Here is a 144,179-nt window from a genome sequence, read left to right as displayed (position 1 = left end):
TTATGGAGATTCAATGCAATCCCAACCAAAATTTCAGTAAACTTTGGCCAAAATTGTTAACTGATTTAAAATTTACATGTAAAATGGGAAAATAGACACAATTTTCAAAAAGCAACATTTGATGAACCTCAGTCTAACTATAAATCTATCTACTATAACCAAGATGGTATAGCATTTGCATGACAATATAGACAAACAAGTAAGAACTAAGAGTTCAGATGTAGACCAACATGTGCACGATCAATTAATTTTTATATGGTGCATGGAGACATAAAAGTATTTTCAGCAAATGATGCTGGAAGTTTGAACATTTACTTCAAAAGAAGAAAAATTCAGTGTTTATGTTTGCCATACACAAAAAGCAACTCAGATGAATTATAAACATACAAGTAAGAGCTAAATTAGGAAGTTTCTAGAAGAAAACAATAAATTTTTCTGATAGGGGTTTAAGCAAATACATTTAGACAGAAAACAAAAGACTCAAACCATAAAGGAAATGATGGGATGTCATCAAAATTTTAAATTCTGCTCTTTTGAAGATATAATTAAGATAGCTAAAAGAAAAGCCACAGATTGGAAGCAAATATTTTCAAAAGTCATTTCTAATCTCAGTGAAAGTGATTTCACTGTCAAGTGGGCAAAAAATAGCTCTTGGGTTCTAAAACATCATATCCGTTGTAGTTATGTGTGGTCTTCCAAGAAGCTCACTAAGTCAGGAGATATACAGGATATGTGTGGTATTAAATAACCTGGAGGAAAGCATTTTTAAAATTTTTTTTAAAAATGTGGTCTCATAGAAGGGGGTATTCATTTTTAAAGGTTGAGAAACATTGGCTAAAATTTGCATCTAGAACACATAAAGAAGATCTAAATAAATAAGAAAGTGAACAGATAAGTATCAGGAAGAAGAATGGAAAATAAACCCATGAAGGAGTCTCAATGTTATTATTAACTACAGTAAGACAAGTTAAGACCAAAATGAGCTACTACCACACCCTCAAAGTTAACAACCAGCAAAAAATGACAACACCAGTGGTGGGGAGGACAGGAAAGGAAGAACAGGAATACTTTATTTTCCCTTTTTGGGTCACACCCGGCAATGGCACAGAGGTTACTCCTGGCTCTGCTCAGGGGACCATATGGGATGCTGGGAATCAAATCTGGGTCGGCCTGGAGCAAGGCAAATGCCTTACTCGCCATGCTATCACTCCAGCCCCAAGAACAGGAACACTCTTGGGAAATATCTTGCCCTTCTTTGAAAAGTCCTAAGTGACTTTTGAGTGAAATGAGGAGAGGGACAGACATAGAATGATTGCACTCATTTGTGGAATATAAAAACCACATTATGAGACTATTAACCCAAGGACAATAAAAATGAGAGCCAGGAGGACCTCAGTTGAAAGTTTGTCACAATGGGGAGAAGGAGGAAAGGGCAGTTAGGATAGAGAAGGGACCATTATGACAATAATAGTTGGAAATGATCACTCTGGACAAGAATTGAGTGCTAAAAGTAGGTAAAGGGATCTTAGCTTTCAGTAGTACCTGTATTGCAAGCATAATGCCCCAAAGAAGAGAGAGGGAAGGAGGGAGGGAAGGAGGGAGGGAGGAAGGGAGGGAGGGAGGGAGAAATATCTGCCATAGAGGCAGACTGGGGGTTGGGGGTGGAAGGAGGGGAACTGAAACCCCATCATGGACAACTTTGTAAAACAAAGAGAGAAAAAGAGATAAAAGGAAAAAAGAAAAGTCCTAAGAGCCCTTAACTGAGGATTTGGGAATTTCACCCTTCACCACTTACCAGAGAGACACGCAAATATACATCCATGCAAAGACCTCTATTCAAATGTTTGTGTTAGGTTTTTTTTTTTATCATAGACTAAACTTAGAAACATCCCCCAAATCTGTAGTAGAAAGACAACTGCTTAAAAGAATGAACCACTGATATGGCCGACATAAATAAATCTCAAGAAAGCATTATGGTGAGAGAAAACAGATCTTATTATATTATTTCATTCAAATGATAGTGAAGAAAAGGCAAAATTACAAATCAATAAATAAAAGTTAAACCAGTGGCCACAGAGGAGTAGAAGAGAGGGAATTGACTGCAAAAAGTCAGGAGGAAATATACTGGAATGCTCTAGACATGGCTGCCTATCAGGTCAAAACTCATCTCTACATTAAATGACACTATATGTCCACAAGCCAAACATGTTCACCAAAAGGAACTCCAACTAGAAGCCAGAGCTGGGCTGATGTCATCTTATGAGGCTTGCAATCCCTCCGTGAGGAATTCTATGCCATCCTAAGAGCAAACTAAACCCCTAAACGTGAAGACAGACACCCAGAAAGTGGTTCAGTGCAGCTGACCCAGCGAAAACCTATGAGCATCCATCAGCCCCACAGCCATTGGCTGGATGAGTGCTGGCTGCCCCGCCCCTTCCTCAGAACCTGGAGCACCCGCATGACCTGAGGACTTAGAAAGTCACAGTCAGTTCAGGCTCTGCTGAATGAGGACCCTTATTTTATTTTAAGTTGTTCACTCGAGTCATCCTAAATAGGATTGGCAGAACACTAGATGAAGGACAACCATGTGAGCAAGCCGGGTTCTACAAAGGATTCAGCACCATCGACCATATCCACACGATAACCAACCTCATTGAGGTTTCTCGGGAGTTCAAGATGCCGCTCTGTTTAACGTTCATTGATTTAAAGAAGGCCTTTGATTCTGTTGAGACGGAAGCGGTCATTGAAGCCCTAGCCAATCAGGGCATTCAAGCCCAATACATCAAGATCCTCCGTGAGCTGTATTGCGGATTCACTACCAGGATCTCACCATTCTACAAAGAAGTAATCATTGATGTCAAGAGAGGGGTTCGGCAGAGTGATACCATTTCACTGAAACTCTTCAGTGCCACCCTCGAGAACATCATGCGATGACTGGAATGGGAAGGAATGGGAGTGAAGATAGATGGTCGGCAACTACACCACCTCCGCTTTGCTGATGACATTGTTTTAATAACACCAAACATCAGCCAAGCGGCACAAATGCTGGCCGACTTTGACTGTGAGTGTGGAAAGGTAGGACTACAGCTGAATCTTACGAAGACAATGTTTATAAGAAACAGCCTTGTTCCTGATGCCCCATTCGCTCTCAACGGAATGACCATCTCCGAATGCAACAGCTATGTGTACCTAGGTCAAGAAGTCAACATGACAAATGACCTGGCACCCGAGCTGCGCCGGAGGAAGAGAGTGGCTTGGAATGCCTTCAAGAACGTCGAAGAAATAACTAAGAGGACAAAGAAACTTCGGCTTCGGGCACATCTCTTTGATTCCACTGTTCTTCCTGCATTAACATATGCCTCAGAGACCTGGGCCCTGCGCAAACAGGATGAGAATGCTATTCAGGTCTCCCAAAGAGGAATTGAAAGAGCTATGCTTGGAATATCACGTTTCACTCAAATGAGAGAAAGAATCCGGAGTTCTGACATCCGTCGACGATCAAGAATCAGGGACGCTGTCTCATTTGCCAAGGTGTCAAAAATCAGATGGGCTGGTCGTGTAATGAGATTTAAAGACAACCGCTGGACTAGAGCTGTTACCGACTGGATCCCACGGGATGTCAAAAGACCGCGTGGCCGCCCACCTGCCAGATGGTCAGACTTCTTCATCAAGATCATGAACGATTGGTTTGAGGCTCTTCATGTTCCCAGAGCGAACAGATGCCATTGGGCTACACTAGCACGCGACAGGGACAAATGGAGATGTTACTGGCGCCCACTCGAGCAAATCGACGACTAACGGGAAGTTAAGTGATTAAGTGATAAGTGATTTTATTTACTTCAATTCTATTTTCCAAACACTCAAAGTTTTTTGTTTGCTTGGTTTTTGTGTGGGGACGCTTTTTTTGAGTCACACCCAGCAATGCACAGGGGTTACTCCTGGCTCTGCACTCAGGAATGTACTCCTGGTGTTGCTCAGGGACCCTATGGGATGCTGGGGATTGAACCTGGGTTCAATCTGCCTTGCCGTATGCAAGGCAAACGCCCTATCCTCTGTGCTCCTCCAGTCCCTCAAGATTTTTTTTTATTTGTGCTCAGCACTGACTACTCACGATTTCAAGATTACTTAACATATTCAGTTCGATGACGCATAAGAGGTCATGGGATCTCAATCAACGCAGCCTCAAGCCTCAAGTGGTGGCTTATGCCAGAGGACAGCGTGTTTAAGGTCCTGAGTTTTTTCAGGGCTGCATGACCTTTTGAGCACCACCTGAGCTGTAGTCCTGTTGGCCCTCAAAAATCTATCACAGGAGAGGGGTAAAGGGTGTTGGAAGGACCCTCCCAGGATGAGAGATGCATGCTGAAAATAGACTCTAGACCGAACATGATAGCCACTCAATACCTCTTTTGTAAACCACAGCACCCAAAAGGAGAGAGAGAGCAAAAGGGAATGCCCTGCCAAAGGGGTGGGGTGAGATGGGGTGGGGGCTACGAGGGATGCTGGGAGCACTGGAGGTGGGGAATGGGCACTGGTGGAGGGATGGGTACTCAATCATTGTATAACTGAAACCCAAGCACAAGAATTTGTATGTCTACAACTGTTCCTCATTGTGTTTCACTAATAAAATTTTTTTAAAAAATAAAATAAGATAAAAGAGAAGCACATTTAAAAAAAATTGTATCACAGGCTTGAACTTTGCCAGAAGGAGCCAACACCCCACCCCCCAGCATGGTTGGATGTGTCCCCAGGGGTATCAGAGTAAGGCTGAGCTTGCTGGGGTCAGTGGATATTTCTTCCTGGGAGCGGGGGGAGCGGGGAGAGGGAGGGACACTTCATTCCTGTTGGCATCAGCATTTCCATTTTGTTTTTCTATGTGCAGAACGGTTCAAAGATCTTTTGGCAGCCAAGTATCATCAGGCCAACCGGAAGGAAAAGGTCACAGACAACACTTCAGTGCCGCTGGCCAGGAATTACACCTGCCTCAGTGTGGAGACTAAACTAACCCATTACCCAAATCCCTTCCCGAGAATGTGCATGGGGAAAACTGAGTGTTCCCCAACTAGATGAGCCCCTTCCTGCCACCTGCCGCCCATCTGAGCTGCAGGAAGACAGGAGGCCCTGTTGCATAATGTTCTCAAGCCCATTCTCCTCTCACCTGAATGACATTTGATTCTCATTGTTTTATACATATGCGTGGACCAGCCACTACAAAAGAATTCCCAGAAAACAGGATAAAAATCAAAGGGGCTGGGCAGCAAATTGCAGGTCATACAAACTTGAGACCAGGGTTTGATCCCTAGCACTGCCAAATCAAAAGCTTTTTTTTTTATTTCGTTAACTTTATTTATTTATTTAGTGAAACACCATGAGGTACAGTTGTAGACTTACAAAGTTTTGTGCTTGGGTTTCAGTTATACAATGATCGAGTACCCATCCCTCCACCAGTGTCCATTCTCCACCACCACTGATCCCAGTATCCCTCCAACCCTCCATCCCCCCCCATCCCACCCTGCCTCTGTGGCCGGGCATTCCCTTTTGTTCTCTCTCTCCTTTTGGGTGCTGTGGTTTGAAAAAGAGGCATTGAGTGGAAATCATGTTCAGTCAATAATCTACTTTCATCCTGGGAGAATCCTCCCAACACCCTTTATTTGGTGCTCCCTTCTCTAAAACTTTTTTTTTTTTTAATTAAAACACAAACATGTTTTCATGAGAACTGAGGATGTGGCTCCATGGTAGGTGGGGCCCAGGTTCCATCCCCCACAATTTATAAAATAAAACAAAACAAGTTCAGGGCCAGGGAACTGGTTCAAAGGGCAAGAGCACATAATGGTGTGTGGGAGTCCTAGGTTAATCCCCAGAACTGCCTGGGCACCCAGAGAAGTACCCACTGCGATCACCACGAAAGTAAGATAGTATCTGACTCCTGGGCCATGGATAAGACGCACTAATCTCTGCTATTCAGACACCGAAATGTTAAAACCTCGGGTTACATATTCAGGCTAGTCCGTGAGTCTTTCAGACACTGTTGTGGGATGCATTGGTGAGATGTACAAAGTGATTTACAAGGGGAGAGTGACTGTGACAGCTGTGTCCCCCCCCCAACACCCCGCCAACTTCTCCATGAGGAGTTTCAGCAGGCTCAGGACCCCGAGGACTCCCGACTACAGGAGTTCTTTGTAGTCTGGTGCCATGGGCTCTGTAGACCCCAGCCCGAGCATCCCTTCCATCCCACCAACCTAGAAGCAGCCTCCCTCCCGGGGACCCCAGCCTCCTTCTTCCTGGCATCCCAACCACCCACCCACCCCTTCCCACTGTGAGGGTGCGGGAGAAAATACCGCCCTCTGTGTTCATCATAGGCTGATGCAGCCAATGGATGTCCATCGGATGTGTGGAGAAGAACGAATTTAATGGCGTGTGTATGTGTGCAGACAGGGCTGTGGGCATTCTCAGATAAGTAGGGAAAAAGCCGGGTTAAGATCATGAGTGACAGCAGGGGCTTTGGTTGGGGGGATGTTTCACTCCACAGCCCTTCCCTCAAGGTGGACCGCCTTCAGACAGGCTTCCACAGACAGATTCTTTCTGGAGATAACCCTAAATCGGGGTCACCAACTTCATTCATTTTTTCGGGGCAATGGGTTTCAGAGTCACACCTGGTGGTACTTGGGGCTGCTTCTGGCTTTGTTCAAGGTGGTCCCTCCAGTGGGACTCAAAGAACAATGTGCTCAGAATCAAACCCGGTTTGACCCCATGTATGGCAAAAATACATATACCCTGTTCTTTTGCTCCAGCCCCTTCAAGTTCATTCTGGTTGGTTGGTTTTAATTTGATTTGGGGCCACACCCAGATGTACTCAAGGCTTACTCCTGGCTCTGCACTTGGCGATCACTTCTGGCCAGCCTCAGTTGGGGAGACTATATGGGTACTGAGAATCCAAGCCAGGTCAGCCACATGTGAGGCAAGCACCCTATCCATGTACTATCCCTCCGGCCCTTCAAGTTCATTCTCAAGGTAAACAAACGAGACACATTCTCTTAAAACCAGAAATTGACTGCCCTCAGCCCTCCCAAGCCAGGAAGCCTAGCTCTGGGTGTTGGAAAAGACCAATTTCGGGGGGACTGACTCCCACACTGCCAATCCCCGAAGCACCTTGAGCCCCCGCTTATGCCGTGAGAGATGAGACCAGCTGTGTGGAGCTGGAAGTTGGTGGTACTCTTTGGCCTGGCCCAAGGAAACAGCTGCTGGACTGGAGCGATAACACAGCGGGTAGGGCGTTTGCCTTGAATGCGGCTGACTGGGGTTTGATTCCCAGCATCCCATATGGTCCCCTGAGCACCGCCAGGAGTAATTCCTGAGTGCAAAGGCAGGAGTAACCCCTGAGCATCGCCAGGTATGACCCAAAAAGCAAAATTAAAAAAAAAAAGAAACAGCTGCTGATAGTTGCTGATAGTTTGTGTCCTGACAGTCAGGCCCATGCTGAAAGGATTCGGGTGGCCTTGAAAGCACCCCCCTCAAAGGGCATTGGTAGTGGGGTGTGCGGTGTGAGGCCAGGCCAAGCCTCCCCTGGGCTTACCAGCTGGCCGCCATGTCTGTCCTACAGGCCCCAGGCTATGGCCTCCCCTGGGGGGTGGTTCTGTAGAAGCTGGACCCTCTCTTTAAACCCCGGGGTCGCAAACTCCGGGGTCTGTCACCTGTATGTAGCACAGGTGGTCAGGTGAGGGCAGAGCCCATGTCCACTCGGGTCTCACTTGCCTTCCTGGAGAACAGGCCCCAATGGACCAAGCCTTCCAGATTTTCCAGGGAAGCTGGAGACCTCTGTGAAGTCTTTATTTGTGAAACGTCCACCCCCAGGCAACCTTCGCCTTGGCAATGAGCCCTGAGTACAGAAAAGTGGCAGCCCTTGGCTTTCCCTGGCACGGAAGCTTCCAGAACTGAGAGTTAGGCCTTAGGTCAGCCTAATGCTGGCCTGACCCCACTCCCCGGGGTCCACGGCACTGAGTCTGGTGGATGTCTGCCCTGCCTGCCACCGCCCTCCTGGCCTCCCTAATGAGTCTTAGAACCCGCAGGATCTGCCACTTCCTGAGTATTTGATCAGACCTGGGCCATACCAGGCTGCTAGGGGCCATACCAGCGGCCGGACACAACAGAGACCACAGGTGACACCAGCCACACCTCCTGCTCATGGCAGCCACCTGGGTTCCAGGACACGAGAGAGGGTTGGGTCCTGGAGGACCGGGAGTTGATCACGGAACGCTCCTGCCCACGCCAGTGGCCTGGCATTGGGGCAGAATGGGCAGAGCTATGGCAATCTGGAAGCACCTAGAAAGACAATTTCTCTCTCACCATGTGTCAATTCAAAAAAAGGAGAAAGAGGCAGAGCAGAGGGCAGGGGAGAGGCAAGGGGAGGAGAAGGCAGCGGGGAAAGGGGCGAAGGGAAAGTTACAATCTAAGAGCCACGGGAAAGGCCCCTGTGGGACCACACAACCAAGCTGGGTGCGGGAATCACCCACACCCAGCTCTGAGCTGGGCATTCACTGCACAGCCCCCAGAGTACCTGGGGCGGAGGGGGGCGGGGGGCTGAGCAATCCAGCTGTGTGCCTCCAAATAGCAAGGCCTACTGCTGACCCCAAGTCTTTTCTGGAAAAAGGAAGAACTAAAGCCAGGTGGAGACTGACTTTTCTCCCTCCCACTGTACAGAGTTTGTCCTTTGATCCGCAAGGTTGCGTTCATGATACTGAACCATGGCTTTCTCTTGGGAACCAGCTCCGGGGCAAAGGAGACCCAGAGGGGACTGGAGCGATAGCACAGCAGGTAGAGCGTTTGCCTTGCATGCGGCCGACCCGCGTTCGATTCCCAGCATCCCATAGGGTCCCCTGAGCACCGCCAGGAGTAATTCCTGAGTGCATGAGCCAGGAGTAACCCCTGGGCATCGCTGGGTGTGACCCAAAAGGCCTAAATAAATAAATAAATAAAAAGGAGACCCAAAATTGTCAAATAAGCACTTCAGAGGTTGGCTGAGATAGCTGGGGGGTAGGGGGCAGGCAGAGCAATCAACGGGAGATGTGCTCCTGTCAGGGATCTGATGCTTTGTCAGGACAGTGTCTGTGACACATGCCTTGTGTCTGCAAGAGCCCGGTCACAGCCCTTGGGACCGTCCTGACTCAGAGCCCCAGGCCTGGTGCCCAGGGAAGCCACCAGGCCCGGGGATGCCAGCACGCGAATAGGACAGGCCTGCCGTGAACAGCCACACCTGGGGAACCATGTGGAGTCTGGAGTCTGGGAGTGCCCGAGATGGCTTTCTGGGGGGCAGCAAGGTCAGAGATGCCCCTGAGGGGTGGGAATGGGGTGCAGCCTGGTGGGGCTCCTGCAGAAGACCGGTTACCGACCCAGCCACAGTTGCTGGTCGGGGCCACACCACTGAATATGGGAGTCATGAAAACCGCAGCCCCAGTGAACGCCTTCTGAATCGTAGCACTGTAGCACTGTCCTCCCATTGTTCATCAATTTGCTTGGGCAGGCACCAGTAACATCTCAATGTGAGGCTTGTTTTTACTGTTTTTGGCATATCGAATACACCACGGGGAGCTTGACAGGCTCTGCCGTGTGGGTGGGATACTCTCGGTAGCTTGCCAAGCTCTGAGAGGGACAGAGGAATCGAACCTGGGTCAGCCGCGTGCAAGGCAAACGCCCTACGGATGAAACTCAATGTAGAATCAGACACAGGGGGGACTCAAAGCATTTCTGGGAGCACCCACCCGTGGTCTGTCTCTGGGGGGCTTTGGGACTCAAGTGGAAACGTTTCAGAAGCCCTGGAGAGTGTCTCTGAGGACAGGACAGGGGACTGAAGATGGAGGCTGGGAGGGGGCACTGGGGTTAGGGGGATGAGAGCCCCGAGGAGGGGTCGGGCCAGCCGCTCGTGTCCAGACCATCCCATCCCCCTCACCCTTAGCTGCCAGAGGGGTGTCCCCGTGCCCCTCTTCATTACCTGACGTAACTGATTGCCTGCTGACATGTCCCAGATTATAGACAAATGTGAATTATGGGCCCAGCTGTTCCCTCCTCGTCACCGGGAATCGGTTGATAAATATGTTTATTCGAGGTCAGCCTGGCCTCATCCATTAGAAATATTGTTTTTCTAAACATTACATTGATTTAATTTAACGCTAATCAATTTAAAATGGTTCTGACAATTAACAAAAGCTTCAAATATGACCTTAAAGTAATAGGATTCATTAGCCATGTTTAGGATTAAACTTACCCTAATAGGGCAATTTTTCTTCCGAGGGCATTTGATAAGCGACTAGTGGTCAGTCAAAACGAAATCAATTATTATAAATTATACAGTGAAAGTTGATTATGTATCCCCTGCTAATTTGTATAAATAAAGGGCTATGACAATGGGGGTAATTTATTAATAACTATCTCTCCCCCAGCCCGGTATGACACTTCATGTAGCAGCTGCCAAGGACATCTGTAACCCATGAAGTATTATTTTCCAGGGCCGATCTCGATGGATGCTAATTAAACCCATAATTAATTGGCGCAGTTAGAGTTAAAGACACAATGCTGGCGCCCTTTGCCCCGCTATTCATGACAGTCGACGCATTCAAAAGGCAAAGCTGATCAAAAATTCATATGCTCACTCGGGCACCCCGGAAGGCAGGCCCTCAGCCCGCGCCAGGGCCCCGGGCGACAGCTGGCACGCTGGGGAGGGGGCCCTGCCGTGGGAGTCCAGCCTCCGGAGCTGGGGTCCCCTCCTTGCACCCCTGAGGCAGGGCGAGGGTGGGGTGGGGAGAACTTCTGTCCTGCGCGGGGGGACCCTCCCAGACCAAACCCACGCAAACCAACCCCCAATGTGGGCACGTCTCAGGGAGTGGGGGCTCCCTGTCCAGGAAAGTCCTGACTTTGAAAACCCAGCCCCCTGCTTTCTGCACCCTCCCACTCCCGAGCCCCCCCAGGGAGGGCACCCTTCAGGCCCTGTCTCCTTTTATAGCTGGGGAAACCGAGGCACAGAGACCAGCTCGCCCATGAGCAATCCGCTGGGCCTGCTGCTTCACCCATTGCAGGCTTGCTCGACTCTCCTGGCCTTCCCCAACTGAGCCTGGCGCCCGCTCTGCGGCCTCAGTGTTCCCAGCAAGCTGTCCCCTGAGCCCCCTCACCCAGAGGGCTCCCTCCAGGCTGGGGGAAGCATCTGATTGGGTCCAGCTTTGGCAGCCCCCAGCCAGGGGCCCTCCTCCTTGATTCTGACAAGGTGAGCTCTCTCGGTTTCTCTCTCTTCCTCTCTCTCTCCTCTCTCCTCTCTCTCTGTCTCTGTCTCCATATCTCTCTCCCCTCTTTCTCCTCTCTCTCTCACCGTCTCTCTCCCCATCTCTCCCCTGCTCTCACCTCTCTCCCCCGTCTCTCTCTCTTCCTCTCTCTCCTCTCTCCTCTCTCTGTCTCTGTCTCTATATCTCTCTCTCCCTCCTCTCTCTCCTCTCTCTCTCCCCGTCTCTGTCTCCATCTCTCTCTCCCTCTTTCTCTCCTCTCCCTCTGTGTCTGTTTCCATCTCTCTTTCCCTCTCTCCCTCCCTCCCTCCCTCTCTCTGTCTCTGTCTCTCTCCCTCCCTCCCTCTCTCTGTCTCTGTCTCTCTCCCCATCTCTCTCTCTCTCTCTCTCTCTCTCTCTCTCTCTCTCTCTCTCTCTCTCTCTCTCTCTGTCCTCTCATCTCTCTCCCTTCCCCTTGGTGGCTCCTGGGCCCAGCCCTGCCCTCCAGCCTTCCATCCTTCCTCCTTGGGGCATGTGCCATGGCCCTTCAGAGCTGGTGGGAAGGTCTTTATCCTGCTGGCCCTGCAGGGTCTCCCCCCATCCCCACTCCCTGCCCCCACTGCCCCAGCCAGCATCCCTTGCCCCCTATTATCCTCCTGCCCTCTTCAGAGCGCTGGCCCTGACACCCCGATTCCCAGCAAGCTGTTCAGCTAACCAGGAAACACTCAAGGGCGTAGAAATGGATGGCAGTCCTTCTGCTATGTGTCCTCATGCACGTCTGCACACACACACACATACACATACACACACATATACACATACAAATACACACACACATACACAAACATACACACACATACACATACAAATACACACACACATACACAAACATACACACACATACACACATACGATCACAGTCACGGTCCTCCCGTTGTTCATCGATTTGCTCAAGCGGGCCCAGTAACATTGTGAGACTTGTTACTGTGTTTGGCATATCGAATACGTCACGGGGAGCTTGCCAGGCTCTGCCGTGCGGACGAGATACTCTCGGTAGCTTGCCAGGCTCTCCATGAGGGGCGGAGGGATCGAACTCAGGTCGGCCATGTTGGCTGCATGCAAGGCAAATGCCCTACCTGCTGTGCTATCGCTCCAGCCCATACACACATACACACATACAAATACATACATACATATACACACATCCACACACATACAAACACACACATACAAACACATCCACACATCCACATACATATAAACACACATGCATCCACACACATACAAGCACACACATACAAACACACACATACACATACAAACACATACATACATATACACACATCCACACACATACAAACACACACACATACAAACACATACACACACATACAAACACACACATACACATATAAACACACACATACACACAAACACACACATATAAACACATATGCACACCCACACACACAAACACACACATACACATATATACAAACACACATACACATATACACACACATACAAGCATACACATGCACACATGTAAACACATACAAATACATACACATACACATACACACACACGTACACACACAGTTCTTATGGACAAAATTTAGTCCTTTAGTCATGTGTATTGAGGGTCCTAGGGGATGGCTCGTGACAAACAGTGTCACTGCAGTACCACACTGCCTTGCAAGCATGGGGTCCTGAGTCGGATGCCCACCTGTTAGGGCCCACATTGCTGGATTGACTGCCAACCTCAGCAGTTGGGGTACCAGTAGGGGAGAGAAGGACATAACTGAAATAGCAGACCCAGGGAAAGACAGCCAATCCTGAGCTGCCCCTGCCAGAAGGTCCCTAACCGCCTCAAGCCCCACCAATCAGGGAATAGGTCGGTTGACAGTTGGGGTTCAGGGTATAAAAGCGGCTCAGGCGAGATAAGTACCAGGAGGTTTACCCATGGCTTGGAGGCCAGTCGCACATGCTAAGGGAAAAGATAGAGAAGGGAGCACCAAATAAAGGGTGTTGGGAGGATCCTCCCAGGATGGCAGAAGCATGCTGAAAGTAGACTATAGACCAAACGTGATTGCCACTCAATGCCTCTTTTGCAAACCACAGCACCCAAAAGGAGAGAGAGAATAAAAGGGAATGCCCTGCCACAGAGGCAGGGTGGGATAGGGGGATAGGGGGTGGGAGGGATTCTGGGATCATTGGTGGTGGAGAATAGGGGCTGGTGGAGGGATGGGTACTCAATCACTGTATAACTGAAGCCCAAGCACAAAAATTTGTAAGTCTACAACTGTACCTCATGGTGTTTCACTAATCACGGTTCACGGTTCTCCCATTGTTCATCGATTTGCTCAAGCGGGCCCAGTAACATCTCCATTGTGAGACTTAATTGTTACTCTGTTTGGCATATCGAATACATCATGGGTAGCTTACCAGGCTTTGCCATGTGGGCGAGATACTCTCGGCAGCTTGCCAGGCTCTCCGAGAGAGGCGGAGGAATCGAACTCAGGTCGACCATGTTGGCTGCGTGCAAGGCAAACACCTTACCCGCTGTGCTATCGCTCCAGCCCGTTTCACTAATAAAAATTTAAAATAAAATAAAAAGCAATGCAAATGTCAAAATATTTCACGGTCACAGTCACGGTCCTCCCGTTGTTCATCGATTTGCTCGAGTGGGCCCAGTAACGTCTCCATGATGAGACTTGTTACTGTGTTTGGCATATCGAATACGTCACAGGTAGCTTGCCAGGCTCTGCCGTGCGGGTGAGATACTCTCGGTAGCTTGCCGGGCTCTCCGAGAGGGGCGGAGGAATCGAACTCAGTCGACCATGTTGGCCGCTTGTAAGGCAAATGCCCTACAAAAAAAAAAAAAAAAAAAAAAAAAAGCGGCTCAGAGAGCGCCCTGATCAATCAGTATCTGAACTCTGTGCTTGGTGTGAAATAAAGCTCTGTTGAACTTGGGCATTTGTGTTGCACTTGTTCCTCAGGCCACGGACCCTAACACCACCCACAGGTGCCCAGCTTGGATCTGTTGTCTGGGACCCCTGACACCACAACAGAAGGGGTACCACTGGCACACAGCCTGGAGCTTGCACACACCACCACAAGTGAAGATGGGTGAGCCTTATGGCCAGTCCATGCAACCCCATCGAGCACATGTGTGAGCACCCCAGCAAGTACTGCGGCCAGGATATGGGTGAGCATCACCAGCCAGTGTGAACCCCAGTGGGCACAGACACAAGCACCGCAACTGAAGAGTGTGGGATCTGGGACTGGAGTGATAGGACATCAGAGAGGGTGTTTGCCTTGCATGCGGCCAACTCGGGTTCAATCTCTGGCATTCCATATGGTCCCCTGAGCACTACTGGGAGTGATTCCTGAGTACAGAGCCAGGAGTAAGCCCTGAGCATCTCCAGGTGTGGCCCAAAAAGACAAAAAAAAAAAGTGTGAGACCCCTGGCAAGCACCATGGCCAAGTGTGTGGCCGCGGTGACAACACAACATGACAACACAACAAAGGAAGGAGAGGAAAGAATGCAGACCATCCACATGTTTCCACAGCCCACTCCACCTAATACTTGGTGTGCCTTTGCTCATCTGGTTCAAAGCAACGTTCTCAGGGCTGGAGTGACACATTAGGGCACGTGTCTTGCATGTGCTGTCCACCCAAGTTCATTCCCCAGCACCCCCATATGCTCCCCTGAGCCTGCCAGGAGTGATCCCTGTACAGAGTCAGGAGTAAACCCTGAGCACCACAGGCTGTGGCCAAAAAGACAAAAACAGACCCCAGAAAAGTGAGGTGCTTGGTTTAGAGGTTCTCACACCTTTCTCCTTATTTGAGTGACCTGTAGAGCTTAAAAAAAAATTTTCCTAATGTCCTGGGGCTAGAGCGATAGGATAGCTGATAGGGTGTTTGTCCTGACACAGCCAACCCTGGTTCGATCCCTGGCATTCCATAGGGTCCCCTGAGTGCCTTCAGGAGTGATTCCCCAGTGCAGAGCCAGGAGTAACCCCTGAGCATCACCAGGTATGGCCCAAAAGCAAAAACCCAAAACTTCCTAATGTCCTTCTAGCCTTCCTAGTCCCATAGCTGAGGACCAGACTACCACGGCAGAGACACCAGGACCCTCTCTGAGGGGAGCCCAGGCCTTGGAGCTTTATTCGGGTGTGTTCAGGTGGTTCCCATCTGCCATCTGGTCCGAGATCCACTATTCTAGAAGGATCATCAGGGCCTACCCATTCGCAGGTCAACTTCATCCTCCTCATGAAAAGCGAGGCCCAGGGCCCAGGGGCTCCTGGTTTCATCTCCAGAAGGTTCTCTTACTGTGGGTCTATTGGGAAAAAGAATTGACTTGAATGGCCATTTTTGGTGGGTACATATTTAACCCCCACATGGCTCATAATTTTTTTAAACTTTTTTTGGATCACACCCAGCGATGCACAGGGCTTACTCCTGGCTCTTCACTCAGGAATTACCCCTGGCGGTGCTCAGGGGACCATATGGGATGCTGGAAATCGAACCTGGGTCGGCCGCGTGCAAGGCAAACGCCCTACCCGCTGTGCTATTGCTCCAGCCCCCACATGGCACATAATTTGGGCCACACATTTGGCAGCAGAGAGGGGCTGGGAGGAGGAAGTAAAGGCAGAAAAGTCCGCGGTGAGAGGAGGGGTCTGCCCTTTCCACCTAACCATCCAAAACTGCAGCCTGGCAGAGAAATCTCCATGGACTTTGCACAAAAGAAGGTCTGGGTTCGAACCCTGCACCTCAAGATCCCCAGGAGGGGCAATCCCCAAGCACAAAAATTGGAGTAGACCCTGAGTACCACCAAGGGTGGTCCCCAAACAAAGTACAACATGGGGAGGTGGCTTTGGAAGCTGTAGAGTCCCCGAGTGCTGGAGCTGAAGGACAATGGGAAGCACAGTCCAGCAGGCCTGCGTTAGAGATGGGAAAACGTCAGGGGCGGGCACCCCAGGATGGTGATGAGCCCCAGTTCTAAAATCTGTCTGATATCATGCCCACACCCCACCTGTGCTTTCTTCCCTGGGGCCCTGAGCCTAGGGGGAAACCCACTAAGGCAGCAGGAGTGTGGGCAGGAAGGCGGGGAGCCCTGGGTCCTCCTATGAGGGGCCAGCTGGGGGCCAGGCAGCTGCTCCAGGACCCCGTAATCCAGGGCTGTCCTGCTTTTCCTGCCCGAGGGCTGTGCCATCTAGCACCGTCTGCAGACAAAACAGCGGAAGCGGCAAGAAGTTTCTGCAACCTGCAAGCCAGCTCTGTCTGGGAGCCCGCGGGTAGAGTCTTGTCCACATGGGTGGAGTCCAGTGTCCTGGTTCTTAAACTTCACTGTAATTTAGAATCACTGAACGGGGGAGAAAAGGGGTTCAAAGTGCAGATTCCGGGGCCCACTCTGAACCTCATTCTCCTCCTGGCTGGGACCCAGCAGGCCTCTGGATACTGCTGAGAGGCCGCCGAGAACGCCCTTGCAGTGACATAATTCCAGTAGTCAAGTTCCTGTTCTTGCCTGCCTTTCCCGACCTCCGTCGCCACAGAAGAGTGTCCTGATGGCTCCAGGTAAGGGGCTTGGCATCCAGAGCTTATGACATACCTGTTTTCTTCCCCAAAAGCTACGCAGGGATGTGCATCCCCGGAGACGGAGAGGTCCTTACAGCGTTCTCCCAGCAGAGGGCACTCAATCCTTTCAACTCCGTTTAGTTAAGGGGAGAGGGAAAGTTCTGGAGACAAGGAGAAACCCAGGGCAAAGACAGAGTCCAGGCGGTCACCGGCACGAAGGTCCGACACTGCCCAGCAGTTCTGAAATGACACTGAGAACCCTCAGACGCTCCCGGGTGTGGCTGGTGATCCCGCGTGTGTCTGACTCCTCACGGGCTTGCACAATCACCCTTTGCTGCTTGCTGCCCAAACCCGGCATCTGTCTGACGGGTGCAGCGCATGACACTGCCATAGCCGAAGAGGGCCACACGGTGGCGCTGCCGCACACAGGACACCAACTCTCACTGTATTTTGAAAGCCTTTTTTTTCTTTCTTTTTTTTTTTTTTAATTAGTGAGACACCATGAGGTACAGCTGTAGACTTACAAATTCTGTGCTTGGGTTTCAATTACACAATGATCAAATACCCATCCCTCCACCAGTGCCCATTTCCCACCACCAAGGATCCCAGTATCCCTCCCACCCCCATCCCCCCCATCCCACCCTGCCTCTGTGGCAGGGCATTCTCCTCTGTTCTCTCTCTCCTTTTGGGTGTTGTGGTTTGCGAAAGAGGCATTGAGTGGCAATCCTGTTTGGTCTATAGTCTACTTTCAGAATGCTTCTCCCATCCTGGGAGGATCCTCCCAACACCCTTTATTTTGGTGCTCCCTTCTCTATCCGAGCTCCCTTTTCTCCTAACATGTGTGGAAAGCCTCCCCGCCCCTTTTAAAAACTAAACCACCGTGAGATAGAGTTGCAAAGCTTTCATGTTTGAGTTTCAGTAATTCAATGATCAAACACCCATCCTTCCACCAGTATACATTTTCCACCACCAATGTCCTCAGTACCCCTACCCACCCATCCCATACCTCCCCCTGCCTCAGTTTCCCTCTTACTCTCTCTCTACTTTGGGGCATTATGGTTTTCAATAGTGAGAGGCCATCATGTTTGGTCCTTTATCTACTTTCAGTGGAAACACATCTCCTGCTCATGGATAGGGAGGATTAACATTGTCAAAAATGGCAATACTTCCCAAAACTATATGGATTTAATGCGGTCCCTCTAAGGATGCCCATGGCGTTCTTCAAAGAAATAGACAAAACACCCCTGAAATTCATATGGAACAATAAACCCCCACGAATACCTAAAGCAATCCTTGGGTTTGAAAGCCTTTTGGAGGGTGTGCCAGGAAAATAGGACCTTGGAATGGGTGGGAGGGTGGAGATGGGGGCGGGCTGGGTGCACAGACGCCCCCCCCCCACCCCTCACAGCTCTCTCCCTTCCTAACACTCCTTCCATCACCACCACCAGTGTCCTGAGTCAGGCTGGGACAAGCACTTTACAGACGTGGTTTTACTTCTAGCTCTTCAAGTCTTAGGAAAGGGGAAATCTCCGATGTCTCCACTCCTTGAGAGGAAACATTATCCAGGGAGCCAGCGGGTGGGAGCCCTTGTACTTGCTCAAAAGAACCGGGACAGTGACCCGTTTCTGCCACATGAACAATAGTGAATGGGTGTGTCTCTGCACGAACGCCTCAAGCATTGACTTGGTGCCTGGCAGCCCTGGTCTAGGTGCTTGGGGCGTGGAGGGAGGGGCGGGGGCCCGAGCAGGCCCCTACATGAGGAACCACCGTGGGCTGATCACTCTGCAGACAGTGAACAGGGGCCCACGGAGGCACAAGCAGCACCAGTGGAAATACCCAAGGGCTCCGCTGCTCCCGAGCAATACTAAACAAATACAATGTGTTTTGTATTGCTTGTTATGGATACAATATAATGTCCTGTGACCTCGCTCTAGGAATTCTAAAATTTTAATAATTAGAACCTGAAGAAGTCACTGCAACAAGTTGCTCAGGTTCGAGGTTCGTTTGTGTGTCTCTGGTCCCCTCCTCCACGTTCAGAAACTTGGCAAGCCAGTCCGCAAATGATTTTATTAAAGTCAGATCATACAAATAAGCAAATCAACATTGTCTCTCTAACAAAAAGTCATAAAAACTCAAAACTCTTCTGAGTTATTCTGTATCTTACAGTGATCTCTACCAGAGGCAAGCACAATTGTTTTCTAAAGAACCCATTGGTACATATTTTAGAGTTTCTGTCACAATGATTCACCCTGCCCAGATACTTGGCTCTGTGTCAGTAAAAAAGATTCACACAGAGGCCACCACGGGTGACCTTCTCAGCTGTGGGTCCCTGTTGACCGCCCTGGGTCTGGGCCCCACCACTGGTGCCAGCTGTTTCTGAAGCCACCTGCAGTGTGCAAACCCTGCATGCATCTTTGCAGGGCTGGTGCAATGCAGGCTTGCCATTGGCTAGGCAAATAGGCACATCCCACCCCAGTGGCCCACGGACAGGATTGGTCCAGCCTTTTCCCATCTCCAGCCCCCAGCTGTGAACAGGGTCCAGGCAGTTGTGGGGCAAAGGATGACAGGCATACTGAGCCTCACTCGACCTCCTAGTCACATGAGCCCTAGAAACAGAAACTGTCATGTATGCTTAGCAAGTCACCCTAACTGCAGCATCTACCCTTGCTGGGGATTGGACCCGGGCAGAGTTGGAGAGGTGACAGGCCAATAATGCTGAACTTCATGTGTTTGGACTTTTCTTGTAAACGAGACCCTCTATAAAATATGTTAGTATCCAGCAATAAGGTGAACAGCCATCAGTTGCTCCCAGAGGATGTTTCTCCACGGACCCATCATCCTTCGCCCACGTCTGCCCAGACCCAATGCACAACGTGTCCAGGCACCCATAGGGGAAAACTGTTCCCCAACACCCAGCTGGCTTTTAAAGGAATCCCACAGGCTCAGAGGGGTCCAAGGTGGCCTCTGGGAACAAGGCACTCTGGGTCCACCCTGCAGTAGACACACACACACACACACACACACACACACACACACACACACATACACACACACACCCCACGTGAATTATGACCCAACCAGCTGACGTTTGTAGATAATCAGAAAGTGAAAATACACTTTGAAAATAATGCTGATTGCCCTGTTGAAGTCTCAGTGGGCAGGTGCCCCTTCCCAGAGCAGCCTGGCCTCTCTGGCCGTTTGGATGGCAGCTAAGTAAGTCCCAGATCTGAGCTCAGGCAGGTGAGAGTGGGCCTGCCCCCAAGGAGAACCAGCCACAAGGCCACCTGGAACATCCTGCAAAACAGGGGTGAGGAGAGGGACTCTAAGACCCAGCCCCAGCCCAAGGAAAGCCACCAAGCATCGCTTGGGAAGAGGAGAGAGCAGCCAGCGTCAACTGTAAGGGGACAGTTAGATGCATGAAATTTTTTTTTATTTAATGAAACACTGTGAGATAGAATTACAGACTTACACACTTTCGTGATTACATTTCAGTCATACAATGGTCGAGTACCCATCCCTCCGCCAGTGCCCATTCTCCACCACCAATGTTCCCCATTTCCCTCCTGCCACCCCACCCATCCCATTCCCTCCACCTCTGTGGAAGGCGCTCTCTCTCTCTCTCTCTCTCTCTCTCTCTCTCTCTCTCTCTCTCTCTCTCTCTCTCTCTCTCTCCTTTTGGGTGTTATGGTTTGCAATTCAGGTAATAAGTGGCCATCATGTTCGGTCTTGAGTCTACTTTCAGCCTGCATCTCCCACCCGAGAGAGCCCTCCAAGCACCCTTTACTTGGTGGTCCCTTCTCTATCTCAGCTGCCTTTTCCCCCAGCATGTGAGGCCAGCTTAGACCATGGGGGAATCCTCCTGGCCCTTATCCCTACTATCCTTGGGTTTCAGTCTCCCATTCTGTTATATTCCACAAGATGCATGAAAATTGAAGGGGTTTTCCTGTGAATTGCAGAGGTGGCTTTGTGATGAGGGTGGCAGCTGGGGTCATTGTTTCTGTGATGCAGCGCAGCCCTCGTTCTCATCAGCTGGGCAAACTCCTTCTCCTCCTCCCAAACTCAGCAGCCCGACGCAGTAGCCCAGAGCTAACCTCCATCCCACGGAGATGGTAGGCCCCCACCAGAATCCCATCCAAGCACGCTATTGCCCTCAGCCCATCAGCCTGGGGTGCCCTCGGACACTTCAAAGTCATCCTGGACCAAAAATAGCATCTTCCTCCCTTTCGGGTGTCTTGCTTCCTGTGTTGTTCAGACAAGGTTGGGCCCCCGCTTCCATGTCCTCCTCCCACTCAGTCACCGGCCACAAAGATGATCATGGCTCTTTCTCCCAACCAAGCACTGACCAGGCCTGACCCTGATTAGCTTCCCAGGGCAGAGGTGACTGGGCACATCCATGGCTGACTGTGCCTTTTCCTCAAGGGACTGGGCCAGCTCATCTGCATACCCACTCTTCTGGCTTTGCCTGAGCAGGATGTCCCCCCAGGCACTGTGAAGTCGGGTGATCACCTTCAAGGCCTCTCTGCCTCCATACTTGGCTCCCAGACCTGGCCCCGTTCCAGCTAACAATGCCTGGAGACCGAGGACACAGCCAGCCTTGCAGGTAGGCGCCGGTGGGCTTGGGTGGTAATACCTTGAGTGGGCATCTTTTTCTTTTTTGCTTTTTGGGGTCACACCTGGCAATGCTCAGGGGTTACTCCTGGCTCTGCACTCAGGAATTACTCCTGGCAATGCTTGGGGGACCCTATGGGATGCTGGGAATCGAACCCGGGCCGGCCGCGTGCAAGGCAAATGCTCTACCCGCTGTGCTATTGTTCCAGCCCTTGGGTGGGCGTCTTTCCAGTCCCCTCAAAGGGCAGCTGCACCTGTGCAGGGCTGCTGTGGTCAGCGAGGGACCTTGTGCCCCTGCAAGTCAGGATACAAGCAGCCACCAGGGGCAAGGCAGAGGCGGCCATGGCGGCCTGGATGGATCAGGCCTTGAGGGTCCAGAGCCGTAGGTGGACGCAGGGCTATGCAGACTGCCCCGCAGTGCTGGCAAGCCCAAGTTGGCCCAGATGGGACGGGGGTGGGGTGGGGTGGTTAAGTAAAGTAAGTAAAGGCCCTCCCGTTGATCATCGATTTGCTCGAGCGGGCCCAGTAACGTCTCCATTGGAGACTTTGTTGTTACTGTGTCTGGCATATCGAATACTCTCGGTAGCTTGCCGGGCTCTCCGAGAGGGGCGGAGGAATCGAACTCGGGTTGGCCATGTTGGCTGCGTGCAAGGCAGACGCCCTACCCGCTGTGCTATCGCTCGTGGGAGGAACCACAAATGGAAGGAAGGAAGGGAGGGAGGGAGGGAGGGAGGGAGGGAGGGAGGTGAGGGGTGGGGAGGGGAAGGGAGGGAGGAAGGAAAGAAGAAGGAGGGAAGAGAAGGAAGGAAGGAAGGAAGGAAGGAAGGAAGGAAGGAAGGAAGGAAGGAAGGAAGGAATCCATGGTGAGGGCAGTGCTGTATCCCTTCCATGGTGAGCACATCCGGCCTGGAGTCTGAAATGAGAAGGAGATTCAGATCCTCCTCTGGAGGACAGCCTGGGAGCTTCCTGAAGAAACATAGAGAGCTGTGCTGCCTTCTGGCGGGCAGGAGCGTGGCACCGGGTCACCCAGAAACGCAATGACTGAGGGGCCCCCTGTGAAGTCACGCAGGTGCCAGCTCTGCTCAAGGAAGGGGCTGTGCGCCTGTGTTTAGAGGTGATGGGGAGGGACCCGGAAGGGTGGGGGATGGCCGGGAGCCAGGGGACCAGCACCCAGGAATGCCGCTTCAGCAAATGCCAGATGCCAGGGGCGGCCAGAGGCCTCTTGGGACAGGTCAGTGCACGCCTCTGAGGGGTCCTGACATGTCACAAGCCCACCGGGAACAGGGAGAGCTGGGGCTGGCGAGTCACTGGTACACCCGCCCAGGTCCCTCCAGGGAAGCTCCTTTCTGGAGAAGTGACGTGTCTCGACCCCATTTCAGGCTCCCCACAACCCGACCCTCTTCCCCCAAGAAATCAAGGAAAAGGAACCATAAAAATTTCATTTTAATGATACAGAAATAGCATATAGTTACATTTCTTTCCAGAGCAGCACTTCAGTCATCTCTAAAAAATTTAACAAAATTAAGGCTAAAATCAGAGCAATCTGATAGTCAAGGGATGTTTATGTGGTGATGGTATTTTTAAAAGAAAGTCTTCATAAATATAGAATGTTTTTTTAGGGGGCAAAAAAAAAGAACTTGAGCAAGATAGGAGACGGGGGAAATTATTCAGTACAAACGTGCTCCTTGCATCCAGCGACCATCCTAAAGATCCAACTGGGGCCTTTAAACAATCCACCTTAGGAAAAACAACCGAGACATGCTAAGGCTGAGTCCCCCAGTGCCTGGGCCACTCTGGGAAGTCAAGCCAAAGGCTCCTCACAATCACTAGATAGCATCAGGGCGAACAATGTAGGGCGAGCAGACCAATGCCACCTGCCAGCGCCCCGGGGAGCTGCCCGGCCCCACCACCTGGGCCGAAGGCTGCCAGGACACAAGCGGTTTCCACTGTGATCAGGAAAGAGGGTCGCGACCCAGTCCCTGTCCTCTGACCCCAGGGGCCCAGTTCTCAGGGGGATCTTTCGACCCGTGCTGTCTGACTCCATAAACCCCACAGCTGCCCTGAATTCTTTTTCCTTTCTACCTTTCCCAATAAAACTGAGAACACAAACACCTCCACCCCCACGGTACCTCCCTGCAGGGGCCCTGCTCTGTAGACCCCCTGATAGCATCTCCCCACGTCCATGGAAGACCCACCTCTGGATGGCCAAGCAGCACCTCTGCTCGGGGATTCCTCTCCCCACCACCCTCTGCTTTCACTGTACGAGCCAATCCTCCACCGCCTGCCCCTGGGGTGCATGTACTGTCCCCCTGAAGCAAGTGGTGGGTAAAGTCATCCTAAGGACAAGGACATTTTTGACTAGAGGGCCGAATCCCCCAGAGAATAATCACCTCCTAAGTCAAAGGCGCTCATTATACAGAAGTGGATATGAAGAAACAATGCAACATTTTTTTGCTCTAACTTTCCATGACAGTTTTGTTTTTCTTTGATCCCCAACACCTCAGTTTCCCCTAAAATGATAAGATGGAAGGAAAACAGTCCCAGTACACACATATCTCCTAAGACTTACGGCTCCCAAAATGTCTGGGAAACAGTGGGCTGAGGTAAACGTACCAAAAATGCACTAAAGTCTCCTGTAAATACAAATGTTCCAGTGGCCCACAATCGTGTCGAGAGATTCACATGGAACAGGAGACGATCACACAGCTGCATAAAGAGACGGGTTTTGAGATCTGCTGGTTTTGGGGTCTGCAGATCTGGCCGGTCACCAGAGTTCCGCAATGGGGTTCACTATCCCTTTCCCCTCTCCCAGGGCCCATTCAGGAATAAGCCAAATGGGCCTGGGACCCAGCAATTTGCACTGTTTCCCTTTTGAATTCAATATTCCAATGCCCTGGTTAGACAGAGAACACGAAGGCCCCCTCCCCAAGTCGGGGTGCCCACTAATGCTAAGAGAAAGGGCTGGGGCCAGGTCTCTGTCCCTCCCCACTCCCCCTCCTCCCCCACACCTGTCCCCTCACCCCCAAGTGACAAGCAGATATCCTGTGGCTAAAGCAAGTGGCAAGCTAAGGGCAGGGCCCCCCTGTCTCCCGTCCTTCCGGCTCCATCCGAGGTCCTCAAAGCCCAATAATACTAGTTGGCTGGCATTTAGCTAAGGCCTAATACTGTCATTTCTGCCACACCTGCCCACACTCATCCACACAGACACAAAAAGACACCACTGCAGACCAGAGCCACCTCCCAGGAGAGGCCTGGACAGGCGAGGAGAAGGCCCTGTTCCGGTCAGCGGGAATCAGAGTGGCAAGACAAGCTCCTCTAACTAAGCTGTCTTCTCCTGGTCCCTGAATGGCATCAGTTCTGTGAGAAATAAATAAATCCAAGGGATGGGAAGATGCCAATTGCCTATGAGATTTAGCAGATGTGCATTATAAGAATCTTATACTCTTCAGAGACCATTTGGGGGGTAATTATAACGACTATACTTCATTGGGATTCACGACTGCTTCTCTTGGTCTGCGAGAACATTCTTCGGATGCTGGAGTGAAAGTCTTTCATGACGTGGGCAGTAGAAACTGAACAAGTATATGATATGGTCACCACCTGTGAATCTCTCTTTCTCATATTGTAACGGGGAGATGACTTGTTATATTGTCTAATTTATAGCTATGGCTCATGGACCATGTTATAAGATGATGCCACTAACCTGTCGATCTGATTATAGGGGTGGCAGAAAAGGGTTGATAACTCAAACATTAAAAAAAGCTAGCAGGGAAACATTTAAAGAAAAATCTAAGGCTAAAATTTAAATAAATCAATAGGCCCCATGTCACCGTGCCCGGCCTGCCGGTACCTACTGACAAGAGGGGACAAAGAGGCTTGCATGGGCCCGGGGGCCACACAGGAACCACGGCAGCCAGCGTGGGTCCCTAGAGAGAGCAATCCCCCAGGAAGGAGGGGAAGCACCCCGGAGGAAATTTGTCTCACAAGGAAATCAGTGACAGAAGAGGCACCTCCATCCCTGAGGAGACTGTGTGTTTGCGCCTCTGGACAAGCACTCCAGACTCCAGGCTGTGAGTCTGGGCAGCGCCACCATGCCTCAAGTTACAGCCTGTCTTCACTTCAACAGCAGAGGGCTGTCAAAGCCAGCCTGACCGAGTTAGACTCCTGACCATTCCTCCAGATAATCACTTAGACTCCTCCCGCTAAGTGCACCCACCCATCCGTTCAACACACATTCCCTGAGTGGGGAGTGGACTCAGAGATGGTCAGAGCAAGAGATTCAGGCATGGCGGAGCCGTGGTCCTCGTTTCCCCAAAGAGGCGGCCAGCAGCCAGCCCTCTAGTTCAGGTTTCTCTCTGCCGCCTGCTCAATGCACTTTTTTTTTTTTTCACTTCAAAAGTAAAAAAAAAAAATTAAAAAATTCAAGACGCAAGAATATCTGTGCCTCACAACGCTCATAAATACTGGCAAAATGGAATGATAAAACTCCAGAGAAAATGTACCTTAAAAAATAGTCAAGAGTTGTGATGGTTCTTTCCAGCTTCACAGGCAGTGGTTTCAGAGGTCCTAGGATAACACTTTCATCTCTCTGCCTGGGTCAGCAGTCATTCCAGAAAGACGACGACGACACCACGGGACAAACTTGGGGACCACACAGGACATGGCACTCGGCTAATCTATGGGGAAGTCTATGCTACAGCATCGGGGTTTGCTCTGGACACACCCTGGTACCAGTTAAGAACACGCGCACTTGGTACAAATTTAAGCCAGAGGATGAAGCCACTGCTAGCATTTTCATGAAGGGTGGTTTGTAACTGTCACTATCTCCAGAGAAATTAAGTGAACTGAGCCAGGGCGCAGTGCTCAGGGGTCTCTAAAGTCTTAGCGGTTTAGGGGCTCAGACGACGGCTTCAGGGAAATAGGACCGAGTGGTTCGACATGCCAGATTGATTTTCATTTATGGATTATAGAGTTGTGTAGGAATATACGATAGCTACCACCCAAACCTCTTTTAAAATTTCTTGTACCCTCTTCCAGAAAAAGTCAGAGACCTTTGAAAAATCAAAAAGCCTATGAGCGGACAGTTACATGAAGAGCTTCAGTTGCTGAGAACTCTACCCCCTCCCCAGGAAAATGACACTGAAATTGAACATTCTGTGACAAAAATCACCGTTTGTCTCACAACCAGAACAAATGGAAAACAACACCATTGAAAGCATTTCAGTACCTCTCTGCCAGCTACTGCAGAAACACGGGGACTCGGCAGACATGCAGGAAATCAATTCTATCCAGGGAAGAGTTAACAAATCAAACTCTGTAGGACTTTAATAAGTGGATTAAAAGTAGCCTCTTCATAAAAACAAAATATTTCTTCCTCAAGGCAATTGTTATCTACAAAGGAAAAATGATTTCATATCCTTGGTCCATAAAGAAGACACATTTATTTACATTCTCAATGGACTAAAAGAGGTTTTAAACTGTCACAATTAAAACAGTATGCTTCCAAAAATATCTTATGATCGATGCACTTAACTTAAAGCTTCAGGTATTAATAACTTCATTTAGACTTCTTAAAAAACCAACACAAAAACGTACTTTCTAGAGTGCAAAATGCTTCTTATTAAATACTTCAGTAACACAAAAGCGATTTGTATTGAAACACAGGAATCCTTTTTCCGCAGGATCGTCACCACAAAGACATCCATTGCCGGCAATGGACGTGGAACAGCACTGCCAGCCCGCGTGGAGTTTCCGCCGGAGACCCGTGCGTGCGCCAGGCTCTGCTGCGGACGCGCTCCCCGTCACTTGTACAGGCTCATGGTCGGGCTCTGGTACATGCACATGTACGCGTCACACAGGAGTCTCCGTGCACAGCCTTGGATCCTTCTGGAGTCCAAGGAATGCAGTTCCTCCAGAGACATCTTCAAGTACTCTCCAATCTCGGGGCAGGGCGTCACTTGGGGAATGTTGAAGCCGTTCTGACCACCTGTGGGAAGAGGAGGTGCTCGCTTTAGGGCCAGCAAGTTCTCAACCTTTTGGCTGCCCCAAACAACTTTACAGGACTAAACTACCCAGTTACAAACTATTTTAAAAAAATATTGTTTTTAAAGCTAATTTTCTGACAACTTCCATTCTTGAATTCAGAAGATTCCTGGACCAACAGTGAAACTGGTGTGAAACTCCCTCCCCTCCCCTCCTCTCCCCTCCCTTCCCCTCCCCTCTCCCCCCCCTCCTCCCACCCCCCCACCCCGCCCAAAACCTACTTTCCAGGCCTCCCTCTAGCTAGGGAGAGCATGTGAGGGCACACAACCACACAACCACACACACACACACACACACACACTTACTTTCAAACACTTCCACATTCTTCTGTCCCAGACACAAACACGTGTCCGCTCCCCTGTGGGAGTCCAACTTAGACCAAGGGACACTGAATCCTACTGTGGTCCCTCACATTACAAAACCCTATTGATGCCACAGCAGCAAGGCCTGACAGGACACACGGACAAATGGAGAGACTACAGGGTTGGTTCTAGGGAGTCAGGGAAAAAACCAAACCCTCCGCATCTTCTAAGCAGCTGACTCCCCGATGCTCCTGCACTAGACTGTCCAACACCAATGTTAACCGGAACAGGGGAGGCAGCTCTGTGGGTGGAGCTGTGGGCTGTGCTTCCCACCCCAAGTCTCTGAGACAAGAAGCAGCACTGGGAAGCTTGGCTGAAACTGGGCCTCTGGTGAAAAGGCGACTGCAGGGGGGCCAAGGGTCAGATGAACCAAGCAGATCCAAACTCGGCTTTAAAATAGAAAGATGCGGGGCTGGAGTGATAGCACAGCGGGTAGGGTGTTGACCTTGCACGCGGCTGACCCAAGTTCAATTCCCAGCATCCCATATGATCCCCCGAGCACCGCCAGGAGTAATTCCTAAGTGCAAAGCCAGGAGTAACCCCTGTACATTGCCAGGTGTGACCCAAAAAGCAAGAAACAAAACAAAACAAAAAATCTAAAACAAAACAAAACAAACAAACACTGTCCTCCTGTTGTTCATCGATTTGCTCAAGTAATGTCATTACAGGCCCAGTAATGTCTCCATTTTGAGACTTGTTGTTGCTGTGTTTGGCATATCCAATACGTCACGGGGAGTTTGCCAGGCTTTGCCGTGCAGGCGAGATACTCTTAGTAGCTTGCCGGGCTCTCCGAGAGGGGTGGAGAAATTGAACCTGGCACCACAGGCAGCTTGCAAGGCAAACGCCCTACCGCTGTGCTATTGCTCCAGCCCCACATCTTTCTGTTTTAAAGCCGAGTCTGTATCTGCTTGGTCCATCTGACCTCCTAGCCCTGCCTGCAGTTACCTTTTCACCAGAGTCCCAGACTCAGCCAAGTTTCCCAACGCTGCCTCATGTCTCGGAGAAAGAAAAAAAAAAAACCAGAAAGATGCGAAGGATTCCGAAAACACAAGGGTTTGGGAAGATAACGACTTTGCACACTTGCCAGAAAGCTTGGCACACAGGCATGAAAGGAAAAATCACAGTCAGAAAGCGCAAGGCAGAACTGAAAAGCAAAAACCTCTGCTCTATCACCGGAAGAATTCTAGGGTCTGCTTCTTCCAGGAGGAGCCGCTGCCTGTGCAAACACCACAAGACTATGCCTGCAGTCTGGCAGCGGGCTTAGCTGAGGCGTTTCAGAACGCCCTGCTATGGCCCCTGAGGTACTCCTCACAGGCTTTGCTCACAGAACACTTTCTTCCTCAGGGAGGCCTGTCCCCTCCCTCCACCTCCCCACCTCCCCACCCCCCACCCCTCCACCACCCCTGGCTAGGAACCAGTTCCCGACAGTCAAATGGAGAGACCGCATGGAGGTAAAGAAAGTCTGAAACTACCATCTCGGTCAGCCATGCTGTCGAAGAAGAGCCAGGCCGAGTCATCCTTCCCGTACTTCACGAACGCCACGTAGTGGCTGGTCTCTATGCAGAGGACGGCGAAAAGCTCCATCTTCTGACAGGGGATGCAGCCATGCCTCCAGTCCCAGTCGGGCAGGTCCTTGGGCAGCGACACGGGGTTATACTGGTGGTTCAGCCTCTTGGGATGCAGGTGCACCTGCGGGGAGACACCAAGAGAACGTCCTTGGTGAGTGACACCAAGTGGCGGGGAGCTGCCTGGGCAGCAGAAGCACAGAAGCACTTTTGTGAAGGGCTTTTATTCCCACCCACCCACCCCCATTGAGGATTTTTTCATTTTGACTTCTCTTAAATGGGATCATGCTTCCCACGACAAACAACGGCCGGCCATCAAACACGGGGACACCCAGGAAGGGCAGCTGGACTTACTTGATTGTTGCAGGTTTTACAGAACTGCTTGATCTTCCCAGCCGAGATGTCGGGATCATCGTAGCACTCTCGACACTCGTACATGGCGAGCCCGCCACACACCCGGCACTGCCTGGGGGCTGAGACGGGGAGCGGGGCTGAGGGGTCTCTCAGAGACAAGGGTATGCAAAGCGACAAGCTTGCAAAAGGATGAAAGCTGCCAGGAGTGCTCTCTGAGCACTGCTAGCTAGGGCCCCCAACAACAACAAAATGGAAGTTTACACATTCATAATAATCCCTATATATGTGTGTTTGTGTTTATATGTATATGTATATATATATATATGTCAGATGTATATATAAAAAACACACAAGGTTCAACCTTTAACAACATGTTAGTGATCTCTTATAGAAGGGCTTAATGGCCCCTGGGTGAAATACAACAACCTCCCACACTTTCCTCGAAGGATACTTTTTTGTAGCATTTTTAGTAGTTTTTTCATAACAAAAAATACAAAATACATTATTTCGATTCTGCTTTGGGGCAGGGATTGGGGTTCGGATGGAAACATCCAAAATATGGCAGTGGGAAGGTGTAATGGTGGTGGGATTGCTGTTTGAACATTAAACGTAATGAAATATTGTGAACTACTTTATAAAATAAAAAATATATATATTTTTAAAAAAAAAACATGAATAATTCCTTCCTGTCCCCAGAAACTTTGTTTTCTATTTGGGGTGGGGTGGTGTGAGGAGGAACGTGGGGAGTGGAATCAAGCAGTACTCAAAGGCTTTCCCTGGCTCTGTACTTGGCAGGGGGTTGGGGGGGTCACTCCAGGCAGTGCTCAAGGGTCCCAGGAAGTGACAGGGATCAAACCTGGGACTCCTGCATGCAAAACATGTGCTCCCGCCCACTGAGCCATTTTTGCAGCCCCCGTCCCCAGAAACTTTAAAATTGTACCTCTCTGGATTCAGTACCTTTAAAGGCAGTTTCCCTAACCACAATGATTTCCTTTTAAAAAGAATGCGTTCTGGGGTCTTTTCTCCCAACCATCAAGGCCCACGGATAAAGATGCCAAAGTGCAGGACAGTACAAAGACAGAAACTGGAAGTGCTGGCGATTTCAGCTGACAAGTGGCAACCACCTGTCCGATCCTACAGTGCATTCTCTCCAGGAAATCTCTATCTGCAAGTTTCCGGCGGGGCAGGTGCAGATCCCACCTAGGGGACCTCTTTGGCACACTGGACTCTGTCACACGAGCGGAAGTGTCAGCCGCCTCGCTGAAGACACACAACCTCAGTCACCTCGGAGCTCTCCTGCCATTGGATCGGTTGGGTCTTAATTTCTCACCCGCGTGACAACAGACATAGTTTCAGTACATAGTGATTAGCATCTCTGATTTTTCTCAGGATAAATGCCCAGCTCTGAACTGACTGACTCAGCCTGCCCAGGCCTTTCATCTATTTGACTGCCCTTTAGAAAAACTGCCCGCCATGAGGCTTTTTTGCTCACAACTAGAGAGAACAACCTGATAAGGCTATTTCTGAAAATAAATACATCAATAAACCAGCATGTGGAAAATTACAACACTTACTGTCTTCAAGTAAATCCGTTATATTTAATTCCAGAGAAGGAAAAATTTTTTTGAAAAGTTTGAAGTCTTTTCCAAATCGAGGCATCTGAATGATCAGACATGATGGTGCCTAAAAGGACAAATAAACAAATGAACCCACATAGAGTCCAAGTGCTGAATAAAATGTTTTTCTGTGAAACCGAAATAGACTGTCACTGTCACTGTCCTCCTGCTGTTTATCGATTTGCTCGAGCAGGCCCAGTAACATCTCCATTTTGAGACTTGTTGTTGCTGTGTTTGGCATATTGAATACGTTGTGGGTAGCTTGCCAGGCTTTGCCATGCAGGCGAGATACTCTCGGTAGCTTGCCAGGTTCTCCGAAAGGGATGGAGGAATCGAACTCGGGTCAACCATGTAGGCTGCGTGCAAGGCAAACGCCCTACCGCTGTGCTATCGCTCCGGCCCCTGAAATAGACATGGCTGTTTATCAGCATGACTTCACCACCGAGCTGGGCCAGGAAGTCAGGATCCTGGAATGTGAAGGTGCAGGCACCAAGCAGCCACCTGCACACACAGAGGCCAGCCAGTTCCATTAGCAAATATGGGGCTACAGAGAGTGACCTTCTGCTGAATCAGTACTTCGGAAAATCTTGGTTTTGCAAGTAAGGAAACTGCCATCACTCAAGTCCACTCATTGGTCCTTAAAATTCAATAAATGAGTAACTGTGACTGTTGAGATTTTTCTAGAATATTCCTTCAGGAAAATGAATACTTTAAAAAAAAAAAAGTAAGCCACAAATGTGTACTGTAACATAATGATACTCAGTAAAGAGTCAAAAAAGGGGGCAATTTTTACCACTTTGTTCTAACCAGCCAATGTTAGTAAAGGTAAAGGTAAAGGTAAAGGCCCTCCCGTTGATCGTCGATTTGCTCGAGCGGGCCCAGTAACGTCTCCATTGGAGACTTTGTTGTTACTGTGTCTGGCATATTGAATACTCTCTCTCGGTAGCTTGCCGGGCTCTCCGAGAGGGGCGGAGGAATCGAACTCGGGTCGGCCATGTTGGCCGCTTGTAAGGCGAACACCCTACCTGCTGTGCTATCTTTTACTGTAGATCAAAGAGCAAACATCTTATTAAAATACACATGCATAACATACTTAGTATATGTAATATATTTTAATATACGTTAGGTTTTAAAATATAGTAGAGGGGCTGGAGTGATAGTACAGCAGGTAAGGCATTTGCCTTGCAGGTGGCCAACCCGGGTTCAATCCCCAGTATCCCATATGGTCCCCCAAGCACCACCGGGGGTAATTCCTGAGCAGAGAGCCAGGAGTAACCCCTGAGCATCACTGGGTATGACCCAAAAAGCAAAACTAAAATAAAATAAAATATATTAGAAAAACATGTCTTTTTTGCTCTAAATTAATTAAAGCTTTCAAATTACATATTGGCTTGATATCATTAGACCAAAAATCCAAAAATTCCCATCCTTTAGAGAGAGAACAAGGGGGAATGCTCTGCCACAGAGGTAGGGTGGGATGGGAGGGACAGGGGGTAGAAGGGAAACTGGGATCAGTGGTGGTGGAGAATGGGCACTGGTGGAAGGATGGGTATTCGATCATTGTATAACTGAAACCCAAGCACAAAAATTTGTAAATCTACAACTGTACCTCATGGTGTTTCACTAATAAAAATAAATTAAAAAAATTCCCATCCTTTAATTCTAATGCAGATCTTCCTTAAGGACAAAGTTAAAACACGGAACTTTTAAAAAAACATTTTGCTAACACTTTGTGTTTCTAACTATTGTCACTGGGTTAAAGGTAATAGCTTTTCAATACTGATACTGGCAAACGCCATGACTTTCATATAAAGATACAGTAAGTAATTGCCACTAACCTCTGCAAATTTCAGGTTACTGTTGATAAATGACCATTCTAACAACTGCTGAATTGTAGGCACTCCAACCTTTTCATTTTTTTCCATAAATATTTGATAGAAGTAACAATCTTGTACTTTTTGACCCGCTGATCTAAAAATACAGGGTAAAACGCTTAAGATTTATGAAATGCTTAGATAAAAATGATCCAGTAGTATTTAAAACTAGGAAAATTAATGATAAAACTCTAGATAGAACAACAGGGGCGAAGACAATCATGCAATAGATAGATGCCTAAGACCTTAAAAATGTTTCCTTGTTTTGGGGCCAGAGCAATAGTACAGCAGGTAGGGCATTTGCCTTGCATGTGGCCAGCCCCAGTTCGATCCTGGGCATCCCATATGGTCCCCTGAGCATCACCAGGAGTAATTCCTGAGTACAGAGTCAGTAATAACCCCTGAGCATTGTCAGGTTTGACCCAAAAAATTAGCACTGTTATTAGCACTGTCCTCCCGTTGTTCATCGATTTGCTCGAGCAGGCCCAGTAACGTCTCCATTGTGAGACTTGTTGTTACTGTGTTTGGCATGTTGAATACGTCACAGGTAGCTTGCCAGGCTTTGCCGTGCGGGCCAGATATTCTCAGTAGCTTGCCAGGCTCTCGGAGAGAGGGGTGGAGGAATCAAACCTGGCTGGGCCAGCTGGCTGCGCGCAAAGCAAACACCCTACCACTGTGCTATCGCTCCAGCACCCCACCCCCCCACCCTGGAAAAAAAAAGTTTTTGTGTTTAATCTTTAATACTAAAGAACTTCTTTAGTGATCAGGAAAATGGCAATGCAATAACATATGCGATTAAGAAGCACTGGCAAACAATACTAACCAGAAGTTGAAATCATATGATTCGACTTTATGCCCAGATCCTAGAAATCTGTAAAAGGTGTTTAATGCTTGGAACAGGATAAGACAGCCTTGTATGCCTGGTGGGGACAGACCCTGGGAGACTGTCTAGACCAGAATTTCTTCTCATTTCATTCTGCTCCTTCCTGCTCAAGAACTCTGTGCATCTTTAGTCTTTTCGTCTTTAAATTTGAGTCTGTCAAAAATTCCCATAAATCTTAAACTATTATCTTCCAAATGATGCTTCTTTGCCTGCCCCGCCTACCCCCCTCTCTCCTTCTCTCCCTCTCTCTCATTTCCTACTAAAATGACAACTGGAATTTATTGTGCAGGCCTCTTATCTGCCAACTGTTTATCTCCCTGGGATGCATTAAGGCTATTTTCTTCAGATCTATCTTCCAAAAGAGAAAATCTCTCTTTAACATCTCTCTTTAACAGTACATATTTAAAATCTCTCTTTAACAGTACATATTTAACAGTACATATTGTGGGGGTACCTCTTTCAAGATATATATGATATGAGATATATATTTATTTATATTTGTTTCTAGAACTTTCATTTTTGTTTACCAAAATTTTTAAAATCAAATCAGCATTTGTCCTCCAAAGGAATCTGAGTTCTTTTGTTTCTTCAGTCACTGATGAGTATAGACTCTCTTAGAGTGTCTTACTATTTCAGACTGTAAAGAGATTTGTTCTATTTGTTGAATCTGCTGATTCTCATCCAGAAAGAAAGTCTCATGGAGGGGAGAGATTAAAAAAAGACTAATTTAGCAATATCTTTATATCTTGCCATAGTCTCTAAATCTGTGGCTCCACAGGAAGAGTCCTGGGCAGGAGGGTGAGCCTCAGGGAAGACTCAGATACTGAGCTCTGCTCCCCCTCTAGAAGCACTATGCTTCCCCTGTGTTAGAATCGTCCTATGATGGGGCCAGAGAGGTAGTACAGTAGGTAGGGCCTGCCTTGCACATGGCTGACCCAGGTTTGATCTCCAACATCCCATATGGTCCCACAAACACCGCTAAGAGTAATTCCTGAGTGCATGAGACAGGAGTAAGTCCTGTGCACTGCTGGGTGTGACTCAAACACACGCAAACAAACAAACAAAAAAAAAACAGAGTTGTCCTATGATATTACTGGGAATGTAGGACATCTTTATTGCTATGTTATTACAGGCAATGCAATCCATAAGTGTTTGGGGATATTGAAAAAAAAAAGACAACTATTTTAATCACCTGGAATCCCAAGATGAGAAACAAAAGTCAATTTTTTTCACCCAAACGGCCAGCTAGATTTCCTACCTTGGGCACTTAACATATCCAGCCTTCCTCCTTTGTATTTGAAGGGTTATGTCTAAGATAATGCAATATGACATAGAGTTATTTCTATTTCTGAGCTCCTATTCAATTCTATAGATCTGTATTTCTAATTTTAAACCAGTATCACACTGTTTTAATGCCTATTGCTTTGCCTTTATAGCTTATAATAGAACTCTTAAAAATAAAGGCTCCAAAGTTTTCATTTTATCATGTAGAGAATTCCAAAATTACTCCACTGAATTCCTTCCCTCCCACCCTGCCAAGTGTCAAAATCTTGCTTATGTACAAACTGCTTCATAAAAAATTATTGTCTTTATTTAGATTCCTATATGGACATAATCTCTTTCATTAGTCATCTATCAGCTCTGTGAAAGTATTTAAAAAAAACTCAATAGACTAATTTCTTGATATTTTATACTTTCATGAGATCCCAAATACTCCCCTCTTCATATCTGCTAGAAGATACATAGAAAGGCCTTTGATTTATCCATGATTATTTTCTATATGGCCATATTAAAAATTCTTTTCAATTCAATAGATAACTATTTCTAAATTATTCCCTATTATTTTCTTGGTATAACTTAGCAACATGAAAAGATAAAACATTGATATTTTATTACTGATGTTGTGGAGCATGACTTATTTCATCAATTTAGAACTTCTCAACTATAACTGTGGTATTGTCCATCCCTCCATCTTATTCAACAACTCAACTCTGGCCATCAAGCAACATCACATAAGACACAGAGACAAGTAAAAGTTCTTGTTTGTCTGTGATAGAGAAGTAAATAAAACGTCAGCAAAATTCTCAGGAGAAAAACCCAGGCTCAACACCAAGGGACTCACCGCTGGGCTACTAGCCGGGTCTCGTCCCCAGAGATGCTGGGTCTGGCTCAAAGCACAAACCAAATTTGACATAATTACATAAGGAAAAAATTGGGGGGGGGGATAATATTTACTAGTAGACACACATATATATTGGATTTATTCTACAAGCGTGACTTTGTGAACAATGATTAAAATTAATTTACACTGGAGAAACCTCACAGGTTCAAGACCCAGATGCAAATACAATAGTAGGCAATCACCAAGGAAATGGTTTCTATTGAATGGCAGTGAAAGGAAAACTTTCTATTTTTTTCCCCAATGCTTTATTAGTCATGTAAACATTTACCTTATTTTTAATAAAGGCTCTACCCTTAAAATATGATGAAACAGAATATTCAAGAACTCTTCAGGATCTAGGAGAAAAATAAAAACAAGTCAGTCACAGAAAAATTTTCAAATCATTCTGGTTATACCTCCATACTGAATTCAATGCCGTAAGCAACAGTCTATCCATTAAAACACAGTACTCCAGCTGATTCCCAGAACCACCAGGAATGATCTCTGCACACCACTGGGTGTTGCCCCAAATACCGCACCCCCACCCCCAGAAAAAAAAAGGCAGTTCTTTAGTTTTCCTGTAAAAATGAAGAGAAGGAATACTGAAAGATATAGAAAAATATATGTTTTAATTTTGCTACACCTATTGCATTTGAAAAGGCATCATATCTCACACGTGGTAAATAATAGCCTCAAAACAGTTAAAATAAGCTGCCTCCATATTTGGTCAGGAAGTGAAAATCTACTTTTCCTGAGTAAGTGCCTCAGCTGCAAATAGATTAAAACACTGCCTCTGACCATGAGTTTAAGTCTAGTCTACCATTTGCTACCTCCTTTTATAACAAGAAAAAAGCAAAGCGGTGGAAAAGTGGGTGGTGCCTCCACACACCCCTTTACCACCATGTCAAGAACAATTTCAAACATCAATTTGATGGGAAGGAAGGAACTTTGATTCGTTACTGTCATATGTCATGATCGACAATTTCACAAAGGGATTCATTACTCCACATCATCACGCCCTCTTAGAAGAAAGCATCTTACAAAAGGTGGAGGAAAGGCACTCAGAGGGGGAAGAAAAAAATCAACCTAGTTTCAAATAAACCCCGCAGAACTACCAGGTGCCCATTTCGGTCAATGCCTTAGCCATGTGCTCTACAAAGCATCTTCCGGTGGGAGTGACAGAAATGATAGTAGTGACAGAAGGTATCAGGGGCCCCACTGGGGATTCTCAGCCGAGCTGGCCAGCAGACCAATACAAGGGCTTGGGTATGCAAGGCCACTTAGGCCCTGAGGTATTGGGGATCACCTGGGCCACCCCAGTGGCGCCAGGGGGCCTTTGGGCCAGTCTGGGCGATGCTCCAGAAACCACACACAGAGCCAGCAGTTGAACCCGATCAGGCACGTGAGAGGCACATTGCTGGAAGCCCCAGCCCTCAGATGATCCCGAATGCATAGACTATGAATTAAGAGAGTCACCTTTTTCTTCAGACGTAAACCCTGAGGCAGCCTCAACTTTTTCAAGAATTTTCCTCAGTTTCATGATCTTTGTGGCACACACGTATCCATATCTGCGTTGGTAAAAATGAACAGATGATTAATCCTGGCTACATGAACCCATTTTTATGGCGACATGTTTCTTACACAACCCCAGCAGGGCACTACTATCACAGGCTTCTTTTCAAGTTTGTAAAATTAAACATTTAGAATTATCTCAGAACCTGCGATAACCTAACAACACAAAACAAAACCTGTCAGAGACTTGTACGAGGAAAAACATTTTTAAATTTGTGATGACCTGCTTTCAATAATATCATTTATAAGCAATGATAGGAATGTCAGCATTTATTTTATAGAACAGAACATACAGTATTTGGGGAACAAAAAGTACCTTTAGCAAAAGAACAAAATCGTCACCGAAGGGGAGGAAGAGAGAGGGAAGGATAAGAAATGAGCCTGTAAGACCTGCAATCTCTGCCTACAGAACCACTGTCTGCCTACAGGACTCATTCAGGAGGTCACCACAGATCCCCCAGAAAATTCTCCTTCCAAAAAGTGCTTTGGAGGAAACCTGAGAAGCCAGGATGAAACATGAAGGCATCTGAGGATGCGCTAACCCTAGATCTCCACTTTTTATAGTGTCTACTCCTGAGCTCTGCACTGAACGTCTATGACTTCCACCATGATCTCAACTGTGAGTCACTGGGAGCAGCAAAACAATGAGTGTGGAAAACCAGGTTCTCTGTGTCCGAGAACCCTACAATGGAGAAAGCCCACAGGCCACCACACAAAGGCATGGCCAGCAAGGGTTCTTTACTGCAACAGGGCAGCCCACCTGGCTGTGGAGAGGTGATCACATCTGGCTAACCGGATTCTTAACCAGTTCTTAACTGGTTGGATAAGAGTATCCAAAGAACTTTGTTTACTAATGGACTTACTGTGTTTGGAAGGAAAGAAGGGAGTGTTAATACACTTAAAGAGATTTGGATTTCATCTCTTCTGCCCTAAGATCAATTATACAAGGAGAAACTAGTACATTTAAAAATACATAGTTAAAACAAAAAATAACTGATGTAGAGGCCAGAGAAATAGTGGGCAGGGCACTGTCCTTGCATGAGGTCAACTGGGATTCAATCCCTAGCACCCCATATGATCCCTAAGCAGAGAGCCAGGAGTAGTCCCTGAGCCCTATCAGATGTGGTTCCAAACACCCCCACCCAAAATAAGATTAAATAAAATAAACAAAAACTATTGATGTAAAAATCATGGCCCTTAAAAAAAAAGAAATAGTCTTTTTCATCATTAAGAATTTAAGGAAGGACCAGAGAGATAGTACAAAGAGTGAGGTACAGTGGACTCTGCTTCAACCTTGGACAGCAAATACGGGGCCCCCTGAGTACTCCCAGGAGTAACCCCTGAACACTGCTGGTGGTGGCTCAAACCAAAACCAAACAATCTGAGGACAACAAAAGATTAAGTGGGAAAATTTGTTTTCTCACATTTCCCTTATGTTATATAGTAATTCTCCATGCTCATTCTATTTCAGTATTCTACCTTTTTCAACAAAATCTCTTATAAAACTGTTTCTGAATTTTAATTATTAAATAAGAATGATGTCACAAGACTTGAACTTTCCTTAGACTGGACTTTATTTTTGTTTTGAGGGGGGTATTTCCCATGCAGTGCTCAGGGGTTCCGGATGCATTCCTGATAATATTTAACCTGACTTCGCGGGCTGAAAGGTTCTGAATTCAAGCCCAGGAAAAAGCAGTGCCCAGAATGGCAATGCCAGGGGTCACCAGGACTGTACCAGGTGGCACGGAGTACAGGGAGACAGAAGGTGTGGGGACAGACAGGTGTATACTCCAGCCAAGCCTTTGGGGTATCTTCAAGCTCTGTAACAGTTTTGATCTAGTTTTGGAAAATCAGTTCCCACTAGTTTTGTCTTTGACAGTCCCAAATTGGTTTAGTTTTACGAGCTGTGCCTTTAACTTGTTGTAGTTTCAATTTTATAATGTTCATCATGCATCATTACCACCAGTGAGTCAAAACTCTGCAAAATGTCTCATCCGTTGGGCTTATATCATTATAAACTTTCCAAAAGTTAAAAATAGTTTTATAATTCTGAAATTAGAAAATAACCGAAAACATCTCTTTTATAAAGGGAGTTGGAGGGAGATAAAATACATTAGAGAGATCAAAATATATTCCTTTTTAAAAATGTTCTAATTTATCTCAAGTTGCAATAAAAAATATTACTCAGGAGCTATCCTGTAAATAAAAAAAGTCCCTTGCTCATTTTCATTTCTGATAAATTAAGCTTAAGAAGTCAGATTGTACCAACTGAACTAGTAAGTAAGAGTACAGTGAAGGGTGGTACTGGAATTAATTACTTTAGAAGACATAAATTCCAAGAACTTCATACCTGCTTGTCTAAACCTGCTGGAATTACTAAATTGTAGCACAGGCTAACAAAATAATTTGATCATTTAATGTAACTCACTATACAGTGCTATACATTCACCAGATCCAAGAAATTAAATAATGGCAATGAAACGACTCAAGGTTCAAAAATATGTTCATTCTTAAATCACTTTGGCTAGCTGCTAATCAACAATGCTACTTACATTCTCAAAGGATTAACAATTTCTGTCCTCAGTAACTCTTGAGTTTCACTGTAATATTCTACATCATTCTTTTCTTTGGGTCTAAGTAACACAGTGTCCAAAACAGAACTAAAAGCAAACAAGCTGCAAAACAAAAGGATTTTGATTTATTCATTTATTTTTCCACCATACGGTACATAAGCATGTTATTTTTTGAGAATCAGAAACGGAAGAGAATACGCAGTGAAAAGTCCATGTGGAGAACGAATAAACACAAAAAAAGCAACGTTCCTCATTAACAAAGAAACCCACGACCCCCTGTGAAAATGAGACCCGTGGTTCAGTCGGGGCCTAGCGATCCTTCCGGTGTAAGGAAAACACTAACATCAAGCAGACAAAGATTGACAGTGCTGAAGGATAAAAATATGCCTCCAGTTGATGAAGAAAACGTGGGGCAGAAGTGAAAAGATTCTTCACGGATCTGAGTTAAACTACAAATAGAGAGCGGGGGAGGAGGCTCAGGAAACACCTCCCCCAGGCAAACATGTCCTCCTTGCAAGGCACACTCTGGGGGTGCCACTTCCTTCCCCTCTGCAGAGATGGGACTTTCTGTCCACGTCAAGGTCACTTGGGAGCGACCAATACTCCTAACTGGCTGACAGCGAAGACAAATTTTGGCCAAGAGGAACTTGTACCGGGAAATCTAAAGAATACTACGGTCAGCTCTCAAGGGCTTGTTTTTGCCACTCTGTATCTGTGAGGGCAGAAGTGTTCTTCTGTCCCGACCTCCCCCCACAATGGGCACATTTCCCCTTCTCCCTACTTTAACCATCCTAAATTCCATTCATTTGCTCATTATTATGACACGGCTTTCTAACAGAGAGGGCAGGGTGCCCTCAGCGTACCTGGCTCAGTCTTCAGAGGGTACCATTTCCTGCCATGTTAAGTTGTTTCCCCTTGTGGGGATGAGTACATTTTTGAGGGTAACCAAGCTTATACTGAGAGTAATCCCTTAATGCACACCCCAGCGCATGGCTGACTGGAAGTCATTATTTCAGGTGCACAGATACAGCATTTCCTCCACTCCATCCATCACAGATGTCCCATCAAATGAGTTGGAACACCACGTTATCTCTCACTGCCTTCATTTCCAACAGCCATTTTTATACAGTCACATGAATTCGTGCTAATAGCTTCCAAGCAGTGGACTGTCCTGTCCCTTAGCAGGCCCCATTGGTCTACTCAGTCAGTTGGAAGTTTCTTTCGCACATACACACATCCCTGGCTCTATGGATAATCCCTTTAATTTTTAAACTTACCAGAATAAGGTTGAGTCTAAGTAACAAGAATTGTAATGACCCTGGATACCTTTCTTCTTTCCAATCATTATCTCTAAACCTTCTTTTTCCATTTTTGGTGGCGTATTTTCTTCTACTACTTCACTTAAGTAGCCTCCAAATGCTGAAAAGATAAACATGAAGATGAAAATAATGGTTTTCAGTGATTATATATGTATGCTCATATTTTCTCACTTTAAAACACACTTTTGTAATTTAATGCAAAATGTTTCTCAAAACTAAAAGGTTTGCTCACTCTCAATCTTACTTCTTCCACAATGTAGAAAACACTTTCGACTATTAAATAATGAGTATAAAGGCACCTACCAAGTAAAAATATTTTGGTCCCCTTGAAGCCAAAGAGGTGAAACAAGCACTTGCCTTGCACGTGGCTGATTTAGATTCAATCCCCAGTACCATATATAGGTACCTCACACACTGCCAGGATCAATCCCTTAAGCAAGCCAGGCATGCCTCCCCCCACGCCCCGAACCAATTACATTTTAAATGAAATAAAATATTTTGGTCTACGAGTATTTTACTATTTGTCTGAAGATGTTTCATTTTCACCTTGGAAAAGGAAACCAAAAACTCCCAAGGGACTACAAAACCAATTACGTTTTTAAAATGAAATAAACTATTTTGGTCTACTAGTACTTTACTTCTTGTCTGAAGATGTTTCATTTTCACCTTGGAAAAGGAAACCAAAAACTCCCAAATAACTATTTCCACTGCGGTAAGAAATGTCTTGCCTGGAGATGGAGGTCCCATTTCTACCCACGGAATACTCCAAGCATCCTCCCTCTAGGATCCCAGACCAGAAAGGGGTGGCATCAGGCAACTGCCACTGGCTGCCACTGATGCAGACAGCTGTCCTCCACCCAGCAATCCAGACCCACTCTCTGTAATCAGGCTAAGATGTGCCTACTGCCAGGCCAGTGCAGTCACTGAGAAGCTGAATTTCTTAATCCACTTGGACAGGACAGAGAGGGAAGTCAGTGCCCCAAGGGCACATTTCAATTTCCACCTCGTGGCTTTGCTAAGAAGCCAAAGCCTGTCACCAACGGGAAGAGAAAAACAGACCCTGCAATTTTTCACTTCTTAAATCTCAATCACTTCCCTGACCAGCATTTTATTTATTTATTTTTTAAGTGCTTCTGAGAACTGTAAGTTTCTTATGCACCAAATCGCAATCTTTATTGATTGAAAAGCTTGAGAATGGATCTTGGCAAAGAAATCAATTTAAGGGGCTGGAGCGATAGTACAGTGGGTAGGGCATTTGCCTTGCACGCGGCCGACCCAGGTTCGATTCCCAGCATCCCATATGGTCCCCTGAGCACTGCCGCCAGGAGTTAATTCCTTAGTGCAGAGCCAGAAGTCACCCCTGTGCATTGCCGGGCGTGATCCAAAAAGCAAAAAAAAAAAAAAAAAAAAAAAAAAAAAACAAAGAAAAAAGAAAAGAAACTGATTTAAACCTTATCACTGACACCGACTGCAAAGGTGAGACCAGACATTCCAGATTGGCAAGCAAAGGCAAGGCGGGTGGGTACCTAAGGAGTTGCAGCGCTCGATCTGATTGGGGACTGGCTGCAGGGACGCAAACCTCGAGTCCGGCCGGCAGCTCTTCAGTTTAACGAACAGCGCCTTCTTCAGGGCACAGGTGAAGTAGCGAGTGCCCCGGAAGGTGCCATCTGTGCAGCCGGCACACTCGTCTTCCTGGAAAGAAAATGCTGTCGTGGGCATTCTTGCACCATCTTACAAAGAGTTACACACGTATAGGCCTGAGGTTGCTGAGAAGTGTATGGGGTTGACTCTCAGAATCCCACCCCCTTCCTGCCCAGAATTCCAAGAGGGAAAGAGTCAGTGCTTCCGCCCACAGCTAATGATTGAAGAGAAGAATTTCCTAATTCAGCATGAAGGCCTCAGGATAGCTCCTTTAAGAAGATGTAAAACGACTTCCCTGGTTCTCTGAATTTCCTACACAGTCTCCACAACCATTCAAACTGGGGGAGCGATTTAACAACTGTCTTTCATCCCCCACAAAGAGCATTTGATGTAATGTAGGCAAAAAAAAAGTTTTTTAAACAAAAATTTTTGAAAAACCGAATGTGTTCAAACTCTTGTCTCTCAATTACAAAATGCCAAATAATATAGTCCCCTAATCTCCAAGTGAGAAAAAAAGAAAGAAAAGAAAACCTTTCTTTCTTTCAAACCTTTTAAAAGGCAATTACTCTTAAAGCCAGTGATATAAATGCTGAAACAAACTAGGGCAGTGAAGCTGAGAAGAAAAAGAAAAAGCTGCTAACAGATTTGTTTTCCTTGTTGTATTCTGTTCATTATAATGAGTCTAAACATATTAGCCTAAAAATCTATTTTCATTCCTTGAACACACACCAATTAACATTACAAACGCAAAATTCAGATGCTCAATGTGGTATGAAAATTTTCTCCAGTGGTGGCTTTCATGACAAACATAACCATTCGTCACAAAGCATGCAGAAGAGGGGACGGTGGGGGAGAGAATAAATCTTTTCGAAACCCGAGAGAGAAGAGAAGCATAAATTTTAGGTCAAATGAAATTACCAGTTCCAGTCCAGCGAGCACTTCACTGAGTCCTGGAGGCTGACCGATCCAGCGGATAACCCCGTAGAAGGGCGGGTTCTCCTTAACTTCAGCCAGGGAGCCCACCTCCAGCCCGTGTGAGTTGCCAGCAGAGAGGGCCAGGGGCGGGCTCTCCTGGACAGGGGCATTGTTCAGCTCCCCCATCACGGACTGCACCGACAGTGAGAGCGGGCTGTGGCCAATACTCCCGTTGGAGTTGGGCATCTTGGTCAAACTGAACGGTAAAGAGTGAAATCTGTTCTCACTGGACAACGAGTTCAAAGAGGGAGGCTGCGGAGGTGGCGAAGCATGTCCAAACTCTGGAGGCAACTCTGTAAGTGATTTTGCGGGATGTTCGGCAACTACGAAAAATGATTCTTCATTAGAGAAATGTCTTCAAGGAGACCCCGGAGGCCTCATGTCTCTCAGCACTAGCAAACACTTCTAGCCCAGTGGCCCCCTTGACCTCTCTCGTGGGCATCCTGCGAGCATCACAAACTTACTATCTTCCAAACAGAGCTTTCATCACCTCAAAATATTTTCTAGGTCACTAAATTGCTCAAACAAACAAAAAATCATACGCCACTGATGTGTATTTTATGTTCTTTGTCTAAAATAGAATTAAGTGAGAAAATGTTGCAGAAAGATATCAAAAGCATTTAAGGAAGATGCTGCTGAATAATTCATGAAACAAAGAAGAAATAATCATGTAAATTTTTTAAATAATGAGAAAGAACAATTATATAAATTATTATAATAATTTACAATAATACCATAAAAAGTGTTATAAAGTAGTACTTATAAAGGAAATGTACCGATGTATACCTTATCTTAGAAAAAAAATATTTACAAACTCAGCAAATAATTTGAGAAGTTAGAACACAATAATCCCTGGAAAATGTAGAGCAAAAAGAATAAGAAAAAAAATATATATATATAAATTGAAGAGAAAACAACAAGCAAAAGACAAACAACATTAAAATTATCCTTAAAAGCAACTAATACTTTTGCCAGACAGGCATTGTAGAGTGGGGAAAGAACGTCATTTGTTATAAACAGAGTTGAGGAACCGTTTGTCTTTATTTTCTTCAAAAATAAAACTGTACTTCTAATTTCTTGGTGGTGTAAAGATAGATATAAATGGTAAAAGTATACATTTTTGTAAGTTTCATAACACTTAGAAATTGAGAAAAATTTAAGAATTAAAAACTGTTTCTTAATACTTAGGGATAGAGAAAAAACGTCTTACACATAAGTATACAAATCATAGAGGACAAGATTGACAAATATGACCAGATTAAAATTAATAGCTACTTGGTCATTTGGAAGCATCACTGTCCAAGTAAGAATGAGTTACAGAGAGAAAATATTTACATCATAGTAACAGCTGAGAAAGAATTACAATTTGTAAAAGGTCTATCAACTAATATGAAAAATATCCTGATCCCCCCCCCAAAAAAAACCTAGATAAATAATGGGCTTGAAAAAGTAACTCACACAATAAACTCAACTGACCAACAACAAATCAACTAAAGAAGATTCTTATTCTTGCTAGTAAAGGGTATAAAAGAAAGAAATGACAATCATAGCTAGCATTTCAGAAGTTAAGCCTTTGACCATTATCTTCAGGATGAAAAGAAAGTTAGATACTTAAAAATGCCAACTGCAGTACAAATTGGAATTATTACTTGGGATAACAGTTTGGCATGATTTGGCAAAGGAAAGTAGTATATAATCTATGACCCAAAAACTCCCCTCTTGGTTATAGATCTCATACATGGGCAAGAAAAATAAAAGCGGAGCTCAACAATAATAGGAAAATATAAACAATTCATTGATGGTTGAATGGATAAGCTCACTGTGGTATATTGATATATTTTATAACCATAAAACAGAATGCTATGTGGAAGTGGAACACACGTTTTACATTTATGAGACCCCAAGTTTGATCCCTGGCACTTTATGGTCCCCTGCAGGGACACCATGAGCGATAGCCCTGGTGCCCCTCCAAGCATCTCCTGATGGTTCCACACTGCAGAGCCCAAGAAGCACTGCTGGACCCAATCCCCACACTGCTAGGCCCACTGGACCAAGTACCTCAGGAAGTGGCCTCTGGGCTGCCAAGCACTGCCCAAGACGCAACTGTTCTGACTCCTTGTATGTACAACTCAGGAATATGCAGAACTATGCGTTATTCAGATATAAAATGTAAGAAGATATAAGGAAATCAAGAGGATAACAAACACTGAAGATGATGATAGCTCCGAAGAGGGAGCAAAGAGAGCAGTACAAGGAAAAGGCCTTAAGGGGAATTCAAAGGGATGACAGTATTCTTCTCTTTAAAGTGAATGGGACTGCATGGGTATTCACTATGCTATATATTTTGTGTTTTAAATCTTATCCACTTAGGATTTTTAGTAAGAGAATCAAGCTACAATTTGTTAAGTTATTCTTTTCTTTCCCAAACCCACAATTTGCCCCAAGCCCAAGAGCCAGATGGATAAAGTTAAGTTCTGTTGGTTTTATCTCCAATATGTATATATTAAATGGATCCATTTCTCTTAACCTCTACCATAATCTCCATCATTCAAGCATCCACCAGCTTTTCCTCTGCAACTAGACTGTGACCTGCTCTGTTAGCTCTCTCCAGTTTATTCAACATACAACTTCTAGTGAGAGTCAGTAAAATTATCTTACATAACCTCTTCTCATCCCCCTGTTTAAAACTGTTCACTGGGGGGCAGGGGGTGGGTGATAGAGAGATTGCTCAATGAGCTGGGCACATCCTTTGCATGTGGGAGCCTAGGTCAATCCCCAGAACCTCATGGTTTCTCCAGCATGGCCAGAAGTAATCCCTGAGCAGAGCCAGGAATAGTCCCTGTAATCTACTAGGGGTGTGGGGGGAAGGAGGGCAGTGGGGAGAAGTGGGAGACAGATGGGAGCAGGAAAAAGAAACAAAACTAACAAAACTGTTCATTGACTTTCTGGAATTCTTAGCATAAACACTAAATTTCTTATCAAGACTTCAAGGTAGGTCCTGGATAACCTACCTTCTACTTAACCCAGCCAAACTCATTTCATCAACTACACTCCCTTGGAACTAATTTTACAACCATTCTTGCCAACTTCCTGTTCTTCAAATGCTCTTCTCAGCTCAGAGGACTTGTCTTTATCTTTTCCTATGTCTGGAAAGAACCTGCTAAGGTCTTTTTTTTGGGGGGGGGGGGGGGGCAGGTCCACTCAGATCAACCAGATCTTAATACACATACCCTTTCTTTAAAGAACCTTTTCTAAACCACCCAATGGTAGCTTCCTACCAGGCATTCTCACTTTGTCTATTTCCCTCACTGTACCTGTCAAACCTTGTCTATCTAAACATTTCCTATCTAGCAGGGCATCTACAATATAAGCTCACTGAGGACAGGAAATGTATTAATCTTTGTCAGGACTGAACCCATAGCCCTTGGTATAGCAACTGACATAAGGAAATATTCAATATTGGGGTTCTTTTCAGTGAATAGATGAATTAAGTATAGAAAAAAAGGTTTTAAATGAAGTAGCATTAACTTCAGAAATAATTACACTTATTCTTTTTTTTTTTTAAATAAATAGATTTTATTTGGAGAGTTTTTAAGGTGTGGAGAGGGAGAGAGTGAAAGAGAGAGAGAGTAACGTACTCAAGAGAGAACGCGGGCTTCTTCAAGAGCAGAGAGAGCCCCTACACACATTTCAGCATTATACACGAAAGAATGAAAGTAGACATCTCGAGAGGGGAGATGCAGGTGACACATGTGCTCGGTCGCATGAGTGCAAGCAGCACCTGGACTCGGGCAGCATATGCGCTACACTTATTCTTTTCCCAAATTTTTTTTTCCAATTTAAGAATGAAGGGCGACTCCACATAAATTTTACTTTAAGTGTTCCCAGACTTAAGATCAAATTGCTTTCATGAAATATGGATACAGCATTAGACCAAATCGAAATAGAACCCAAAAGTCTGCATTAGATACAATATAAAAAGTGTTCTAAAGAATGATAAAAATGTACATCCATGCATTTGAGGGTTTCGTATTACCTAGATTATGAAAAAGTGAGGATTGTACTAGCTTTTTTCCTTAGAAAGCACTCAGCACCCAGGGAAAGTACAAGCAAAACCTGCCAACGGGAACAGAAGCACAGAGTCCCCACCACCACCACCACCACCACCACTACCACACGCAGTGCCATCTGGAGGCCTGCTGTGGGGGACTCCTCAAAGGACTGATAAGCTCTGCCAGTCCCTTGACGTTTCATCTCCACCCCCGTCCCCTACCCCCACCCCCAGAAAAAAAAAAAGCAGCCAGCATCTGCTACCACATGAGCCAAATCTTTTTTGGTTTTTGTTTGGTTTGGGGGCCACACCCAGCAGTGCTCAGGGCTGACTCCTGGCTCTGCACTCCTGGCAGGGCTCGGGGGGACCCTATGGGGTGCCAGGGACTGAACCTGGCCTGGCTTTGCCACAAGCAAGGTGGACTACCTCTCCAGCCCGCCATGAGCCAAATCTTAAGGACAGTAGTGTATAAGGAGATAGGACCTCCTGGAGAAGCATCATTTAAACACTCCTCCAGCTCTTGGGGGCCACAGCCCTGACTGCCTCCTTTCACATGCCCCCTCCCCCCCCACCCCCATCCCCACTGCATTCCAGAACTGAAAGCATGGAGAAGACAAAGAGCTCACACAAGCCACATGTATCTATTCCCCACTGTACCCAACAGTAGACTTTCATTGGGACAACTGTGGATCCCTAACATACCTGAATGTATCTGAAAACTTAATCATCACAGAGTTCTACAGTACTCTGAGAAATTTTTTTTTTTCACATAGGGGACAGTCCCAGCAGTGCCTGGAGTGCTTCTGACTGTTTTCAGTGATGTCTGGCCTGGAGGTTCAGGTCTGGAGTGACACCTGGTCATGCTCACTGGTACTTGGGATGTCCTGGGTGCCCAGGGATCCAACTTGGGGCCTCGCACATGCTACCACTGTGCTATCTTCCAAGTCCCTGGAATTCTTTTCATTTGCCTTAGACACAATTACTAAATCTACCATATACCAAGTCCTATGTTGGCACCTGGAACTCACCATCCTCCAGGCAAGAAAGCAAAACCATGATGATGTCACTCCACCTAACCTAGGAGAGACGAGGAGAAGCTTCAAAGAAACTAAAGACCAGGCTGAGACTTAACTCAGGGAGAAGTTGGTGTGTGAAACAGGAGCAAAGAAAAGAAGGATTCCAGGCAGTAGTAAGAGCATGTGCCAGCTAAGTGCTGGATTAGCCAGCAGGAGCAAGATTCAAGGGAAATGACAGACAAGGAAGAGGTGACATGATCAAATGTCCAATAAAAGTAAGGATTCCGGATTTTTATCACTAAGTGCTAAATAAAGTATTACTAGATAGTAAGGAAAGGAGAGACACATAGAAGAGTCACCCCAGGAGGGGCCGGAGAGATAGGACAGCAGAGAGAGCGCTTGTCTTTACACATGGCTGACCCAGGCTCAATCCCCAACATCCTATATGGTCCCCCAAGCACCTCCAGCAGTAATTCCTGAGCGTGGAACCAGCAGTAACTCAAGTAGTGCCAGGTGAGGACAAAAACAAGCAAACAAACAAGCAAAAAAACCTTATACTGGACCAGAGCAATAATACAGCGGGTAGGGCATTTGCCTTGCACATGGTCTACCCAGGTTTGATCCCCAGCATCCAATATGGTCCCCAAGCACCACCAGGAGTAACTCCTGAATGCAGAGTCAGGAGTAACCCCTGAGCATTGCCGGGTGTGACCCCAAAAGTTGAAAATAAATTTTAAAAATAAAAGTATTGTTATAAAGTTTTTTTTTAAAAAAAAACACCTTGCACCACAATAAGAATGAGAGGAGAAAGAAAGAAAGAAAGAAAGAAAGAAAGAAAGAAAGAAAGAAAGATAGATCACCCCAAGGATAATGTGAAGAGAACAAATATTAAAGGAGAGACAATACAGGTCTCTTCAGAAAAATCACCCCAAGAATATTGTGAGAGAAACTCATTATGAACAAAAGTTTATTCTCTGGTGTCAAAGAGATCCAAGCTGGCAGAGTGGCCCCAATTACGACCAACTGTGTGGCTCAGGTACTTTAGCACTGGAACAGGAGAAATATTGACCTTTAAAAGCTGTATGAGGACAAAGTAAAATAACACATAGAAATACATGTCCAGACCTAGTAATAACAAATAGTCAACAAACGTCAACTGCAGAGATGATGGTGATAATGAAGAAGATGATTAGTCATTATGGTTCAAAACAAAAGTAACAGAAGCTAGAGGCAGAAAAACCAGTTAGGGGCCACCCATCCACTTAGCAGCAAACAAAGGAGCTGAACTATGGCAGTGACTGTGGGGGAAAAAAAAAAAAAGAGGAGCAAGAGTCTAATGAGAATGAGGAGGAGGAAATCAAGAGGCCTCAAATGTGAAGTGGGAAGAAATCCAGGATGAAGCCCACTCTTCTAACTTATAGACAGGTGAACTCCATTTCCTTGCTCCACCGAAAAGAAAAAAAAAAAAACGCAACAAACCCCCAAACTCACTTACTGGCAACTCCCCAGCTAAATCAGTGGGTGTATGTGTGTGATCTCTATCTCTTTTGCCCTCTCAGCACTGCTGCTCTCCTCATCCCTCCCTCCCCTTCCCCCTAGGCCTTCCGCCCTGCCATATATAGTTTAAATAAGCGTATTAAACCCTGTGCTATCCCTCTGGTCCCTCCGTTTCTTTTGAAACCTTATTCTCTTCTACCCCAGTCTTACTCTCTTCTACCCAGTTCCTGAAGGTTTAGTCTTAAGTATCCCCACTCTCTCCTTAAGCATTTATTATTCACGGGATTTTAATCATCGCAGTAGCACTGTAGTAGCACTTGTCCTCCCGTTGTTCATCGATTTGCTCGAGCGGGCCCGGTAACGTCTCCATTGGAGACTTTGTTGTTACTGTGTTTGGCATATTGAATACATCATGGGGAGCTTGCCAGGCTTTGCCGTGCAGGCGAGATACTCTCGGTAGCTTGCCGGGCTCTCAGAGAGGGGTGGAGGAATTGAACCTGGCTCGGCCGGGTCGGCTGGGCACAAAATCATCGCAGATAACCTACAAATGTATTTCCAGAGACCATATCTCTCTCCTAAGCTCCACTTTTATCCCCCAGGAAGTTTGTAAGTCTTCACAAATACAACATATTCAAAATTCAACCCCGCCCCTTCCTCCACAATTACTGTGTCTGCTACCCGGAAAGTCAAGGGCCCTCTTGGGCACAACCATCTTCCTCAGCTCTCACTTTCCATCCTCCTCTCTCCTTCTCTTTCCCAGGAAACCTAATCCCAGTCATAATCTGTGGCCAAATGCAGTGGTATCCTTGCCTATACACAGTCCCTACCTCAATCCATTGTTCTCTGTGTAGCCAGAATGATCTTTTCAAAAGACAAATTTGGTCATGTCACCCTTGGCTGAAAACCCGTCAAAATGCTTCCAACTTCTTTTACACTGGAGTGTGAAGCACATTAGAAAGGGATTTAAAGAAGTAGGAGAGGCCAGATAATCAGCTCTATTCCGATGGACAGAATGTGATTTGATTGGTCCTTTTCAACAAACCCTATTAACATAGGCAATCCAATTCGTCCCTTGCAACATACTCCATTAACATAGGAAACCAACCTAGCAACGGGATTAGTCCATCTCACTGTACTTCGTTTACAGAGGATACAACCAATGAGATCAGACTTGTCATCCTTCATTTACTAAGACGTAGCCAATCGGAGAGACGAAACAACTAAGAGGTGGAGAATACAGAACTGCATTTAAGCTAAGGTAACTGTGTATGGGTTTGCCTAGTCCATTAGTGAGGCCAGCCCCAGTGAGATACTTTGCCTTCTGCCTGGGTTATGAGTTCTAGAAGAAATAAAGAGCTATTACGCTGAAGACAGTTGGTGATCTGTGTGCTATTTTCATTCTCTCTAAGGACCTGAAGTTAGATCAGCTGTAACAGAGGCTCTCTGGGTTTTCTACATCCCAGCCCTGGTGACACTTCCATTTTTGCATCTCCAAAATTGTTATGCTTTACCCTCTCGGTTCCATTATTCTGGGCTACTCTTTTCAGTTCTTGCTAAACAAACACAAGGCTCTACTTTCCCACAAGACTTGTACAGAACAATTCCTTCTGCCTAAGTGGTTCTTCTGCACCTTTCACTTTCGGAAAGTGCCTCTGGTTGCTCCAAGCTCACGCACATAATTCATCCAGCAGAAACAGTGCTGAGATTCCCTAAGAAAAATTACCCTTAATAATGTCTTGTAGAACTGCACTAATCACAACTGCATTTCTATATCTGTGTTGGGATTATTTAGTAATTTCTATCTAAATAAGACATCTAAACTTGATCATAAATTCAGAAACGTCAGGAACCATGTGCACTGTTTTTCTCACCGTTGTCTTCTCAGTGACTAAAAAGGTACCTGATTCCTACTAAACATCTAATCAATATTAAGTAAAAAGTAAAAAAGAAAGGAAAAAAGAAACCAGAAGAAAATGATGTCTCAGATACAAGGGAAGAGTTTTAAAAATGGATTACGTTAGAGATCGAGAATGACCCAGACAGATTTAACTGATTCCATCCTATGCAGATCAATTATAAGAAGAAAACAAGGTGATAATACATTTTCTAACTGTTTCATCTTTATAACAGTGCAGTTCAAATTGTGTCCAAAAGTTTAGGTTGATGATAAAGACTGTTTCCAAAAGTCATTTAAAAAGCTTCCTCCTCTTTTTTTTTTTTTTAAATTTCAAAGGCACGTCTGCTAAGCAGATTGTTAGAAATAACATTAAAATTGCAGATTACCTTCATCAGTGTACCATGTATTTTTTGATTTGGGTTGTGGTTGTGAGTCAACAGAAGACCCATTTAAGGTATAAAATAATTCAGATCTGTTTCTATTTCCAGGGTCTGAGGTAGATCCTATGGAAAAAGAAAACTTCCTTTAAAAATAAAGTCAGTATGATGTGAAAGCTTTTAATAAGAGAAATTAATATGCATGCAGTGTTAACCACTAGTTATATAATGAACAGATGTATATAATAAATCTATTCCTGTTTTCAGTTTTTAAAATTTTGATGACCATTTGGCAGTGTCAAAAGTCAATATGACAAGAGTAAGCTGAAAGAAAAAGCTGCTTTTAAAAATAATAAAGTTTTTAAAAGTAATTCCACATGCGATAGCTTGTAACTTTCATATGTCAAATTTTCCATTCTCCAGTGTTATTTGCTGAACCTATCATTTCACAAATTTAATCTATTTAAAAACGACTCCTTTTGGGAACCCTCATCCACTGCTGGTGCAAATGTCAACTGGTCCCGTCTTTTTGGAACAATATGGATATTTCTCAGAAAACTAGGAATTGATCTCCAGTATGACCCAGCAATTCTACTTCCTGGCATTTACCACAGAGAACCAAAAACTATTCACAAAAGATACAAGAGTGTTCATTGCAGCACTATTCACAATAGCCAAAATCTGGAAACAACCCAAGTGTCCAAAAACAGATGACTGGATAAAGAAATGGTGATTCATATACACAATGGAATACTACAAAGCTATAAGAAAAGATGAACTCATGCAATTTGCTCCTTTGTGGGTGGATCTGGAGATTATTAAGCTTAGTAGGTTAGAGACACACATAGAATGATCTCCCTCATATGTTGTATATATATATAAAGAAACACAGTAAGAAAACAATAAATACTGAACACAACAGAAACTGAGAAGTCTTTAGTCGGAAGAATATTAAGGGAATTTAATTTTGTAGTTAGAATATTAAGGGGGTTGTAGCGGACTGGCAGAGTGGGGAGGGGGGAATGATTGGAGGGTGGTGTGGTGACACACTGGAGGGTGCAATGTTAGAATGTTTTACACATGGAAACCCTGCCATTATCAATACTTTTAAAGTGCCTAAAATGCAATTAAAAAAAATAAAACTGGGGCTGGAGCAACAGCACAGCGGGTGGGGCGTTTGCCTTGCACATGGCCAACCCAGGTTCGATTCCTGGCATCCCATATGGTTCCCTGAGCACTGCCAGGGGTAATTCCTGAGTGCAGAGCCAGGAATAACCCTTGTGCATCGCCGGGCATGACCCAAAAAGCAAAAAAAAAAAAACCCCAAAAAACAACAACCTGTTTCTTTCAAAAGAAAATAATATTAAAATGCTGAATATAAGCAATAAAAAAAAATCAAGTTTAAAAGATTTAAGGTGTAGGGGTCAGAGTGATAGTAGAGTGAGTAGGGTACTTGCTCTGCACATGGCCAACCTGGGTTCAATCTCCAGCACCCCATACGGTCCCCTGAGCCCCACCAAGAGTGATCCCTGAGCACAGAGCCAGGGGAAAGCCCTGGGCTCCACCAGGTGCAGCCCAAATAACCACACAACAAAAAGCAAAAGATTTACAGTTTAAACAGTTTGGATGATTAGTCAGCAAATGCTTTGCCTGATTTCTTCATATTTTTGAAAGATAAAGGAGTTGGAGCATTGTTTCTTTCCTTCTTTCTTTTTTTTTTGGGGGGGGGGGTGGCTAGGGAATCATATCTGGTGCCAGGATGGAACCTGGGTCAGCTGTATGCAAGGCAAGTGTTTTTTACTCACAGGACTATCTCTCTGGCCCTAGGAGTATAATTTCTCATATATCAACTAAAGATGAGAGAGAGCTAGCTATTCTACCTATATCAGATACTCCAAAACATGATCCCTCCTCGGTACAAGAGGATATGCCATTGTTAAGAGAAACAGTCTCCAGAACTCAACAAAATATTTTTTTTTCATTGAGAACAGTTCGATATCTTATTCATATAAATAAAATCTGCCACAGCACAAGTAACATATCTTAACACAGCCTTTAGATGACTTATGTTTTCTGAACATAGCAAGTTCCGTTCTATCTAGCTCAGGAGGTTAATATTTTTTTTAAAAAAAATACTATTACCTATATATCCCATTGAGTTATCAGCCTTCCAAGATCAAATATCATATACAATGGATTGAGCCACACTCACCCATGCTTAAAGGTTACGCTTGGCTCTGTGCTCAAGGATTATTCTGAGCAGCCCTTGGGGATATGCACTACTGGGAATTGAACCAAGGTTCGCTTGTGCAAGGCTATAACCTTACTCTCTGCACTATCTCTATGGCCTCACATATAACGTTACTTGTAGGTTTATTTTTTTCTTTCATTTTGAATTAGTGCTCAGGGCTTATACACCTGGCATTGTGCTCAGGGATCACTCATGGGCAGGGTGCCAGAGAGCCATATGCAGCACTGGGGATTGAACCAGGACTGGCCACATGAGAGGCAACCTGCTGTACCTACCTGCTGTACTATCTCTCTTAGAGAACAATTTCCTTTTCTATGAGCTGAAGTTAGTTTTGTTCACTGGATTAAGAAAAAGATACTCTTCTAACCCATAAATATATTAACAAAAATTTTTGGTTGTTTTATGAGTTGTTTAACTTTTATAACTTCCACCCTATAAATCTATGAAATATGTTGATACTAAAGGAAAAAAGTTTTAAAAAATACCCACTATACACAAATTATAGGGAGTTTTTGGTAGAGAGAGAGAAAAAAATGGTTTTCTTGGGGGAGGCTGGAGTGATAGTACAACAGGATAGGGCACTTGCCTTGCACACAGATGACCCAAGTTGAATCCCCAGCATCTCATGAGGTCCCTTAAGCCTCACTAGAAGTGATCCCTGAGCACAGAGCCAGGAGTAAGCCCTGAGCACTGCTGGATTTGGCTCCAAAACAAACCAAAAAAAAAAAAGTTGTCTTGGAAGTTTAGATCTTACTTCCAAATTTGTGCTATATCTAATTAGCAAAATCTACCTAACTTATCTTTCACATACTTCAATAATTTTATCATACAGAATATTAACTTTATATAATTATTCTGCACAGCTGCAGTTTTCTAAAATGTTAAGGAAGCGGTTCCAAAAACAAGCTGATATGAAGCAGCAGGAGACACTGCACTCCAGGAAAACTCTGATGAATCAGAAAAATAAAATTGAGGGAGGGAAGGAGGTGGCTGGAGAAATAGTACAGGGGGGAAGACACTTGCCTTCCATAGGGTGGAATTTGGATCAATCTTCAATACAGGGTATGGTCCCCTGAGCACAGGGTGAGGAGTAAACCCTGACCACCTCTACGTGTGGTCCAAACTCCACCAACCAAAAATAAAAAAGCTGGGGCAGGGCAGGAGAGCTCACTCAGGGGCTAAGGTGCAGGACTCACATGCAGTGGGCCACAGTTCAATCCCTGGCACTATATAGGGTGCCCTGCATCCTCAGGCCCTAGAACTGAACTGGGGCCTGGTTGACAGAGAATCACTGGGAGGGACTGCTGGGCTGCTTGAGCTCTGCTTAGGAGGCCACCACCAAAAAAAATGTCAGGAATTTATGGTTTCAGCAACAGCCCTATAAAGCCATATATATATATATATATATATATATATATATAATTTTTATTAGTGAGACACCATGAGGTACAGTTGTAAATTTACAAATTTTTAAATAAATAAAATTTTAAATAAACTACTAAGAACCTATGCAAGCAAGTCTACATGTGCACTGAAACATAACGCTACCAAACCTCTCATATACTGTGGCAAAGCAGATGTCTAGACAATAACTACTGCAGCAGGGGTGGTGCGTGGGGGGCCAGGGCTGGGAGAGTATAAAGAGGGGTGGGCACGCTGGTGAAGTGTGGTGTTGGGATCTTGCACACATGAAACCCTATCGTGAATTGTGCCGTCACTCACAATGGCTAAGATACAAATGATTTTTATGAAAGAACTGCATCCCACTAATCCTTACCTGTAACCTTTGGTTTACTATGGCTGGAAGAACCTTTGTCCCCAACACCTCTTGACATAAAGGCAAGTTTGGGAGGCCTCCTTTCCTGTGTCACATTATCTGAAACAGTAGACACAGTTTTTAAGTATAAAGACAAACTCTTATAGCGAAGGAACAATCATGCAAACAACGAGAACACCAACAAAACCCTCTAACAACAACAACAACAACAAAAATATTTCCATTGCAGTTCTACAAATTTGTAAAGGCCATCAAAGGAAGTGAAAGGGATAATACCAAAAAGGAAAAAAAATCAATGCAGTACTTCAAAACATAATTTCTACAAGAAAATACACCCCAAATACAATTCAGCTAAATGCTTTGACTTCTTGAAAACATAATCCCTTTCAGTCAATTATATTTGATGTGTTAAAACACTACAAAGAAAACCCGTACAAAGTTTTTTGTAGGATTTCCTAAATCAATATTCCCAGGACAGCCCTTTGTATTATGAAGTGTTCTACACTCAAATACTTCTAGAAGATAGTGAGATAAACAAAGATAAACGGGCTTTTTTAATGGCATAGCTCCACAACCTTTAATATGCTAATGTGAACTGTGAAACTCTCAAAGAGGGACAGAGTAAACTCATCTGATGATAATAATTCTTGTGCCACTCAGCATTTCAGATAAAGTATCTCATGAAACAATGGTTTGGGAAAAGTCTGGTTAGAAAAACGCATCATTCTTAAAAGCACACACGTTAAGAATAACATGTTAAGCACACACTGAGAATAACACCAACATGGATACAAACACATATTCACATAAATAGGAAAAAGAGAACAATGTATAGGTTAATAATGTCAAAAGTCAGAGACAAATTTTAATAATTCTTAAAAGAAAATATTCAGAAAAACTTTACATAAGTATAACAAGTTTAGCAGGATTATTTTTCACACAAAGACCACTCTATACCTTAAAGACCTCCTGCTTTTTGTAAGAGATTTACAAATACTGAGCAAGCAAATATAAAAAGTTAAGTTTTGAAAGCTTTTCCCCTTAAAGTTCAAAACACATTCAGTCATTAACGTGACACTTTAGGAATCATACCTGATAAAGCTGTGATCAGCAAAAACGAATCACCCACATTGGATTTTTGAGAACAAAAAGAAAAAGATAGGAAAAGTTTTACATTTCAAACACAAGGAAAAGATGGGTTTTAAAAAAAAATAAAATAAAAGGAAACAATGGTGAATCAGTTATATACAAATGCTTGGTAACTCTTGCCGTGACTGGAGAGGAAGGGAATTATATTAAATTCTATCTTAATGTCTTAATGATGGATGGTATAGTATTTCAGTTCAAAAGTTCCCATCTATCACTGCATAGCTGCCACAGATTTTATGTCAGTTTCTCATCTTTTTTTGGGGGGGAGGGGTTTAAAAAGCAAAAAAATTACAAAGTGATGTGTGACCATTTTGAGGCTCCTTTGGAAAAAAATAGTGTGAGTGTTACTGAATAAACAGGATGTGATGGTGACAATTTCCCAGTGAAACACAGTATACTTAATCTTCATGATTTTAATAAAAAAGAATAGCTATTGTAAAAGAAAATGGTAAAAGAAGAACTATTTGGAATATTTGTATGATGGTACCATTCAGAAGTTTCCAAATAATACGCTGAGAACTAATGTGAGTATAAAACTCATAGTCACTGGCAAAAGTTCCCAAATTATAGTGTATGATAAATTGGTTAAAGAAACATAATTTCCATCATCAGCTGTAACTAAGTACAAGTAAATCCATTTTTAAAAGGTATTGTAATGGATTTCGTGCTCTGTGCACTGCGGTCAGTAAGTGGCATTTCCAACAAAGGCTGCAAAGGGTCTTCACTGAGGCAACCTGGCTGTCCAGGGGGGTGAAGTGGGACCGAGAGCATCTGCTGTCGGGCTCCACAGCTCAGGGATATGGAGAGCACTGGACTCAGAAATGTGCTCAGCTCCTGCAAAAGCCTTAGTCAAAGAAAGATCAAATACAATTTTTTGAGGAACAAATATGTCTATGGAATTCAACATGCCGCGTCAAATCTACCCTCTAACACAATTATATACCGAGTATTTCCTGTCTCTTTCTCACAACAATGTTCATAATCCAAAACCAAAGTCTTTTACTTTCAATGAAATTTTAAGATGTTACCATCTCAGGAAAGGCATGGGAAAGTAAACAGAGGGAAGAAATTCAACAGTCAATTTTGTGAGATTAAAATAATCCTTAAGAGGATTAGTTTAAGGATAAAAGAGATACGAGATGTTTAAAGGGATATCATAGAATGTCCACCAAATAACATGCATAAAAATGTACGCATCTGCCTTATTCGTGGAAAACTAAAAGGCTGGAACAATTTATTCTGTAGAAAAGGGGATAAACAAATTGTGGACTATTCGTATAATAGACTATGGCAAAGCAATAAAAAGAAAGAAGCTACTAACATACACAATACAGATGTTATAGTGAGTAAAAGGTAATGGACCAAAAGTATTGATTTTATATAGATAGACAGATAGATAGATCGATAGATCTATAGATATGTAGTAAAATTGCACTCAAAGTCCTAAAACCAGCAGCTCATCCATTACTCACTAGCTTTAATGGAAAAAGAAATATATCCTGGAGAATCTTGGGTAGGAAATCATAAAAATAAAATGGGCTGGAGCAATAGTACAGCAAGTAGGATTCTTGCCTTGCACGCAGACAACCCAGGTTAGATCTCTGACATCCATATGGTACTGTTATTATTATTACATTAAGTATTATATGTCATATATGGGCTGGAGCGATAGCACAGAGCATAGGGCATTTGCCTTACATGTGGCCAACATGGGTTTGATTCCTTCGCCCCTCTCAGAGAGCCTGGCAAGCTACCGAGAGTATCCCGCCTGCATATCGGAGCCTGGCAAGTGCCCCATGGCATATTTGATATGCCAAAAAACAGTAACAACAAGTCTCGCAATGGAGATGTTACTGGTGCCCGCTCGAGCAAATTGATGAACAACGGGAGGACAGTGCTACGGTTCTATATCATATAATATATAGTATTACATATAATAATAATATAAATTGTATATTATAAGTACTGTTATTTTACAGTACTTATTATCCAAGCACTGCCAGGAGTGATCCCTGACTTCAGAACCAAGAGTAAACCCTGAGCACAGATGGGTATGGCCCAAAAACAAAAATCATAACAACATGTTATAAAATGTTTATGAATATGAGTCACAACTTAAATTGAGGAAAAACTGCTTAATTGATGCAATGCATTCTCATGAAATCATGAGAACAAAAGAACATCATTCAGACCCAAATGAGAATTTATTATCCACAGCAAAATTTACTGAAAAAAAAAAATACAATGACATTTAAGTAGAATGAAGTATTATAAAAGTCAATACCAGATATGATATACTTAGCAACTAACCAAAACCAGGGGAGACTGCTGATTTAAAAACAAACAAACAAAAACACTTTCCTTATATTTTACACAATCTTCTTTGCAGATAACATGAGACTTGCACACCGAGATCTAGCACTTTAAAATAACCTGCTAGGCTCCATGTGCCCCTGTCAGCAGGCAACCTCTGGGGGGTTTAGACTGACAATCTCTATGGAACATCATTTAGCATTATTCATAAAAAGGTCAAATATGTCTTTTGACCCATTGCTATACTTTTAGGAAGTTATCTTTTTTAATATCTTATACATTTATTTCACACATATGAGCATAATAAATCTTACTGAAAAATTCTGGTTCTATGTCACATGAAAAAACTTCACAGGCAACTTGGTTTGATGTCAGAGAAGAGACAAAATATGAAAGGATAGGATCAGAGAGATAAGCAGAAAGAAAAAGGTGCTGGCTTTGTACCAGGCTGACCCAGGTATGGACCCAGGTATGGACTCCCGAGCCTGCCAGGAGTGATCACAGAGTGCAAAGCCCTGAGCACAGGCAGTGTGGCCCAAAAAACAAAAACAATCAAACAAAAGAAAAGTAAATAAATAAAGGACAAAACTGGTCTTCAAAACGATCTGGAAATGTTGGAGGATTAGATAGCTCTAATGATCTAAGGACATGAGTTTTTTTAATAAGGACAAACACAAAGTAGTACTGCATGTTCCTCAAACTAAGTGCACAAGGCTGAAATCAGAAATAGAAATAATGAGGAGCAAAACTATGGATTTCAATCGAAGGTGAACTCAGTCCTCTTGACTTCACTTGCTTAATAGCACATTTATTGACTCTGCAAGCCTGTGTTCTCCTGTGAACGTGTGTCTTGGTTGCTTTTCTCTATTTCTCTTTGCTTGCTTTTCCCCCTCTGGAGAAGTCCAGGTTGTCTCTTAAACATTTGCTTTCTTTCTCTATCCTCATGTCCTCACATCTTTCTAAGTTAATTTCAATCAAAAAAACTACCATGCTTCACACACACACACACACACACACACACACACACACAAATTCCATTTGTTCAGCCAAGAAACAGAACCTACTCCATGCGAGAAGGTCCTCTGGGAATGTAATTTAGACTGTGACAGGACTGTCCCCAAATCTTTTCTGCCCCAATCCTAGAGGACATCAGCCCACACTGTCCCATTCTAGACATCAGCCTACATCTGGATTGCTCTATTAAATTTCCCAGCAGATTTCAAGCAGAAAGGTTTCCCAACCAAGCAGCTCTTATTCAGAATATCTGGAGACCGTGTCATAGGAGAAATGCCTAAAATGACTCAAACTGCTCAGACTTAGGAACAGAAGTTGGAGATGTCAAAGACATCCAACTATGAATATTTGAGGGTTCCTATAAGGAGGAAGGGCTGGATTTGTCTCTCTTCATGCCCAGTTCAGAGCTAGAATTCATTAAAAAAAAAAGTTAAAAGAAGCACTCAAGTGATTTTCATTATTGTTATTTTGATTTGGAAGCCACACCCAGCGATGGTTGGGGTAACCCCTGGCTACACTCAGGAATTATTCCTGGCAATGCTCAGGGGACCATATGGGGTACCAGGAATTGAACTCGGGTCAGCCACTTGCAAGGCAAGCACCCTACCCACTGTAGGGTACATTTAAAGCCACAGTAAAATACATACCCTCAAACACAGAGGATACATATTAAAGCCACAATAAAATGTCCCTACATACATCTCAGAGAGGCTGGAACAGTGAAAGCATCAAATCTGGGTAAAGAGACAGAAAAACTGTACCCCTCACATATTTTTAGTGGTAATGTAGGATAGTGTGGTCATCCTCATGGTCCGGGTGTTTTTAAAACAAACCTTTATAAACAAAAAACTAAACAAATACCAGCAGCTGCAATCTTTGATGCTAAAGAAGACTAATGTGTATGTATGCATTATGTATATATACATATATATGTATATGTATATGTAGTTTGTATACATATAAAGGGGCTGGAGTGATAGCACAGCGGCAGGGCAGGGCGCCTGCCTTGCACGCAGCCAACATGGCCGACCCGAGTTCGATTCCTCCGCCCCTCTCGGAGAGCCCGGCAAGCTACCGAGAGTATCTCACCCGCACGGCAGAGCCTGGCAAGCTCCCCGTGACGTATTCAATATGCCAAACACAGTAACAACAAAATCTCCAATGGAGACGTTACTGGGCCCGCTCGAGCAAATCGATGAACAACGGGAGGGCCTTTTATACATATAAAGCACTGTAGCACTGTCCTCCCATTGTTCATCGATTTGCTCGAGCAGGCACCAGTAACATCTCCATTGTGAGACTTGTTCCTGGTTTTGGCATACTGAATATGCCATGGGGAGCTTGTCAGGCTCTGTTGAGCAGGTGGGATACTCTTGGTAGCTTTCCGGGCTCTCAGACAGGGACAGAAGAATCGAACCCAGGTCGGCCATGTGGAAGGCAAATGCCCTACCCGCTGTGCTAGCGCTCTATTTCTGACTTTATGGGACACAAATACTAATGAAGGCACTATTTTAGTAGCCCTGAACTGGAAACAAATCAGACATCTTTCAGTGAATAAAGAGGTGGACATCTGTCTCTGGTACAGTCACAACAGGGGGTGCTACTTGGCAGTACAAAGCAAACCTACCATTGACGCACGACACGCATGAACCTCCAGGAAATTACAAGCAGAGGAGAAAAAAGAGAGAGAGAGAAGCCAGGCCCAGAAAGGTACACGGATACTATTCCATTTACATAATATCTTGAAGTGGAAACACATTAATGGTTCCCCAAGGCTGGGGGTGGGGGGAGGGCAGGAGGGAAGGAATGTGGTAACAGAAGAGCAGCAGGAAGAATTCACATGGGACTGGGAACGTACTGGACCCTAACTGTCAATGTTAACAGACGGGCTGCCATGCTGAACTCTAGCTCTCTGAGAGGTAACTCGGGGGGGCGGGGGGGAGGGGATATTTCTAAAGGATGCGCAAGATCTCTCAGTAATGCTCTCCAGAGTTGTGTGCAAATCTGTAATTATCTCATATTTTCATATATATCTGCTGTCCTCCCGTTGTTCATCAACTTTCTCAAGTGGGTCCAGTAACGTCTCCATTATGAGACTTTGTTGTTACTGTTTTTGGCATATCGAATACGTCACGGGGAGCTTGCCAGGCTCTGCCGTGCGGGCGAGATACTCTCGGTAGCTTGCCGGGCTCTCCGAGAGAGGCAGAGGAATCAAACTCGGGTCGGCTGTGTTGGCTGCGTGCAAGGCAAACACCCTACCCGCTGTGCTATCGCTCCAGCCCATATATCTGCTAAAGATATATATACTGATATATGTGCATATATAAATATACATATATGTGTTATTATATATATGTATATATACAAACTCAGGGACTGAGGATTCAGAACAAGGATTAGGGTGCATATCTATTTGATCACCAGTACCACCTGCCCCGCCCCCAGCACCACCCAAGGATGGCACCAGAGACCCCCGAACAATGCCAGAATGGATCTGGGGATCCCTGAACACTGTCGGGATGACATCAGTGGTTCCCTGGACCTGAGCAGCACCACATCCCCCAGCCTGACCCTTCAACCACTGGATGTGGTCAAGAAATGCTGAAAATGCCCTCGGACGCCCCAAGCACTGCTTGGAAGATTACTCTCAAACAAACAAACAAAAAAAAAAAACAAAGAGTTTATAATCAGAAATCACAAAGAAGTCTCAAAACACGATGATTTTTTTTTTAAAAATAGGACCCAATAAGAAAACCGAAAAAAGGACTGGCATGTCTTCCCTGATCTTCTACTGAGAAAGATATCCAAGATGATAAATGTATTTAATGTGAAATGCATTAATACAACATTAATATGAAATAAATATAATATTTCACACACATACGAAGGAATGCTTCTCAAACACAGAACAGAATAGTTCTCAACAATTTTTTGAGCCACATCCAGGGGTACTGAGGACTTACTCCTGGCTCTGTGCACAGGGATCACTCCTGGTGGTGCTCAGGGGACTTTACGGGGTACAGGGGATTGAACCTGGGTGCAAGGCAAATGTCCTATCCACCGTACTGCCCCTCTGGAACCTCAACAATGTTTTTCAAAAGGTACATGCATAAGTCAAAAAAAAAATTATGTTTGGTGAAATAAATCAGACGCGAAAAAGTACATGCAGAATTATTCCATCTGTGTAAAAGTCAAGGAAAGTGAACAAATGTACAACTGACACAAAACTGACGGTGGGGTTGCCTGGGATGGGGCGGGTAGGCAGGCAGGTGGGAGGGGGGAAATACAGCGGGCATTCCTGGGCTAAAGCTCATTCTCCAGGCTGTGGGGATGGTCTCATGCATGCTATGAATCCCAGGATACAATAAACTGGGGGCCGGAGAGAAGCAAAGTGGGTAGGGCCTTGCACACAGCTGAGTCAGGTTTAATCATCAGTACGCCCTTATGGTTCCTGGAGCCCCTGAGTGCAGAGCCAGGAGTGAGCCCTGAGCACCACTAGGTGTGGACCAAACAAACAAAAACAAACACTGCCCTCCCGTTGTTCATCAATTTGCTCGAGCGGGCCCAGTAATGTCTCCATTTTGAGACTTCTTGTTACTGTGTTTGGCATATTGAATACGTCACGGGTAGCTTGCCAGGCTTTGGCATGTGGGCGAGACACGCTCGGTAACTTGCCGGGCTCTTCGAGAGGGGCGGAGGAATCGAACCCGGCTCGGTGGGGCTGGCTGCACGCAAGGCAAATGCCCTACAGCTGTGCTATCACTCCAGCGGTGCGGACCAAAAACCAAAGAAAATTTCAACAGAACAACTTAAAGACTATAGTTCACTGCATGTCAATTTCAGCTCCTTAAAAATCTGCACTGAGAAGTTTAAGATGCAAAATTATGCAAACTGCAAAGCATCAACTTAAAAATCCAAGATACAAAAGGAAATGAGGCCGTTTGGAGGGTCAACCTAGGGAGAGGAAGTTCTCACTGTCTTAAAATTCTTTACCAATGGGAATGCATTGTATAGCTAAATAAATAAATAAATTTAGCTTTATATTCCCAACCCCCATGACAGAATGGACTAGAAATAGCAGAAACATCTCATTTAGGAAAGCCACCAAATGACAGGCTTCCTCACAAGGCTTGAAGAATCTGAACACAGGACTCAGGGAGGGCACCTCCTGGCAGGCCAGAACCAGGAGTTTGATTCCCAAGCCTGCCCCCATGATGATGTGGTTCTGGTGCGCCTGGATGACCCCTGGCACCCCACCATGAGAGTACATGTTGTCCAGGGCACTGTAACCAAGAGTGTGACCCGGTTCAGGCCACAACCACAAAGAGAAGACGACAAAAAAAGAAAACTAAACATAGTGTCAAAGTTAGTATGTCACAGTTTTAAAAAACTTGAAATGCACGGGGGTGGGGAGGGGGTGGATTTTTTTTTTTTGTTTGGGGGCCAACTTGGCAATGCTCAGGGCTTCCTCCTGGCTCTGCGCTCAGGAATCACTCCTGGCAGTGCTAGGGGACCATCTGGATGCTGGGGATCAAACCTGGTCAGTCACTTGCAAGGCATGCGCTCCACCTGCTGTACTATTATCTCTGGCCCCTAAATGGGGAAAAGTTTAGATTGAAGACATATACATCTCTGAGTCCAAGGCATTTTTCAGAAGCCCATTGTGGCAAGTAAATAATGACTGGGATCAACTCTCTCCCAATCTCACCAGCTCAGCAACAGCTTTACAATTTTTTCTCCAATGATAGAAATTATAACGTTGAACAAATAAAATCAAATGGGATTGGGGGAGGTGGCAAAAAAAAAAACCAAAAAATGCAAGGAGAAAAAAAAATCTCATTATCTCTCTTTTTCTCTTAAGAGAAGGGTGTTAATGAGTAAATAATACATGCTGAAGAGCAATTCGAATATTCTAAATTAATTTTCACTTAGACAACTTTACTTCTTAAAGTCTATTTGCAAGCTTAATTCTGTTGGCAAAGAAGTGTAATTTGATGTTATGTTATAAAACTGGTATCCTTAATTATCTTCTGTTCAGCACATACAGAAATCAAGCTTTAAAAGAAAAAAAGAAAAATCAGCATTACTTTCCTCTGCCTCCTGCTCTGAGAGCCGGTAATCAAGATAATGACAGACCCTGATAGCTAAGGTCAGAGGGAGCCTAACATGGGAGTCACAGGGGGCCTGGTAACTAACTGTAATATTTTAATCCTCTATTGCCACATTTCTCATCCTTCTCAGAAACAGCCTCGTTCTGAGAAACGGCCTCGTTCCTGATGCCCCATTCGCTCTCAACGGAACGACCATCTCCGAATGCAGCAGCTATGTGTACCTAGGTCGAGAAGTCAACATGACAAATGACCTGGCACCCGAGCTGCGCAGGAGGAAGAGAGCGGCTTGGAACGCCTTCAAGAACGTTGAAGAAATAGCTAAGAGGACGAAGAACCTCTGGCTCCGGGCACATCTCTTTGATTCCACTGTTCTTCCTGCATTAACATATGCCTCAGAGACCTGGGCCCTACGCAAACAAGATGAGAACGCTATTCAGGTCTCCCAAAGAAGAATAGAAAGAGCTATGCTTGGAATATCACATTTCACTCAAATGAGAGAAAGAATCCGGAGTTCTGACATCCGTTGATGATCAAGAATCAGGGACGCTGTCTCATTTGCCAAGGTGTCAAAAATCAGATGGGCTGGTCACGTAATGAGATTTAAAGACGACCGCTGGACTCCACGGTTACTGTTACTGACTGGATTCCACGGGATGTCAAAAGACCGCGTGGCCGCCCACCTACCAGATGGTCAGACTTCTTCCTGAAGATCATGAACGATCGGTTTGAGGCTCTTCATGTTCCCAGAGCGAACAGATGCCATTGGGCTACACTAGCACGTGACAGGGACAAATGGAGACGTTCCTGGTGCCCGCTCGAGCAAATCGACGACTAACGGAAAGTTAAGTGATTAAGTGATTAAGTGATTGCCACATTAAGATCAAGTTGTAAATGATTGAGAGGATAACTGCTACTAAAGAATTCACTGTCAGGTTCTATGTGATTCCATTACATGAAAAATTAAAACAGCAGCATTTTTCTTTTGTTTTTAGCGCTACTGCAGAACCCAAGATCATTTACATTGAGATCCAAATTAAGACACGGAAAAACAGATAGAAATACAGCTCTAGAGTTTGGCGTGTGGTGAGTAGAAAGCATCTCACAGGTTTATTCCACAGCAAACAGAAAAATATAATTACACTAAGCCACTTCTTTCTTAGATTATTTATACTTAACTAATAATTTCCCGTGTCCCAACTTGATATGGTATATAAAATTCTGTTATAAAATGTTAAAAAAAAAAAGTCAAAGAATTTCAACTAAGGTCAGTAACAAGGAAGGTTACATTAAAGATTAGATATTTCAGAATCTTTCCCTTGGGAAAAAAATTTTAATGAAAAAATACCAAAAATTTTTAATTTCAAAAGATAAATTGAATCAATTTATCCAGGTGATTATGAAGAAATTCAAATTAGTACAGAATTGGTGACTTCGTGTGAATACATGAAGAATTTTTTAAATTTTATTTCATAAAGGGGCAAAGCAACAAGTTAATATTATAAAATTAGCATAACTTGTAGATTTTGCGGAGGACAGGAACTCTCAGCCTCAATGATACTGACATTTGGGGCCAGATCATCCGAAAAGGCAGAGAGAAGGCCCTGGGCACTTCAGTTGTCTAGCAGTGCCTTCCAGAGCCACTTGATGTGGACAGTGCTCCCTACCCAGTGTGTCCATCAAAGAGGTGTGTCCAGACTGCCAAGGACCTCAGCCATCAACCCTGCTGAAAACTACTAGTTCTGAAATAAAATTATTCTTGCATAAGATTTGATACTGATGCTTTTTAAAAATCTTAAAACATTTCAGTTCTTACATATTAAAGCAGTCCCATAGTCTAGTTAACAGCATTAAAGAGGTATCATATTTCAAACAATAATAAAGCCAGGAAAAATAAAATCTAGCAAAATACATACCACCAACACAAAAACAAATGCTCTCCATGTTATAAAATGGCTAGGTAAAAATAGAAAACTTGTGTTGAGTAAGCTTACAGCTGACCATTTCTGCTGAAATAATAAATGTAAACACTGACAAATCACAAAGGGCAGCTAACTCCCTGCAGAAACAGAGAGCACACCTTGCTGGCAGTTTCTGGGGTGGAGACTCAAAATCTGGAAGAAGGGAATAATACAAGGCAGAACCCAAAATTCTTCTTCAACAGACAAAAAAAAAATTTTTTTTCCCTGGCCCATTCTGAAAAGAAAAAAAATAATCACAATTGGGTCCAGGCAGAGAGATTGACAGTCAGACCTGGCATGCAGAGAGACCCAAGTAGGAACCCCAGAACTCCAAGGCAGCCTTGGGCTTCTCCAGGTGTGGCTGGGGGAGGGGTGAGGGGGAGGGCTCTCAGCTGCATCAGGCCCAGGTGCTATCACAGGGGCCTAGGGGGAGGGGTTGCTGAGTGGCCCCCTGACCACTGCTTCAGTGCACACCTGCCCAAACACACATACACAAAATATATACCACAGGTAGGAATTCATAAGTGATTCTGATACTGGATGGGATAGGCAGGAATTTTATTTTGGATTTGGGGGCCACACCCAGTGGTGCTGGAGGCTGCTGTCAGCTCTGTGCTTAGAGGTCACTCCTGGTAGTGCTGAGCTGACCGTGTGGTACAGGTATCAAACCTGGGCCTCCTGCATACAAAGCATGTGCTCAGTCTGTGGAGTTCTCTCTCCAGACAGATCAGAAAGAATTTTAGTCTGTTTTTGCTTCTTGGGTGACACCTAGCAATGCTCAGGGGTTACTCCTGGGTCTGTACTCAGGAATTACTCCAGTGGAGCTTGGGGGACCATATGGAATGCTGGGAATTGAATCCTGGTTGGCTGCTTGCAAGGCAAGTACCCTCTTCATTGTACTATCGCTCCAGCCCCTAAAAAATAAATTTTGGGGGCTGGAGCGATAGCACAGCGGGTAGGGCATTTGCCTTGCACACAGCCGACCCAGGTTCAATTCCCAGCATCCCATATGATCCCCTGAGCACCACCAGGAGTAATTCCTGAGTGCAAGAGCCAGGAGTAATCCTGGGCATTGCCTGGTGTGACCCAAAAAGAAAAAAAAGAAAAAAATGAATTTTTGAAAAATGTTTGTTTAGATTTTAATTTTTGTTTCCTCTTTGAGTCACACCCAGTGATGCTCAGGGGTTGCTTCTGGCACTGCGTTCAGGAATTACTCCCAATGGTGCTTGGGAGATCATATGTGATGCTGGGGGTTGAACCCTGGTTGGCCGCATGGAAGGCAAATGCCCTACCTGCTGTACTATCACTCCAGCCCCCAAAACAGAATTTTTAAAGAGACTATTTAAGTTTGATTAATGAGACAGGAGGAGAATATGCTTCCAGGGGAGAAGATACCAATGCCTGGAAAACTATTTTCATAAAAATAAGAGCCAGATGAAACTTCTTAAAAGTACTTTTGAGAACCAGAGAGATAAGATAGCACAGGGATTAAGGCATCTGCAGTGCATGCACTTAACCCAAGTGTTGCCAGAAGTGATCCCTGAGTACCAAGGGGTATGGTCCCAAAACCAAATAAATAAAAAGTTCTGGAAACTAAAAATTATACTATGTGGAAAAAATAATTCATTCGATGGGCTAAATAACACACTGGGGGTTAAAAAACTGGGAGAAATCTAATAAGACTAAAGATACAGCAACAAATATTATCTAAGAAACAAAGATAAAAGTTTGAAAAATTGAGAGACGCTCCAAGACCAAGGGCAGTATTAAGGCTCAGAAACACATTAACTGAACTCACAGAGAGAAAAACAACAGAATTCTTTCCTTCACTGTTTGAAGAGATAATGTCTAGAGTGTTTGAAAGAAATAAATACACAAATCCCAGAAGTTTATAAACTCTAAGCATAAGAGATATGGAGAAAACCCATGCTAGGGAGATGGTGGTTCTATTGCTGTAAACCAAATTTCATGAGAGAAATCTTTAAAGCTTCTACAGAAAAAAACAAACTACTTTACATACAGGCAAAGAGATTCAAAAGATTCAATAGATGATGGGCTTTTCAAACTATGTAAGTCATAAATTAGTAAGGAAAAAAAAAACAGAAAGCAGAAATAAAAGAAAATATCAAGTCAGAACTCTCTCACATCCCAAATACATTCTCTCTAATCCCAAAGAGTAAATATATTCTCAGAAGGAAGAAAATTAAGAGAAAGTCAGTTCTAGAAGACCAGAACTTCAACAAACACAAGATCTTCAAGATAAAGAAAAATGATAATAGAGCCTTTTAATTCATCTTAAACATGTATGACCATTATAGCAGGAGATACAACTTTTTTCTATGGGTTTTTAATGTACATGACAACAGATATAAAAGATAATGAAGAAGAAACCAAACACGTGTTTTTTAAAGGTTTACAAAGTTTCCTTCCTTCCTGTTTCCTTTCTTTGTTTTTGGAAAGGGGGAATTAGACCCAGCAGTGCTCAGAGGCCCTCCTGGCCATGCATAGTGCTGACCTTGGTTCAATCCCTGAACCCTCTATGGTCCCCCAAGCCCACCAAGAGTAATTCCTGAGCACAGAGCCAGGAGTAAGCCTTTAATGTATCTGGGTGGGGCCAAAACAAACAAAAATGAAAGAGAGGGGGGAGAAGAGGAGAGAAGGAGGGAGGGAGGGGAGAAAGGAGGGAGGGAAGGAAAGAGGAGCAAAGGAGGGAGGGAGGGAGGGAGGGAGGGAGGGAGGAAGGAAGGAAGGAAGGAAGGAAGGAAGGAAGGAAGGAAGGAAGGAAGGAAGGAAGTTGATGAAAATAGGCCCCATCTTATCAGTAATTATTTTAAATACAGAGGGATTAAATTATCCAATCAAAAAACAGACAATTCTCAAAAAACTAGGAATCGAACTTCCATATGACTCAACAATCTCACTTTTAGGCATTTACCCCAAGAGAGAAAAATCTCTATTCAGAAAAAGACATTTGCACTCCTATGTTCATTGCAGCACCAGTCACAAGAGCCAAAATCTGGGAAAATGCCCAAGTGTCCAAGAACAGATGAAAGATACAGAAGCGATGGTACACATACACAGTGGAATATTACTTGGCTTTGAGAAATGATGAAATCGTTGATAAACCACACATACACACACACACACACACACACACAGCTTGCTGTTACATGAATAGATCTAGAGAGCCTCATGCTGAGTGAAGCTAAAAGGAGACACAGAATAATCTCTCAAAGGCGGGTGATAAAGAAATAAAGTAATGAAATAACAAAAGCCCAAAAGCAACAGAAACTAAGAATGTCCGTTTTCCCTCAGAGGAGAGGAGGCCAGTGGGCAGCGCACTGGGACATTTCTGGAGGGAAGAAGACAGCAGTGAGCGGAGGGTGTAGCACGTGATGGATATAATGCACGAAACCCTACATTAACAGTTTTGTAAGTTATCGGTGCCTAAAATTTTAAAAGGAAAAATAAATCATTAAAAAACAAAAACAGATGAGAACACTAAATATGCAGGCTCCCACTACATGCTGTCTACGGGAGGCTCACATTAGGTCCAAAGGCATAACGAGACGAGCAGCAAGAGGCCGGAAATGGACCCTCTAAGGAGCGAGCCGTGAACAGCATCAGACAGAACAGGCCAACATTGGAAGACCAAGTATCCACCAGTGAAAACTGAAACAGGATGTGGGAGATCCGCACAGTGGAATATTATTCAGGCCTGAGAAGTTATGAACACTGATAGCACAGGCTACAAGATGGACAATCTTGACACAATGTAAAAATAATTTGAACATGTTATGCTAAGTGAAAGAAAAATCACATATTGAAGACTAATTTTATGAGATAGATAAAAGCAGGAACAGAGACAAAAAGTAGTACATTAATGGTTGCTTAAGACACAGGAGAATGGAGAGTGGAGCAATGGCTGACCAGTCCAGGGCCTCTGTCTTTGCTCTGGGGTCGGCACAGAGGCAGGAAGGCAGGCAGAGGAGCACACACTTCACCACGGCCACCAAGCGACATCCCCTAGTCCACAGTATGTCTCGCGGAGGTAACGACAATGTTCCAGAATGAACTATGGTCAATCGCACAAGTGGCTCTACATGTCTGCAGACAGACTAAAATACACTGAATGGAAGTAGGGGTGGGGAAGGGGCTCGCCTTGCATTCACCCAACCTGGGTTGGATCCCCCGGCATCACATATGGTACCCTGAGCCCCATCAAGAGTGATCCCTGAGCATCGCCAATAAATCCTTATGAACAAAATTAAGTCCTTCCGGACATGGATGTTGAGAACTGGGGATGGCTCCAGGGAAAACAGTGTCACTGCAATACCATGATGCGTTGCAAGCATGAGATCCTGAGTTCGATGCCCTGTGCCACCCACAAGTGTGCCCAGCATGGCTCTGCTGTCTACAACCCCTGGCACCCCAACAGAGGGGTGCTCTGGGTGCATAGCCACAACTAAAGATGTGTGAGCACTGTGGCCGGTCATAGTCATGAGACCCCAGGGAGCACATGTGTGAGCATCCCAGCAAGTACTGCAGCCAGGATGTGGGCGAGCATCACCAGCCAGTGTGAATCCCAGTGGGTGCAGACACAAGCAAATAAAGAGTGTGAGACACCCGCCCCCCAAGCACCATGGTCGAGTGTGTGCCACGCCCTGTTATCACAACCACAATGCAACAAAGGAAGGAGAGAGGGAACACCCATGATTCACACAGTTTTGCAGCGCACTTCACCTACTACTATGTGTGTCTTTGCTCACCCGGTTAAAAAAGCAACGTTTTCAGGGCTGGAGTGGTAGCACAGCAGGGAGGGTACCTACTACGCATGCAGTCAACCCAGACTCAATCCTCAGCACCACATAAAGTGTCCAAGCCCTACCAGGAGTGGTCCCTGAATAGAGAATCAGGCATAAGCCCTGAGCACTGCTGGGTGTGGCCCAGAAACCAAAAATAGATAAATAAAAAAAATACACTGAATTGTGCATTTATATAGGTGAATTAAATATGGCCAGGGGCTATCAGATCGCAACACAGATACATTTTTAAGTCATATATTTCCTTTTTTTTTTTTTCAAATTTTATTGAATCACCGTGAGGTAGTTACAAGCTTTCATGTTTGGGTTACAATCACACAATGATCAAACACACATCCCTCCACCAGTGCACATACCCCACTACCAAAATCCCCGGTATATCCCCCCTTTCCCACCCTCCCCCTGCCTCCATGGCAGACAATATTCCCCATACTCTCTCTTTACTTTGGGGCATATTTCTATATCACAGAAATATCAGAAGAGATATTACAACATACCAGGAACTAGACAGTCAATGGGGGTGGGGGGTCCCTATTTTTAAAAAAAGACAAAGAAAGAAAAGAAAACTTGAAATAATGTGGTGCTGATCATGAGCAGACCGGTCAGAAAGTCCAGAAATACCCAGCTCCATGTGGGAACTTAGCATAATGAAAGTGGCATATCAAACGGGAAGGCGAAAGGGGTACAAATTAACATGTGATGCTCGGGGAAATCTGGGTAATGACCGACAGGATGTGGGAACTAAACTGGATCTTCATTTCACATGATACGCCCATAAACTTAAAATGAATCAAAGGTAAAACAGGATGTGATTCCAGTTATATGAGGAACTTAGAACAGCAAATTCACAAAGATAGAAAGTAGAGAATAAAAGACAACAGGGGTGAGTAATAAAAGGGATGAACTGTATCTTAGTAGGTTTAGAGATTCTGTTAGGAAATCAGAAAAAAAAATTAAACAGATATTATAAGTAGTGGGAAAGGCTGCAAAGCGATAGCACAGCGGGTAGGGCGTTCGCCTTACAAGCAGCCAACATGGCCGACCCGAGTTCGATTCCTCCGCCCCTCTCGGAGAGCCCGGCAAGTTACCGAGAGTATTCGATATGCCAGACACAGTAACAACAAAGTCTCCAATGGAGACGTTACTGGGCCCACTCGAGCAAATCGACGATCAACGGGAGGGCCTGTACATTTTTAAATAGCAAATATTACATTTCACCACAATTTTAAGAATAACCAGGTAGAAAAGCAAAAACTGAAAAATGAGAATCGGGAGCAGAGAACTCCTGTACCACATATCACAAAAGCACTTACCGCCCTAACAGAAAAAAAAAAAAATTGGTGGGAAAAAAGTGCAATAATCTGATTTAAAAAACAGAGACGAATAAGCTTTCACAGAAACATAAACTGAAATTGCCCTTAGTCATATGAAAAGATGCTCAATTGCATTCACTAGAGAAATGTAGATTAAATTTATACTGAAACTTATTTTTCGCCTATCACACTGGGAAAATTTTACAAGCAGATTCTTGTGGTACAGTTTTGGTTTTTTATTTTGTTTTTCAAGTCACACTCATATTCAGCCGGTAGAAATATCAATTGTTGTATACCCACCATTTAAAACAATTTAGGAATTTCTAAAACAATAAAAATGCACCTTTTCACCAAACAACCCAATTCTTGAAATGTATCCTAACAGTTTAGGGTCTCTCAGCCAGCAGGCCCCCAGGATCTACCAAGAGATCTCAGATGAAAATGATGTCATTTGGAGTTTATGGCAAAAGGCATTGGGGCAAACTGTTAGGATGGGGGTGGGGGGAGCACGGGAAGGACACCAGGTTGAAAGGGGCCACAGCTGGAAACAGGTAGAGGATACTGTCCAGCGATGCTAGCACTGGGGAATAGCTATGTCCAGTGTTGCTGAAGCCGTACTGGTAAAATACCAGAAGCAATCCCATGTCCATCAAGAGGAATCTGGTTAAACAGATTACAAGACCAAGACAGGGCAAACAATCATATATGCCAAAAAAACAAGAAGAAATTTTTCATTTTGAATTCCAAAATGCTCCAAGATACATTGTGAAGAGAATAAAGCAAGGTAAGCTGAGTGTGAAATGTAGACTTGTCATAGAAAAGAGAAGGGAGAATGAAAATGCGTATTCACAGTATATCAAGAAATATTTGAAAGCTATACCAGACACTAATGAAAAATAATGGGACCAGGCAAGAGAAGTAGTAATGGGACAACTGCAGAGCCTAGGTACAGAATCTAGGGGGGGGCGAAATTTTTTTACTGCTGTGGGTTGATTTTAGTTTTTGCAATCAGGGTCTCATACATGCCAGGTCTGTGATCTACCACTGAAATATTTCCCTGTTCCTTTACTGGGTATTTTTGCTGTTTTGATTTGTGATGTATTTCTTTCTTGTGTGTGTGTGCACGCGTGCGCTGGCCACACATGGCTGTGCTCAAGACTTAATCCTGGCTCTGTGCTCAGGGATTATGTCTGATGGTGCTCTGGGGACCTTATGGGGTTCCGGGGATCAAACCTCCAGGTCAGCTGTGTATGAGGCAAACTCCCTACCCACTGTACTATCTAGTTTTAAGATGTACTGCTTACTAAAAAGCTCTTTTAATAACTCAATAGGTATTAAATTGAAGCATTTTAGTCGAAACTCAGATGATACAACACACATTTTATCTCAAAGGGAGTAAGGGAGTATCAGAGGAAGTATACTGATTGTTTATAACTTACTTTGAAGTGTGCATGGATAAAATGAAAGCTAGCACAATCAAATATCAATTATAGAATTGAGGTGATTGGGTAGGGACAGTCAACACAGAATTCCTCCAACTTTTTGGTATGTTTGAAAACTTCCTATAAGAATATGAAAAATTATTTCTAATTAAAAACTTAAAAGCTATTTCATGAATCAATAAGCAATTCGATAGGAAAATAGGCAAATAATACACTGTGACGGCGAAACTGATGTCATGACAAGCTGCAGCTAACATTAAGTCTCAACTAGGCCTCAAGTTTACGTTTCCTCAAAGCAGAACCTGCAGTTTCTGGTAAACTCCCAGTTGAGTAATTTGCCTAGATAAGAAATTGGGTAGTTGGGACTGGTCGGCCATGAGGAGTCACTGTACCCTCCGTAGAAGTATATCAAGAAATATTTGAAAGCTATACCAGACACTAATGAAAAATAATGGGACCAGGCAAGAGAAGTAGTAATGGGACAACTGCAGAGCCTAGGTATAGAATCTAGGGGAAAAAAAATTTTTTTTACTGCTGTGGATTGGTTTTAGTTTTTACAATCAGGGTCTCATACGTGCCAGGTCTGTGATCTACCACTGAAATATTTCCCTGTCCTTTTCCTGGTTATTTTTGCTCTTTTAATTTGTGATGTATTTCTTTCTTGTGTGTTACCAACTGTCGTCTAATTGCTAACTACTGTTGTAATAGGGTCGATGCTAAAAATAGACCAATATATAAATTGCTTCTTAACACTGAACCCTATATAAACTGCTTGTGATTTGGAGTCAGGGTCCTTGTCAAGACTCCACTGTGTTGGATGAGACTTGGGCCCTCGCTCGAGATAGCAACGGCTCAAGCTAGTAATAAAGTTCCTTCGCTTTCGCATTCTCGTATGTGGATTTGGTCTCTCCACAACTGGGGATCCAAAACTCAGGCACAACAGAAAACAAGGTGGACAGGCGCGGGGGGAGAGTGGGAGAGCTGAGGCAGGCAGGGAAGTCTCCATAGCAAAAGTGCCTGGCTAGCATGCTTGAGATCCTGACTTCGAATCCTGGTACATGCCTCTGAGCTGTGCTGGCTAGGGTTCCGGCACCACAGCTGTGTGCAATCTCTGATGCACAGCAAGTAGCCGCAAACACCACAACTAAAGTCACAGAAGACTTGAAAACGCAGGAGCTTGGCACTAGAACCATGGTACATAGCGGGTAGGGGATTTGTCTTGCATGCGGCATACCCAGGTTTGCTCCCAGGTACCCTGTAGGTCCCCTGAGCACCACCAGAAGTGATGCCTGAGCACAGAGCCAGGAGTAGCCCCTGAACACCACTAGGTACGGCCTAAAAGACAAAAAAAATAATGCAACTACCAGCAAATACCACAACTAAGTAAGCACACAGTACAGCCAAATGTGATCCCACACTCCACCCCTCTACCATCATCCCAGAACAGGAGGGGAGGGGAGGAGAAGGGAAGGCAGGGGAGATGGTGGAGGGAGGTGGGAAGGGGAGGCAGGCAGACAGAAAGAAGGAAAGAAGGAAGGGAGGAAGAGAGTAAAAAGGGAGGGAGGGAGAGAGAGAGGGTGGGAGAATTGTTTAATAAAAGATCTAAATATTTGCCAGAGAAATAGTACAGTGGGAAGTCACTTGCCTTGCACACAGCTAACCCCTGTTTGATCCCCCATCCCATATTTTAAATTATAAAGCAGTGTTAAGAGTAATAATGAGAGGATTCTGCTCTATAAAATCATAAACCGTATTCGTTCCATAAACAGGCTGGAAAAGGTAAATTGGAATATCACTAGATAAACCATCGGGCACATGTCTGCCTTGTCCTGAATGTAAACCATTTGTCTCTGCAGGAATACAGAGACAGCTAGGAATCAATTTGCAAGAAATTTAAAAAAAAAAAAAAAGAAAAAAAAAACAGTTTAAAGAATCAAGAAAAGCCAAGAGTGTGGGACTTTCATGAAACAAAACTGAAATAATGACTTGACTCCCACATCTCTAACTAAATTAAAGTACTCTTGTGGAAAGCTAAAGTAGAAAGCGTTTCCTCACTCGGCCAACTGAGCATTTGCTACTTGACAGGCGCAGAGAGAACAGGCAGGGCAGAGAGGACAGGCTCAAGAATCTTGGAGATCTCTGCACCAGTGCTGCTGTTTTGACACCTAAAACTGAGGGCCTGAAATGACCCTCAGACAACTCAAAAAAAAAAAAAAAGTGCTCGGTATCAAAAGCAGCAGTGATTTGGGGAAACACTGGAAGAAAACAAAAGAACATTTTATTCCGTTCAGATTCTTGCTATAATAAAATTCTACTTTTATAGAATTAGATAGAAAATACATCTCCATGGAAACAATACTTCCCAGCAGATATGCCAGGCTGGCGAGTACACTTCTCCCTGCAGGTCTTCGCGTCCCTGCGCAGATGGACAGGATCTGGGGGGGAGGTGGTCCCAGAGCACAGTTCTGTGAGTGGACAGGACAGGCCCTGAATTCTGTCTTCTCGGTTTACGAGATGCAAATCAATCTGAGCCTTATCCAAGCCCAGGTTTGTTTGTTGTTTTTTTTTTATCAGCAAAATGGGAATAATCAAGGACTACTTTACAAGTTTTATCAAGAATGCAAAAAAGTGCAAGTTTTCTAATTCAGGAATTCATACATTCCTGGCTCCAGAATTCAGGTGTCCAGGCATTTTATTCATAGTTGCATGATCATGACATCTAATCACATGGTTGGTCTATGATTGGCAAACCATTAACATCAGTGACCAGTGTATAGTGGGGGCTTCTACTGAGAGGAGGGGAAAGGTGGGGCCAGAGCAATTTTACAGCAGGTAGGGCATTTGCCTTGCACATGGCAAACCCAGATCGATCCCTAACATTCCATATGGTCCTCCTAGCACCACCAGGAATAATTCCTGAGTGCAGAGCCAAGAGTATCCCCTGAGCATCACTGGGTGTGCCCACCAAACCAAAAAACAACAACAACAACAAAAAAAAAAAGAGTAGGGGAGAGGCATTGGCAATGCTGCTATCAGTAGACATTGGTCAATCACTGGCAGAGATCATTAGAGGTTACTTGTAATATAAAAGAGTACTTAAAACTTTCAAATGTAACGTTTAGCAATTTGTTCCTAGTTACAAAGGTCAGGAAGCCAAATTAATTATATCATCTCAAAATGCTCATCCAGCCAAATCTTCTCCACAGCATATTACATTAGATGAGATGAACAACTTCTGTTTACAGGCTTCTAGCCAGAGTGGAGCTCAAAAAGTATCAACGTACTACATTTTCTGACACTTCTCAGTATCAAAAAGGGCTTTTTTCCACCTTCTAACAGTGATTTTTTAAAAGTGAATGATAACAGAAATGGAGAAAAAAAGCCACTGAGTTCTCATTTGGAGATAAGAAAGGATATTCTATTAAATAACACTTCTGCAACATAAAAGTCAAGTTCCAACAAGCCATCTTGAATTTCTATTTACATGCTCAGAACAAAATGCATCTTAGACACTCTGCCTTATTTATATGCAAGATATAAAGGAAACATACCTGGGAGGATATCGTTGATATGCAAAAGAATTGTACTTTCAACACTTGCAAAACTGCAAAGCTGGACTCCATCAAATCTTCCATCCCAGTTACCAATAGGATTATCCTAGAAATTAAATAATACACTAAGTGTTAAAAAACCTCCCCAATAAGATGTAAATATGGAAGTCTGTATTTTCTACAAAAGAACCCTCCAAAGCATTTTAGATAGGAAATTTCTACTATTTATCTTAAAAGGAAAAAAAAAGGACCATATTAGGCATAATTGCCCCTTTTTAATTATTTCATTTGTGTTTATTCTGGGAGAAAAAAAAAGAGAGATCCAGCAATAATGAAGTGACAGTAAACTTAGGTGAACAAGAAATCTAAAAGAAATTGTTATAGTTTACTAGATAGGAAATACGCATTCATATTCTAATGTTCATCTGCATAAGATCATTTGTTAAAAATATATTGCTTCACCCAGAAACCTGTCCCTAATTAAGAGTCGCTTGCTCTACTTACTCTAACCACATATCCTGACCATTAAAACATTCCATTTGAGTTCCTATATTCCTTTCTGTGCAGAGAACATCTCCTTCCTACTGTTTGTCATTTTACAAGTACACAAAAATCCCATCAATGTGGAGTTTTATATTTAATGGCTTCATACTCCAATGTGACACCAACTAGTACCAATTCATGGGGCCAATTTAAGACATGGGCTAGTTAACAACTACTCTGATTACGAACGTATACAGCAGACTAAACATCACTGGAAACAGAAGAACATGAAGAATACTGCATTTGCCAGAACTGTACTTTCAATAAATACACAGAATATTGGGAGGAGGGCGTACCCAAGCTAACTGGAGGTGGAGACAAAAGGAGAAGTAGACAAGAAAAGTTCTAGGCAGTTGCTCCAAGCAACAAGATGGTCTTAAGGTTGCCATCTAAACAAAGGGAAAGCCAATAGTTTTTGCCAAGTTTGAGGCCTCAGCCAATTCACCTGAAGCAAGGGTAATCTCAACCTGAAGTTAGTGTACCTCTGCTTCCAATCTTCCCTCTCCACAGCCACAGTCTTCCCATGGTTTGTAGATGGAGAAACAAACAGTACAGGAGTTTACGGCACCTGTCCCGCAACCCTCTGACCCTGGTTCAAGTATCCAGGAACACATAAGGTCCCTGGAGCATCACCAGGGTTCACTCCTGAGCACAGAGCCAGAAATAAACCCTGAGCACAGCTGGTTGGGGCTGAGGCTCTGCAGTACAACACTTGCCCTGCATATGTGAGATAGGAGGGGAAGGGAAGCAGGAAGCGGGGCGGGGGGGGGGGGGGGGGGGAGATAAAGGGAGGAGGAGGGGAAAAGCTGAAAAATGTGCTTTATTGCAAGCTATCCCAAGGGACCCAGACATTTCACTCTGGTCTAACTTTTAATTTGGTAACTGTAGTAAATTAAATGTGTTTAGACAACATATTTTTCTAACTAATAGATTGCAAGAAAACTTTCCAAGCTCAGTATTAAAAAAAACATATGTTGAACAATCAGACCCTATCAGCAAAAAGGCACTGTCAAACAAAACAAACACTGTCCTCCCATTGTTCATCGATTTTGCTCGAGTGGGCCCAGTAACATCTTCATTTTGAGACTTCTTGTTACTGTGTTGGAATATCGAATACATCATGGGTAGCTTGCCAGGCTTTGCCAGGTGGGCGAGATATTCTAGGTAGCTTGCCGGGCTCTCTGAGAGGGGCGGAGGAATCGAACCTAGCTCGGCCGGGCTGGCTGCACACAAGGCAAATGCCCTACCGCTGAGCTATTGCTCCAGCCCAGCAAAAAGGCATTCCCAAATAAAAAATAATCATTCACGTCATTGAGAGTGTACAAAAGCCTATTACTAACATCTTCTGCTAACCCGTTCCAGTGTTTAATAATTCTGCATGAATTTCCTCTTTATGCCTAACAAATCATTGCCCCAATTTTCAAGCTAGGATAAAATGTTTTTAGCCTTTTCCTTCTCCTCTTATTCAACTTGCCATGATAAAATATATGTGTTATTAACAAATAAGACTGTAAGGTGGTGTTAAAAATAAGTGATACCAAAATATTTGGGCTGAAGCAATAGCACAGCAGATAGGGCATTAGCCTTGCATGCAGTCAACTCAGCCGACCCAGGTTCGATTCCCCCACAACTCTCAGAGAGCCCGGCAAGCTACCGAGAGTATCTCGCCCACACGGCAAAGCCTGGCAAGGCTATGACGTATTCGATATGCCAAACACAGTAACAAGTGTCACAATGGAGACCTTACTGGGCTCGCTCGAGCAAATCAATGAACAGCGGAAGGAGAGTGACTGTGGCCAACATATTTATGATTCTACATATGTAAAGTACCTAGAATAATCAATTCACAGACATAAAAAGAACATTGATGACCAGTTGAATATAGCTGAGTGGGGTGCACTAGTGGGAGTTTGACAGTCACCGGGCTTCAGTTAGGAATGATGGAGTGATTCTTAGGCAATGATGCCAACATTTAATTCCACTGAAGCATGAAATTTAAAATGATTAAAATAATGAAATGTTATGTTCCTATATTTTACAATAAAAAAAATATTTTGAGGAAGCTATACCCTAAGAAAATACTCTACCTTTTTCTCTTAAAAAAAAAAAAGAGGATAAAAAGGGTGATTATGGGGCCAAAGAGATTGTGCAACTGGTAAAGCACTGGCCTTGCACACAGCAGACCCAGGTTCAATTCCTGGCACCACCTATGGCCACTTGAGCCCATCCAACATGTTCCCTGAGCACAGAGCCAGGAGCCAGGAGTAGGAGTAGTAAGCCCTGAGCACCACCAGATATTTCTCCCAAAAACTGAAAAAAGGAAAAGATAATAAGTCATTTTTAAAAAAATGATTATGGGTAACAGACAGTACCTCGGGTAAGATGCTGCCCTTGCATGCAGCCAACTCAGTTCAAATCCCCAGCATCACGCTTGGTCCCCTGAGCATAGCCACAGGGATCACCCGTGAGCACAGAGCCAGGAACAGCTTTAGAGCACAGCAGAGTATAGCCTACCTCCCACCCCCAACCCCACCCCCCCAAAAAACAAGCAATTATTTCTTCTTTTTAGTTATTTTCCACAATAATTTTATACTATAGTTATTAAAATCAGGTCAGATATTTAAATTTTGCAAAACATTATAAACAGAGAAATACTGGGGCCAAAGAGATAGTATAGTAGATATTTACTTGCCTTGAAATGGCTTAACCAGGTTCAATCCCTGGCACAAATGGTCCCCTGATCATCACTATAAGTGACCCCAAAGCACAGAGCCAAGAGTAAGCGCTGAACACTGTCAGGTGTGTCCCCTCCTATCCCCCAAAGGAGAGATTAAATACTAATTATCAAATAAAAAAACTCTTTCAAAATAAAAGTAACATCATTAATTTTTGAACTTTTACCCTCTCGATGAATGATAATAAAGCAAATTTAAAGACTGAAAGCAGTCTTCCAGTTTATTCGAGTTGAAAAGTACAAGTAATTCTATGTCTAGACTTCTGTCTCCTATCAGTGTTCTCTGACTAAAGATAAACCAGAACATGTTCTTTAAATTGCTCTGCATTCGTTCACTCCAAATATTCAAAATGTATTTCATTTCTGCCTAAATCAAGCATAAAACAGATATGTCCAAAAGATAGAACAATCCCAGAGCTTCTTACCATGTCCACACCAACAAAATATCCTAAGCTTTCCTTCCCCGGCAAAACATCACAGAATATGACTGTTCCCGATTCCACAGTTTCTCCGAGCTTCAAGGAAACTCTGGAGTTAATTTCCAGCGGAGGGAGCTCGACAGGCATTGTGTCCACAGGACCTGCGTAATCACTCTCCAGTCCATTGTCATCGTCTTCGAGGAGCTCAAGCTTGTCCAACGCAACAAATACGCCACAATCTTCCTCACACTGAAAAAGCTGCTTCCCTTGATAGAGTCCATCAGTGAAGCCTTGGCCACGACCATCTTCCTAGGTTTGAAAAGGAAGAAACAATGAAAGGCAGTCACAGAAAGATGATCTATTGAGAAAATGGATCCTCCCAGGGCAATTGGGGAAAAGAGAGTGGGGGAATCCACATGATAAATGTTAAGGCCTGCAATCGTTAAGCCAATGCTGTTCAATTTGTGACATTAAAAAAAAAGTTTATATTTGATGCTGAACTAAAACTACCCGGTAATTACAGGTCATAACTACCTTATTAGAAATCTGGATTGGATTCTACCTTGTGGTTTTAGCTAGAATTTTGTTCTAACCAGAAAATTTTACCTAAAATAACAGTGACAGTATCTCCATTTATTGAGCACTTACTATATGCCAGATGCTATGATAAAATTAAAAAAAATTAACTGCATGCTAAATAAATTAGTATCACTTAAATAATTAGTAGCACTTAAATAATTAGTAGCACTAAATAATTAGTATCACTAATTTATAGATGAGGAAGCTGACATGGGAAGTTAACCAGCTTGGCTAAGTAACTGAATTTATAAGTTTTTAAAAGGCAGAGCGAGAATTCAAATCTCCAATTTGTTTTTATCATCACTATTTCACAAATTAAATCAAGGAACAAAGCATGAAATCCTATTTGCAGGAATGTCAAAATGTGACATTTAAATTCTGGAAAGATATTGCAAAGTGCTCAATTCTATTTTTAGTAGAAATACATTCCAAGATGATTTTCATATATATTATCAGAGACAACTGTGAGCAAGTTTAAATCGCTGCAACTTATTTTTTAAAATAAGTTAATGGGGCTAGGGCGGGAGAGACTGAGACTCTTCAGGGGACTGAGCACAGGTTCTGCATGCAGGAGATCAGGTTTAAGCCCCAGGTGAGTTGCCAAATACAGGTATCACTGGGAGCCAATCCCAAGGAGAAAACAATCTCTACCACTGCTGACCCTAGAACAGAATAAGACAAAAATCCAGGGCCAGACTGATAACTCAATGGACTGGATCAAATGTGTCACATGTGAGAGGAGTGGCATCAATCGCCAGCAACAGACATCCCACAGCCAGCAGTGTCCCCCAAGCACTGAGCCAGGAGTACCACCAGAGCCCCGCCACGTAAGGCCCCCAAACTAAAAACTCTTATGTCTAAATTAACAGAATGCAATAAGAAAATTCAAGAACCGATCAATGATAAAGTCACAAGATTGTTAGCAAGTTTTTCAGATTATTCTATAATGGAGTTTCCCTTTAATGTAAGTACTAAAATATCTAAAACACACATAATCGATAGCTACATGATTTACTTGTATTTCCTACAACAGTAGGTAGTCTACAAGTTAATATCATGGCATCATCTCAATGTATCATTGGATAGTAAATCCTAAGGATTCTGGATATTAAAAATTACAGATTTGGGGCCGATTTTGTCTCTGTATATAAAGGAGAAAAACATATACAAATAAACATCCATTTCATGTATACTCTCACACATCCCCCCCCCCAAACACATGGCCCCCAAAATGAGTTATCAGACTTACAGACTTACCAGTAATTCTACTCCAAAGAATATCCCCGACACTGTCCTCTCTGGTAACAGGGGTCCTCGGAAGCGCACCACACCAGGAAACTTCTCTTCCCCAGATCTCAGCTGTACTTTCACGGGGCTGCCCACACCTATTTGGAGACCTTTGCTGAGTCTATTTTTGTTTTTAAACAAGCTGAACCTCTCTTCACAATTGGTAATTGCCAAAAGCAACTCTGCGTATTTCTCATTTATTTCAACAACATCTTTTTCATCCACAAAAACAACTGCATGTGGCTGCTCGAGGATTTTTATTCCAATCTGATTTTTCTTGCCTTTTGCAGAAGGAATCCTCGAGTGTCCCAAGGAGCGATCCTGATACTGTCCGATGCTCCCTTTCGGGACTTTAAGGATCTTCGGGGTCTGTTTGTCTGCCACACTGCATTCTTGAAGAAGCATATAAAAAATCCGCTCCTCCCAGTAGGGTGAAGTAACTTTCTCTTGGCTCCATAAGCCTGAACTCATTGTGAGAGTAACTCTAAAATCTTAACTCAAAAGAAAAGGGAACTTCTAAGTCTGGAGTAAAACTGCAAAAGTCAAATTCACTGGCAGTCCCAAAGCCCGTTTTTAGCCATTTGGTGTCCATGCTGTGAAAAGTCAGCAGATCCAAGTGCCTGGAGGAGAAGCAAAAGGAAACTTTATACTTCCTTCTCTATCAGCTAACTTCTCCTAAAGGTTAGAGACTTTTTTAAATCTCTGGCAACTAGTAACAACACAGACAGACAAAAGCACTTTCCCAAATCTTAAAAAAGTTCAAATGTTACTTGTATCTTCTGTAATTCTGCACATTTATTTAAGGAGCTCAAACTATGAAGTATTTTTAGACAATACAATGTTTCCAAGCACTGCAGTTTATAAAATTATAGTAATAAATATATACATATTCAGATTTTTTTTTACTTTAAAAAGCAGCATTTTAATAGATCCTGATTAAATTCATGAGATACTGCATTTGCAAAACACACATGGATTTAAAAGGCTATTATTTCTATACATGGAGCATAAGTTAAAAGTGGCTCTTTGTTACGTTGAATATCTTTAATAATAAAACTGCCATAAAACCACATTCTGAAGCTTTAACCACAATTCATTTATCTGCATACCATATTTTGATAATGGAATATTTTATCCCTGGCTCAGCTTCATTTTCTTAATCTTGCACATTTTGTCCTTAGATAAGCAAATGCTGATCACATTATTAGAGCAATCATTTAATTTCTTCCAATCACAAATATCAGATATTACAAATCTTATTGCACCCAAAATATCTTTGAACATCTATTTTGTAGCCACCAAAACTTGGGATGGCGGGCATCAGAGAGACAGTACAGTAGGCAAAGAACTTGACTTCCATGCGGCTGACCTGAGTTGATCCCCATATGGTCCCCCGAGCCCACGAGGTATGATCCCTGAGCTCAGGGCCAGGAGTAAGTACAGTCAGTTATGGCCCAAATAGACAAAAATTTTTAAAAATTGGGATAATGATAAAACAAAGATACTAATATCACAGCGGGTAGGGCGTTCGCCTTACACGCGGCCAACATGGCCGACCCGAGTTCGATTCCTCCGCCCCTCTCGGAGAGCCCGGCAAGCTACCGAGAGTATTCGATATGCCAGACACAGTAACAACAAAGTCTCCAATGGAGACGTTACTGGGCCCGCTCGAGCAAATCGACGATCAACGGGAGGGCCTTTACTTTACTTTACTTTACTAATATAATTATATTATGGTATCAAATATAAAGTTGGGTTTGTTGTTGTTGTTGTTGTTGTTTTGCTTTTTGGGTCACACCCAGCGATGCTCAGGGGTTACTCCTGGCTCATGCACTCAGGAATTGCTCCTGGCGGTGCTCGGGGGACCATATGGGATGCTGGGAATCGAACCTGTGTGGGCCATGTTGGCTGCGTGCAAGGCAAATGCCTTACCCACTGTGCTATCGCTCCAGCCCCAAATAAAAAGTATTTTAATGTCATCTAATTTGATCTATGCAAGACTAGAGAGGAATATACAACAAGGTCCTGTCTTTTCAGTGTCTATCAAAGTTGGCCAAAAATGAATTTAATTTAAATTTTTCTAATCTAAAAATTGTTAAACATTTTCTATAAGAATACTGATCTTCCACAATTAGAGTAGCCATCTAATCCTACTTTGATGATTAAAAACTGCCATTCATTACATTAAGGCTATAACTCTTATTCTAATGATCTCTTCTGTATCCTAGGTCACAAGAATGTGGCTATTTGGTTTCTAAATACGGTACTGATCCCATCCTTCTTTGGACAGAGGTATCCATTTCCATTTGTCTGAGCGGGTTACAGGAGAGTGCACTATCAGATTTTACTATTTTATCTGGGGGATGGAAAATACTCGACACTCAGTTTATACTAAAGTATAAACTTTAGTTGATATTCCTAAAAATCAAGCAGCAAATTTTAATTTCAGTAAATTTAATTATCTACCTTAATGATTATACAATCTGGCAAATCTAATACTAGATAAAAAAAAGCTACATTTCTTTTCTGATGCTTTGTTAGGCAACACGTGCTCTGTAATTGCAAAGTTTTCTAACAATCTGTCCCTCTAGAAGGCAGAATAGACATGTAGCTCCCCCCAAGCAGGGTATAGAGTTTGACATTCCTTAAAAAATCAACACTAATGGAAAAATCTTGGAAACATCTAGATAATCTCTCACTAGTGCTCTCTCTCTCCTGCCTCTCTCTCCTCTCATGTTCCCTCTCTCTCTCTCTCTCTCTCTCTCTCTCTCTCTCATGCTCTCTCTCCCTCCCTTCTGTCTCTCCCTACCCCATCATCATAATCTGTCTTAATTCCACCTGAGGGCACTCTCTACTTAAGCAAATTTATATTTGCTTCTTCTATAAATCAACTGGAGAAACTCCAATCTTGGCACCAATCCAAGCAAAAACCCCTTCCACTCGTGACCCCTTTTTGCCCAAGAAATTTTCACTCAACCCAGGTTTAGAGGTATATAAAATTAGGTCCATCAAGGTAACATCGACTGGTAATAAATCATAAATTTATTTTAAAATAACCCCCGACTCAATTACACGACCCCGTTTGGAGTCACACCCCACAACTTCGGCAGCTCAGCTTGACTGATTTTTGTTCTCATTTTTGTGGCCCACTGGACAGCGCTCTTGGAGACCACTAACAAGCCAGGCCAGGCCAGGCATCAAACACAGGCCTCACACATGCAAGGAAAATGTTCTCCCCGTAAGCCATCTCCCCGCCAAAAGCTGAGCTCTAAAGTACTGGAATGAAATGTTGATTATTTCTAACAAAAATTCTTTCCAAATGTCAACTTTTCCAACAGTAAATGGCCTTATTTTTTTCTCAACCCATGCATCATTCATATAATTCATGCCATATACATGCCCTGTGACAAGCAACAGTATCTGTTATCTCACTTAAAAGGCTTTACAATGTGCTTTCCGAGTCCCCTGTCTACTTTTTATAATCTACACTAAATTTACCCTTGCCACTGGCCATGTTCTGTGGCTTCCCACGGTATGTATTAAGTGAACTCCCTTTCCGACCTTGCTGATTTCCAACTTACAACTTCTCATCAGTACTGAGATGTCAGGATGACATGTGTATATTTAAAACAAATCAACAAAACAATAACCCAGAAAAGGAACACAAACATTTCTGAATAGGTTTTGTAGTACTAAGGTTGTGGTGCTTAGACAGTATTTTTATTGTGAAGATGGTCAAAACGCAACTTTACGGCCAGTGAACTGGCTCAACAGGCTGGGGGGGGGGGGGGGCGGGAGGGAAGGGAAGGGGGGAATCTGATCCACAGACATCAGGCCCAGGCTGAATCCCTGGCACCACCTGGTTCCCCAACACCACAAGGAACTCCTTGGGCACTGAGCTGGAGTAGCCTCTGAGCACTGCCAGGTACAGCCCCCAAACAAAACAAAAGCAACTTCCTAACATGAGTTTAGGGACCAGAGCAATAGTACATTGGGTAAGGCATTTGCTTTGCACACAGCCAAACAGGATCTAATCCTCAGTATCCTATATGGGCCTCTGGGTATCACCAAGAACTCTAAACTTGGCCCAAAAATCAGTAAACACACACACACACACACACACACACACACACACACACACGAGAGCTTATTTTTAAGGTATTTAAATAATTTTTTAAAAATGAACATTTTTAAAATATGGAAATTCTACTATGAAAATGACTTTTAGAGAATTTCTAAAACCTTCCCTCATATAGTAAAATTAAGAACTGCCTTGACTCTTAATTATTATATGGCAATAATTCTACTCATTCCCCAGTTTAATAACTAATGGGACAACTTGAAAGAAAACTATGAGTGCTAATAAAATATTACCAAGATAAAACTAAATTATGGGATGCATTAGGATGCTATATTTTTAATGATTCTCATTACAAAATTGGTTTTTGTAAATCATTCAAGATATAGTCCACAGTAAAATTTAATAGAATTACTTTGGCTTATAAAAAGGTTGCAGCCAACTCAACAGCAGTTACCAAGTACCATATTTTTAAAGTGAACTATACTATACCAAGAGCAATAATTTTCCTCTGCTTGTATTAACACAGTAAAAGTGAGCTTACTAAAACTGACCAGATTTGACAACCTGAACAGTCAGAGCAAAAGTTACAACACATTTAAAAGCATTATCAAAAAAAAATTTTTTTAATATTTTCTCTTATAGTTAGATTATGCTAAGAAAGAATAGGTTTGAAATAATATAAAAAAAAACCCTATTTGCAACTGATCAAATTGCTTCAGGGAACTAACTTTATGGCTCTAGTGTATGGTCTACATAAATAATTTTGTTTTGTTTCATTTCTGTTTGTTTGGAGACCACACTGGTGGTGTTTAAGTCTTACTCTTGGCTCTGTGCTCTGGGATCTCTCCTAGAGGAGACCGGGACCATATGTGGTGCTACGAATCAAACTTGGGTTGGCTGTATGCGAGGCCTTACCCAGTATACTATCTCTCCAGCCAAAGAAAAGCATTTTTATGCTTATTAATATCTCAATATGCTGATACAACAGCAGAAATGTAACTTAAGGGACTTTCCTCCCACACGGAAAGACTAGCACAGGTTAAATACTGGGGGGGGCGGGAACAAAGATTTTAGAAAGGGCAGAAGGCCTCAATTCTCTTACTACCTTTCAGGTCTCTGTTTAGAAACTACCTGTAATAGTATATTATGAGTGTATGATTCACCTAAATACCATTGTACTGATTTCAGGCTGACAAATTGTATGATTACAAGTATCCTGATAATTACTACAAGCAGTGAATGAATACTGCCAAAGAGATGATATATGATGATATACTTGACCCTAACCCTATATTGGAAAGGTTTTTCTACTGACCATATTCAACAGGGGGAGACAAACTGGACTCACAAGAAATTGAAAACACAACTGGTAATCTGAGCTTAATTCTGAGTAAACAGTAATTTGATTGTTGGAGCGATAGCACAGCGGTAGGGCGTTTGCCTTGCACGCAGCCAACATGGCCGACCCGAGTTCGATTCCTCTGCCCCTCTCGGAGAGCCTGACAAGCTACCGAGAGTATCTCGGCCGCACTGCAGAGCCTGGCAAGCTCCCGTGATGAATTCGATATGCCAGACACAGTAACAACAAAGTCTCCAATGGAGACGTTACTGGGCCAGCTCGAGCAAATCGATGATCAACGGGAGGGCCTTTACCTTTACCTTTACCTTACTAATATATTGACTTTAATATATTAAAATCATTAAACCAAGATGAAGGTTGGAAGGCACAATATTTGTCAATTTTCTATTAGTGCAATAGAAAGATGATCAAGAAATAAATCTTACAGCATATTATAGGTTAGAATTTGGGGCCAGAGAGAGATAGTACAGGAAGTAAGGGAGCTTGCCTTGTACTTGGTTTACCTACGTTCAATCGCAACCCATATATAGTCCACCAAGCTCTGCAGGAGTAATCACTGAACATCACTTGGTATGGTCCAAAAACTTTAAAAATAATAAAGGTTAGAACTACTGCACTGGAAGTATAAGAATAAATAAACTGCATTTAGCTACATAAAATTGACAATGGTTAATTTCTAGAAGATTTGTCATTTTGGCTCTCAAGTTATCTGTTGATTTTCAAATTGCATCACTGAATAAACAATCTCAACTAAATTCACTAAATTCACAAAGAACATGTTACCTCTCCTGAGATGACTTATTCAAAAAAACCACAGGATGCTAGCGGAATAAAAGTTACCATGCTGAAATGCTGCACCTGTATGAATGTCAAATATGTCAGTCTCTGTGAATAGCAAAGAAAGGAGACATGTGGGATGTCCCCCCCCCAAAAAAAAACTCTAAAAGTTAGATTACCATTTTAAGAACAATATCCCCCACCAAATGAACAAGCTGCTATATCCCTAAACAATATTAGACTAGCCAAGAGAAAGAGATTCCATGATCAGTAAAAGCAGTTTAATTTTCCTTAGAGATTAATATAACCAATTACACAAATATCCAGCCCATAAAACAGGTGAGATATTATCCGGTGAAAGATCAGACATATTCTGGCTTCCACATTTGCATAAACGTCAAAAGAATACTAAAGGTACACCATCACATGGTCTGGTCCCAGGCCTTCATCTTTCTAATTCCAATGCCCGAACTGCGCCTGGCTTATGGTTAGAAATGAATGAGTGACTTGGTTGGTTAACTCAGGTACTAAGAGTGGAAGCCCAAAACACATTTTTTTGTCCTAACTGTTTAAATGATTAAAAGCTTCTTCCTTTTTCAAAGAAAAAGACCACACTCCAGAATTGGGAATATTTAATGACTCTTACCTACAACTATACTAACTCTACAGCTTTATCTAAAGCTATACTATACTGGGGCTGTAGTGATTAGCACAGCTGGTAGGATGTTCGCCTTGTACGCGGCCTACCCTGGTTCGATTCCCAGCACCCCATATGGTCCCCCAAGCACCACAAGGAGTAATTCCTGAGTGCAGAGCCAGGAGTAACCCCTGTGCATTGCCGGGTGTGACCCAAATAACTAAATAAATAAATAAATAAAGCTATACTATAAACAAGGTTGATTTGCACATCACTTCTTATTACAAGCGGAAGAAACAAACAAGGTTTCACAATCATGAAAACTTGTTTTGAGGTTCATATGACTATGACTGATGCCCATAAATATAAGGCCTTGGTGAGAGACAATCTCAACAAATTTCAGGTCTAATCACCTGAGGGGTGAACAGGACAATTACTCCTTTCTTCTTGCATTAAAGACATCCCTAAATCTGACAGAGTCGCAGTTTCAGACAAGGCAGAACCACAAAAAAAAAAAAAAAAAAAAAAAAAAAAAAAAAAAAAAAAATCACTGCTGCTGAAAGCTTGCTGCTTTATATAACAAGTGTTCCCTATCAGCTCTTCAAAAAAGTTGCCATTCAAAGACAGGCTTTTTTCCCCCCCTTTTGCAAGCATACTTAAAAATTGCAGCAGAACATTAGAGAATGTTCTGGGTGTTGTCAACATTCACAGTACATGAACTTCCACAAGAATCATTTTCTCCTACTACTGTTCTTAGTTCAATCCACCCACTACCCTGCGTGAACTGGCAGGCTAAATTCTAAGGGCCACTCAGTTGTGTGTGTGGGGTGGGGTGGGGTGGGGTGGGGGGAGGGTGGGGCGAGCAGTGCAGGGAGGGGGTGTGCAGAAAACCAACACTCCCTCCAGGCTTGCGTTTCTCTCCGATGCCAAGACCACGAAAGGACCAGCAGTTATGAAGATGCTCGGGGTGGGGGGGAGTGGGGGGGAGGGTTTGGGAGTTCGGAGAGGTGGGGGCAGGGTTGGATGGGCGCTGGGCGCCCCCGGGCTGAGTGGCTGGAAGATGACAACCCTCCACCAAGCAGAAAGATGCACAATGCGACTACAGAAATCACCGGGGGGGGGGGGGGGGGGGGGGCGGGGGGGCAGCTGACCCAGCTCACGGCCACATTCAGGAACACTGCCTTCCTTCAAGACTTCAAGATTTCCCCTAACCTACCACTCCGGACCGATCTTGAGCACACAATTTTAAAATAAAAACAATTTTAAAAATAAAATTAGAAGCCGATGGGGGGAGAAAAAAAGAAAAGGGAGAGAAAACGAAAAAAAAAAAAAATACCTAGTTTCCACCGCGCGCACCTTCTAACTAAACAACTCCGGGTTGTTTTTGCAAAACCGAGCTCACCCCGCGAAAGGGGGAAACTGAAAGAAAAAGCAGAACACGCCATGAGCAAGGCCAGAGAACCCCAAGTTGCTCTTCCTGGAGAGCCTGAGACACCTCCAAAATAAGACAAAAACAAAACAGGAGCGCTCTCGGCCACCGCCTCCAAGTCCTAGAGCTGCCCGGAGTTCACGGTGACATCCCGGACGCCCCGCGAGCCGGCCGGCGGCCCGTGCCTCAGTTTCCCCATCTGCAAAGACAGGGCCGGGGGGGGGTGGAGAGGGGGAGATGTTTTTCTTGCATTGCTCGCACCCCCAAGTCCTCGCTTCCTCCGAGGTCCCGCCGGCGGCCACCCCCTCCCAACCCTCGAGCCCCAGCTCAGGAAGGCCCAGGGGGTGCTGAGGGAGCCCGGGGAGCCGCGCTGACGTCAGCGGACTCAGTCTCCCGCCGGCCCGGCGGGCTCCGAGTCGGGGCACCTAACGGGTCAGCCGGCGCCCAGGGCCCGGCGACCGCCAGCCCCGGCGCCAGGGGCCCGGAGGCCGGGCAGGGGCGCCGCGCGGAGGGGACCGGCCGCCCGTCGCTCGCCAGCCCGGCCGCCCGCCCGCCGCTCACTCACCTCGGGCGGCCGAGCTGCACACCCTCGCCCCGGCGTCGCCAGCCCCAGTCCCGGGTCGGCCCCGGCGCCCCACACCGCCGCCCTAGTATTTACCTCCGACGCGCGAGCCCCAGCGCAGCCGAACCTGCTACCTGGGCCCGCCCCCACCTGCCCCGCCTCCGGACCGCCCCGGGTGGCGGGGGGGAGCGGGAGCGGGGGTGGAGGGGGCAGCTGTCTGGTGAGCCAATGGCAGCGCGAGGTGCGGAGCCTGGGCGCGCTCTGATTGGTCCACCCCGTGACAGACCTTCCTCCAATGGCTGACAGCCCGGAGCGGCCCGAAGGGACTTTCCGCTCTGTCAAGCTCGGTCGAGCCAAAGGGAAAGCGAGAGGGGAGGGACGGAGGTGCGGGGGGGTGGGGGCGGGGACTTGTGGATGATTGGCCGAAAGGTTGCGGGTGCTGCGTTCCCATTGGCTGACACTGGAGGAGGGGCGGTACTCTCTACAGCGCCCCGTTCCATCGCCCATGCCGGGTCTTGGCTCTTGGTTTAGCTGTCAAAACTCCTGCAGACTGAGAGCTCGTGGGTAGGGTGGAGAGCAGTTCACAGGGGAGCTGGGAAAAGGCTGACAGGAGTTCATGAAAGCGCACAACTTTGGAATTAAACCTAAGTTCGGATTCTTTGCGCTATTAGTAACCCTTCGTGGCACGGACTCTTAACAACCTCGCTGAGCCTCAATTTACTTCTCTGGAAAATGAAGATAATCCTATCACCGGCCTTAAAGAATGCTGTGAAATAGCAGGTGTAAAGTTTCTGACAGCAGGAGCATCGTCAATGTTAGATCTCTTCCTTTCCTTCGAGTGGGTCTGGACCGCTGACTGGTTTTGGGCTGCTCTTGTCAGCTATCCCTGTTTGGAAAATCCGTCTACCAGAGGTGGCAAAGAAGGGATTTCCGCTCGCAGCCTCGTTCAGCATTGCACCCCTGGCCACCAGCCAGGACTTGGGCTGTAGTTAAGGATCTTTCAATTAGAAGGGAGGCTTCTGATTCCCAAAAGTGCTCAAAATATTTAAGGACGTGCTTTTTATACTCGGTCCCAGAGCTTTGCAGCATGCCTTGCTGTACTGGTTGCTCTTGTTAATTAATTCCTTCTCCTTTGACATTTTAAGTACCAATTATAGGAGGTGATTAATAGAGAGAAAGGAAGAGGTGTGTATGAGTGTGTGTGTGTGTCTGTGTGTGTGTGTATTTAATCATTAGAGTTTCCCTCGTGCAAAATAGCATATTTCTGAAGATCTGGAGGATTTAAACCAATAAGAAATCATATGCACGATTACTAACAGCACTAATGAACAGGTCACCTGTCTTCTGTGCCATAAATAACCAGAATAAGAAGAACATCCTTTGATTCAACCCACTCTTGTTCCTCCTTAGTCCTCTGATCCCTTTTCTAGGCTTCAAAAACAAACCACAGTACGGAATAAATTGGTATGATTCGCAATGTGGCCTTAATCAACAACATTCCTTCCTAGATCTAGACTCTTCAACAGAATTGGAAGGATTCAGAAATCAGTTTGACTGTGGCAGAAAATGTCACCCAGAAGATTGTTTTTCTCTCAATCCATGCACTGAGAAGAAAGCAGGGAGAGAAGAAAGTGGAGTTGGAGAGAAAGATTTTGAATCCTTTTAGATAGGCACTGTTCCTTTATCTAGTTTGCCAGGTTCCTTGCCCTTCCCTATTTTAGACTTTTTCTCAATTATGTTATCTACTGGCTCTGAAGAAGGCATTTCTGGTTGCCACTCCTGAACCAGAGTCTCTTAATGTCCTTTCTTGCGATGGCATTTGATGCTGTCTTCCCCTATTCTTCAGCAGGGCTCTCATTCTCACTACCTGTGACCCTTTGATCAGTCCTTCTGACATCCCCAAAGTCAGACAATGGGACCTGGCTGTACCCCGAAACTTCTCCCAATGCCACACCTTATAGAGGGGTTTTATCTCCACTAGCATCTCCTACCCATTTGGTCATCCATCACTGTCTAAAACGCAGTCTTCAAAATCATTCTGAAGATGTATTTAGACTTCCAGAGAAAAGGGACTTCTGCCAGGGGGTAGCATGGGGAAAATCATGTCATGGCTCTATTATTTGCAGTTTTTGATAAGTCCATCTCTAAGTTTTATAGATGCATCCTGATAACCTCTGTTTATCCTTCACAACTGTCCTCTTCAGTCTGGCTCTGACTTCATGCAGCCTAGCCTGAGTTACTGACAAGATTCCAGGAAACCTAACAGGTTAAAGGAGAGCTGTCACCTTTGCCCTCAGACAAGGAAAGCAGATGGTAAATGACTGTCACGTGATGTTTCAATTCTAAGATTAGAGGCAGTCTCTGCAGTCTAATGGCTCCGGATGCCACCCAGACAAACGGAACAGGAATGCGTGTGTACTAAAAGAACTGGAACATTCCTTCATTCAGTCTCTGGTTTGAGACACTTCCCACCAACCAATGATCAAGTCCAGCAGAACAAGCTCTAATCTCCAGGGCCGCCTAGACTGGACATGGCCACATGCATGCATGCATGCTGTGCAGCCCCTATCCACTATAGCCAGCATATCTCCACCAACTGATTGTTCGAGATCTCTGAACAAGAGGAAATCTCATGCTCAAGTGAAAATTCTCTCTGGGGGCTTTAATTCTGAAAGAGGAACTGAAGGAGGCAGGGCACAGAATTTGTGGTTATAAAAGGTAGCCAAGGAACATCTTTGTTGGGCTCAGGTGATCTTTATCCCAGGAGCCATTGAAAGTCTTTGAAGGACTGTAAGCAGAGTAGCTGACTGATTCCAGACCACCCGGCATCCCCTCTTTCTTGCATATAACTGGAATATGTGGGTGACTTATGTGAAGTGGGAAAGGAGAGGTAACAGCCTTAAAAGGGAAGTCTACTTTCTTTCTTCCCATCTGGATTGCCAGGAATGTGCATGAGAGGGTAAGCACTAGCACAATCTCCTTGGAGCACCTTCTTGGTCCAGATCTCATGCCTCACCAGCTTACCTAGCATCACTATGAGAAGCTAGTGAAGATAAAACCCACTTATAAGGTGTGATATTGGGAGAAGTTTTGGAGTACAGTGAGGTCCCATTGTCTGACTCTGGGGATGTCAGAAGGACTGAACAAGGGGTCACAGATAGTGAGAATGAGAGCCCTGCTGAAGAAAAGGGGTAGACAGCAACAAATCAACAACAGTCATCACATGGTACCTAAGTTCCACTGGATCTTCTTAGCACATAAATCAATCCCTCCCACACAATTTCTGGGGAAACCATAGAACTCAGGCGGGAACGAGAACAAGGGAAATCAATCCTGGCCTCTCTGTCCATCACCTTCCTCTGCAGAAAAGAGTTTCAGGAAGGTGATGGAGAGGGAAGTCGTGGATGTTTATTTGGGAAATATGGGAGGAGAGAAAGAGGGTTTCATGCGCGCGCGCGCAAGAGAGAGAGAGAGAGAGAGAGAGAGAGAGAGAGAGAGAGAGAGAGAGTGGCTCCCCCGAGGAGAGAGCCAAGTAGAGCTGCTGGCAAATCCCCAAGATGAAGAATACCTCAGAGAGTGGAAGAGAACGCCCATGTCATGCAGAGATGCAGATGACCCTGGGAATGGAGAAGCATACACCTTTGTCCCCGAAAAGTTGCTAGAGTTGTCAAAGGGAGGAGCTTAGAACTGTTGGATTGTCTTTGGATGTTCTTAGCATGGGAATGGCCGGCCATTATCCCAGCTTTGGAGCCTGATGTGGGGTGGAGGTGGGCTGGGGGAGAATCCAGAAGATGATGTGGGCCTGGAATTAAGCACAGAAAAGGCTTTTGGGGCTCCTCAGATTGTTCCTATACTTCAAAGGTCTTCATGTCTTTGGGTTCGTCTGGCTTCCAGCGGTGTCTTTCTGCGTGCACATTACTGGGGTTTCCCTGGCTCTATACCTGCAACCATCCCAACAAGAGCCACTGACATGAGCTTTCTCATCCAAGATTTGGTCACTTGGCAGCCATGTAGGAGCCCATGACTTCAAGTCACACCAGGGCTCATCTAAACCTCAGGAGAGTTTGTCATGGTTATTGATCAGATCCTGCTTTTTACTTTCTAAATGGTTTCCAGATGGCACCTCCTACTTCCAACTTCCCCAAATGCACTGTTCATTTTACATCCTGTTCCCTACTCCGCACCTCCACCCCACCCAGCTAAGGTGAACCCCTTATATTCCCACACTCAACGCAGTCATTCTGTCTTCCTCATCTCAGCAAATGGCAGCTTTCAGGCATTCCTTCATTCAGCCTCCGGTGGTTTGAGCCATTTCCCACCAACCAGTGATTAAGCCCAGCAGAAGGGGCTCTAAACTCCAGAGACACCGGGAGGGAATGTGGCCATAGGCAAGTGCGCTGTGCAGCCTTTATCCACCATAGTCAGTGCATTTCCACCAACTGATGACTTGATATAGCCCAAGATCTCTAAATAAGAGAAAACCTCATATGCAATTGAACATTCTGTTTGAGAGCTTTGATTCTAGTCACCTAAAAACATTTTGGATACATTGAAAGGGATTACTTTAATCATCTTAAAACTAATCCAGCTAAATAATAAATCCAGGCTCTCCTGTTGGAGTTATTTGCTGTTATCTGGGTGATTTGAAAAACCCACATAGAGAAAGGGATTTAATGCTTTTCATTTAGGTCTTTTGAGCGAGGCCAGAAATCCCATCTGGAGCATTTATACATTAAGAATAATGCCATGTCATGGGAAAGCTTCCTCCCTGAAAAGATTTAATGGTGTCGAGATGTCAAGGGGAAAAGTGATTTGTTCATATAGTCTGTCCCAATTTCTACTTTCTGTCCTTTGAGTATCAGTCTTTCCACCAACACTTGAGCACCAACTCTGCAGTGAGCACCACGTTGACAAGAAGAGTATTTCCCTAAGAGGAAATAGACAAAGGTTTGGAAGCAGCTGGGATGTGGCTCAATGATAAAGTGAATGCATTACATGCAGGAGAAGTGGGTTCCATCCCTGGCACTGCCAAGAGAGAGAGAGAGACAGAGAGACAGACAGACAGACAGACAGAGACACAGACAGAGACACAGAAACAGAGACACAGAGAGAGACAGAGAGAGCAAGAAAGCGGGGGGAGGAGCAAGAACCTGGGGTCGAAGCAACCGTACAGCAGGGAGGGTGTTTGCCTTGCATGTGGCTGACCTGGTTTTGATCCCTGGCAGCCCATATGGTCCCCCAATCCCTCAAGCACTGCCAAGAGTGATTCCTGTGTGCAGAGACAAGACTAACTCCTGTGTGTTGCTGGATGTGGCCCCAAAAGCCAAACAAACAAGCAAACAAAAAGAGCAAGAACCTGTGAGTCTAGAGAGTCTAATGTGGAGAGAAAGGAGATACGTGTGGCAACTCTCAAGAAAGCAAAGGGCTGATCCAGGCCAGCTGGAGGTCTTGACTTTCACGTTGGCCCTGAGGGAAGTCCTAGAGCGTTTAGACCAAAGCAAAGGCTGATCTGACTTGTAAAGTAGGCTCACGCCAAGGATTAAGGGTAGAATTAGGGAAACTTTAAGAAGACAGGTGCAGAAATCAGGCAAGGGTGGACCCTGAAGGGTCTCAGAGTTGGAAGAGAGAAGGTGAGGAGGAGGGGAACATGAACTTGAGAAGTCAAGGCAGGAGTTGACCCAAGCCAAACAAAGATATGGTGCTCCTAAAAGGAAGGATTTTCTGGCTGTCAGTGGTGCTTGGGGAGCTGTATGTGTGGATGATTCTGGAGGTGATGATAAATTGGGATTAAATTTAGAGCAAAAAAAAAGGGGAATCCAAAGATCTTGCCAGTCAGCACAGCTGTAGTCTCTCCCTACATAATTCTCCGAAAGAAACTCCACAGGCTTCCTACTGGGTTCCTGCCTTTGGGGCTCACCTCATCTCCACTCTCAGCCAAGACTCTGAGACTCTCATGGTCTCTCGGGCCAGGGCCATGCCTGGGGCACGTTTCATTTACCCTGCGGGCTGCACCCATCTTTCCTGGGGAAGGAGGCGTGAAGATGTGTTGGTGCAATAACACACTGATGTTCTAGTCTCAACTCAGCCAGCTTGGAATGTGATTCCACCTCCCACATTTCTGTGCGGTGGATTCATTTCAGCATCTTGTTTTGGCACTCTGGGGGGAAAAACACTTAAATTGATATCTTTTCCTTCCAAAATGACTAGAGCTCAAGTATGTGGCTCTCTGAAAAATGTCCTGCTCTATACCCTTTTTTTTCTATACAAAAGAATGAGGTACAACCCGGGGACCATAGTACAGGAGGGAAGACACTTGCCTGGCATGCAACTGACCCTTGTTTAATCTCTCATACCACAAATTGTTCCCCAGAACCATCAAGGGGTCACTCCTGAGCACAGAGTCGGGAGTAGCCTCTGAGTACCATAGAGTGTGGTCTGACCCCTCCCTCCCTCCCCTGCCAGAATAAAAAAAGTAAAAAGAACAATGAGGTATTCTTAGTCACAAATATGGAATGTGTCTGCCCTTAAATAAGGGCACTTTCTTTCAGTAAACCTCTTTAAGATAGAACTTTACGGGGCCAGAGAAATAGTACACAGGGTAGGGCACTTGCCTGGCATGCGTTCAATCCCTGGCACTACATATGGTTCCCTGAGCACCATCAGAAGTAATTTCTGAGCACAGAGCCAGGAGTAAGCCCTGAGCACCACAATTTATTTGGTCCAAAAGCAAATAAATAAAAAATTTCAAGCTCAGAATTAATAAATGTCAGTTTTATTTTTTTAATATAACTGATTGTTTTCTATTTTAAGTCCTCTCTAGTCTCAATCGTCCCTCTATTCTTAGATCTATTTACCTTTATTTCAATAAATAAATTTTATTTATGAGCCACACCCACGCTGCCCAGTTTTGCAGATTCACGACTGATCTCAAAAGAGATGCAAGCCAAGCTGCAAAAATTCTCAGGTACCTGGTCCATGCCTAAACACTCTGGGGCCATTCTCAGGAGGGTCAGGCCACATGCCCTCCCTGCGAAAGTCCTGGCAGCTGCATCACACCCCACAGATGCCACCATGCCCATAGCCCAATTCCACTGCTTCACAACTAATCTCTGCAGCGATGCCAAACCAATGAATGCAGAACTTTTGATAGTTCCACATCCTACACATTAGATTCAGCTACAGATTAACTTGCCAAACCAAGTTCATTGGTTTTCTGGCTGAAATTCTGAGGTCTTCACCCCCATATGTCCAGAAATCTCAGCATCCACACCCAAATCCCACAGTTGCCATGTAAACTCATCAGCCCAGTTCTACAGATCTTGGTGTTCCTGGAGCACATGCCTACATACATGGCTGTACAACATCTCCCAATTCCACAGAGCTGACACCCAGTAGGAGCACAGCAAATTAGATGGGAAAGTAAGATAGAATCCAGCTAAGGCCAGTAAACAAAAACAGTGACACAGAGGACTCAACTAGCAACAAACATCTTAGTAAACCCTCAGATAAAGATCTAATGACCCTCTGGTGAGATAAAGCACAATGTTCACAAATTTTATCTTACTGAAATAATTTTTGATAATTCCATTAGCCATTTAGTTGTAATGAGCAACATAAAATTATTGTATACCTGCTAAGGGGACAGGCTTGGGGATAGCTAGGAAGCTGGGGACAATGGTGGAGGGAAGGAAGGTCACACTGGTGGCGGGAATTGGTGTCTGAACATTGAGTGCCTATAACAACTTTGTAAACCATGGTGTTTAAATAAAGTAAAATTAAAATTGAGATCCAATTTTAAAATTGAGACTACACCTAAAATCCACATGATGTACTCAGTGAGGAAACGGGTCACCAGTTCTCAAATTCACCTGTCGACTCAGGCTGGAGAGAGGAATTCTCTTTGCAGGAAAAGGAAAGGCAATCCTCATGTCCAAACAGGTTTTCTAGCGTCATCTTCCCTCACAAAAATGATGAAAACAAAATTTAAAAAATAAAGACATTTTATTTAAAGGGAGAGAAAACTGCTCAAGAGAATTCAGGCTTTTCCAAAGAGAGAATAAAGCACAATGAAGGGAGTGGCCCCCAAAAAGAAGTAGGTCTCCTGGGTGGCTGTGAATTATGGTGTAGGTCTCACCACTGCTGGCTACCTTGCCAAATATTGCAGGTGATGTAGGAGGCAGCCAGCCTCAAAAAAAAAAGAAATAGTGTTCCCACCTCCCTGCTGGATGCACCTTGGGTCACCAGGGAAATGCCTGGTAAGATTGGGACCAGTGAAATCTTCCACCAGCATCTATGCAGCATGGATACTAATATCCTAGCAGCTCCACTGGGCACCATGAGACTGCACCTAAAGTCCACTTGATGTACAGTGAGGAAAAGGGTCTCCAGTTCTCAAGTCACCTGTAGACTCAGGATGGAGAGAGGAATTACTCTTGTAGGAAAAGGAAAGGCAATCCTCATGTCCAAACAGGTTTTCCAGTGTCATCTTCCCTCACAAAAATGATTTCAGAAGGAGACAAATGATGGAGTGAAAATTGCTTCGTGTAGTAGTGGGGAGAGACCGAGAGATGCCTGTTCAAGGGAGAACATGGGCTTCTCATCTCAGGTACAAATGAGAACAAATCTCCAAGAGAGAGAATGTTCTCCATTACCTCTATGTATTTTTGTTCTTTTATAAGCTTGTTTATGGTGGTGCCAGGGATGGAACTCAGGGTCTGGTGCTAGGCATGAGTTTCAGGGCTTCAGCCATCTTCCGGCCCCAGCTCTTTTTGTGATGATGCCATCCAGGCCCCTGTACCCTGTTTCTTTCATGGTGCTGAGGACACCCATGTGGACAAAGATGGGATCCCACTAGCTCCAGACCCCACCATAACTTTATGTCCCTAATTGGCTTTTCACTTTGTCTCTGGAGGGTGCAAAATGGAAGTCTCTTCCACAACAAAATGTGTTTCATCCAAACACCATCTTCCCCAGTGCTCATTATACAAGTCACAGATATTAGAGTCTTCCAACCTTGATTCTTCCCTTTTCCTCATTCCTCTTATTCAATTTACATGGAATCCCTTGAGAATCTAATGTCTCTGAATTCCATCCTTCATCTCCACCTCCAGGGACTCCACCTTCGATCCCCAGCCCACTCCCTCTTCTACTCACTCCCACCTATGCATTCTAGTCCCTTCTCCATCCGGGAGCAAGTGTGATCTACCCTACTGTAGCTATGTCCTGGGTCCCTTCCTTAGAACTCTCTGGTAGCTCTCCATTGTCCTAAAACCAAACTCCATATATTGACCATGACTAATGGGTCCTCCATAATTGGCCCTATGTCCACAAACCCATATTGTAACTCTCTTCCCTTCGCTCACAGACTATACCCATTTCCTATGGGTGCTATAACAAAATACCAAGTCAGTGACTTAGAGTGACAAATTAATTCTCTGCCAGTGCCAAAGACCAGAAGTCTAAAATAGGCTATATATAGCCAAGATAGCGGCGGAGCTAAACATCCTTTGGAGATTCTAGAAAACAATCTGTTCTTGCCTTTTCCAACTTCAGAGCTGCATCCCTTGGACCATAAGTCCCTTCTCCCAGCTGCAAAGCCAGTGGCAGAAGCCACTGCGTGAACGGCCACACTGCCTACCTCTGGGTCAAATCTACCTTTGCTTCTCTCTTATGGCATCTGTGACTGTCATTCAGGGTCTCCGATCCTTGAGCATAATCTCCTCCATTTCAAGATCCTCCTTCACACCTTTCAAGGCCCTCCTGCCAAATCATGCAGCATTCACAGTTTCACAGGACCAGGAGCTGCCTTGGTTCGGCCCCTCTCACAGCCCCTGTTCTTCCCTGAGGCAGAGGCTCAGGGAAGGAGGATGAGGGCGCCATGGGAGAGAGAGCTCTGCAGTGGGGTGGCTGTCTTTACTCCTGAGACAAGCGGGCCCGTCTCCATCTTCCTCCTACCTCTGTTCACGGGAACAACAGTCTGGTCAGAGTTCATCGGCAACCAAGAGAAGCCACAGACGTGCTCACACAGAGGCCTGGGGAGATGCTGCCACATTTAGTAAACCAAAAGCACACAAAACCTTTCACCTGAGCCCTAGCACATTGGATGCAGCTACAGATGACCTACTTCACAAGGCCTGCCCAGGGACTTGTTCTCTGAGGCTCCTGACTGCACCTCCATCCTTCCCAGTGCTCCTCCAGTGAAAGTCTCCTGGACCTATTTACCAGGAGAGAAGTGAAGCGGGGTTCGTGGTGTAGTCCTTTGCAGGGGTCCTCAGGCTGCTACACAGATTATACATCCCACAAGGGGTTACTGAGGGAACTTTTGTCTGTTTGTTTTGGGGACCCAGTTGGCAGTGCTCAGGAGTTACTCCTGGTAGTACTCAGGGGACCATATGGGATGCTGGGGACCAAAACCAGGTCGATCATGTGCAAGGCAAACGCCCTACCCACTGGACTATCTCTCCAGCTGGGGTGGGGGGTGGGCAGGGAAGTGGAAGCAACTTCTCTAAGCCAAAGGCACATGTGTTTTGATTGCAAGGTTATTTCTAAGAATTGCTTTTACCTTAAGCAATACACTATCTGATGGCAAAAATCATTTTTATCCTTCAAGCAGCAAAGTGTATTTTAATATTTGACAACTTTCAAGAACATTTTTCAATGTTTGGTCACACCGTAGATCACTTTGGTGACTCAATCGTTCTCTCCTCTGTGGCAATTTAGAACATAAAAATCCCTAGTCACGTTTTTTTTTTCTTTAAAAATAAAAACTTGGGAGAATAAAACAAAGTGGCTTATAAAAATATTTACCAGTTTTCACAAATAATATTTCAAGTACATGTGTGCAGCATCTGACAGCTTGCAAAGGCTACAACCAGCATCATTTAGAAAAATGGAGAAAAATATGGGCTTTACAGGGAAGGCATTTGATGCTGTCCCTGCAAACCTCTTGGATCCACAACTTGACAACTTAACACCTTCTGGACTGTGCAAGAGACTGTATCTGAGGAACACGTTTGGGGAGTCCCTGACCTCGCGGAGTCTATTCAAAAGTCCAGGTCAACAAAATTTAAAAATAATAATTAAAACAAAAAAATACCCAGAAAAATAAATAAAATCCCAGCCCAGCTGCATGTGTTTTTTTAAAAAAAAAAAAAAGCTGCATTTGGATGGTCAGTAGTTTCCAAAAGGGTTATCTGGAGCAGATTTGACTTCATTGCAAATGGATCTCCCAGGGAAGTATCTGCTGTAGTGTGGTCCTATTTTTGCTTGCGAATGAGGAATGGGTTTGGGATCCGAGTCCGTGGTGATCCAACGCTGTCTTCAGTAAAAGAAAGAACAGGTGTGGTGCCTCCCTGCTGGGGTGGGAGGCCAGAAAGGAGGCTTTAACGCTGAGAAGGGAGCAACCTTCTCTCTCAATCCTCAGCCACCAGGGAGGCAGGGCCAGTGCAGTTGCCCAGGCTGCAGGGAAGCAGATGGAGAAACAGCATGGCTGGGGGCCGTGGGCTGAGGCGTGGCTGGAGGCAGCTCTCCCTGTGAGGAGCTGGGGGAGTGTGTTGGTCTCTGCAGCTCCAGCCCTGCCGCCCCATCCCATCAGCTGGCGGCCTCTCTCTCTCCGAATGAGCCTTGGAGCATACTGGACAGCAGGAACGAACAGACTTGGGCCATGTAGAGGCCTGGTACCGCTTACACTGCCAGAGGCAAACTGGACCAAGGGTGCCCCCTGATCAATGTGGAGGCCCTACCCAGGCTACCACTGCTGCTGCGGGCACTCCAGCCTCTGGGCTCTTGCTTTTCATGGCTCTCGTGAGCGGTCAGCCCAGCACTGTCAAAGCAAGAGCCTGGTGTCCTGGTGGCTGAGCTTCTCCAGCTCCTCTGGAGAGAGAGCATTGCCTCGGAGCCTGCGGAGACAGCAGAGAGATGTGAGCGGGCGTGATGCAGAGCAGATGCTTCCTAAACCTGACCCAGGGGGCCATGGCACCCCGGCGACAGAAATCTGCGCTGCTGGACCCACTGCCAGCCCACTGTGCAGGGTGGAACCGCGCCAGGGGGACTAATGGGAGAGTCCACACTGTCCCCCGCCCCGCCCGTGGCCCTGACTCCCTGGGGCTGGTGATTCTTTTTAAGGCAACAGCAGAATGGGTCAAGAATGTGATGAGCACATCCTGCCATCTCCCCAGCTTGGACAACAGGCCACAGATAACATCAGAAGCCTTAAAATACCAACAGAAGCTGGCCTGCTTGCCCCCTCACAGGCCCACACACACAAAGAATGTGCAGTTTCTGAGGACGCCGGTGGTTTTCAAAGCCAAGCGCACACTCTCTGTGGGGCCTGCGGACCTCCAGGCTCTGGGGAGGACCCACACTCCATCGCCAGACGGTGTTCAAAGTCTTGATTCTCAGCTGTATCTGAAACATGCAAATGCTACTGCCTGGACATATGTGGGGGGTAGGGGTAGGGGGGGTCACATTCAGTAGGGCTCAGGCCTTAACCCTGGCTCTGCACTCAGGGATCACTCTTGGCAGAGGTCAAGGGACCATGCAGGGTGCCCAGGATCCTGTCTTGCCCCCTGTACTATGGCCTGGGCATACTTTTGTTGATGGTGACTGTTTTTGTGGTGCCCAGAATCAAACCCTCAAATATACAAGGCAGGAAATCCACTACTGAGCCATTCAGCCCACCCTGATGGGCTTTTTTTTCTTGATGACTGGATGAATCCGCGTGTCGGAAGTGAGTTCAGAAGTTTGCAGCGATGAGGCAGGTTGACACAAGGCAGGCCAGGGGTTTGACCAGGCCTTCCTCGGCTTCTCTGGCCTGCTGTCCTTTACCATGGAGCCAGGGCTTTGAGTCTAAACCATAAATCCAATTTTTTTTTTCGGAGGTTTCTCATAGGTTTTTCATCATCTTGATTTCTCGCCCAATGCCTGGACCTATATAGTGGCACTCGCTTATCTAACATGTTAGACCCAGGCAAACCTTTCTGGGATGATCTAAGCCATAAATATACCTGGGAGGAGAAGGGGTACCGCTCTGAAGGGTGATTTAGTGCATTCCCAAATATGGGCAGGAACATGGCTTTTAATTCCATCGTCTTATCTATGCTGTGTGATAGACTCTACTCCGAGTAACCAGAATCCAGCAGGGCAGAGGGGCAGATCCCGCAGGCTGGGCTTGTGAAGGCAGAAGCTCAGTCCTCTTCCTCTCAATTCTTTGCCTCAATCTCCCCACTCCCACCCCCATCCCTATGCCCACCTCTCCTCCAGCACCCGCAATAAGGACTCATGGTGGGGGGCAAAGAGATGGCTCAGTGGGCACATGCCTTGGATGTGGGAGATTCAGGCCTGATGCCCAGCACCCCGTGTCCCCAGGAGCACAGGGCTGGGTATAGCTCCGAGCGCCCCTCTCCCCTCTCACCCACCCCCTGCAACAGAGGAGGCTTGCTGGGAGCCTACCAGACTTCCTGGAGGGTGTCGTTCCTTTCGAGAGCCTGCAGGAGGGCCATGGCTCCGAGATGGGTGACTCCGTTGTTGGACAGCCTGGAGAGAAGGAGGAAGAGGAAGAGTGAAGCTGCAGAAAAGCTCAGCTCTGGGGACGTGGCCCCCCGGGAACGAGGCTCCCCCAGTGGTAGGTCTCTGGAGGGATCCTGGAGGATCCTGCACAGATGCAGAATGAGGCCCCCTCAACCACCTGCCGGGCTCCTCTGCTGAGCCTATCACCCACTCCCAGATATCACACAGAAGTGTCAGCACCAGGCTTCCTGGGTTCCTCCCGGGGCTCATCTGACAGCCAGAGAATCAGCCCTGATCACCACCCCCAGTCACTGCCCACCTCAGGGAAGGAGCCTCAGAACAGTTATTTCCACGCACATGGCCCTGACTTCACTGGTTGAAAACAGTCAATGAAGAGCAAAGAGTAGTTCTGATCTGAACCTTGTTGGTGCCAAAACATAGGCACAAGAAGCTGGGAGAGTGCTCAGCAGTCAGGGACCCCAAGAAAGAGCCCGGCCCTCTGAAGGGGCACTTCTGCTCACTGCTTTACCCTCCAGAGTGAAGGGCTCCAAACTTAGCTGGCCCACTAGAGCCTTGGCCAAACAAAAGGGGGCCACTCAGTAGCCCCCTGGAAAGCTACCTTCAAGGGATCAAATAGTCCCTCCCATAGTCATACCAGCAGGTCATTCCCCCCACCCTTGATTTCAGGGTGTCTGTGGGGGCAGTATAGGCACTGGAGGAAACTGCTTTAGATAATTCTCACTGCCTTCCCCTCCTCCTTCCCCAGCCTGTACTTCTCAAATGTGACTGTCAGGAAATATTAATGGGGGAATGGGTGGGGGAGGAGGGGGATTGGGCAGCTCCAAGATCCCCACGTCCAGCTGTTTCCTACATCCTCAGAACACTCTCTGGGAGGAGGGGCCCATGACAGCCCCTCACCACACACACATGGGGGACAACTTGGGCTCTCCTCCTTGAGGGGAGCTGGCATTGGGGGGCGGGGGGGGGGGGGAGGCAGCAGTCTCAGCAAGCTGCGGGCTCCAGATCCCACTCTGACCAACGGTTGGCGGTGAAGATGCCCAGAAAAAGAGGCCTGGGTTGCTTTCTGCTCGTGAGAAAGTCTCGCTTCTGAAAGGGAAGTGGTCAGAGACACTGGAGCTGGGGACACGGGATGAGACAGACTCTGCAAGCAATGTGGCAGGGGGCAGGCCCTCATCTGTGTGGGTATGTCTGTGGCAATACAGAGGACACAAGGGCCACATCCATCATGCCTGGTCTGCCGCACCCACGGGTGGTCCCAGGACCTGTATTCTAAGCGTGTTGTCCCAGATCTGACTAATCCTACCTCCCGACTGTTTCACCCAAGTGACACATGCAAGTGTTTCCCCAAACATATGGCAACTCATGAGTCCCACCACCACCCCCCAAGCAACGCAAACAAAGACTGCCAGAGTGTATGGCGGGCTGGCAGCAGCGTGCATGGCGAGCTGCCCTCTCCTGGAACACAGTAGTCTCTTGTCTGTGAAAGCCCAGGGCACTGGGCCTCCGTCTCCCCACTTCCATCTGCGCTGAGCTCGGGTCCTGCTTGCCAGGGTAGCTGCCACCCTCCTCGAGCAAGGGGGCGTTGTAGGTTGATACCCTGAAGTCCCTATGAATGGCACTTTTGGCAACGGGTGGACACTGTGCCAATTCAGGTGGCACGTACCCAGCCCGTGACAGGCACCAGCTGGGCCCTGCTCTCACCTACTCTCCTCCTCCACGGGGCACGATTCCCTGGCCATCCACCACCAGTGGCCCACCCACACTGTCCCTGTACCCCCCCACCCACACCTCCACTTCTCACCAAGCTTCACACTGTCCCCTCCCAGGTGCCAGCCTCCCCCCACTGCCTGCCTGGACAGCCCCGGGGTCCTCGTGTGTCTCTTCCGCCTCCGCCTCCCCACTCCCATCTGCGCTGAGCAGCAAGATGATCCTTCCTGCCCCGATTCAAGACTCCCACAGCTCCTCGTGCCCGAGGAGAAAACCCACGTCTCCCCCCGGGGCTGAGTCCTCGGAGCCATGCACCCTCCGCAACAAGCCCACTGTGTGGTTTTCCTCTCGGTCCCCCCAACTGGGCCTCTCCTGGGCCTCTGCTGCCATCCTATCCACCCACCTGGCATGCACTTCTCCAGGGACCCAGCACCAGGGAACCTCTGGCTACTTCACCAATATCACCTTCTCACAGGATGGCCTGCCTAAGGCCACCCCGGCCACTGCCTCGCCCCAGCCCCTTTGCCCATGATTTTCCTTCTGAATTCTCCTCAGAGCCCTCACTGCCCCCATGTATGACCTCATGCATCTGTTCACGTGCTCGTGAGAACTTAAGAATGGTGCGAGGGCTGGAGTGACAGTACAGTGGGTAGGGCGTTTGCCTTGCACGCGACTGACCCAGGTTCAATTCCCAGCATCCCATATGGTCCCCTGAGCACCGCCAGGAGTAATTCCTGAGTGTATGAGCCAGGAGTAACCCCTGTGCATCGCTGGGTGTGACCCAAAGAGAAAAAAAAGAACAGTGTGAGCTGGGCTCCATAAGGTACTTTCTCCCCCTCTCCCTTGGGTGCTCCCAAGAGCTCCTGCACAGGGTGGGTGTTGTAGGGAGCACCTGTTGCTTCTATGCACACATGGTGGTGGGGAAGGGGTGAAATAAAGACTAGAACACATGACCAGTGAATGCAGGGATGTGCACGTGATCACAGGTGTCTGGCTGCAGAGTGCAGGGAATCTCCGGAGATGCAGGGGGTGGCTCTGGTCAGTGGCAGGAGGACTTCCTGCGAGCCCACCCATCCTGTCGCAGATGCTGCTTGTGATCCCCATAGTCTGACGTTTTCACCCTAACGCAGAGAGATGCTCACTTGGACAGCCTCTCCTCCACCTGCAAGTCTATTTACTGGCCCCAGGTGCCAGGCAATTCACTCACACTCATACAGGGAAAGCCAGAAGTAACACTCTGTGACTACAAGTCAACACACAGGCACAGGTAGCTGGGGGCTAACCCCCACACCCATACACACTGCTTCTATCCTCTGTTGGGTACAAGCTCCTGGGTCCCCAACAGTTCTGAACCCCCCCCCGCCCACCAGCTGTGCTAAGCAACTTGACAAGACCCCATCTAGGGGTGCCCTGCCTGTCCCAGCTGGCCTCACTCCTCTCTGAGCATGGTGAGCTGGTCCCTCCTCAGTGAACAGCAGCTGGATCAGTGTCTACATTGAGGAGAACCAGATGGTCCCCCCCTTCGCCCGGCTTTCTAGCTGGCTTCTGGAGGGGAGCCCTGGAGGAGGGAGGGAGGGAAATCCCCTCCAGAGGCCGGTCAGTGCTGCCCCGGGTGGGCTCCTCTGCGGGTTTCTTACTTCAGGACTTTCAGACTGGAGTTTCTCTTCATCCCTTCAGCGAGAGAACATACGCCTTCGTCCTGGAGCTGGTTCTCCTCCAGACTGGCAAGAACAAGAAAGAGAAGCTAGTTGGCATGGCAACACTGATAGCGGAAGTGACGGCACTAAAGCTTAGCCCACATGCTCCCTGCTGGGAGAAGCCACCCTGATGGCTCAGGTGTGATTAGAAAGGGCAGGAGGGAAGGATTCTCACTGCAGAGGCACCTGGGGGAGGAAATGTACCCCTCAGTGCCTCCACCAAGCTCCCACCTGTCCTTGGGACCCGAGAGCTGTTGGCCTCTCGTGCTACTTAGGGATGCCACTTCCTGTGGGGCAGTCAAGTGCTTGCTGAGACCATGACATGTCCCAGCTACGCCCACAGTCAAGGTGGCCAGTGACCTCCAGCTGGCCAGGGAACAGGAGAAACTGGCAGATGGGGTAGGAGGACAAGCTCTCTAGACAGAAAGCTGCTGGCCCTGGCTGGGGGTCCTTCCTGCACCTTCACGGGGACTCCTGGCACACAAAGGAGAGTGCAGGATGGAACCACGTGCGGTGAGGCAGGACAGAGTGAAGGCAGGCCACTGCCCCCCACACCATCCCCCAAGAGAAGAGACTTGGCACATGGGTGTCTGATCAGTGTTAAGATAGACACACTGAGGCTATAAGGCAGTGAGCTTGGCCAACAGCCAAGGCCCGTCCTCCACTGAATTTATTTCTGGGATCCTGTTCATAGGTTTCTGAGCCTTTCTGTCTATTAGAACAAATATGTTTTCTGTCTATTAGAACAAATATGTTGAATTTTAGGAATAATTTGGAACTTCCCAAAATGTTTTGTTTTGGGGCCACACCCAACAATGCCCAGGGCTTACTCCTCAGGGATCATTCCTAGTGGGTTTGAGGTGATATAGGAAGATAAAGAGGGAAAGGCCCTCAGCAATGAAACTTAGGACAACAAAACTTCTGGGAGGAAAATTCTAAGACTGATCCACCCTGTGGATATGAAAAACAGAGATCTGATAAGACCTTCAGCAGTGGATCCTAAGGAGATTGGACCCCTCCCCCATGAAGTTCCTTAAATCCTGGATCTCTCCCTTAACTTTAGTGATGCAGCCCGAGAAGACTCCAGAACTTCCAGATCAAGACAACCTGAGACGAGCCTATAAAAGCCACCTTGAACAAAGGGAGGGTGCACATATGCTGCCCGAATCCATGTGGTGGCTGAGCACATATGTCACCCACATCTATCTCCCCTCTTGAGAGGTGTACTTTCATACTTTCCTGTCTAATGCTGGGATGTGTGTAGGGGCTCTCTCCACCCTTGGAGAAGTCCTGTATTCTCTCTTGAGCATATTTCTCTCTCTCTCTCTCTCTCTCTCTCTCTCTCTCTCTCTCTCTCTCTCTCTCCCTCTCTCTCTCCCCTCCACACTTTCAAAAACCCTCCAAATAAAATATGTTTTACTTTACTGCTTGTCTCCTCCTGAAATTCTTTTCTGTGAGAGAGACAAGAAGGCAGTACCCCTAGGTCCTAGGTGACAGAGGCGAATCGGGAGAAAGTGACCGTCTTTCTCCTCCCAACTCACATGAGCCACCCGTGGGGTCCACTGACATCCAAGGGACCATAGAGGGTGCTGGAGATCAAATCCAGGTCAGCAGTGCACAAGGCAAGCACCCTGCTCAACTTCCCAAAATGTGTCATAAAAATACAAATTCAGGGGTCAGAACAATATTCGTGCAGCAGGTAGGGAGCTTGCTTTGCGCATGATTGACCCAGGTTTAATTCCTGGCACCCCATATGGTCCCCCAAGCCTTCCAGGATTGATTCCTGAGTACAGAACCAAGAGCAAACCCTGTGCAACACCAGGTGTGGCCCCCAAGATAAAAATCACCTAATCCAAGGGCAAGGAGAGAACTCAGGGAGGCTGGACTGTGTGTGTATAGGCAGAGACCCCGACTTTGATCCCCAGCACTGTGTGGCCCCCTGTGCACCACCAATTGTGGTGGGTTTGGATACTGGACCCACTGGGGTGTTGAGCCCTGGCAATTTTTTTTTTTCTTTTGGGTCACACCCAGCGATGCTCAGGGCTTACTCTTGGCTCTGCACTCAGAAATTACTCCTGGTAGTGCTCAGGGGACCATATGGGATGCTGGGAATCAAACCGGGATTGGCCGCGTGCAAGACAAAGGCCCTCCCTGCTGTGCTATCTCTCCAGCCCCTTGTTCCCGCCACCCCGCCCCCCCACCCCCCCGCAGCAATTTTGAATCACCAGGCCTGAGCACCAAATTGTCATGCCCCTACCACTGGGCCATATATTGTTGGCAGAGGGGCCTAGTGATAGTACAGCAGGTAGAGCATTTGTCTTGTATACTGCCCACAGAAACCCCAGGGCCTCCTGCAACCTAGAAAGTTCCTACTCCCCTCCCCGCTCCACCTAAACAAACAAGCCAAAAAAGAAAGAAAAAAGGGGGTGGGGGGAGAAGATTGTGCCAGTGATAGCTGAAGGACAGAGAAGTTGGAAGGAATTTCAAGCGCATAGTGTAGATATGACTCAGAGTTCAGCTTTTAAACTTCCCCCAAACTCCACCCCACCTGCCACAGTGCTACTGACTCTGGCCTCACACCCCCAGAAGTCATGAAGTGTTGGGAGTCACCGGAGCAGCAGCAGAGAGAGGAACCTGCATCTCGAGGGGGTGGAGCGCCACCCACCCTTGATGTTATGTTCTCACAGGGTTTCTGGCGAGAAGCCCAACTGGCCCTGTTTTAGAGTACCTTGTTACTTGTTACTGAATGTGTGTGTAGTCACTGCCAACCTGGACACCCAGCCTGGAGATGCCAAGATCTAAGTTCTTTTTCTTTTCCTGCTTCCTGTCTCCCTGTGGACGCTGTCACCTCCCTGACCTACAGTCCTACATGGGATTGGGTAACTTGAACTTTGTCAAAGGCATCACCTTTTTTTTTTTTTTTCCATTCTGGGTCACTCCCAGGGAATGCAAGAGGTAATTATTCCTGGCTCTGCACTCAGGAATTACTCCTAGCCATAATCAGGAAGCCATATGGGATGCCAGAGATCGAACCTGGGTTGGCTGCGTGCAAGGCAAATACCCTCCCGCTGTGCTATCACTCCATCTTGCTTTGGTATCACCCTTTTTGTGCAATGTGTTCGATGGTTTGGGATCCATACCTGGCAGTGCTCCTGGTACTATTCCAGGGTTGGGATTCATCAACCCTCGTAATGCTTGGGGGACCCCATGATGCCAGGACTGGCCCGGGGTCCTCCCCAAGCAGAGTCTGCTCTCCAGCCCCTATCACTATCCCTGCCCCCGGGCCATGGTGCCTTTAGCTGAGATGCTTATACATACCTAGCTGGAGATTACTCTCAGCAGAGCTGCCAGGGGCAACCACTACGGGTAGAGGTTGACACTGGCAATAGAAGTCATGGCTCCCTGCCAGCAAGGCAAGGTCTTCACTCACTGAGCTCCAAATCGCCACGCACCCCGCCCCCTCCCACACACCAGGCCTCCAGAGTTTCTGTACTTTTGTTTTTAATTGAATTACTGTGTGAAACAGTTACAAAGCTTTCATGTTTGAGTTTCCGTCATACACTGATCAAACACCCATCCCTCCACCAGTGCACATTTTCCACCACCAATGTCCCCAGTATCCCCCACTTCCTTCCCAACCCTCCCCTTGCCTCTATGGCAGACTCTCTCTCTACTTTGGGGCATTATGGTTTGCGATATAGATACTGAGAGGCTATCACATTTGGTCCTTGATCTACTTTCAGAGTCTGTGTTTTTAACCTTAGGCCACACCGCTGCAGTGAGCACCCCCACAAACCAACCAGGACAAATCAACCAAAGGCAGAAGCACCTCCATGTCAGGGTCCACAAGCTCCGTGGTGCCCAGGACAGAGAGAGAAGCCCAGAAGCAGCCCATCAGCCAGGCTCCCTTAGTCACACCGGCCCAGCGGGGAGGCCAGGAACGACAAGTCCCCCACACTCACCAGAGTTCTTCCAGGGTCATGTTCTGCTCCAACATCATTGCTAAAGCTCGCGCGCCCACACGGCCAATGTTGTTCCCCACCAGGCTGGATGGGGGGGGGGGGGGGCCAGGGGGAGGGGGAAGTGAGAACACGTTAGAGCCGGAAGGGGAAGACTGTCAAGGTAAGTCCACAGGGGAAGGGCCTGGGCCTGACTGTCCTCACCTGCTGCACATCAGACCCCACCCACAGTGCCGTGTCACCAGAACCCAGGCAGCCCCGGGCTCCCTTCCCACACACGTCACTGAGGGTCACTGCTAGGGGGCTGCCCAAGTCAGCATGCATCTGACACAGCCTCAACCTCCAGTCTGAGCAGAGCCAAGACCTTGAGCAGAGCCGAGACCCAGAGCGGAAAGGGGACATTGCCAAGTCACCCAGGGAGGCTCAAGCATCCTCCCTCCAAGTCCTCCAGACTTCCTAATGTCGGGGGTCTGATGCAGGGGGGTCAGGAACAAAGGAGATGCAAAGCCCCTCAAATCCAGACTAAAACCAAAACCAGGGCTGGAGTGATAGGACAGTGGGGAGTGTGTGCTTGCCTCGCACACAGCTGACTGGGATTCAAGCCCTGGTATCCCACGTGATCCATTGAGAATCACCAGGAGTAATTCCTGAGCAGAGGGCCAGGAGTAAGTGCTGAACACTGCCGAGTTTTTTCACTGGGTGCAGCCAATAAATAAATAAAAAAAAAAATAACCAGCCCATGCTCATCCTTTGTGCCAACTGCAGGAAAGACCCTGGGGCTTACCTGAGCCACTTTAGGTTCTGGTGGTTACCCAAGGCTTCAGCCAGCGCCTGCGCCCCCTGATCACCCACCTTGTTCCCCCAGAACCTGAAAAGATCAATACAATCTGTGTCAGTGAGTCCCTCTGTGTGGGTGGGAGCGTCCAGTGTGATCACGAAACCCCTTCTGGTGCCCTCCCCCCACCCAACCCTGAGCCCCAATTTCCTCTTCAGGCATCTGCCTTGCCTTCCCCTCTACAGCCTGGGCTGCCCCCGGAGCATGAAGTTTCCAGAAGAAGAAGGTTCCTCCACCCCTAAATCCTCCGCCAGCCCAACATCCAACCTCCGGGTCACCCGGCCCCCATCCACCTACCCCAGGAACTGCAGGGAGGCGTTGCCTCGGAGGCCTTCGGCCAGCACCTGGGCGCCTGCGGCAGTGAAGTGGTTATTGCCCAGCCTGGAAGGGAAGACCAGAGCTGAGGCAAGCAGGGGGAGCGCGCCTGAGCTTCAGGCTGCAGACACAGACAGAGCCCGCTGCCAGTGCTCCGTCACCCACGTCACCCACGGCTCCCAGACCGCGCTCTGCTGGCCAATGGGCAGAGGTGGTGGCAGGGCTGTTTGCACCTGGTGGCCAGGTGTTGACAGAGTCCCAGCTAGAGGGGGTCTCCTGGAGCGAGGGGACTCCCGGTCACACCTAGTCCTCCTGGCCTCAACACTTGAGGTACCTGAGCCAGGCGCGAACCCACCCATCGTCTCTGGGTTCCCCTTTGCTGCAGGTGCTGTAGCTTGGTCCCCAGAGCTGGACCGGGCAGTTGGGAGAAAGAGGGTCTGGGGAGCTTTTGTGCAGGCACTGGAGGGGGGTTTCAGCCAAGTCCAGACACTGCTGAGAGCTCCCAAACTCTCACTCACAACTTCTGGTTTCCTAGAAACAATCCACTTTCACTTTCCAAAGCTCCTTTGGCCTCCTTCTGCTCAGGCTCACACACTGCTGCAGGGAAAAGTGACTCCTCCCTCCTGAGAAGGGACCTCTCAGCCCTCAGACCAAAGGTCTGGCGCTGCACGGAGGGGCCCTAGCCCTCGAGGCCCACGGGCTGTTCCCAGAGCACTGGGCACTGGAATAGGAGTAGGGCCACGGGGCCCAGGGCTGGGGGGTTTCCCGGATCTCTGTGCTGCTGAGAACTGCACTAAGACACCTTCCCTCCTTGCCCTCTCCCTCAGCAACCACCCAGCCTCCCCTAGGGTCTGGCCATCTCCTCTCAAGCACTTCCCTTGTAAAAGCACTAAGCCCCTCCAGGAGACCAGCTCAGCCGGGGATCAAGCTCCAGTGATTCCCTAAGTTCTAGGAAGGTCTCTCTCCAAAGCGCCTGAGCTCCATCCCACGACTACGTATGAATCTCTGGAATGATGATGTCCCCATTTTCCAGAAGCAGCCTGGAGACCAGGCATGGGACTCTGTGGTGGAGTGCTGCCTTTGCTGGGTGAGGCCCTGGGTTCAAGGCTCAGCCACATAAAATAACAGTAGAGGAAATAGCCACAGATACTCTGAGGTCACAACAGGTCACACAACAAATGTGGCTTCAAACCCAAGGATCCTAGATCCAAACCTCAGTAAGGCTGGCCCCAGAACCCCACGCTCAAAAGAACAGTGCTCCATTGGCCCAAATCTCAGAGTCCAGCACCACCAGCTACCTCCACAGACCTCCCTGGGGGTGGGACAAGCCTAACTGTGGTCACAGCTGGCCACAGAGTCTGCGGAGCAGGTACAGGACATGGAGTTCAGAGTGACACCTCTGGGCTCTGACACTCAGCCACACATGGACAGCGAAGGTCCCTGCTGGCTGGTGGGGCAGCGGCCACTCTTTGCTTATATCCTTTGCCTGCCCTGTCAATCCAGGAGGAAAGAACAATCCCACACAAGACTGAAGCCAGGCCCACCTGGGGCCAATCAGATGGTGCCGAGTAGGAGAGAGGTGTCCCCTGAGGACAGCCCTGTAGATAGAGGGTCCACCAGACTGGCCAGGCAGCAAAGGATCTGCTGGAGGATTGGACGCAGGGGACATCTGGGAGATACCCTCCCACACACCCCAACTCCGACTCTGGTGCCCTTCAGAGAGCCTACAACGGGAAGCCCTCCGCAGAACTGCCCCCGAGGTGGCCGGGGGGGGAGGGGGGGAACCGTGCTAGGGAAAGCCTGATGAGAATCACTGCTGTGTTCAGAGTCCACTTCCAGGAAGCCAGCCCGGGGCCCCAGAGCAGCCCAGGCTGACTCACAGGCCGAGAAGCTGGGGGGGAGGGGAAATCAAGGACTTGGAAAGTCCCAGGCTCACCTTAATGCCAGGAAGTTCCCCTTGCAAGCAAGGAGCCGTGCCAGCGAGCGGGCAGAGCCGTCGGTCAATCTGTTGTTGAAAAGACTGGAAGGTGCCCAGAGAGGGGACATGGCGGGGGGAGGGGAACAGAGGAGAGTGAACACCCCCCACTCGGGGGATTCCAATCCTGCAGGGCAGGAACCCCCAGCCCCAGCCACAGGCCCTCCAGTGGGGTAGCGACCCCCCAGGACAGCCCTGCACCTCGAGGCACTGGCTGGGCCCAAGGCCAGAGCCGCGCCCATCCCCCCCCCCCCCCCCCCCCCCCCCCCCCCCCCCCCCCCCCCGCCGCCACCCGCCCGCCTCACGTACGCTAATTTCTGCAGAGGCTCACAGCGGACAGCGTGCTCCACCAGCACACACATGCCTCGGTCTGAGATGTTGTTGTCTCGCAAGCTGAAAAAGACATGGACAGAGTAAGCACAGAGTCGGCAAGAGTGGGGAACAGGGAACTCAGCCCCCAAACAGGCAGACTCATCTCCACAGTGAGATGCCACAAGGACTGAGTACCCCGAGAAAAGCAGGGACCCCTTTCACCACCCCTGGCAGGGTGCTGACATCATTAACTACAGGTGGTGTGTGTGTGTGTGTGTGTGTGTGTGTGTGTGTGTGTGTGTGTGGCCAGGGGTAGACAGCCCAAGAGGTGGGGCTCAGAGCCCCCCATTGGGTCCTTTCTCCGGCAACCTGGGGTTGGGAGTTCATGGCCTCAGGGAACTTTTCAGTGTCCTCAAACGAAGGCCACCACAGCTGCACCCCCAGAGTGGAGGTGCAAAGGGCCTGCAGCAGGAGAAAGGAGACAGGACCCAGCAGGCTGGCCCAATGCTGGTGGTCACTCCCATGCCCACAGGAGTGTGGAGCAGGTCAGCAGGTAGGGAAGGCCACAGCTCCGGAGACCAGCATGTGTAGCTCTCAGTCCAACCTCACTCCCCAGTCAGACCTGCCGAGCAAAGGCCCCGTGGACAGTGGAGAGGGGCACCATTCCCAAGGCTCACCCGATGCTGGGTGGACTGAAAAGTCCTTGAAATACACACAGGCAGGGAGGGACCTGCTCACTAACGGTTGGTGACCCACAGGCAAGTCTCGGGAGGGGCGGGGCAGGCCCTGGTTGCAAGGTTAAGGCTGGCCCTGGCACTGGCACCTCAAGAACCCACTTACTGGTAATCCGGAAAAGGGAATGAGGAATGTGGGAGGAGTGGGGGTAGAGGGAGAAAATGAGAGAGAGAGAGAGAGAGAGAGAGAGAGAGAGAGAGAGAGAGAGAGAGAGAACAAGAGAGAAAGAGAATGTGTACAAGAGAGAAAGAGAGCATGCAGGAGAGAGAGACAGAGGAGAGAGAAAGAGTGCACAAGAGAGAATTCATGAGAGAGATGGGGAGAGAGAGGGAGAGAGAGGGAGAGGGAAAGAGAGAGAGGGAGGGAAAAAGAAAGAAAGCAAGAGGGAGAGAAAGCAAGAGGGAGAGAGAAAGAGTTACACAAGAGAGAGAGGGAGGGAGTGCGCACAAGAGAGAGATGGGGAGAAGGAGAGGGAGAGAGAGGAGGAGGAGAGGAGGGGAGAGAGAGAGTGAACGAGAGTGAAGAGAGCGCCCATCAGAGCTCCAGTGAGCTGCTGGGCCGTCCTTCACGGGAAAAGGTGCCTGTAACCATGATCGTGTCCTGGCCTGGAACCTGACCCACTGGCCCTGCCAGAGCACTTCCCAAGAGACACGCCACTCAACCCTCGCAACTTGGGAAGTGGGCAGAGAGAAGGAAACTCCGGCATGCACAAGGAAAGTGGCGTCTGGAATCGCAAGATGTCGACAGGACGCGGGTCCCTGCAGCCTGCCCCAACGCCCAGGATGTGGGCCCTGCCTGAGGCCTGACTCCGGCGCCTGCTCAACCACTGCTTCTCCCTCCTGCCCTTCTCGGGAGTCTGGATGGTGAATTTCAGCCTGTGGTTTGCAACCAGGTTTTCGTCACTTGTTAAAAATAGGGGCTGAGCCAAGTCATGCGTGGGGGGGGGTGGGGGGGGGGGAGTGGCCAGGCCACCACTCCCAGTACATTCAGTGCTCAGTGTCCGGTGCTGTTGTGTTGTTGTGTGGCTGGGTGCAGGGGTGGGAGATGCGGTGCGGGGGGTTGGGGGGGGTGGAGGGAGCATGTGGTGCTGGGCTGGACCTCAGCCTCACCCATCACGGGCATGTGCTCCATCACTGAGCTCTCCCCAGCCCCCAGAGGAGCATTTTTCAAACAAAGGCAGGGATGTGGAAGGCCCTGAGTTCGATGTCCGGCTCTATGAAAAGAAATGTCACTGTCCTCCTATTGTTCATTGATTTGCTCGAGCGGGCACCAGTAATGTCTCCATTGTGAGACTTGTTGTGTTACTGTTTTTGGTATATCCAATACGCCATGGGGAGCTTGCCAGACTCTGCCGTGCAGGCGGGATACTCTCAGTAGCTTGCCAGGCTTCCCGAGAGGGACGGAGGAGTCAAACCCGGGTCGGCCACGTGCAAGGCAAATGCCCTACCCGCTGTGCTCTTGCTCCAGCCCCTGATGAAAATAAGTGAACAAACAAAATGGGGGGAAAAAAAGCCAGAGGGGTACTTCAGAGGCAATGCCGAAAGTGATTGGTTGAAGCAGCATCTGTTTCCATTTGACCTGTGAGTCTGCCCACCCCCCCACCTGCATCTGACTGTGGCTCACGGTCGGGAACTTTGGAAGCATCACCAAGAGTGAGATGCCAGGGCTCCAGGAGCTTCTCGGGGGCACGGGAAGCTGAAGGTCCGGTTGGAAAACACTGCCCAGGGGGCAGTGAAGTGGGCCACTGTGAGGGAGGAGCCTCTGCCTCTGCCCCATCCCTTCTGGCCCTGTCTGTCTGCTTGTCTGTCTCTCTCTCTGTCTCTGTCTGTCTGTCTCTCTCTCTCTCTCACACACACACACACAGACACAGACACACACAGACACACACACACACACACACACACACACACACACACACACACACACACACTTCCTGCAGTGCTGCCAGTGTGAGCTTGCGCACAGGCCAGAGCAGCAGAACTTGCTCAGACACCTTCAAAGCTGACGGAGGCCCAGCCGCTCCAGTGCCACCTCCTTGTATCAGAGCCCTGAGAGATGCCTGTTAGCAGATTCTGGGGCCAGAGACATGGCTCTAGGGGGAGTGAGCCCAGGCTTGGCACGCAGAGTCCTGGGTGCAATCCCCAGTGGTACATGGTTCCCCAAACACTGCCAGGAGCAATCTGTGGGCACTGATCTGAGAATGGGCTCACCCCAGGATCAACAAGCATGGCCTCCCAAACAAGCAGATTCCTGCCTCTGGCCCAAGAGGCATAAAACAGGAATAGCTAGGGATAGGCACAGGTTTTCCACGAGGTCCTTTGCTCTCGGTCCAGAACCAGAACATTCATTCCCCACTCTTTGGAAATAGAGGTGGCTGGAGACATGGGTCCCCTTCACTCAAGAGAAGGGCAGTCTGTGAGAATGACCCAGCCCAGGGTTCCTGAACTCTCAGGGCTCAGGCTCCCCTCTTAGATTAAGAGGAGAGCTATGGGTCCAAAATCTAGACAAATACATGCTTGTATTTCTCACAGGAAAATAACCCCTACAGAAAGATCTAGAAAATTCATGAGCTGGTGGCCAGACTGATAGTACAGCTGGCACTTGCCTTGCACTTGGCTGGCCCAGGTTCGATCCCCATCATCCCATATGGTCCCCTGAGCACTCCAGGAGTGATTTCTGAGTGCAAAACCAGGAGTAACCCCTGAGCATCGCCAGGTGTGGCCCCCAAACCATAAATAAACAGCAAAGACATGTAAATAAAAAAGAAAAGTCATGCACAAAATCATCTCCACTCTGTCATCCTAGAGCAAGAGTGCCTGCCAGTCAGACCCACTGACCCCATCGTTGGGTACTCAGCCCAGGGGGGTTGAGACCTGGGGGCCACATCAGTAGGCAAACTGCCCCTGTCCACATGGCTGGAGTCTCCCCCAGACCCTGACCTTCTCGTTGCTGCATCCCGTAGGGTCCCCTGAGCACCGCCAGGAGTAAGCCCTGAGTGCAGAGCCAGGAACAACCCCTGAGCATAGCTGGATGTGGCCCAAAAAGCAAATAAAATTTAAAAAAAATCACTTGTATCACTTGTCACCCCATTGCTCATTGATTTGTTCAAGCGGGCGCCAGCAATGCCTCCATTTGTCTCTGTCGCGTGCTAGTGTAGCCCAATGGCATCTGCTCGCTCCAGGAACATGAAGTGAGGCCCGTTACTGTTGCTGTTTTTGGCATATCGAATACGCCACAGGGAGCTTGCCAGGCTCTGCTGTGGGGGCAGGATACTCTCGGTACCTTGCCAGGCTCTCCAAGAGGGATGGAAGAATCGAACCCGGGTCGGCCAGGAGCAAGGCAAACACCCTACCCGCTGTGCTATCACTCTGCCAAGAAACAACTAACTAAATAAATAAATAAAATAAAAAAAAAGACCATTCTGGGCTCATGCTCTGCATGCAGCACGCCCAGTTTCACTCCTCAGACCTACATCTTCTGAGCATGTAGGAGTAAGCCCGAGGACCAGAGCTGGGGGCAGCCCCCCAGCTCCAGAAATGAATCCCGAGGACATCCAGGAAGTGAGGAGCAGAGCAAAAACATGGGACATTCCTAAGGGATGATGTTGTCTGACACTGAAACTCAAGGCATGCACTGGCCAAGGAACAGAGCAAGGCGGAGACGGACCCTGGACTCCGGGACCCCAACCGCAAGCTCCCGCCTCAGTACCCGGCTGACGCCGCCCCGGGTCACCACCAGCAGCACTCACTAAAGCGCCTTGCAGACACCGAGACACGGCAGCAGCTGCTCCACGCCGATGTCGCCCACCGAGTTGTGGTCCAGCTGCAAGGCCACGGGTTGCCGGAGGTGTCGCAGCACGAAGGCCAGGGCTGCGCACTCGGCGGGGCCCACGCCGCAGAAGGTCAGCTTGAGGTGCCCGACGTCCAGCCCCCGCACGGCCTCCCGCGCCAGCCGCTCCTCCTGCATCTCGTACAGGCTCCGGATGAGCCAGACGAAGTCGGGCATGGCGTGCATGCTCTTGGCCTCGCCGGGCACCGCCGCAGGGATGCCGCGGAAGTGCTGGCGGAGGCTGCGGGCCAGACAGCGGCGGGCACAGGCCTGGCGCTGCAGCAGCACCTTCCCCGAGGCCTGGTCATCGTTGGCCGCGGCCAGCAGGTCCCGGTGTTCCTGGGACAACAGCCCCGCCAGGAAGGCGGCCGTCATCTGCAGGTTGTGAGGCTCCGCCTCCTGCAAGAGCGCCGCCACGTGGCCCTCTCTGGCCCCTGAGCCCGGCAGGCACAGCATGGGCAGCAGCCGGCCCCAGAGCCGGCCCCCAGGCCTGCCACATTTGAAGAGGTGCCTGAGCGAAGACGGCGGCACGTCGGTGCCCAGCACGAGGTAGAAGGCGGCAAAAAAGCACTGGAAGGTGATGTGCAGAAATTCCAGGGGCGTCCCACCGCTGGGCCCTGCCCTTTGGGCCCGCACCAGGAAGCCCAGAGTCATATCCTGCGCCTCCACGCTGGCCTCCCGGAGCTGCTTGTCTGTGAACACGTAACAGCAGGTGCCCAGGCCCCAGAGGGCCAGGCGGCCAAGGTGCAGAAGGGTGGGGAGCCAGTCTTGCAGCGGGCAGGGCCCCGGGCCGGGGGTGGCGGTGGTGGCTGACGGGGAGGCATGAAGCAGGAAATGCTGCAAGATCAGCAGGTACATATCCGTGGTGGTCTTCAGGGCACCCCCGCCTCGCAGCAACAGCTCCTGGTGGCATTTGGACACCATCCATGAGAAGACGGGGAGGTGGCACAAGCCGTGAAGTGTTGGGGTAGCTTGGAGAAGGCTGATGAGGCGGTCGGCCACGCCAGGCTCGCGGTGACGCTTCCTCAGGTACAGGGCAATGGCCTCCTCCGAGAAGCCCTTCAGGCTGAGCTCTGCCCGCACGTACTTCCGAAGCAAGGCCGACACGGCGTCCGGGCGGCTGGTCAGCACCTTGCGGGCGTTCTTCAGAAGGTTGCCCTGCAGGAGATTGAAGAGCAGGTTCTGGACAGACGTGGGGTCGGTGGGAGAGCAGTGTCGCTCACAGTCCGAGAACCGGAACCGGAACTCATCAAAGCCGTCGAAGGTGAGGAGGAGGCGGTCGGGGTGGTCGAGGAGAAACTGGAAGACGTCCGGCTGGCCCACGTCGGGCCAGCAACAGTGCTCGAAGAGCAGCGTCTGCACGGACAGCGGCTTGGCCACGCGCTGCAGCTGCCGGCAGCTGAACGGGAAGACGAAGAGGAACTCCTGGAAATCGCGGCCTGCGGCCCACAGCAGAAGGAGCCGCTGCAGGAGTGTGCTCTTGCCACTGCCCGCCTCGCCCACCACCAGCACGGTGTCCGCGTCGGGATTGAGGTGGCCACGGGCACTGAACAAGTCCTCCAGGCCCAGGATGGACGGACTCTCCTGCCGGGGTCCAGCCAGGCCTGGCTCCGTGCGGATCTCCAGAGCAGTCTCTGTGTATATTTCCTCCAAGCAGAGGTTTTCCGTCCCATCATAGGTGCTCAGGAAGCGGGACTGTGCGGAGATGGTGGTCCTGAGTTTGGACATGTACTTCTTACACGCAGCATCTGGAAGGCAGAAAATGCAGGTGAGGAGGCTCTGCAGGGGGCAGACAGTGGGCGGCGGGCAGAACGTGGGCTCACAAAGGGGAGACAGAGGCAGCAGTCAACACTGCCTCTCAAGAGGGACAAATATTTTTGAGAGAGGAGCACACCCAGTGGTGTTCAGGACTCATTCCTGGCTCTGTGCTCAGGGATCCCTCCTGAGGGCCTCGGGAGACCATCCGGGGTGCTGAGGATCAAACCTGGGTCTGCCGTGTACAAGGCAAGCACCCTGCCTACTGTACTATCGCTCAGGCCCCACAAGTCATGAATCGAGGAGGTGCCTCGTTTGTATCTCTCCTATCATGTGACCTCCCTAAGGCTCATTTTCCTTCCCCTAACTTCGAACATTTGTACACGGGTGAATTGAAGTCCCCCAGGTCAAGTCCCACGCAGGGGACTGGGCTGGAGGGATTAAATTTACAGCATGAGAATCAAGATTACCCTAGTTAGCTGGGTGGGCCTGGGGCCACATGGCTTCAGGTCTAACACTTAGGTGAGATTTCAATCAAGCTCCACTTTCTCACTCTCCTCCTGCTCTTCTCTTGGTTGCAGTGTGTCCACTGGGCTGCAGCTTGTTCTCTGCCATCCCAGCGCCAATGCAATCAAACTGCTGCTGGGGTCAGAGTGATAAGATAGGACAGAGGGCAGGGTGCTTGCCTTGCACTCAGCCAGCCTGGGGTTCAGTCCCCAGTACCAGCACCTATGTGGTCCCCAGAGCTATGCCAGGAGTGATGCGTGAGCACAGAGCCAGGTGTGGTTAAAAAAAAAAAATCCCAAAAACCCACAGAACTGCTGCTTCCTGAGTTCCCCTTTTCAGGAAAACAGGAAGTGGTCACCCCAGCCCTAAGACAGTGGGGCTTCAGAGGCGACTTCAGTCTGTTGCAACCTCAGGGACCCCAACCAAATGCAGCCTACTTGTTCTCAATCGAAAGGTTTGTACGTAATTTTAATACAGCCTTTTTAACACTCCGAAGCTGAGGTTACAGTAACAACAAGGAGGTGCCTCGTTTGTATCTCCTCTGCTATCCCCAGAGCGATTATCACTTTTAATGGTCTCTGGATATACCAGGGCACTGAACAGAAAACCCCACAAAATGCTCACTCTAGTACTCTGACTTCCACGGGGCTTTCCAGTCTCATATCATCTCCACAATGATGCCAAATTCTTCAGAAAAAAACAAAGTATTGATCGGGGCTGACGTGGTAGTACAGTGGGCAGTGTGCTTGCTTGCCTTGAACACAGACAACCCAGGTTCGATTCCCCAGCACCCTTATGGTCCTTCAAGCAGCACCAGGGATCATCCTCCAAGAATGATCCCTGAATCCAGAGGCAGGAATAAGCCCTGAGCACTGCAAACAAACAAACAAACAACAACAAAACAACCGAAACATGTATTGATCATTTTAAAAGCAGACACAGTGTTTATGTCATCTTTACAGTTGGCAACCTGGTGATTATTCCCGGGTCGTGGTGTTTAAATGTGTAGTTACCAGTTATGCCTGATGACATCAACACCCAGCAGCCCTGTTGTCTGTATGGGGCAATCCCTATGGTGCCCTAATTTTTTAATTGTGTACTCAAGTGAGATGGGTCACACTCAGGTGACACGATGCCTACTTGAGAGGGATGGTGCACAACTGGGAGAGGTGGTGGGTATCTGGCTGGGATACCTGGGAGAGATGGTGGATATCTGGATGAGATAGTGCATATCTGGAAGAGAAAGTGCATTCCTGGGAGAGATAGCGCATGCCTGGGTAAGATGGTGAATATCTGGGTAAGATGGTGAATATCTGGGTGAGATGGTGCATGCCTGGATGAGATGGCGGGTACCTGGGAGAGATGGTGCATGTTTGGGGGAGATGGTGGGTACTGGGGAGAGATGGTGCATACCTGAGTAAGACAGTGGATACCTGGGTGAGGTGGTGCACACCTGGGAGAAATAGTGGATACCTAGGAGAGATGGTGCACACCTGGGTAAGATGGTGGATACCTAAGAGAGATAGTACACAAATGGATAAGATGGTGGATACCTTGGAGAGATGGTGCCCACCTGGGAGACATGGTATACACCTGGATTAGATGGTGGGTACCTGGGAAAGATGGTGTACATCTGGGTAAGATAGTGGGTACGGGGGAAAGATGGTGCACACCTGGGTGAGATGGTGGGTACAGGGGAAAGATGGTGCACACCTGAGTGAGATGGTGGGTACCTGGGAAAGATGGTGCACACCTGAGTGATATGGTGCATACCTGGGAGAGATGGTGTATGCCTGGGTAAGATAGTGGATACCTGGGAGAGATGGTGCATGTCTAGGAGAGAGGGTGAGTACCTGGGAGTGATGGTGCAAGCCTGGGTGAGATGGTGAATGTCTGGGAGAGATAGTGCACACCTGGATGAGATGGTGCATGTCTGGGAGAGATGGTACACACCTGGGAGAGATGGTGCACACCTGGGTAAGATGGTGGATACCTGAGTGAGATGGTGCACATCTGGGAGAGAAGGTGTATGCCTGGGTGAAATGGTGAATAGCCAGGTAAGATGGTAGATAACTGGGAGAGATGGTGCACACCTGGGTAATATGGTGGGTACCTAGATGAGAAGATGCACACCCAGGAGAGATGATGAACACTTGGGTGAGATTATGTGCACTTGCAAGAGATAGTGCATATCATGGTGAGATAGTGCACACTTGGGTAATATGATGTACCCCTGGGAGAGATATTGTATATCTGGGTTAGATGCTGTATATCCAGGTGGGTGGTGCGGTGCACACCTGGTGCCAAAAATAGGCTTCCATTCAATACCCCCAGGCATCTTGCTGCCTATAGAGAAGAGCTCAGGATGATAAATCCATCTGCCAGCACCACACACAGTTCAGGTGACCTCTGGGCTGGGGATTTTATCCTGCAGTAATTGGGAACTAAACCCTCAGATTTGCATCATCTGTACAATTGACAATCTGTTCTCCCAAGAAAAAATAATATGTGTACAAATCATCTATATCCAGGCCCATCTTCCTTCACCTCTTCACTCAACTTCCCTGCTCCAGTTTTTGCATCTGAAAAGTGGAGGAAACACCACTGGCTTACCAGACTTGTCACAACAACAGTGTAAAGAAAGTACCAGGCAGGAAGCCCGGCATGTTCACATTAGATTATCCTAGACGTTCCCATCAGGTTAGTGATGGTGTGAAATGAGAGACACACACATTATCTAATTCAACTTGGGTCTCAGATTTCTGATAGGAAACAGCTAAATCACAGAAATCAAGAGATACAGCCCCATCTCAGAAAATGAATTCGTATTTTTTGGGCTATGGATAATGAGACTGTTAAAACAAACAGCAGCAGCAGCAACAACAACAACAAAAACCCTGTAGTATGTCCTCAATCTGAGTTTGTTCCAGCTGTCCTCCAGTGAAGGAAATAGTAAAACTAAGAGTCAGCATTACACACATTCAGCCTTTAAATACTCCCAATAGATTAATGAGACCTTGGTGCTATTATGCTCTTTATCATTAGTCTCCACAGCCTTCCTTTCCCTTTCTGGTAAAATGAGAACACATACATGCATTCATACATACCTTCAAAAGACAGAGAGGAAAGAACTGGCAACTCCTGAATATGATGTAAAAGAAAGGTGGCCAGTCCATTTGACTTCACTGTGGCGAGGTCAAGGAGCCTTCTCGCCTATGGGGAAATAAACAGTCATTACTTCACTAGAAAGGCTGGTGGGTTTCTGTGGGTAGGTTTCTACTTATCACCACAATTTCTTTCCTTTCTTTTTTGGCTTCTTGGCTCACACCTGGTGATGGCTCAGGAGTTACTCTTGGCTCTGCATTCAGGGATTACTCCTGGTGATGCTTGGAGGACCATATGAAATGCGGGATTCAAACCCTGGCCAGTTACATGCAAGGCACATGCCTCACCCATAGTACTATTGCTCTGGCCCCATATTGCCACAATTTCATATGCATCTTGATTTCAGCAAACAAAGGACCAGGAAAACAATGAAACAAAAGGATGAGTTTAATGAAATCAATATAGTATTACATATTTGAGAAACGCACACACACACACACACACACACACATACACACACACATTTCCAAACTGGCTCCCTCTCAAAATCCACTAAAAAAGGTGAACAGCAAAAAACTTAAGCCCATAAGCCTATAAAAATAGGAAAAATTGTGGATAAGGTGCTTGCCTTGCCTGTGGCCAAACCGGGGTTCAATCCTTGGCCTGCCATATGATCCCCCAAGCACTGTCAGGTGTGTGATTCCTGAGCACAGAGCCAGGGTTAACCTCTGATCACCACCAGATGTGGCACAAAAACAAACAGACAAATGAATAATTTATTTTTAAAATATAAACAATTCTAGAAACTGGAAATCATGTAGTTGAAAAGAAGGCTATTCCATCCAAGTTTTGTGACTTGAAATATGCACTCTGCCCATGACTTCCACACTTTCATCTCCAATCTGAACCGTTCCTGGGATCAATGGACATGCATCTCCAACTACCTACTATTAATTCTACTTAAGAGATGGCAAATAGATGAGAAGTAGAAACAGATTAAATGATCAGTCCAATTATGCAGAAAAGTCAAAGAATAGTAATTTAATAGGGAGAGAGAGAGAGAGAGAGAGAGAGAGAGAGAGAGAGAGAGAGAGGAGTAGGGTACTTGCCTTACATGCTACCCCATTCAATCCCCAGAACTACATATGGTCCCCTGAGCACATGCCATGTGTTGCCCCAAAACCAAATATAAGATAGCAGTTTCATAAAGATAAGAAAATGAAAATAAAAATAAATAATAAATCAGTCTAGGGCAAGAAGATGTGAATTTCCAGATTCCAAGTGCCTTCTGTGACATAGCAGAAGAACACTCACACATACACATATAAAATTTCAGGTTGTTCAGGACCAAAAGAAAATTGACCAGCATCTGAAAATGTTATAACATGGCTTAGAAATTCATCTCAACAAAAAAAATAACTACACTGTCTGGGGGTATACAGCTCAGCAGCAGAGTACTTGCCTCGCATGGGGGAGGCCCAGTGTTCAATCCTTGGCACCATCATGACACAGAAAGGAAAAAGAAAAGGGAAAAAAAGAGTTTTCTCACAATCCTAAAGGGAAATAATGACCAATTTAAAACAAATTTATACCTGGCCAGACTATCATTCCAACATGAGCAAACTTTTAGACTGGTAAGAGACAATCCCCTACATTCATTCTAAAGGACTGATGGGAGGTGATAATTTTCCCAAATGAAGCAAACCATAAAAAAGGAAGTCTTCAAGATATAGAAGAGCTCTGATAGGAAGACTCCGGATGACAGGGAGAGGATCACCATCTGAGGCCAGAAGAATAGTACAGCAGATAGAGCAATTGCCTCTCACATAGCCCGTCTAGTTTTGATCCCTGGTACCCCATATAGTCCTTCATGCCCCACCGAGAATGATCCCTGAGTACAGAGCCAGGAATAAGCCATGAGCACTGTCAGTGCCTCTCCAAATAAAATAAAATAAAAGGGCCCCCAGTTCTGAAAAAGAAGTCCAAGACTCAGGCGTGATAGGGCTGTTATCTCCAAGATGTCTAGGCATGCCTAGCCCTAAACTTTATCTAATGTGGCTTTTCTTCACCACAGTTTTATCATTCTTCCTCTCCACCCCTGTGGCTGGGGTCAGCTAAGGATCATTCATCTCAACCACACAGTATTTAGTTTTGCTCTGTTCCTGGGGCCTGGCTTTGGAAAGCTAAGAAGTGAACCTCCAAAGCAGTCCCTTCTTCTGACCAACGATTTTCTAACCAGACATCCAGGTCCTGATTAACATCTGCCTAACAGACCTTCAATAAGTCTTGCATTTTCAGAAACCAATCGTGACTGTGGCCCCTGACTTCCCAAACAAGGAAAATACAAACCACGGTCCAAGACCTTGTTGCGATTCAGGCTTCCCTGCCCTGGGGTCTTCCCCTAAGAAGAAATGAACAGAGAGCGAAGCCGCCATGCTGAACCAGTCTGCTAGGACTGATCTCTAGGCCCACGTTACTAGAACCTTCTTGGGATGGTGCGAGCCAAGTTCTTGTCCTGTTGGAGGGCCCGGCATCCCACCCACCCACATCCGCTTCCATTCACATTTAAACAGCTGGGTCCCAAAACCCAACTCAGAGAGAAGCCCCAGCTGCTCTGACACACCATGTTGCTGAATCATCCTAGTGATTGAGCTGCAGGAGCACAGGGCCACATACACAACCACACGACAGTTCCAAAGTTGGCACAGACATTAAGGAACACAAAAATTTAGATGGGAAAGTTGTGTAGAAGCCCACTTAGCTCAACTAGCAAAAACAACAGCACAGAAGGTTCAACCAGCTCCTAACAGCTCAGCAAATCCTCAGACAATAACTTTAGTAATCTCATTATGAGCTATGTTGTAACAAGCAATATAAAATAAATTATTTTGTGCCTGCTAAGGAGGGGGAGGAGTGACTGGGTAACTTGAGACATTGGTGGAGAGAAAGAATGTCACGCTGGTGATTGGTGTTGGAATACTGAATACCTGAAATGTCACTGTCACTGTCACTGTCCTCCCGTTGTTCACCGATTTTCTCGAGCAGGCCCAGTAACATCTCCATTGTGAGACTTGGTTGTTACTGTGTTTGGCATATCGGATATGTCACGGGTAGCTTGCCAGGCTTTGCCGTGAGGGCGAGATGCTCTCAGTAGCCTGCCGGGCTCTCCGAGAGGGGCAGAGGAATCAAACTCGGGTTGGCTATGTTGGCTGCATGCAAGGCAAATGCCCTACCCACTGTGCTATCACTCCAGCACCTGGAATGACTGTTTAAATAAAGTTTCAAACAGGGGAAGGGTGGGAGGGGAATGGGAAGAAAGCATTCACAGATAGCTTCCTGACATAAGTAGGTTCATGCCTTCTACTCAGTCTTTCAAAATAAAACAACACAGTATTTAGGGAATTACTGGATAAGGTGCTAAAACTGAAAAGAAATGCAAAGAAGCAATTAGTACAAAAGTCAGTCTTCATTCCCACCAGTAACTGTAATTGAGAAAGAGAGCAGAAACATTCTATATCTTCATCTGGGAGATGAGCACATGTTTATGCTATAGCATCTAAAACTATTTTTTTTCTATAGGTATCCTCCCAAGTTTAATATTGTAAAGGAGTAAAGAACTTTGACTCAGAACCCTGGCCCTATCAATTTTAGCAGTTTCACGAGCCAGACTGACAACTGGTACTTGAGCTGGAGCTCCATCTCAACTTCGTTAAAGGCTATTATGGCCAATGAAGCAAGTTTACCTTATGAAGCCCTGACATTTTATGGCTTAGCTGAAGAACCTGAGCTTCCGTGACAAACAGGCCCGCATTCAAATTCTAACTGGGCCACCTTCCAGAGGCATGCCTATGCGGTATCTTCTTGAGAAGCATGTAGTTGCCCAATAATCTTGGAAGGCAGTAGAATGGGTCAGATGAGATGATATGCCAAAAGGGAGAGACCCAGAACCGAACACCCCACAGGCACTTGGTAAATGGTGGGGCGTTTGCCTTGTACACAGCCAGCCTGGCTGAGCCAAGTTCGATTCCTCCGCCCCTCTTGGAGAGCCTGGCAAGCTACCGAGAGTATCTAGCCCGCATGACAAAACCTGGCACCCGTGACGTATTCCATATGCCAAACACAGTAACAACAAGTCTCACAATGGAGATGTTATTGGGCCCACTTGAGCAAATCGATGAAGAATGGGAGGACAGTGATACAGAGATTTCAAACTCACATTTCATTTTATTTTACAGCATCTTTCAGCCCCTTAACTTGAAATTCATGGCAAGATTTCTCTCTATTTATTTTTTTGCTTTTTGGGTCACACCTGGCGATGCACAGGGATTACTCCTGGCTCATGCACTCAGGAATTACTTCTGGTGGTGCTTTGGGGACCACATGGGATGTTGGGAATCGAACCTGGGTTGGCTGCGTGCAAGGCAAATGCCCTACCCGCTGTGCTATCGCTCCAGCCCCTCATGGCAACATCTCTTAGTAGGAAATTATAACATCAGTCTATGAGTGCATACAAAACAATCCTAGACTGGAGAGATACGTTGCTGGGGAGAGGGGCATTCAGTGCCAGGAATCAAACTTGAGGCCTCATGCATGCAATGTATGCGCTCCAGTCCTTTGACCATCTCTCCAACCCCCATGGTATGCCTTTTATTTCACTAATTGGAAGGGACCACACCATGTCGCTTTGCAAACATTCATCTTGAACCAGTTTATTTCATGTCATGACTGAAGCTTACCTAGACTCAAGTGGTCATCAATTATTATTTTTCAAATAAACAAAATATTAAAGTTAGTTTCCCATTCTAATCCATTCCAACACTGCAGGACAATTCCAATTCATTCATTCACAAAGTCATATACTTCACAAAAAGTATTTATTTAGTCCCTGTTATTTGCAAAGAACTCTTGAGCAAAATAAACTTGAAGACAGAGTACTGCCAAGTACTAGGTAGCACTGTAGCACTGTCCTCCCGTTGTTCATCGATTTGTTTGAGCGGGCACCAGTAACATCTCCATTGTGAGACTTGTTGTTACTGTGTTTGGCATATTGAATATGCCACGGGGAGCTTGCCAGGCTCTGTCATTAGAACGGGATACTCTCGATAGCTTGCCAGGCTCTCCGAGAGGGGCAGAGGAACTGAACTCGGGTCGGCTGTGTGCAAAGCAAATTTCTACCCGCTGTGCTATCACCAAGCACTAGGTAGCTAAATAAATTCTGGGTAAGTTGATGAACAAATGAATAATAAATGAATGAACGCAACATTAGGCTACTTATTCTCAACTATGAGCTCAAAGTACTTTCTGGGTCTCAATTTCTCAATCTGTAAAATGGGATGCCTATTACTAGCTGTATCACAGGAATCCTGAGCATGACTTTGCAGAGAAATAAAACAATGAGTTTCAAAACAACCCAAAGCTTCTGTCTTCATGGTCTCTCTGTCAAATCGTTGCATTTTTTTAAAGGCATTTACATCCCAAATCCAAATGGCTATGATTTAATGCTATGTCACCAAAAATTCAACATGGGCATTTAAACAAAATTAACACCTAGTGTGCTGGATTATTATTAAGTACAATCATTTGTTTTTATTGAGCTTTTTCTTTAAGTCACCAGTAGGGGCTCTGAGGATGTGTCTCAGTAGTAGAGTGCCTGCCCTGCATGTGTGAGATCATGAGTTGATCCCCAGCACCCCCCCATATCACTGAGTGTGATCCCCAGCACCACAAGTGTGAAAACTGCAACCAACTGTGTAACCATCGCAAGCATCACAACCACGTGCTCTGCCTGTGGACATCAAAACAACAAAAGTAAAGGGTAAGGTTTGGGGAGGAAAAAAAAAAACAGCCACCACCAGATAACAGTGAAAGGCGCATAAGGGGCCAGAGAGTTAGTACAGCAGGTAGGGCACTTGCCTTAGAATTGCCAACCCCACACCAACCTCCAGCACCTCTGGTTCCCCAAGCTCTGCCGGCAGTAAGAGCACCATAGAATGTGGCCCCAAAACTAACCAACAAAAGTGCACAGCTATCTTTCATTTCAGACCTGATGGGAACTCGGGGTGTGGGTTACTTTGTACTAGACACTGCTACATGATGGAAATCAATGCCCTGAGTTTGCCATAGGACTTCACTGATGTCTTTTGAACAAGGAAACCAGCGCAGACGAGCTTCAGGCTGAAGCGTTTCCGCAGAGAGACTGATTTCAGTGAGCCTGAAGGCAGTGACAGAATCCAAAGCCATACCCCACCCCGACTGCATGCACACAGCCCCTTCCTCTCATCAGAAGTCAGACTCCAAAGATCCAGAGCACCTGTCACCTGCCAGGCTCCCTTGGGAGGGAGAGTACCACAGCCCAAGTCTCCCCCCAGACACTCAGAGACACGTGAGGCGAGGTGAGGATGCTCCCTTTGCCCATGGGTCCCGAAACCCTAACATGGAAGCGCCTTACCCGCTGAGATGACGTGAAGATGGGCAGCCTGATTCCATCACACTCGTACCGGCTGACAAAGCCTCGCTCCTGCGCCTGGGTCAGCACGCCCTCCACGTGGCTGTAGAGTCTCCTGATGACCGCGGGCCGGTGGCTCTGCAGGTCACAGGGCGTGTGGGGGTGCCAGCTGGCCGGGAGCTCAGGGGCCTGGTCTTGGGCCTGGGCCTTGTGCAGTGCCTCGATGAGTCGCTCACAGCCCCACGCCCCTTTCTTCCCGACTGTGTCCAGGAGGCGCCTGGCCAAATGGGAGAGGGGCTGGCCCAGGAGGCTGAGACCCTCATAGTCCTCCCAGGAGAGGACGCCCCATGCCAGCAGCCAGTCCAGGACACTCTCGAAGCCTTCCAGGGAGCCTGAGACCAGCTGCCCCACCAACTGGCCCCTCTGTGCCTGGAAAGCTTCCTGCGTGCACATATCACCGCCTGGAGGAGGGAAATCGGGGAGTTCAGCACAACACAGCTGTAGTCCAAGCCCCCCACCCCCAACCCCACCCTCATGGCACAGACACTCCTACGGAGGCTCAAAGGCGGCAAGGAACCGCCTCAAGTCCCCACAGAGTTGGAAGCAGCCAGGAATTCAATCACGCTCCCCAGCGCCCACATCCTGGCTTCATCCCTGACTTAATCCACTTTAAAAGGCTTCAACCAATATTAAAAGCAATGTCTCCTAAGGGATGCAGAATTAATTCTCTTTCCAGCAGAGTGAAAGGGCTTTTTCCATGCTGGCTGGACTCAAGTCATTGCAGCATGCATCAGTCATGGTTCAGCTTGACTTAGTGTTTGTGAGGTTCACACAACAGGCCAGGTGCCATTGTGAGAGCTTTCTCGCGTGAATCCAGTCAACTCTCCCAGCCACTCGAAAGCAGGCACAATGGTCAGCCCTGGTTACGGATGGGAAAAGTAAGGCACAGAGAGGATTAGTGCCCTCAGCAAGGATGCACAGCTAAATGAGGTACAGCTTCTGGGACAAATGCAGGCCTTCAGCTCCTCTCCAGTGGGTGCCCCAAGCCTGCGTCTGTGTAGGGACCCACCGACTACCCCAAGGGGCAGCCCCAGAACAGAGCTATTAAAGACACTGTATCCCAGCAGAGATGAAGCAAGAATCATGGTGCAAAACAAGTTGTACCTGAGTTAAGGAAGCCTTCCCCCCACCACTTCCCTCTTCCCAAGAGACCCGCCCTCACCTCGCCCCAAACCTCTGATGCCCTGACATTATTCGCTGTGGTCTGTGTCCATGGCGTGCTCTAGGCTCAGTGCTCAGGTTCGGTTCTGGGGGTTCCGAGGGAAGCGAATGCTGGGAGCTTGAGCCCTGGGAGTGGCAGGCCAGTAGCAGAGAAAACCTCTCGACGGGCGAGGTCTTTCCTGTCCTGCGATGGTCACAATGGTCACCCAGTCACGGGGTCTGGAGACAGGCTGAGGGAGGGCCCAGGAAAAGTGAAAGTGAATGCATGCGTAGGATGGAACGTAGAAGAGGAACGGCTTTCCCTAACGCAGGGCCATTCCGAAACCCTCAAAGGGACTCTCAAAGGAAGATACACCAGGAGTAGGGGACTCCTTTCCGTGTGTGTGTGTGTGTGTGTGTGTGTGTGTGTGTGTGTGTGTGTGTTGCTTCCTTCCCACCCAAGCAGAATGTCATTTATCCTGACATTTCTGAGTTTGGCACCACAGGGCAAGGTCTTGGAAGGAGGAAGAGAATAGGAATGTTCCTGAATAAAAAATTCCTCTGAGGGGAGGGGGAAACTAGAACCTTCTGGATCTATGCTCCCAAAGCCAGCCAAGACATAGGAAGAGAAGGCTGCTGACACTGTGCTCGTAGTCATGTCCTGGCCAGGATGGGGAAAGTGAGGCAGCAAAGGGGTCTGCACGTCTGCCGTCTTGGGAGTGCATCCCGGAGCAGAGCCTTCTGGAACCCAGGGGTGATGCTGAGCAGGGGGAGGAGAGCAGGAAGGGGCAGAGAGAGCTCTGGATGGCCTGGAGTGATTCTCAGCTGTGCAGCCACCAGCCCTCACCCCTCGCTCCTTCTCAGGTCTTGGGGCAGACCCTCTTATTCTCCTGCCTCTGGACCCAGAGATGCAGGTGACTCACTCTCTGCCCTGATGGGGGTGTGCCAAGAATGAGGAGCTGGGACACTCAGAAGGGGAAGGCAGCGTGCCCCACTCACCCTGAGCACTACACCCTCTCTCCTACCCAAGCCCAGCAGGCCCAGAGCAGGAAGGCAAAGGCCAGGTGGCTCAGGATGGGCAGGTCCACCTGTGCCCCAGAACCCACCTCCCGGGGAAACCCCAAACGGATGGGCCGGAAGCCAGAATGAGAGACACTGTCATTCTCAGCAGTTTCCGGCAGCTGACCCTGGGCAGCCACCGTGACCCTGGCAGAGTGGCCCCCTGAGACAGGCATGTTCGCTTGGTTGGAGGGGGGGCGAGGGGGCAGAGGTGGGGGATACAAAGCAGAGAGTGTGCAGGGAAAGGCCCCTCCCAAAAGTCATGGCACAGGCCACCCAGTGCCACCAAGGCTCCTCAGGCAGGCACTAGGTCCGTGCACCCTGGCAGGAAAGTCCCATCTCTGTCCTGGCCCTCTTCCAGAAACCTCAGAGCAGGGAGAATCCCCAAGGACCAGGGTGACAGCCCTTGTCCTTTCTCAACTGAAACAACCACTGCTAGTTCTCACGAGGCAGCTCAGGGCTTTGCTCGGGGCATCCTGCGTTGCCTCCGTCTGCTTCTGCTTCTGCTGGGAATGAGACCAAAAGTTCTCTCACTTCCGGACTCATGCTGCTGGAATCACAGGCCAGCAGTGTTTCTCTCAGATGAGTGCACACATGCCTGTTGCTACCTGCCTCGTTTTTTTGCTTCAAGAGTTTGGTATAGCTGGAGGTATTCCGAGATCAAGGAAAGTCTTGGAAAAAGTCCTCGAAGATAGAACCAGTAACACCAGTATGGTGCATGTTGCATTCGGATGGGGAGGAAGGTGGGACCACACCGGACTGTGCTCCGGGCTTATTCCTGGCAGTGCTTGGGGGACCATTTGGAGTGCCAGAGATTGAACCTGGGGCTGGCCACATGGAAAGCAAGTTCTTCCCTCGCTGCTGCACCATCTCTAGTTCCCTCGAGCGGGGGTTTGGTTGCTTTACCATGCTCTCCGCCTTTGCAATGGACAGGGACTAAGTCATTCTGCAGCTATCAGAAAGGGGATAGGGCTGCCATTAACTGCTGCATGCAGTGTTTAAACCCACTCATGCCGGTGGAGTCGCCACTTCCCTGGTCCTCTTGCTTTACTCTGAGCAAGTGTGAAGGGGACAATTTGTCCTTTGTTAGTGCATCTGCTGGGATGGACTCCGCTCAGATTGGGCAAGCCAGATGCTAAGGTTCCCGGGGCAGCGAATGCTCTGAGAGCATTTGAGACAAGGGCTTGGTTCCTTTTTCGGGCTTGTTTGCTTTTTTGCTTAAAAAAAAAAAATGATTCCAACCGCAAATAAGGCTTTGAATAATTTGGGGGTAGGGAGGGGAACAAGTAAATGGGAAAGCAAGAAAAAGACACAGGTTCTTTCATTATGGTTTCAATAAAACTGCCCCTAATATTCTGTCTTCTGTCCCTGTGGCACCTGCAGTAAACTGAGGCAGTCTAAAGTCAGTCTATGGTCACTGCCTTCCTGGCTCTCCTTCAGAGACGGCATCACTGGGCTTGGGTGGGAAGGCGAGGCCATGTGAAGAGAAGGGGGACTTCCAGGGGGCAAAGGGAAGGAACAACCCATGACGTCCCTCAGCTCTAGGCTCACGTGAGGACAACTGCCTTCCATCCTGAGACCAGGAGCAGCCAGATATCACTGGGCCCTGGACCAGCTGATTGGCCTGAGCTGAAGTCTTGGCCCCACTCCCCTGCAGACAGGTGCGGGGGGGCTGGGGGATCCCCGGAGATGCTCCCCGGGTCTGTGGCTCTATGAGTCCATCCTCTGTTCTTGCCCACGCCCAGCTTTTCTGCTTCCCAGTGGAATTTCTCCATCCTCAGATAAGGCCCTCTCTTGCCTGCCTGGGTTCAACTCTATTTTCCTGGGTCCTTCCCAGCAGGATTCCTGGTCTGTGGGCTTGGACAGCAGTCCTCTGTATTCCCCAAACAGCCCCTACCCCACGTTGCTTAGGGCCTTCACACTTGCCCTCACCCCGCACTCTCCACCAAGAACCTCCTATCAATCATCCCTCCCTTCTCTGCAAAGCACAGGGGAAACCGAGGCTCAGAGAGAGGAGAGGTCTCTTGGAGTCCCTAAGCCTGGCTTCCCCTCTCCAGTCTCAGGCACCCAACTTTGCAGGATCTCTCTCCATTGACCCCCCCACCCCCAATAACTCCCAAATCATTGCCTCATCAGACTCAAAGGCGGCTGGACCCTGGAGGTGCTGCCCACGGACGCTTCTGATCCTTCGGAACCAAAACCCACCAGCGAGCTCCCTAACTGCTAAAGACCCCCTTTGCTTCTGCCTTTCCTTCAGACGCTGAACTCTCGGAGGGGAGAAACCTAGACAGCTGTCCCGGGGCAGCTCTGAAGACAGGGGTCCGCAGTCCCGGGGTGGCAGGGAACCCTTGGTGCCCACCGGCTCTCTATCACTCCCCGCGCTGGGCCCAGGGACACTCACCACGGTGCGGTCAGCACCTGGATTCTGCTGCGGGGTCACTCAAGACTTCTGGCTCTTCCGTCCGCCTGGGCTCTGGCTCCCGGGACCCGCCTCCGCCCCGAAGGCTGACTCCGAGCCCCGCCTCTCGCCACGCCCAGTCCCCGCCCCCGACACGCCCAGTCCTCGCGCTCGCCACGCCCATCCCGGTCGGCGGCCCCGCCCCTCCAGTCTGGCGCAAACAGCCTCAGCGCCAAGAGCGCGCCTGAGCCTGGCTAGGGAGGGGCCGCTCAGGGCTGATCCGCTGGGCTGGGGAAATGACATGTACCCTGCCTGGTTGGGTCAGGTACTGGCCCTGAAGGCCCCATGGACCCTGTGGGTGACAGGGAACTAGAGCCCGCGCCTTCAAACGCTGTCCCAAGCCAAGTAGGCAAGCATGCCAGAAAGCCCCCCTGCCAACAATTTTCTTTATATATATATATATATATATATATATATATCACTTCACTTAATCACTTAACTTCCCTTTAGTCGTCGATTTGCTCGAGCGGGCGCCAGTAACGTCTCCATTCGTCCCTGCCGCATGCCAGTGTAGCCCAATGGCATCTGGGAACATGAAGAGCCTCAAGCCGATCGTTCATGATCTTGATGAAGAAGTCTGACCATCTGGTAGGTGGGCGGCCACGCGGTCTTTTGACATCCCGTGGAATCCAGTCGGTAACAGCTCTAGTCCAGCGGTCGTCTTTAAATCTCATTACGTGACCAGCCCATCTGATTTTTGACACCTTGGCATATGAGACAGCGTCCCTGATCCTTGATCGTCGACGGATGTCAGAACTCCGGATTCGTTCTCTCATTTGAGTGAAACGTGATATTCCAAGCATAGCTCTTTCTATTCTTCTTTGGGAGACCTGAATGGCGTTCTCATCTTGTTTGCGTAGGGCCCAGGTCTCTGAGGCATATGTTAATGCAGGAAGAACAGTGGAATCAAAGAGATGTGCCCGGAGCCGGAGGTTCTTCGTCCTCTTAGCTATTTCTTCGACGTTCTTGAAGGCGTTCCAAGCCGCTCTCTTCCTCCTGCGCAGCTCGGGTGCCAGGTCATTTGTCATGTTGACCTCTCGACCTAGGTACACATAGCTGTTGCATTCGGAGATGGTCGTTCCATTGAGAGCGAATGGGGCGTCAGGAACAAGGCTTTAATATATATATTAAATCTACGTCAGGGTAGGTGTTCTGGAAGAAGTACAGCCTCCTCATCTACCTGCGGAAAGAGGGAAGCTTTCTACGTGCCCAGCAGTAGGCGATTACTTAAAACGTTCAGCCACTGGACCTAGAAAATATTGACCCATCTCCTCTTGTTTCATGCCTCACGTCCATTCTGGAAGCTAATTCTCCAACTAGACCTTCAAAATATATCCAGAGGAGGCTGGAGAGATACTACGTCGCATAGGGCACTTGTTTTGCATGCAGCCAGGTAGGGTTTGATCCTCGGCATTCCATATGGTGCCCTGAGCATCCCTAAGAGTGATCCCTGAGTGTAAAGCTCAAAGTAAGTCCTGACACCACTGCGTGTGTCCAAAAACAAACAACGCATCTGGAATTCAGAATATCCAGAATTCAATTCCTGCTAACCTGACAGCTATCACCAGGGCCAAGTCCCCATCATCCTTCTCACGACTATGGAAAGAGTGCTAGTCCTTCTCTGTGATTCCAAATCTTACTTCAATAGAGCAGCCACGGTGTCTCCTTTAGAAAGGTTAAATGAGGGGTGACAGAGATAGTACATGAGTATAGTAAGGCATTTGCCTTGCAGCAGCCAACCCCGGTTCAATCTCTGGTATTGCAGATGGTTCCCCAAGCATCACCAGGAGTGATCCCTGAGTCAGGAGTAAGCCCCAAACACAGCCTGGTGTAGTCCCTATAACCCCCCCCCCAACGTCCTCCCCCCAAAAATGGTTCAGTGATGTCACTCCTTTAATGAAGCTTCCCTTTCTGGTCCCTCCCATCTCAGAGAGAAAGCCTTGAATGACCTTGATTGATATTGCATCTGATGCTCTGTCTGACCCTCCTATTCACTCAGCTTCAGCTACCCAGGCCTCCTGGCAAATGCCAGGCCTGCCACTGCCCCAGCCCTTACATTTGTTCTTCCTCTAGAAATCACCATGGCTCCCTTTGCAGCATTCAATTCTTCGCCTAAACATGGCTTCCTCTGTGAGGCCTTCCTTAGCATCCTGTATAGCACAACACTCTGCTCCTCAGTTGTTTCCCTGCTTTATTTTCCAATTTTTCTCCATCAAACTTGTCCTCACCCAACATGCTCCATATTTACTTGTTGTCTTTGATGTCAGCCTCTCGCACCAAACGATGTGAGTTCTGAGGGAAGAGAAGCTTTTCTGTCTTGTTCCCTGCCTCATTCCAGGGCCTAGAGCAGGACCTGGCATACAAGCATTGATTGCTTATTGAATGTACCAAAAGGGATTCTAGCTTTTTTTTTTTTTACTATATTTAGATACTGTGGTTTACAAAGTCGTTCACAATACAGTTGTTACAGGCATTTCCACCAATCCCACTACTAGTGTGACCTTCTCTCCATAATTGCCCTCAGTTTCCACCCCACCCACCCACCCACCCATCCACTCAAGACTGTCCCCTTAGCAGGCACAAAACAATTTATTTTAAACTGCTTGTTACAACAAAATGGCTAATGGATTCATTAAAAAATGTACTTCAGTAACCCTAAAGACTCTGCAAATAAGCTCCCAGAAATAACTGATTTGTAAGTAAAGTGGCAGGCTACAAAATTAACGCGATTCCATATGCTTTTCCTACAAAATTAACACACAGAAGTCCAGAGACTTCCCCAAATGCAAATAATGAAATGGAAGAGAAAGATTTTTTTTAAAAAGAGTCCCATTTATGATTGTGTCTCAGAAATCAAATATCTAGAATTTGGTTTAACTTAATAGAAAACTGAAAAGCACTACTTCAAGAAATAAGAGGTCACAAAAAAATGGAAACATCCTCTACTCATGGATTAGAAGGATAAATGTTGTCAAATGGCAGTACTTCCCAAAGCATTGTACAGATTCAATGCAGCCCCTATCAGAATACTCATGATGGGGCCGAAGCAATAGTACAGTAGGTAGGGCATTTGCCTTGCACACGCCAAGCTGGGTTCAATCCCCGGTATCCCATATAGTCCCCCAAGAACCACCAGGAGTAACTTCTGAGTGCTGAGCCAGGAGTAACCCCTGAAAAAAGTAAAAATAAAAAATACCCATGACATTTTTCAAAGAAATACATTTTAAAAATCCCCGGAAATTTATATGGAATAATACTCCGATCCCAAATAACTAAAGCAATCCTCAGGAAAAAGAAGATGGGAGGTATCACTTTCCCTAACTTCAAACTTAGGTATAAAATGGTAGTAAATAAAACAGCATGTGATTGGAATAAGAACAGACCTTCAGATCAATGGTATAGACTAGAAAACCCAGAGATAGACCCTGAGGTAGATAGTCAGCTATCTTTAATAAGGGAGCAAAACGTATGACATGAACCAAGGAAAATCTCTTCAACAAGTGGTGTTGGAAAAAGTGGTTGACCACAAGAAAAAAATAAACTCAGAACTCTTTTTAATGCCATGCACAAAAGTCAAATCAAAATGATTAAAGACCTAGATACCAGACCTGGGTCCATAAGGTACATAGAGGAAAATGTAAGCAGAACTCTCTATGATACTGAAGCGAGAAGCATCTTTAGAGATGAAATGCCACTGACCAAGCAAGTAGAAGTAGAGATAAACAAATGGGACTAAATTAAATTAAGAAGTCTCAGAGGAAGTGATGACCAGAATACAAAGACAGCCCACAAAGTGGGAGAAATGATTTGCCTACTACTCATCCGATAAAGGGTTAATTTCCAAGGTATATAAAGCATAGAAGAAAAAACATTCAACCCTATCAAAAAATGGGAAAAAGACATGAACAGAAGCTTCTTCAAAGAATAAATGCAGATGGCCAAAAAGCATATTAAAATGCTCTATATCACTAATCATCAGGGAAATGCAAATCAAAACAACACTGAGATATCACCTCATACCACAGAGACTGGCACTCATCAGAGAGAACAACAACCGGTGCTGGCATGGGTATGTGGAGAAAGGAACTCTCATTTACTGCTGGTGTGAATGTCACCTGATCCAGCTTTTTTCGGAAGACAATATAGACATTGCTTAAAAAACTAGAAATTCATTTTCCATATGACCCAGCAATTCCACTCCTGTAAAATACCCCAAGGGCCCAAAAGAACAAATAAGAAAAGACATCTGAACTCCTATGATAATTGCAGCACTGCATACAATAGCCAAAACATGGAAACAACCCGAAAGCCCATGAACAGGTGACTGAATAAAAAAAGAAAGAAAAAGCTATGGTACAAATGTACATGGAAATATTACACAGCCTTAAAAAAAATAAAAGATAAAGTCATGCAATTTGATGACTGGAAAGATGGATCTGGAAAGTAT

General features: G+C 46.7%; 2 protein-coding genes across 5 annotated transcripts; both read right to left on the bottom strand.

Moving 5' to 3' along the window:
• Positions 1 to 26,852: 26,852 nt before the first annotated feature.
• Positions 26,853 to 94,495, bottom strand: CYLD (CYLD lysine 63 deubiquitinase). 4 transcript variants are annotated; one of them, XM_056136224.1, is made up of 17 exons: positions 94,410 to 94,495; positions 85,438 to 86,087; positions 83,608 to 83,910; positions 79,906 to 80,011; positions 57,232 to 57,330; positions 53,213 to 53,329; positions 44,309 to 44,688; positions 43,276 to 43,441; positions 41,708 to 41,849; positions 40,410 to 40,532; positions 37,762 to 37,853; positions 36,575 to 36,641; positions 33,206 to 33,338; positions 31,326 to 31,434; positions 29,752 to 29,870; positions 29,305 to 29,521; positions 26,853 to 27,414 (listed from the first exon to the last, which is right to left on the bottom strand). In XM_056136224.1, exons 2-17 carry the CDS (start codon positions 85,936 to 85,938, stop codon positions 27,230 to 27,232), a joined length of 2,859 nt encoding a protein of 952 aa, XP_055992199.1. In that variant the 5' UTR covers positions 85,939 to 86,087; positions 94,410 to 94,495; the 3' UTR covers positions 26,853 to 27,229. The 4 variants fall into 4 exon arrangements, with proteins under 4 accessions (XP_055992199.1, XP_055992200.1, XP_055992201.1 ...); XM_056136225.1 differs by lacking the exon at positions 94,410 to 94,495 and adding an exon at positions 94,317 to 94,337; XM_056136226.1 differs by lacking the exon at positions 53,213 to 53,329.
• Positions 94,496 to 105,904: 11,409 nt separating this feature from the next.
• NOD2 (nucleotide binding oligomerization domain containing 2) lies at positions 105,905 to 136,343 on the bottom strand. The gene is made up of 12 exons (XM_056136450.1): positions 136,238 to 136,343; positions 135,019 to 135,476; positions 128,573 to 128,678; positions 123,124 to 124,951; positions 118,638 to 118,721; positions 118,290 to 118,373; positions 116,336 to 116,419; positions 115,988 to 116,071; positions 115,207 to 115,290; positions 111,185 to 111,268; positions 107,763 to 107,846; positions 105,905 to 106,210 (listed from the first exon to the last, which is right to left on the bottom strand). The coding sequence occupies exons 2-12, from the start codon at positions 135,466 to 135,468 to the stop codon at positions 106,138 to 106,140; spliced, it is 3,045 nt and encodes a 1,014-aa protein (XP_055992425.1). The 5' UTR covers positions 135,469 to 135,476; positions 136,238 to 136,343; the 3' UTR covers positions 105,905 to 106,137.
• Between the last annotated feature and the right edge of the window lie 7,836 nt (positions 136,344 to 144,179).

Source organism: Sorex fumeus, unplaced genomic scaffold (assembly GCF_029834395.1).
Source record: "Sorex fumeus unplaced genomic scaffold, SorFum_2.1 ptg000122l, whole genome shotgun sequence".
Lineage (NCBI taxonomy): Eukaryota > Metazoa > Chordata > Mammalia > Eulipotyphla > Soricidae > Sorex > Sorex fumeus.
This window is presented reverse-complemented; position numbering and strand designations above follow the sequence as displayed.

Bases quoted from the DNA above. Each gene is read 5' to 3' on its own strand.
- CYLD (XM_056136224.1), bottom strand. From the start codon at position 85,938: ATGAGTTCAGGCTTATGGAGCCAAGAGAAAGTTACTTCACCCTACTGG. The intron at 80,012-83,607 runs GTAAGAAGCTCT...TTTAATTTCTAG, and splicing joins ATTTTGTTGGTGTGGACATG to GATAATCCTATTGGTAACTG. The intron at 37,854-40,409 runs GTAAGTAGCATT...TTACCAACGCAG, and splicing joins ATTGTTAATCCTTTGAGAAT to ATATGGATACGTGTGTGCCA.
- NOD2 (XM_056136450.1), bottom strand. From the start codon at position 135,468: ATGTGCACGCAGGAAGCTTTCCAGGCACAGAGGGGCCAGTTGGTGGGG. The intron at 115,291-115,987 runs GTAAGCCCCAGG...CCCCCCATCCAG, and splicing joins CAGAACCTAAAGTGGCTCAG to CCTGGTGGGGAACAACATTG. The intron at 107,847-111,184 runs GTAAGAAACCCG...CCTTCTCTCCAG, and splicing joins TCCAGTCTGAAAGTCCTGAA to GCTGTCCAACAACGGAGTCA.